The sequence below is a fragment of the Tinamus guttatus genome, unplaced genomic scaffold (genome assembly GCF_059628265.1).
Source record: "Tinamus guttatus ecotype Peru unplaced genomic scaffold, ASM5962826v1 Tinamus_guttatus_pri_ptg000672l, whole genome shotgun sequence".
Classification (NCBI taxonomy): Eukaryota; Metazoa; Chordata; class Aves; order Tinamiformes; family Tinamidae; genus Tinamus; species Tinamus guttatus.
This window is the reverse complement of record NW_028289206.1, coordinates 53,798-197,976: the sequence shown is the minus strand read 5'-3', so window position 1 is coordinate 197,976 and position 144,179 is coordinate 53,798. Positions and strand designations below refer to the sequence as shown.

The 144,179-nt window shown below is 38.7% G+C and overlaps 2 protein-coding genes across 2 annotated transcripts in view; one reads left to right on the top strand and one right to left on the bottom strand.

Annotated features, from left to right (window-relative positions):
• Positions 1-40,077, top strand: part of RORB (RAR related orphan receptor B) — a 41,470-nt gene extending 1,393 nt beyond the window's left edge. The window contains exons 2-9 of the mRNA XM_088536439.1: positions 2,341-2,482; positions 5,248-5,649; positions 28,326-28,447; positions 29,737-29,869; positions 31,725-31,832; positions 33,098-33,208; positions 38,513-38,625; positions 39,105-40,077. Of these exons, the coding sequence (XP_088392565.1) occupies positions 2,470-2,482; positions 5,248-5,649; positions 28,326-28,447; positions 29,737-29,869; positions 31,725-31,832; positions 33,098-33,208; positions 38,513-38,625; positions 39,105-39,260 (1,158 nt within the window). The 5' untranslated portion in view covers positions 2,341-2,469 and the 3' untranslated portion in view covers positions 39,261-40,077. The remainder of the gene's footprint in view (positions 1-2,340; positions 2,483-5,247; positions 5,650-28,325; positions 28,448-29,736; positions 29,870-31,724; positions 31,833-33,097; positions 33,209-38,512; positions 38,626-39,104) is intronic.
• A 26,451-nt stretch (positions 40,078-66,528) lies between these two features.
• On the bottom strand, positions 66,529-131,356 carry TRPM6 (transient receptor potential cation channel subfamily M member 6). The gene is given in 38 exon segments (XM_088536438.1): positions 66,529-66,644; positions 67,535-67,641; positions 72,518-72,569; positions 75,391-75,596; positions 78,429-78,511; positions 78,763-79,049; positions 81,289-81,354; positions 83,334-83,384; positions 85,060-85,085; positions 86,480-86,538; positions 88,261-88,358; positions 89,196-89,346; positions 90,361-90,473; positions 91,224-92,365; positions 94,021-94,153; positions 97,312-97,511; positions 99,240-99,354; positions 100,616-100,790; positions 101,710-101,961; positions 103,825-103,953; positions 104,687-104,818; positions 107,532-107,687; positions 108,267-108,495; positions 109,453-109,733; positions 110,764-110,901; positions 112,651-112,791; positions 115,123-115,176; positions 115,697-115,831; positions 119,668-119,768; positions 119,889-119,961; positions 120,531-120,654; positions 121,614-121,788; positions 123,040-123,211; positions 123,992-124,116; positions 125,235-125,448; positions 125,847-126,027; positions 130,409-130,447; positions 131,256-131,356. Coding segments are annotated over 38 exon segments (6,132 nt in total).
• Between the last annotated feature and the right edge of the window lie 12,823 nt (positions 131,357-144,179).

The window sequence follows — 144,179 nt, the reverse complement described above, 5'->3', positions numbered from 1 at the left end:
GATGTGATTAGTGTTAATGCCGGCCCTTGTGTGTGCCTGGAGAGGAGACGATACCTCTCAGCTCTGTATGTAGATTGCTTATTGAGATAAAGAGCTCCTCTTCCACTTACAGCAATTTTAACCCTATTGTTTTTGTGCCAGCTTTGCAGTATCAGATCAATTAGTGTGATCTTGTTTTGTGAGCTTGTTGTGAAAAAAAAAAAAAAAAGATGTCAATTTTCACATCAGGTTCAATGGGAGGTGTTTCAGTTTGTCAAAGGTCTCTCTTTAGGTACACCTTGTCTTGAGCAGCCTAACTCAGCTCCTTATTGTCCAACAATTAAATAACTATTTGCTAATAATGGCTCATTTCTTGCTCCTTTTACCAGAACACTTTAGAAATCTTAATTAATTAAGAGGAAGAGCACACATGGAAGAAAGGGTACAGAAACGCACACCCAGGTCAGGACCCGCCATCTAACAATGGAAAATCCTTTTGTTCAGCATCTCTGCTCTAGTGATGCTGCTGCAGATGCGGGTGACAAGTGCTGAAGGGACATCACAAACACCACTGATGCTGTGGGCTGGATGCGAAGGGCAAGGTGCTGGGCTCCTTGACCAAAACGGTGCTTCTGCCACAGTCCACATTGGAAGGGTGACACGTGAAGGTTTCCGTCCTGCGTGTCATGTTGGCACCTGGATGATGACGATGGACAAAGAGAACTGCTCAAGATGCAGACAGAATTCTTGTCAGTGTTGGGAATATTGGGAGAGATGTCTTGCTCCTCAGTAATGAATTGCCTCAATCTTGCCCATAGGGAATTATTCTCTGTAAATATAGCCATTATTATTTAAAGATCCCCTAAACATCATGTAAAGTATGCTCAACACCTTGTAATAAAACATTCAGTTCTTATAGCAGAGTAAAAGAGTATAAAATTCTCCTTGGAAAAATAAAATTACCTATTGTAAGTTAACAGATTAATAGATTTTTTTTTTTCTAACAGGGACAAAGAATAAACAGGTAAACTCCTGTGAGATTCAATCAATATTAATGAGGGAAAATAACTCTTTAGTATAAGACATAGTCAATGCTAGAGTGTTATTTAGATTTTTCTAACTTAATTTAGCTTGTTTCTTCTCTCAAATCCTTATTCACCGAGGAGCTGCTGAAATCTAAACTTGGAAATCCTACTTACATATAAAGCAAGATCGACTGTAAAGTTCAGCAAATAGATGTTAAATTTTCTACAATTAGTATCCTTTTAGCCTTAAATTAAACTCCCTCTACAACTGCAGGGGAGTTTTGGTCAAGAACAATCAGATAAATCACCATCAGATTTTCCTAACAGTTCCCCTAAAGAATATCCCTATTTCCCAGAGTGCATATAATGCAACTTAAATTAATTCTTAGCTATATTATAGTCATTGATAAACCCGACATAGAGAGGATGCAGTGAATCTCTTTGTTCTTGACCTCATGCACTAGCAACGTCAGTGTCTTTAGCCCTCTCCATCACTCTTGACGCCCATGCTATCATCATGCAGTTCACTAGCACTTGAGCAACCCTTCACCTTTTGAAGGTGAATTGAGCCTTGTTACAGTGTAGCCTGCTCCTTTCCCCACTGTCATTCCCCACAGACACACAGCCTTTGCAACTTCCATGTCTTATTATTAACACCTCTCACAAGAAAACACATTTTACCTACTAGATTCTAAATATGTAAAACAAATAATGCTATATTCTGTGGGCATAGAAAATGTCATTACTTTCTCATGCTAGGGTTTAAAGGTGTTACTTTCTCCTTTGCATGTGAGCTTTACCTGATACAGTCATTAATCCCCAGCGCTTTTGTGCATGCTTGAATTTGAATTACTTTTCACTCCTAAAGTGTCTCTTTAGATAAGATCAACATTTGACAGGTTAAACTAAGCAGCAGTCTTCGTCTTTCAACACTAGTAAAAATGCTTGTTTTTATTTGCATTGGTTTTGCCAGTCTCTTTCCTTAAAGAAAGTAAAAAGTGAGAATGATTACTTTTGTTATCTGTTTGCAAATGTGTTTGTTCTCTGTTAGGAGAAATCATTAGAGGGTACATGGTAGTTCATATAGGAGTGTATTTTGTAACTATTTCTTGCCTTTTAACAAAGTAATAATTATATTCCTTACAGGATAATACACAAATCTTCTAGCTAGTAGAGGATGTTCTTTAGTTTCGTCATTCAAGGCAAAACTAGAGCATCTGAAAAGCTGGGACATGAATGAAAATGCATTTTTACTGGAGCCATTTACACGGCTCTGTGTGTGTGCGCATATCTGCGCGTGGTAACTCTTCTCTCCGTTCTCTCTCCCGGTCCCTAGGGATTCTTTCGGCGGAGTCAGCAGAACAACGCCTCTTACTCCTGCCCAAGGCAGAGAAACTGTTTAATTGACAGAACCAACAGAAACCGATGCCAACACTGCCGTTTGCAGAAGTGTCTTGCCCTCGGAATGTCTCGAGATGGTACGGATCAGATCCCTGCTTCGCGCTTCAATCCTTTGAAACTCCTCGCTGCTGCCTTGCTGGACGTCCCTGCAGACTTCTGCAAGGAGAGCAAGGAGAGGGACCCTTATGCATGCTGCAAGGCAGAGGCTTACTGTTCAGTGAAGAAAAGGAGTGTGTTTTTATGGTAGGGGTGGGGAGAACTGCAAAACGGAGGGCAGTGTGAGCCTGGGTTAGAAAGAGTCAGGAGTGAAACATGTTTTTCTGATTAAAAGCACAACAGGGTCACTCCTGGAGAGACAGATTCATACTGCAGTTTAGACCAACTCTCATATTAATGACATTAAATATTGATGTATGAATGTGTCCTTTTCCTCAAAATCTCCAAAGGTCTGTGAGATCATATTAGGGTTTTTGTTTGTTTTATTCAAAGCATTTGGCTGAACAATTTGCATTATAGGGGAGACTTTTTTTAACCAACGTTTTGCGCTGCCCCTGTGTAGGTCTATAAAATTGAAAATGAGATCTATACCATATGAAACTTTGGAGGAGGCTCCATGGTGTAAAGAAAGGTGGGACCCGTTGGTCATGGGACAGCTCAGACCCATTTTCAGCAGGCTACAAACATGAGCCAGCAGGGCACCATGGCAATGCCATGCAAAGCTGGAGCAAAGCTGCCTATGTCATACCTGCCCCAAGCACCACTGCTAAGGCAGGTGGCTTCCAGATCACAGCAAAGTTTTAAATTCTCACCAAATAGCAGGCCAAAATGTCATTCTTTTGGAGGCAGGTTATATTAATTTGGATTTCCTTTTAGTGACATTCTGTCTTAGTATACACAAAATGTTTCATTGTAAATTAATGTTCATTGAGGGATAAGTTACATAAAACATATGAATATTTTTTCATTAGATGCTTCACAGTTCATAAACCTTTCTGAGAATTTGACTTCCAATAGGTCTTTCCAGCTCAGTATTTCCCATATTTCTTTCATTTTTTTTGTAAACCTATGCTAAGTCTCTTTGGTTTGGGAGGCTTTTGCAGTCTAGGTCCTATTGTGCAGCATAGGCCCCTGCTCCTGCCCAAAGGAGATTAAAGTAGTAAAATTTCAGTAATTCATCAGCATGATGTGCTTTCTCCCTAGAAGTTATATCTCCCAAAGACTTGAGGTATCACTGGGATGTTTTTATGTGACTGACAGTGCTGTCTTCCCAACCTGTAATTCAGGGACTGCTGCCTGCACACAAAGAATGATTCTTATGACAACATCTCCTTTTTCTCTCATCGTTTATGTAAGGTGCTGGTACTTAACCGTATTGAGGACTCTTGCATGTTTAAGATGGCCTTTGTGGATTTTTTTTTAACAGAGAAGTTGAACAGGAATTTTACCTCTCAGCCATATAACAGCTTCATTTTTATCATGTGGAGGCAGGATGCTAATTGACAGCAGCTGGAGAATCCAATTAGTGAATATATGATGAGAATAAACAGTGGGTGTTTATTTTTATTACTGAGGCCCTAAAATTAAAGAAAATATTCAGTTGAATTTTTCAAAATAAAGTCATTGTGTAATGTCCATAGGAGTGTGAAATGAATTGAGGACAGACTCCAGAGGCAGCCTGTACGTTTGCATAAGGTAACTCACAGCCTGTGTGAAGGGAGCTGTAAGTTGTGATCGATACAAGAAAACAGAGTTGTTAGAATGAAGCACTGCAACAAAACGAAGGGCATCCGTTCTCCCTTATGATTTTATACTCCCTTTTGATACTCCGTCTAGTATATAAAAATGACTATTCCTGTTCTTTTTGTAACTATATTTCATAGAGAAACTCCTGTTATCCGTGTTCTGATAAACTCTTCTAGATACTGGAGGATCTAACTTGTTCTAAAGCATGATAAGCTATCTCTCCTTTGAGATCTCAAGGCCTAGTCCAATAGAAAGACAGAATTTAAAGACACACTGGGAGAAAAAATAATAATTTCATGTGACCCACTATATATTTAGGCTGTAGATTCACTCCCAAGAATTCTGTGGCAGTTAAACCTATTGTTTTTGAAAATTTCACTGCTGATGTAATGAACCATTTTTGGAGGGAAGGGTTTGCAATCTTGACATTTTCTGCCCTCTCTCATAAGAGGAACGCACGGATTTTGTGCTCAGAAATTATGTAAATTGATTGTGTAAATCTCCGAGTCTTGCCTCTGTGGATGACATTCATTTGTGTTGTTTACCTTCACATCTTCACATCTCTTATTTTCCTACATGTTCTCACTCTAACCTGTAACATTAAAAAAATAAAAAAAGTGCGAAGATAACACCCCATTGAATGGATGCGATAATACAGCTCTAGGGCCTGTTTTCATCCAGAGTACTAATCCAATTAGTGAACAGTTTAAGAGTTTGTGGAAAGTTGATAAATCACATAGGATATGAATCTAAAGACTGCACATTTCGTATAGCTCCGGGTTGTTGTTTGGTGACACAGAGAGAACAGAAAAGATGCAGGGACTTTTTAGCACTCATCATAAGTTGCAAGTTACTTGACTGGGGCCCCTCCTGATAGAAAGGAGTTGTTGTCACCTTGTAAATCCAAGCACTCAATACCTTTCCTTTTGTTAGATACCTGTGTGTAAACTATGCATCCTCTCTTCCATAGAAAAAGATACATTTCTGCAGCAAAAGCAGTATTAAAAGTAAATATCAGAAGAGCGGTGAGAGCATGGGGAATTAATAGAGGTTAAAAAGAGAGAGAGAATAATGCTTTGCATTGTGTTTTGCCTTTCAGCTGTGAAATTTGGAAGAATGTCCAAAAAGCAGAGGGATAGCCTGTATGCTGAAGTGCAGAAGCACCAGCAGCGCTTGCAGGAGCAGCGTCAGCAGCAGAGCAGCGAGGCTGAAGCCCTGGCCAGGGTCTACAGCAACAGCATCAGCAATGGCTTGAGCAACCTGAATAACGAGACCGGCGGCACTTACTCCAACGGGCACGTCATCGACCTGCCAAAGTCTGAGGGTTATTACAATGTGGATTCTGCTCAGCCTTCCCCGGATCAATCCGGGTTAGACATGACTGGAATCAAACAGATAAAGCAGGAACCTATCTATGACCTCACTTCTGTACCAAACTTGTTTACCTATAGCTCTTTCAACAATGGGCAATTAGCTCCGGGGATATCCATGACTGAAATAGGTAAGGCCTTTTCCTATTCCTCTGATGTTCAATTTGCAGCTCGTAATGGGTATATATAAATTAGGTTACTTGATCATCTTTATTACAATATTATACAGGCATTCTATATGCCACTGTGCACTAATTAAATATGCACATAGATATGTACGTTTAACCAACACACAGAGGCACAAAAGAAAAGCAGTGTGGCACTAATTAGTATAGTATAGAGGTAATTCACAGGCCAGGCTAGCTTTTCTTGTGATTTTTTTGTTAATCAAAATCTGCAAATTATTCAATTTCTTAAGCCCAGCACTTCATGTGTTGTTTATGAAATAGGAGTACCAAAGCAGGTGATGAATCAATCAGAACCAAGTGATAATTAGCAGTGGGGAGCTTGTTTCAAATGAGTTCATTATTAGGACAGATAAATGATCTCTTCAACCAGCCTCTCCTATTCTTATCAACACCTAGAACTCCCCTGGCAGCTCATTCTGGTCTATTTATTGTGGAAAGCACCAACCTCCCTAACTCTGTGCATGAGAGTACTTTCGGAGTAAGTTTTCTGATCTCATGAGAGGCACAAAAAAGGTGGAGGTGAACACAGTTATGTAGCCCTGCTCAAAGGCTAGAATGCCTTGGAGAACCATCTCAGGCATCTGTGGTGTGATTTCTTCCTTGAAAAGCAGGAAAGAAACCTCTCTGTGAGATGTGAGAGCTTGAAAGGCCAGTTAGAGATCATTCTCTAGGGAAGATTTTTTGCTCAGCTAATGGCTCTAGCACTACTGCTCCAACCTAACTGGAAGTGGTGCTTTCTGTTGTGAAGAAGAAACATCAAAGAAGGCTGGCATCCTAATTAGGTACTTCCCACCTCAGCAAGTGATGAATGCTGAGTCAGTTGTGGTTAGAAATATAATTAAAGGGTAATACTTCTCTAATTCAGTTTAATTAAAAAAAAAAAAAAGAACAAGAAGTTAAGAAAAAAAATGTTGCTCAATAGCACACATAACAAATGAATTAACGTCATGTTGCAGACAGATTCTGGCTTGGTCATGCGGCCCTGTTTACGCAAAAAAAAAGAAGAGGTCAGTAAGCGTAAATGCATGTATGCATTTGGACAATCTGAGGACCCTGGCAGGAGGTGACAGTTTAGACAGTCTGTGAATTTGGATTTATGCACAGTTATGGGAAAATTTGACCTAGGCTCCTAAATTGCTAAGATTCTACCCAGATTCTCTTCTATGTCATTTATGATGCCTGCAACAGAAAGGTAAGGATATTAGTGAGAGATAAGGTAGCATAACAGATCAACCGATATAACTGAAAAACATGGATGAGAAGTGCCATAAAATATTGGGATCAGTGCACAGTTAATGTTATTTTCAGTGTTTAAAAACAAACAGCCTCTTAATGCTGCACTGGATTGCAGGATCTTTTTTAAAACTGCAGTCTCCAAGTCAAAACAGGAAAACTCAAAAGCACTTGCATGCATTGATTTCTTATAGCAATGTGCTTAAATTTAACTGTAGCATTGCATCCTACTCAGTCCAGTGAGATTTAGGAATACATTCAACTCATGTTAAGTAGAAGTCATCTGCCTAAACTGTTAGGTGAAACATGGGATGGAAAAACTGTACTGCATCAGTCCTTGTGCACAGATAAAAATTTCTTTATACTGTCTCACCTAGTAATGAACTGAGCCCTGGTTTTAGATATTCCAACTCATGTTAGATCTTCTTCTCATTGGAGACTTTCTAGTAGATCTTATGGTGGTGGACATCTCCAGGCATTGCTCTTCCCTAATATTTATATTCTTCAGTTTCATTTTTTTTTGTTTTGATTTTGATCTTAATATGAACACATGCTTGAAATTCCTTCCACCTTTGAGCTACTAAGAGTTGCTGTTAGCCTTTCGAAGACATGATGATTTCTCCACAGGCAGGCCAAATCAAAGCAGTCTTCATGGCTTCTGCTTTATTTGCCAATCAATATCCAATTAGCTGTTTACTCTTACAGCATTGTTACCTTGCTTGTTTCTCACTTACAGTTTTCCTGCATAGGGTTAACTTTATTAAGATATCTCAAGCTGCACTTTTCCAGGTTTGAATCTCATTATCTCTTTCATACTCACTTTTCTAATCTTTTTGGTCCTGTTACATTATGCCTCAGTCTTCACTAATATTTGTGACTTCTCTCAATTTAGAATCATCTGTTCATTTATTTAATATGCTGTGAATCATCTCTTCCACATTATTAATGAAAACGTTAAATGCTTGTAAAGCAAGTCCTAACAAAGGTCCCTGCTGCACCTGACTAAACAACTTGCTGCAGTTGCATAAATTACTTTAGTATTTACTTTTTGCTTGCTATCCAACAGTAAGATTCTCCCCAAAATCCCAAGATTTTATTTCTCTGTCCATTATAGATCCAGTATTTTCTGACATAGTCTGTCAAATAATTTACACAGCATTTGTGTTCTTTTCTGCACAAGTTAATTTTCTCATTCCCCCTAAAAAGTAATTGAATTGGTCAGGCATGCATACGTAGGTCATTTTTTAAGTTATATTATTTTAATTTCAATGAAAAAACGAATTCTTCAAAATAGCGTTTCTTCAAAATAGTATTTTCTTCTTCAAAATCTGCATTAGACTTTGTGGTGGAAGTTAAACTGCTCCTCTTAGGAATTCAAAAAACTTTAAAACTTTCACACAGTAGATGTTTCAATGTGTGTTATTAGAACAGCACAGAGGGCAAAATACAGCTTTTCCTGACTTGTGTGCTTACCATCATAATGGTAATAACATACCGAGCAATAAGGGTAGGTATTGACAATTTTAAGTTACATAGAGAACCCTTCAGTGTGTTTAGAGCTGGTGCATTCTTGCTCGTGGGCAAGTGCAGCTGATGACGAGCCGGATGGAGGAGCATGATAAAGTAAGAGGCAGCATCTCCCATGCACAGGAGCAAGTTTCTCACTTAATTCTCATGGTGCCAGAGCGTGGCCTGGTCTCTCCTCACTGGGAAGGCAGAAGATCCCTGTTGTCTCTCTGGCAGCTCGGGCTGTGGGGTAGCTGCCCTTCCTTTTGCTGGGGAGTTTTGCTGCTTCTGCGCTCGCTTTCCTGCTCGCAGGGAGAGCTGCAGAGGTCAGCCAGCACGCGGCAGCGCTGCAGGTAAAGGGATTTCTGCTTCCTGACCCCCGCAGAAGGACACCAGCACTTGCTCCCCAGCGTGGTTTTAAATTAGCAGGTATTAAAGGCTTATTTTTAGAAATTTGTCAAATTAAAAGGCCATCTCCTTTCAATATATGTGCATAATATTTGCCGTCAATGAGCTATGCATCCTATTTCTCCCATGAGATGTGTGGCTCGGATTCTGATCCAACTGAAAGGTTTCCCTGGCTTGATTGCAGCTGAGATACCAGTTCATGATTTTGTAAAGATGATAAAAAAAATATTAGTGGATGCTGTTGTGGAGGAAACAGTCTGATTCAGGGAGAACTATGTTAGCATTATTTGAAGCAAGAGGCACCCAAAGGCTTGAAGTGCTTAAAAGTTTTTACCCAAACTGAAAATTAGATGGAAAAATTGCCATCCTTGGGCTTCATCCCACCTATCCCCAGCCTCTTCTGACCCTGCATGGCTGCTCCCTCGGGCAGCTCCATGGTGAGGAGACTGGGGAAGAAATCATGTGTCCTGCTCACCAAATCCCTGTGAAACACAGCCCTCCTGACTCTGTCTTTGCCTGGAAAATGACAGAGAGGCAAAACCTGCAAAATGTTTTAAAGATTGGCTTAGGATGGGTATGCCAAAGAAAAGCCCCGCTGGAAAACTGCAAATAACCTCCTGTGCACCCGTAATCTTTAATTTAGCTGGGTTCATACATCCATCTCGGGTCCTTCTGTGAACAGCTTATGTGCCGCGAAGATATTTGCTCTTTTTTCCTCACTGCACTAATGTTCAAGACGGAGCTCAGCACAGAGATCATTCAGTGTCTCCGCCGTGGGGAGGTCCTACTGTGGAAACACTCTCTGCTCTTTTGCTGAGGATGTATTTGAAAGCAGCCTCACACCTTCCGCCTTTTAGCAGAAATTCACGTTAACTTCAGAAGAATGCTCCTCTTTACCTGTCCCATTCAGGGATATCCTCAGCACCCTGCTCCGTGCATGCAACAAGCCCAGCCAGACACAGGCCTCCTGGGAAGGAAGCTGTGCCATGCTGGCATGCCTTGCAAAATCAATTCTCAAAGTACATATTTACATATATACACTTTTTGTTTCTTGAACTCAGTTCTTCCTCTCTATGCTTTGTTCTCAATGCCAAATCCAGTTTTAATAGACAGCTTACGCTGGTCATTCAGATGCTATGTGAAGGGGAATTGCAGAAACTAGATGACTCAGATTGCACTGAACCGCTCTAAATTAAAATCCAGACCTCAGGTGACAGTAAGACCTGCTATGTTCATGTTCTCTTTTTCCTGCAAATTCTTTCCAGTGCTGTGGCACACCACACAATACAGCAGAACTGAGAGCTCCATGACATAAGTCCTGCATTAATCATGTTTCCTTGCCTCTTTTCCTTTTTTTTTTCTGAGACGTGTTTTATTATCCCTCCTGCAAAGGTGAGAGTCAAATTTTGCGGTTCAGGTGTGTGCACCTAGGAAAAAAGCCCTATAGTTGTATTTTAGTGGAGCAATGTTGCCATCTGGTGAGCACTTAAAAATGTGCAGCATGTGTATTCATGTGTAGACACCCTTAGGATATATTTCTTAACATCATTACCTATTTAGAGGTAACAATCAGCATATATTAATATTTCAGTTCTGTGCTCTTATCAGTTCATCTGACATAACTTAGGCCCATTCTCCTGGTATTTTTTAACTAATTAATTAATTCTTTCCCCTTTTCATACACTCAAGAAAAGAGCAGAGAGTGACAAGATTTAAAACCAATTTGACAGCTTTCTTCAGTCAGAAAATATTTCAACTTCATCAAAAACGGGCATACAAGTATAGGATGAAATTAAATCATTGTGATACTGAAGCATCCTAGCTGAATTAATGTCAAAGTGAACTTTTTTTTTTTTTTAATAAGTGTAGACTTCAATTTCTTCATCACTTATTTAGAAATAAATGCTATCTTTACCCCCAAAAATTGCCATATAATTTGGCAGTAATGCTGTAAAAATTTTTTTTTTTGAAATTTTGTAAAATGTTATAGTTTTATCTTTTTCTCCCTTCCAAACTAATAATCCTTCTATGTTTGTAAATTTATATATTTACAAATGAAAATTTACAGATCAAAACCATCCTAATTGCTAATTTACATAATGGCTTTACTGAGTTTATGTTGAGGGCCCAATAGTTTAAAAGATCAAAATATTCATAAATAACTGATTATGTTGTTGTACTAAGTGCATATTTTAGCACTTGCTGACTTAAGGAGACTCAAGAAGGGCATGGTCTGTCTTCTAACTCTTGGTGCAGACACAGAAAATAAAGAATGTGTTCTGGAAGGTTCTATATTTAAGCACCAGATTTTTCACCTTGTGATTTTCAAACCACTGAGCACCCACTGACTCCCACAAACTGCAGTGGGCTTTGGATCAGACTCATGTTGATTCTGGCAGTCCTCCTTGAGTAGACTTAACACAAATTACAGCAGTTCAATAAGCAGGATACAATGTGCCTTTTTAACTAAACCTAGTTCAAGTGTGGGCAATCCAGCAATTAATCTAAAACTATTTGAAATTGCAGAAGATAGATAGACTAAAATTATAGTTTAGCCTTGGTTTTCCTGCAAATTCTAAAGCTTTTTGGATATTTCTGAAAGGGATTCAACTTCTCTTTCAATTAAGTCAATTTTTATGTCAAATGCAGGCTGACTAATAAAGTCACAATAATGTTACCAGTGACAACCGTTGGCAGAGTTCCTAATTGGAATTTGATCAGGCTACAGACTATGCACTATAGACATTGCTAAAAATGGCATTTAAAATATCGCGTTTTATGTTTATTGCAGGATTAAGTGTTGCAAGTAAGAATACAATTGGAGAGCTACTTACAGTCAGGAAAGGTTTGATTACTTTTGGTGTATGATGCGTGTTTTGGGGAACAGAAATTTGCCACTGAAAATGTGTTTTCTGCAGCACCCAAGACTACGAGATCCTATCCAAGTTGTGGTTATGAATATTTGAATAAAACAAGCAGCTGGATTATATATTTAAATTAGTAAAATCATTGACATTCTTTATCTGAAATTTGGGACGTATCCGAATAGGGGACATTTCTGTGTTCTTTTGGACTGTTCCTTTTTTCAGCCTGTTTTACAAATGAATTAAAAAGGGAAGCCAGTATTAAAAACAAAAAAATCCATAGCTTACATTTCTAACGCATGATAATATGTACACTTCTAATCCCTTAAAGCAAGTATCTAACATTCCTCCTTTTTCTCAAAATATATGACTATGTCCTTACATAACCGAACTTGACAGAATATGTTCGTTCTATTGGGAAGCCAGAAAGCAGATAGAAAGCAACCATTTGTAGCAATCAAAATATGTAAAGTACCATAGCACATATCCCATATATTACCATATATCATGATAATCTTCTCAAGAACAGCACAGTGCTATGAATATTGTCATCTTATAAATCACACAAGCAGATCAAAGTGAAGTGAGCGGTGTAGTGAGAGCCAAGGTGCTCCTGCAGTGGCAATCCTGGGAACAACCTGAATAACCCCCTGTTTTTCTGTCAGTGCTCCTCGTCCTGAGTGCTTTTGTATGTTGTTTCTGGGTCATCAATATCAACAACTTACAAACTCATCTTGTGCTTTTCGAGAATTTAATCTGGGGTTCGTATTGCCTTTCTCTGTCACCCAATACCACAGTGTCTGGCCTTTCTTTAACACTGACACACGAGGAAACCTCCAAAAGCATGATTTTGCCGTTGTTCCTTCTCTGAATACACACAACATTTTCGGCTTTCCGGGACCTTAGTTCACTTTTGCACACCCTGTGCTTTTCCATTTAGTTTGGAAAATCTCACTGCACAGCTCATGCATCTCACTACTTTCCATTCTACAGCAGAGAATAATGTAATTCCATGTATTATGCAGTTTGTGATGCTGTTAAGAGCTCTATGGGTAGGGATGTCTTTCTTTAGATGGCCCATTCATTTTTGATACTTTATTTCAAAGAACAGCAATCATTCTTTAGTACAAGAGTGGAAAGATATGAGGAAAAAGTTGGAGTGAAACACACAAGAGGGAGGGGAAACAGTGCATATATTTAGTGGGAAAAATTATTGCAATGAGACATACGGGGCTGAAATTTAGACAAGAAATGCTGAAGCTGAACATCAGAAAACAGTTTTTAAAGTAAGTGCAGCAGTCTTGCAGGGATGAAAGCAGCATATAAATTGGAATAGTTAAAGCCAGATATTAAAGCACAGAGCACTGTCTTGCATTCCTTTTTGACTGCATGGATATCTTTTCTCTTGATCAGTGAAATCACTGAGGTTGCTAATGATAACCAAATTGTTTCACTCTCTGACTCAGTACTCTGGCACCACTTTGATCTGACTTAGTCACTGCACTGTGAGAAAATAGAAGTATTTTAGAATATTTTCTCATAGCTTTAAGAAACATCTTTATTCATAGATTGCATGAAATCTTTATTAAAAGAGTAAATGTAATCTTGTGACAGTAAGAGAAATGCTAGATGTATGTCTAACCTCTCCAGTATAAGAAACCTCAAAGGTTTCACATGTGGGATGCCTAATACTACTCTTACCTTCTAAATTTTGTGACAGAGCAAATCTTTCAGCTCAGTTTTAAAACCTGAAATATTCTAATTGTCCCATTAATTTTTTATTGGTCTCATAGTGAGCAATGTCCAAACAATGTTTGTTTAATCATAATAAACAAAGTGACGGTCTTGTTTTGGAACAGGCTGAATTTTAATATAAAAACCTCTTTGTGTAAGCTATGTTGGAAGAAGTTAGAAAGCAGTTTATCTCAACAAATTTGTGATAATTATATGGTGTCTGTAGAGTCTATATCCCATAATTTCTAGCTATTGCCTTGGTTTGTGCTTTTGCTGCCAGCTAAATGATTTCTAATTAGTACGAAATATACCTTTTTTACTAAACTGGCTGAGACCCAGGAAAACTATTATTAAGTGGAGACCTTTAAGCATTCATAAAGATCCACTAGGATTTAACAGCGTTCTGCATAGAACTGGGTCCATCCTCTGGGCTCCTTTGTATTAGGGCATTATTCAATTGTATATTTTCCTGTTGAAAGGCAAATGAAACACTGATTTATTTGAAGGGAGAGAGGGGAAATACAAAATTCACACTCAGAACTGCCTGAATGTGCAATCTGTTCCTGATGCTAAGCACTCAATAACTTCAGCCCAAGAGAGGATTATTCCTGTGCTAAACTCAAACACTTCTAGACTCATGTCAGTATTTGAATGTTTCATATTGTCTACCTAGACTGCCTATCAAATAGTGTTACAAATTTATTAAATAAAAGGGATTTTGAAACTCACTGCTGTATCTGTAACGGTTCTTGAAGGGGATTATTATTATTATTATTATTACATTGAAAATGTAAGGACGAATGAAAAATGAGATGTGCTTTTTGCAACCAATTTTTAGGACAAATGCTCCCACTTTTTGCCAGCCGCTTTAAGATTTTTCAGCTAGTTCATTTTAAAAAATGTGGAGACCCATTCTTCATGTTGGACAGAAAACACAGGCCATACTTCTGCTTTATTCCCTATGTTACTGCCTACACTGCTGCCTAAAAAATTCTTGATATAATCTGTGTAAGGAAACCACTTTGCTAAACTTCTTTGTTTTGCAGTCACAATACTATTGAATTAGAGTTCAGAGGAGTGGAAATGGGATTGTTAGCCTGGCATTATTTTGGGTATTACAATGTGTAGAGTTTTTGTAGTTTTTAGTATGGATAGGCGTGCTTACAGCAGCCAGCCAAAGCTGTAGTGTTATTGCAGCATTAATTCAAAGTGGATCCCTGCGAGAGCTCAACTTAGGATATAAGCTGAAATTAGCTCTTAGCTACTCAACTGGATCCTAAGGGTAAGTGGTAAATTAAAAATTCATTATTCATTTTAATTGAGGATGATTATCAGTGTTTTAGGAGGCACACTTCAAAGTTCTTCAGCTCCCAGTGCAAAAGATGGGAATACTGAGAAAAACTAGAGCCTCTCATGAGAGCAGAGAGACAAATGAAAGAACTCAGGACCTTGTAGCAAACTGCCGCTGCAGAAGTCTGTGGATAGTTTTCACTTAGCAGGCCAAATTCACAGCTGCTGAAAGCTGTGCTCGTTCATGGAGTTGTTGCGCCCATTGCCAGCAGCTCTGGACCTGACCCCAAGCTTGAGCTTCCCTCAATGCGGCAGCTTGAGATCTCTGAGTATTAACATTAAAAGTGGAGGACTGACTCATCAGCTGACGATAGACCCCTGCAGGTCTGTGCTAGGATGATTTGTATTATCTAGGTTGCAATGTTCATCTTTCCATATATACTCTGGACTCAAGCAGCTCCTAACCACCAGCGCAATGCACACTTGAGCTATAGTAACCGTTGGAGAGTGCCTTTTGTGAGGTATCTACTGAAGCCTAAAATAAGAAATTTCAATAGGAAAAAAAAAAAAACTGAATAGCTGAAATTGGAAATAGAAAAGGTCACTTGCCGTTCTAGAAGTTGCGAGATGCAGTCCCAGATTTCTGCCACAGAGATATGACCCATCCACTATTGCTCCTGCAGCATATGCTTTTGGCCTGTTTTGCTGGTAAAATTGGGACTCCCCAGTCTCTCTGTCAGGGACTTCTTTCCCTAGCAGTTTTTAAACTATTTTCTGACTTCACATTAGAAGGGAAGCAGAGGTCTCAGAGATCTGATTTCTCATTTTCTGAAAAGAGGCTGCTCAGCAGATGAAGGAGACAAACATCCTTAGGGATCTGGCGGTGGTCGGTGTTTCCGCGAGCCAAGATGGCCTGCCCAAGCCACAAGGAACCACAGGAATCAAGGCTGATGAACTTCTTCCACTAATTGTGGTATTGCTTGTTTAACCATGTGCCGGCCTCATCAGATCACAGAATGGTTGAGGTTAGAAGGGACCTCTAGAGATCTAGTTCAACCCTCCTGCAGGTGGGGTTGCAGGTTGTCTAGCTCCCAACACCTAGAGCCCAGGGTGCACAGGGTCGCCTCAAGCTGGATTCCCCTTTTCCTCCAACCAATAGGTTAAGCAGGTTCCAGACTAAATTTGAAAGCCAGGCATCTCACCAAACCAGCACCACTTTCCCCTGCTCCCACTCGTCTTCCTCCTACTCCTCATCCGGTCTCCAGACTCTATCATAGAGTCTTCCAACTGTCAGTGTAACACTGATCATAAAATTTCCCTTCCTTCAGGAAACACGCAGCTGATCTTAACATTGGGAAAAAAAAAGCTTATTAACAGATAATCTTTTAGCTTCCCCATTTACAATTTCCAGCTTATTCTGTTAGGTCCGGTATCCGAATTGACAGGGAGAGAGAGACAACCACCATAGATATATTGTCTTTTATTAATAGAAGAAAGATAATAAGTATTACCAGCTAGCTGGGGTCCGGGCTTTCCCACGCAGGGGTCACACCACGGACCCCGACCACTTCGAGCGTCCCTCTTTTATACCGTTCTTACCCAAGAGTGTTCCCCCTCCCGTTTTCCTGTTTTGCATTCTTGTTAATGTTATCTATTTTGCTGAATTAAAACATCTGGATAAGCAGCCCCCCTATCATCCTGATTGAGGGCAGGGCACCCTAACCCCGCCACCTATCAAGGGTCCAGACCTTGCCATGAGCAGGGCATCCTGACCCTGCCATCTATCAAGGGTTCTGCCCCTGCCATGAGCAAGACATCCGGACTCTGCCAGTTATCATGGGTCCTTGTGCTCTAAGACTCAGCTTATTCTACATTAGCTATTTAACCCCTACCTTCCCTGCTAATGCACCCTACATTCCCCCCTTTTTCTTTTGCTAATATCAGAGAATCCTTTCTCGATCTTTCTGAGTTTGTCGCATGAACATTATGTGCATAGAATTAACTCGATTTTTAGCTTTTTCCATTACCCCCATTACACATTTCCACATTATACAGATACACAGTAACAGTAATAACAGAATTACAAATACGCGTAATCCTTCTTTTATCAGTCCTGATATCCACCCAGGTAACCCTCCAAACAACGACTCTAGCCATCCGTCCATCAGTCCTTCTTCCCGTGTTATCTTCTGAGTGTGTTCCTTGAGCCAGCGCAATTGTTGTTGAATCGATTGGCTATGGTCCGACAGGTTAAAACAACATAGTCCTTCAAACTCCTCACATCCCTGTCCATGGGCGAGGAGCAAGAAGTCTATAGCCGCTCTGTCCTGTAGTAGTGCGTGTTGCAGGCTGTTCTGATCAATCAGGAGTTGTTCCAATACCTCGGTTGTCGCATTTGCTTGCTTCTCACTCCAACAGGCTAACTTCGAAAGCTCCCTTAATGCATTTCCTGCTGCAGCTCCTGGCACAAAGATAGCTAAGGCGACCCGCGCGGTTACAGATATTAATTGTACATTATCATCACATTCCGGTGTTAAACCAAGGGAACGCTTTTGCCTTCTTTGTTCCTGCTTCATAGTTAACAACTTAGCTTTAGACGGGGCTATCATTGCCAGTTGCCCTAAATAACACGGTCCCCCATAGGCATTCTTAGGTATTCCCTGCCATGCTCTATCCCCACAAATTAGAAACACTCCATCTGGCAAGGCCTTAGCGGTATCATTATTCCATAGTAAATCTGTCCTATTATGTACCTGTCCTGATGGATCCCCCCCATATGCTCCTAAGGGTAATCCCGCAGGGTACCGTTCTTGTAACCCATCGACTGTCCCATTTATCCCACAGAATGTCCCGTTTGCATATATGGGACTGCTACCACCTGGGCTGTTTCTCGCTTAGTGGGAAAGGCCTCCACCCACCCTGAAAAGGTGTCTACTAATACCAACAGATATCTATATCCGTATTTACCTGGTTTTATTTCTGTAAAGTCTACTTCCCAATGCTTTCCAGGCTCACCACCCCTTTCCCTTATACCTTCATGTACCTTCCTGACCCTCGATGGTTTCATTTCCTGACATGCTTGACACCCCTCTATTATCCCTCTTAATATTTTCCTCTGATCTTGGAATCTCAACCCGAACTTTTCTATTAACAGTCCCATTTTTCTTTCCCCCAAGTGTGTGGTACTGTGTAACTGTTGCACCATCTTCTGTCCCAACCGCTTAGGAATTAACATTCTTCCTCCTGTATCGTAATGTCCTTCTCCTGCACTTTGCTTTTCTGCGACCTTTTGAATCCACTCCCTCTCCTCTGGGGTGTATTCATCCTCTCCAATTTCCTCTTCTTCTCTTAAAGTGTTGTGAGTCAGGGCTAGTACCCTTTGTATTTGTCCTTCTAACGCAGCTCGCCGGGCTGCACTATCTGCAGCTGCATTCCCTCTACTTATCGTATCGGTTTTCTTCTGATGTCCTAAGGTATGCACAATTGCCACTGCTTTTGGTTTCTGCAAAGCTGACAGCAAGTGCAAAACCTCTTCTTTGTTTCGGATTTCTTTTCCTGCGGAGGTAAGAAATCCCCTTTCTCTGTATATTGCTCCGTGTATATGCACTGTCCCATATGCGTAGCGACTATCTGTATAAATCGTCACTCGCTCTCCTTCTGCCATTTCTAGTGCCTTAGCCAAGGCTATCAGTTCCGCTCTCTGAGCCGAAGTGCCATCTGGTAAACGCTGGCTCCAAACTATTTCTCCCTTCTGATTTACCACTGCAGCTCCCGCCCTTCTTTTTCCTTGCTCGACCAAGCTACTTCCATCTGTAAACCACACTTTTCCCCCTTGCAGCGGCTCATCCTTTAAATCTTCCCGCACCGTCGCAGTTTCAGCTAACACCTCCTGACAATTATGCACAGGTGTTTCATATTCTGGGTTAGGTAGGAGAGTGGCTGGATTTAAAGTCGTTGGGGACGTATACATAATCCTTTCTGGGTTTAAAAGTAAGGCTTGGTAATGAGTCAGCCTAGCATTTGTTATCCATCTTTCAGGCGGTTGTTTGAGTAATGCCTCTACGTAATGGGGAGCTGTTACATACAGTTTTTGCCCAAACGTGAGTTTGTCTGCGTCCTTAACCATCATTGCCACGGCTGCAATGATTTTAAGGCACGAGGGCCACCCTGCGGCGACTGGGTCTAATTTCTTTGATAAGTACGCCACTACCCTTTTCCAAGGTCCTTGTTTTTGAGTTAGCACTCCCTTAGCAATTCCCGCTCTTTCGCTCACATATAAATGGAAATCCTTGGCTGGGTCCGGGAGTGCAAGTGCAGGGGCCTCTAGCAGGGCTAATCTCAGTTCCTCAAAAGATTTTCCCATAGCTTCTGTCCACTGCCAGTCCGGTTTCTCTCGACTCGCCTCATACAGAGGTTTCGCTTTCTCTGCAAATCCAGGTATCCACAAACGGCAGTATCCTACTGTCCCCAAGAATTCTCGAACCTCCCTTGGAGATCTGGGCTCCTGAATCCGAAGAACAGTCTCTTTCATGGCATCAGTTAGCCATCTCCTACCATCTCGTATCTTATATCCCAGATATGTTACTTCAGGACTACATAGCTGAGCTTTCTTAGCACTTACTCGGTATCCTAGTTTATTCAATTCTTGCAACAACTTCCTCGTACCTTCCTCGCACTCCTCTTTCGTTCTTGCTGCTAGCAGCAGATCATCCACATACTGAAGCAATTTCACACTAGGATTCTGTCTCCTGAATTCACTCAAATCTTCCTGCAGTATTTCATTAAACAAAGTTGGTGAATTTTTGAACCCTTGTGGTAATCGGGTCCAAGTTAACTGACCCTTATATCCACTCTCGGGATCTTCCCATTCAAAAGCAAACATTTCCTGGCTCTGTTTTGTCAGGGGGATGGTAAAGAAGGCATCCTTTAAGTCTAAAACTGTATACCATCCCATATCTGGTGGCATCGTACTTAACAGAGTGTATGGATTCGGGACTGTAGGATGCACATCCTCCACTCTTTTATTAACTTCTCTCAGATCTTGAACTGGCCTGAAATCTCCTCCGGGCTTCTTTACTGGCAGCAGAGGAGTATTCCAAGGAGAGTTGCATTTACGCAGAATGCCAGCTTCCAGTAACCTTTTAATGTGCTTCGCTATCCCTTGTCGAGCTTCAGGGGTCATTGGGTACTGTTTAACCCTAATCGGGTGAGCTCCTGGTTTTAATTCCACGACCAGAGGAGTTTTCCCTTTAACCTCTCCTACCCCTGAATTCTCTGCCCATACTTCTGGGAGTTCCCTCATCCATTTTTGAGTTTCTGGTCCAATTTCTTCCTTCCTCTCTTCATACAGTCTATATTCGTCCTCTAATCTAACAGTCAGGACCTGTATCGGTTGTCCTTCCCGGTCATTGATCTTTACCCCATCGTCCTCGAAATATATCCTTACCCCCAATTTAGTTAGGAGATCCCGGCCCATTAAGGGTACCGGACTCTCCGGTATATACAAGAATGAATGCGTGATTTGTCTATTAGCTACATCTACCTTCCTTTCTGATGTCCACCGATATACCTTACTCCCATTTACCCCCCGTACTCGAGCTTTCCTTGTCGATAGTTTCCCGCTGCTTTATTTATTACTGAGTATTCAGCCCCTGTGTCTACCAGAAATTTTACACGTTTCCCTTCCATTTCTAATTCTACCCAAGACTCGGGGAAGGGTTCCGAGTCCCGGCCCCTTCAGTCACTATCTTCTTTTGCCACCAGTACTCTAGGTGGCCTCCTTTCTCCTCTTTCTGGACACTCATTTTTCCAGTGTCCTTTCTTTTTGCAAATTGCACATTGATCCTTTCCTAACCGTACCCCTGTTCCTCTGGGGGGTGGCGGTCCCCTTCTTTGCCTCTCTGATTTTTCTCCTGCTTCAAAAAATCTCCTAGACATTTCCCTTTGGTGTTTCCGATCTTCCCTTCTTATTCTCTCCTGTTTTTCGTCTGGAGTCTCCCTGTTGTTGTACACTTTCTCTGCTACCTTTAAAAGATCCTGTAAGGTTTGCTCCCCCAACCTCTCAATCTTTTGTAATTTCCTTCTTATATCCGGGGCAGCTTGATTTACAAATGCCAAGATGACAGCTGCCCGATTCTCCTCCTTCATAGGATCTAAAGGAGTGAATTGTCTAAACGCCTCTAATATTCTCTCTAAGAAAGCGGCAGGGCTTTCCTCGGCTTCCTGCCTAACAGCATTTACTTTTGCTAAGTTAGTAGGTTTACGCGCCGCCGCCCGCAACCCAGCCATCAGCGTTTGCCGGTATGTTCGGAGACGCTCCCTACCTTCAGGTTGTTCAAAATCCCACGGTGGTCTTACCAATGGGAATCCTTCATCGATAAGGTTCTGCTGCCCGGTGGGTCTCCCGTCCTCTCCCGGCACCAACTTTCGCGCCTCGGTCAGGATCCTTTCACGCTCTTCGGTCGTAAACAGCACTTTTAAAAGCTGCTGACAGTCATCCCAGGTAGGGTTGTGCGTAAACAAGATGGATTCTAATAAATCAATTAACGCCCCCGGTTTCTCGGAAAAGGAGGGGTTTTGACTTTTCCAATTATACAAATCGCTAGAAGAGAATGGCCAGTATTGATACGTACGCTGTCCCTGTGGCCCAGTTGTTCCAATCGTTCTAACTGGGAAGGCATGGGTGGTACTTGATATTCCTTCTTCATCTTCTCTTTGATGAGATCGTGTCCTATATGCGGGACCCCTATCTTCCCTTCTCTCCCTTCTTTGATCACTACTACTCGCCTCCCTTTGTGCCTCGGGCAGAGGTACGTAAGGGAGGGGGTTATGCCTGCTTTCTTCGTCTAATATTTCTGGATATAAGGTCGAATCTGGTAGTACTGCTTTTTTCCCTTCCTTTCTCACTACGTAAATATCAACTTTTCCGTCTTTCCTACCCTCCCCCAAAAGAGGTTTCAGCCATGGGGGTGGATACAGAACCAAATCCTCCCATGTGATTATATATGGAAATTGATCTGGGTGTCCTTCTGACCCAGGTCTCATTATTACCTCTTTTACTCTCCTTATTAATTCTAAATCAAAACTTCCCTCTCTCGGCCAGCCTACATCAAAACTTGGCCACTCACTTTTACAAAATGCCTCCCATCAGTTTTTATACACTTCTACAGACAAATTATGTGCCCGACGTTTAACATATCCAAAATGATTTAACATAAATGACAAAGGGGTGGATTTCCCTTGTCCCATTGTATCAAGCTCGTCGCTTAAAACCAAAGTTAATACAACTGCCAGTAAACCAGTAAGGGCGATTATTAACAGAATTCTCCCTTCCCACACCGGTCTCCTTTCGTTAAGGAGATACGGTGTTCCCAAACAACCTAACCAACCACCCTTCCTTCTCGTGGGAGTCTGAGGGACGTCTCCCTCAGACTCCAGCCGACTATCCTTCGGTGCGTCCACCTGGATTTCTGTCGGCTCACTCTCACCCCCTGAGGCCTCCCTTGACTTATTATCTTTCTCTATCTCTTTCTCCTCCCCTGCATTCGGATCCCGGACGAGCCCCCAAATGTTAGGTCCGGTATCCGAATTGACAGGGAGAGAGAGACAACCACCATAGATATATTGTCTTTTATTAATAGAAGAAAGATAATAAGTATTACCAGCTAGCTGGGGTCCGGGCTTTCCCACGCAGGGGTCACACCACGGACCCCGACCACTTCGAGCGTCCCTCTTTTATACCGTTCTTACCCAAGAGTGTTCCCCCTCCCGTTTTCCTGTTTTGCATTCTTGTTAATGTTATCTATTTTGCTGAATTAAAACATCTGGATAAGCAGCCCCCCTATCATCCTGATTGAGGGCAGGGCACCCTAACCCCGCCACCTATCAAGGGTCCAGACCTTGCCATGAGCAGGGCATCCTGACCCTGCCATCTATCAAGGGTTCTGCCCCTGCCATGAGCAAGACATCCGGACTCTGCCAGTTATCATGGGTCCTTGTGCTCTAAGACTCAGCTTATTCTACATTAGCTATTTAACCCCTACCTTCCCTGCTAATGCACCCTACAATTCTTGACATATCCTACTATGTATTTGATCCTTTATTACACTGTTGAATTGCAAGGTCTTAGCTTATTGTCCACTATCATTTCTATATCTGTCTGATAGTGCCATTAATTTCTCCTACATACTAGATACCGGTACTATCCAAGTTATTGCTTCCCAGTCTTTTTTTTTTTTTTAATTGCCTTTTTCTTTCTGATTAAAGTCTCATTTTCTGTGATTTTCTTTCAATTTTTCCTACCATTATTTCTGGAAAAGCGTTCAGGATTAAGGTTTGGCAGGAGAGACTTGTAATGGCGGTACAGCATGCTACAGGGCTGCTAAAATACAGGCTGTTGTTTCTGAGATCTCATCACTTGACAGGAATCAAAGTAACAAAAGATTTAATGTCTCTTGCACAGTAGGGGCTTGTTCTTTGAAAAGTGCTATTGTCTGTCCCTCCTTTGGGCTTCTTTTAGCATCTGAACTTCTATTACAGAATGGAGAGCATTTCCATCCACAGTGTAGCTCTGAGGTCAGTTTGACCACTCAGGTTTCTGAAAACAGCATTTTTGCTCTGGAAATTCTGTCAGCACTGGTGCAGCTATGAGCAGGCTTGCTCCCTCGTGGCTGGCTTTATTCTCTGCCTCTTTAGCTACTTTTCTGGAGCACTTCCAAATCCTCTGCTTTTCCATTTAGCTATCTAGTGGAGTTTCATATCTTTCTCATTAATCAGCAATTATCTGAAAGTATCTAACAGACTTCAGATACATGTTTTCTCTTGTGAGTCGCATTCATCAGCCTACTGACAAGTTCATATGGGGACTTGGAGCAGAGGGATGATGACTTTTGCTCTAGCTCAATGCCATTGTCAGTTTTTAGGAGAACTGCTTTTCTGTCCAAGTTTGATTTATAATATATAATATGTTATATATTATATATAATATCTAATATATATAATATATATACTGTCTGACTATTTTTGATGTTTCCAGACCCATATTGGTTACAATTGTTGTTCGGTTGACTGATTTTGTTGTTTACAAGTTGACTTCTCTGGAACCAAATACTTTTTTATAATATGTGCCTGTTTTGTATAAACAGTTCCAGAGCACCAATATTATGAACACTTTAGATTAAGATCCAAACCGTCTAATGGAAGTGCTTTCATGTACAATGCATGCTGGAATTTAGTCTCTTGAAAATCACCAGTTTCTGTAGGCCATGTTTCCCTGACAGAATAAGTCTCCAAGGATATACAACGGCCATCAGCTTGGTATTATGTAGTATCAAGTGACCATAACGCATGATAGGAGATCAGCCTAATGTAAGAAACACAAAATATAGACAAAAGAAGATGAATGAAGCCCCTAGACAATACCTCTGTTTACATACTGTGGCAGAAATGCTTTAAAAGACATACGCTTTACAGCTGGAGGTATAATGCTGATAGCATGCCATTATGCAGTCTCAAAATCTTGTTTGAGTTAGACTTACTATTTTTCACTCTTACAGCAGATACTCCTTGTAAACTTAGCAAACTTTGATTCTCATATCTGAGTGGACAGCATCATCACTTTTAGTTGCTTTTTCATACAGGAAAATTGCAAATTTCCTGCAGTTTATGCAAGATGGAGTTTGACAACATTACGACTGGACAAACATCTCTCTCACAATAATGCTAAAAAAACAGTGTTGCCTTTCATGGTGCTTGCAGCCCTTCCTAATGTGATTCCTGATTATAGGTGTTGGCTCACGGTAGCACACAGCTAAACAAACTGAAGTCAAGGCCCAGTACATGGAGTATCCAGGCCAAGAGTAGCAGGGTCTTGGCCTGGAGGACAGGAGGGACAGGGTTGCGGAGCAGCACTCCAGCAGGCTCCCTCCATGGGGTCAAGGCCGCGGCCACTACATCAAGAAAATAGTTCTCCTGCTGCACGAAGCCGCTTGTCTTCTCTCCTTATTCTTTGTGATTCTGCTGAAAGACCTCATCTATTGAACCCAGTTGCTAGCAGCACTTCAGAGCAATCAGGTCATCCCAGTCTCCCAGAAATTCATTGTGCTTTGGGTACATGCAGTACTTGTGCTGCTCATCAGGTTGATACTAGATGTCAGTATTTTATTCCCAGTGACGGTCATTAAGTTCTTTGTAGGCAGAGGTGCAAATTGATTCCATTCAGGGGTGTAGACTTTGCAATCTTTCAAAAGTTACCTTCTTTGCTCTGCCTCTTTGCAAATCTCATGTTGCTGGCCCCTCGGAGAAGCCAAAACAAGTTTTTGCTTGTTTTACATTTTGCTCCCTGCCACATATATGCCTTCTAATCTGCCAGCTAAGAAGGTAGCCAGGCACTCACCCCTCAGAGCAAGTACACCCTTTCCACAACATGCTCCACCTTGCCTTGCCCACAGCACAAGAATTTAAGATCTGTACGGCACCTGGTTCCTTCTTGGACAGCCACGCTCAGTGCTCCTACTTGCTGCTCTTGCTTTAAGATTGTGAACTCATGTGAGTTTTATTCTCAGCTTAACATAACCATATGTATCACAGAATCACAGAATTGTTGAGCTTGGAAGGGACCTCTGGAGATCATCCTGCCCAACCCCTCCCAGCTCAAGCAGGGACACCAAGAGCATGTGACACAGGGTTGCATCCGGATGGGTTTTGAACATCTCCAGAGAAGAAAACTCTGAAACTTCTTTGGGAAGTCTCTTCCAGGGCTCTGTCACCCTCACACAAAAGAAGTTCTTCCCCATAAGGAGTACTTTCAATATTTTAATTTATACCTGAAAAGAGTTTGGCTCCATCCTCTTTACACCCTCCTCTCAGGTATTTGTACATGTTGATCAGATCCCCTCTCAATCTTCTCCGGGCTAAACAGTCCTAGCTCACTTAGTCTTTCCTCGCAAGACAAATGCTCCAGTCCCTTAATCATCATTGTCATTTTACGCTGGACCTGCTCTAGAAGCTCCTCATCCCTCGTGTGCTAGAGATCCCAGACCTGCACCCAGTACTCCACGTGCGGCCTCACCAGAGCTGAGGAGAGGGGCTCAGGATCATCTTGCTGGCGACACTTCTCCTGATGCAGGCCAGGATCCCTTTGGCCACCTTGGCCACGAGTATACATTGCTGGCTGCATACATATCTGTGTAGGAAAATAGCTACCCTTAGGGCTGGATAAGGGTAAAACAAGATGCCATCCCACAAAATACTGAAGAGTTCTTGAAGTTCCACTCAACCGTAGGTTCCTAAGGTAAATATATAAGTGGTAAGAAAAGAAAAAAATGAGCCTGGGTGGGAATCTTCGCAGGCCTGCTAATCAAATACATTTTTAAGTCAGTGAAGCAGAAGTGTATTGTATTTAGTTTTGTAGCCCTCAGGCCATCTTACCAGATTCAAAATCTAGCTATGCAATAATGCCAGGGTTTATTTATTTTATCTGTGTGAAGAACGTGGTTAATTGAGGCTTGTGCAATGAATGGTGAGGATTAGGACAACTGGAAGACAACTGGATTAGGAAGCATGAGAAAGAATAGCCCTTTGGGGAAAGAGCTAGATCCTTTGCTATTCAGAATAGGCAACTGTAATGCAAGATAAAATTATACTACTTTTACAGGTGTTTTAGACACAAGCTTTTTCTTCTGCCCATACTTCCGTTTCATCTGGTTAAATCCTTCAAGCAATATAGATGGCAAATTCCACAATTCCACAGCTTAATTTCTGCAGTCATATTTGGCATGATTCAGGATAATTCCAGAAAGATGATTCTATTAAAATTGCACTTAAGTAAGCACATGGGGATAGGTAGTAAAATTTGGTGCTATGGAACAGAGTTTCTTGAATTATGTTTCTTTAGTAAACCTCTGTTGATTTGCCTTAAAAAAAAGAAACAAACAACTGTTTAAACTTATTCATCTCTTTATTCTAACATATCCAGTTATCTGGTAGGTGTTTTTTTACTAAGAAATAAGGAAACTTACCATCTTGGGATGAGATTTTCAGCTGTCCTTCTGTGAAAGAATGTGGATGGATCTCTGCACTTTTTAAACATACACTTTTAGTTCTCTTTACCCCTGAGTCAGTTCTTCCATCAGGAAGCCTAAAGATAGCAGTGACCTGTTAAGTGAATCCTGTGGAGATTGTGCTGGGTGGGTTTCATCTTGGAGTTCTTTTGTGGTTTGGTTTTGTTTTTTTTTTTCTTTTTTTTCTTTTTTTTTTCAGTACCTCACCACTGACTTTCAGTATTTTCAGCCTATTAACTATACCAGTAAGGTAGACATCTCTTATTTGAAGGACACTCCTATCACAGTGATTGCAGTGAACATATACACGTAAATTCATTTTTAAACTATGTTATTAAATTCACTTACCATATGACTAAAGAAACAGTCATATTTTGGGTTCCAAAGTACCAGGTCCATCCTTTGTGCTCAGACTGACTCAGAGGATATAGATGAATAATGATGACATCCTTGGTCCTTTTTATTTCCCGTTCTTGGGCCTGGTTAATGCAGTTGCAGTATCTTTTTGATTGACTTCTTTTTGAATGTGATCTCTGCTTTGTAAGGTTCTGCAACAGCATTTCACTTCAGTCCTATGACTTTTACTTGTTTCCTTGTTAAAAGGTATTTCATTTAAGCAACGTCGTCAGGCTGAAGCCCTAAGTTTCATGAGATATGTAGGTTTTACTCATACAGAATTAAGGAATTCTTTCTTTTGCTGCAACATGATATATCCATGGAGCTAATGAACCCATACTGGAAACTAACTGAGAAAGTCTTTCTTTACCCCATCACATGGTTTGAAAGAAAAATACCTGCCTGCAAATATTTCTCTAAGACATTTCCTATTAATTTCAGTGAGATATCAGACCAGCACTGAACAGTTTATTTCCCCGTATATCCTGTATTCCATGTTACTATAAGATTGTAATTTCACATCAATCCCGAGCTGTCACAGAAAAGTGTAATCTATTCCTCCTCTTCTACTTCTAAAACCTATATTGCTAGTTTCAGCTTTTGCCCCTCACTAGCACTAGTCTCCATGTTCAGCAAGATTCCAAATGGAAGATAATTTGTATAAAACAGAAAAAAAATCCTGCTTCTCTGATCTGAATCTCCTCAAGGTCATGCAAATGCCCAAATCAGGGCCAAGCGCCAGGGCTGGGCAGCTGCACAGACTCAGGCAGACAGTAGTGATTCAGGGCTCAAATCTATGTTTATTTAAATACAGCAATGAAAAATCTCTTACAGAATGAAACATATGAACACTTTCACAAGACCTGCTGTTATTTTCACTTGCAAAGCCACAAAAAGTGGAGTATCCTTTGGCTTTGGTCAGAAATGAAAACATTTTACAACAGACATTTTCAGAAATAAAAAAATAGAGAGTGAGTGAGTGAGTTAGAAAGGTACGATTGGAAGGAAAATATGTTTTTCTGAAAATCTGCATTTTCCAATAACTTTAATGTTTTCAGCTTTTTACTATTGCAAATCAGTGTTCACCAGGGTGTTTCATCCAAGCTGTTTTCTCTTTTTCTCTTCTCAGATCGAATTGCACAGAATATCATTAAATCTCATTTGGAGACTTGTCAATATACAATGGAGGAACTACACCAGCTAGCATGGCAGACTCACACGTATGAAGAAATTAAGGTCTACCAGAGCAAGGTACAGTCCTGTAATATGCTTTTTTTCCTTCTTCTCCCCATTGTTTGAAATTGTTTCCAGTGCAGCATATTGGGCAAGGATAAACTGATCAGTTTCTTCTTCAAGAGTTAAAAATAAGTTTTTTAAATGCTTAAGCAGCATCTTTCCAGCAAGTTACAATATTTGCTGATGTGAAGTCTTGGGAGAGGTTATAAAATCTAGTTTTCCATTCACAGTTACATTAGGCCTAAGCTTTTTGCAGAATTTCAGTTGACTTTAAGGTCATCAGGATCAGCCCTTCTCCAAAGCAAGAGCTTTCAGAAAATAGGACTACACAGCTTTGTTTTATATAATTTTGAAATCTGCTAGACGTGTCCCTTTTCAGTAGTAAAGTGAAATAGTGAGTAATAAATATTTTCACTACAAGCAAAATAAATATCAATCACTTTTAGATATTAACAATGATGAAAGCAAAGTACTCTGTAAGAAGCAGTTGTTCAAAAGTGATTGGAAAATTGACCAAATTATATTTTCATTTTAGCTCTATGATTTGCAGGTCAAGCTGGCTCAGGATATTGCTCACTAGTAGCTCTTCAGATGTAGACCAGTTCACCGAAACCCTGCTGTGTTTTTTGTGCCTCCTCATTTGTAACATCACCAGCGATGGTTCTGCAACTAAAATTTAGTTGACAGAATAGCTGATCAGGCAACAGACATCAGAGAGCCAAACTTGTTACTTGAAAGCTTTGTGTCTTTGCAGATCTGGCAGAAATAAAGACACACCACAGCTTACAGAGCTGTGGCATGCAACCCAACAGCATCAAGGTGCATGTGCACACAAATGGACAATGAAACTAAGTATCAAGGACATAAAATTCTGGTGTAATCATTGTTAAGATTACAATGATACTTTAAGGATTTTTTTAAAAAAGTTTTAAGCTAGCATAAATATTCCAGTAGATGACCTTCTAGCACTGATCTGCTTCCCCTCTAACAGTACTCTGGGATGTTTGTGTTGCTGTTTATAAATCCTGCACAAAAGCCAGTATTAAAATCAATGGATAGCACTGGCCAATTCAGCCCTCCTTTTGAAGAGACAATGCCAGAGTTCAGATCTCGGACAAACGACTTGTGCAAACAGCCTTCTAATGAGAAGTGTCAGGCAATTTAATAAATAGGGATGCCTTAGCCCTGCCTTGGGCAAAATCCATGGGTTGGGTTGCGCTTTTCTGCCCGGCCACCTGAAATCCTTAATGCTCTAATGAACCCGCTTGCTTACTGCTTTGCTTTTCTCGCATGTTCACGGGAAGACAAGAGAAGCTCTGTGGCAGCAGTGTGCCATTCAGATCACCCACGCCATTCAGTACGTGGTGGAGTTTGCGAAGCGGATAACCGGCTTCATGGAGCTCTGCCAGAATGACCAAATCCTCCTGCTTAAGTCAGGTGGGTACATGCCAATGAACATATATCCCCACAGCCCGCTGCATGCGTACTCTGTTGTCTTGTTTACCAGGTCATTTTAATTTTTAAAGAAGGGCAGCTCCTCAGTCCGTTTCACCAGCATCAGCATGTCAGGAACATTACTTCCTTCTGGTTCTCTCCCTCTACCACCATTTGTGGTGATTTAATACTCACATGCACACAAAATCACCATGAAAACTGAAGTCTCCAACCTGACATGTAGTGGAAGGACCTTGCGAATTCGGCTGGTTGCATCACTCATCTGCTACCCCTTAAGACCCTGCTTGTCATTAGTGGAGCGAGCACAAGGGCCTGCCTCTGTGGTCATCTCTAATCTTTCTAATGAGGCTGCCACAATAGCCTGCAGCCAATGTGCAGGGGGAAAAATCCCTGCTGGCGCCAGTTGGTGTCAGGAGGGATGAGAGCGGATTAGGGCAGAGCCGGAGCTCCGAGCACGCGTGGCGGTGCATGCTTGCTAGAAAGGGCATGGGGAATGGGGGTGCTGCCACGGTGTGGCCTCAGGAACTTCCATCCTTGGTGACAAGGTCTATCGTGGCTATGTAATAGCACCATTTAACTGGGAAGGACAAATGGTGTTAGCAGGTGAGCTGCACAAGTTTAGCGCAAGCTGCGTCATTCGGAGTTTCTTGCTCCCTCCTCACTCCAGAGGAGGCTCATCAAAGCATAAGACATGCTGCTTCTTTCCCTGGAGAACTCTTCTTTAAGTCTGGGAGTCAGTGAGGCTCAGTGCACCGTGCCCAGGGCCACAAGGCAGCGTGGGGCTGACCCAAGGCACTGGGGACAGTGAGGGAGACATGGAGACACAGGGAATACACATGCAGACTCCTGCAAAGGGAAAGGCTCTTCACTTGAGACTGATTTGTAAAGCTCATACCAACTCCAAAACTTCTGCAGATGTCTGCACCTGAAGTAGGTGCAGACACTTGCCTGGCAAAACTAACAACACAATTGCACCTTAAGGAAAAAGTTTTATTTGGCCATACAGTTGGACAGCTCTGGTTAACTTCAGCATGTCTAAACATGTCAGGTTTTATTTTCCATTTTGCTGCTAATGCTAAGCAGAAGAAGTTGGAAAATCAGGCTTTTTCACTCAAAAATATGTGTGCAAAAGAACCCCCAGATTCACAGTTTCTCTTGCAGGAAATTTGGATTTAGGCAGGGAATTTTAAATTGAGATAAATCTGAAATTGTTTTTCTCTTCATTTTTTTTCCAAACTGCATGTTTTTGCATGTAGGGAGTAATAAAAAAGGGTAAGGGGGAAAAAAAAAAGGTGTTTATGGCCATTTCTCAACCTGACAGAAAAATGAGAGAAACAAAAGGAAAACATGATTTAGGAAGGTGTTTTTTTTTTTTTTTGGTAGTTCTTTAATTTTTGTTTTTTCTCTGAAAGCACTTTGTGATATTTCTACTCCTTCAACCATAGGAATCTGATATTCATAACCATACTGAACAAAGCTCCATTTTATATAAAACACGTTTATTAAAAAAGACAACAAATGACTAATTTTCATGAGAAATGCTTGTAGTGGAAAATAATTAGCCAAATACAAAACAAACCCAGCTTACCAATTTGCTGCAATGAAGAAAGTCCACTTCAAAAAAAAAGGTGGGGAGTGGGCTTGGACTGGAAATGTCTCCTTTCTCTAGTCAACCCAGACAGGAGGGAGATCTCATTTATGCATCTCAAAAGAGTGTGTATCCCTCCCCAATGATGCATCTAATGGCTAATGTTTTCCTACATATTTTCTTGAAACTCCCCATATTGTGACTTTTTCAGTAATCCACGACACTTTTACTCTTTTTTGGGTCCCACAGGCTGCTTGGAAGTGGTTTTGGTGAGAATGTGCCGTGCCTTCAACCCACTCAACAATACTGTTCTGTTTGAAGGAAAGTATGGAGGGATGCAAATGTTTAAAGCCTTGGGTACGTCTGTTTCTTTCTTTTCAATCACTGCACTGAACCAAATGGTGGCAGATTTGGTTTTTTGGGAGTAGTGAATGCAGCGGAAGTCTTCAGCAAATTTTGAATCCTGAAAGCTGCATGCTTGAACTTAAAAAGTGACTCCATATCTGCTAGCACTAAGTGGTTTTCGATAGTGGAAAAAAAAAATGCACTGAGAGAGTTCCATGAGATGTTTCCTATTTTGACCTCTAAATTTTGCAAAAAGAAATTGCGATAGAACCAAAATGATTTGGCATCATAGCTCAGTTATATCTGATGTATAAAATCTCTCCCATTTATTGTGCCAAAGGAGTAAAGGAAAGAATTGTTTTTATGCTCATTAGTGAGGAGACTAAAAGGATGGCCCATAGCAAAAGGTAGCAAGGTTTCCATACCTAAGGTACGAAAGATATGAAAAGATATGAAAGGTTTTAGGTTTTCATACCTAAAATGATCAGAATCCGCAGAATTTTTTAAGCTCATAGATCCGTATATTAAAAAATTGCTTCATTTCTCAACATGATATTGAGTGCTACCCAAATTATAAACAGCTAAATGTTTTCTTTTGTCCATCCATGCAATAAATATAATAACAGCTAATTTAATTATGAAAAAATCAGGACTTAACTCAGAGAGATTTACTTCCTTTACATGCATATATTACTATATATGCATATGTATGTGTATATTTTTATTATTAGCATATTGATAACCATAGCATTACTATGGGTTTTGTGGTTATCCATATTACGGATAGATAAATTTTATAAACAGAACATTTGCCTGGGTTAATATGCAGTAGTAGATTTATTTTGATCTTTGCTATACTTTTACATTTTTTCAAAAATGTTTGTACTGTTCATTAAATAAATGTTATACATGGAAGTTATTTAAAGTTACTCATTTTGCTTAGATTTTGGTCATCTATGTCCTTTAGATTAGTATCTGTTTAATAATAACATTACTTTCCACATACATAGAAAAAAAAAATCTGAGATCTCTCTGTGCTTTTGGTAAAGTCATTTCCCTAACTCTTGGTAACTTCATTGGATGTTTTAGTGATACGTGAAGTAGCAAGTTTTCACACTAGGTTGAATTTTTATAGCTGATGGAAGACACCTCTTTTAGAAGTACAAATGTTGACTTCAGATTTTCTTTGACACCAAAACAAGCCAATTTTCAAGTCAAGTTAAAAAGCTGATGAATTTCTATTGAAAAGCATTGACTTTGTCCCCTGTGGTCTGTAGGTTCTGATGATCTGGTGAATGAAGCATTTGACTTTGCAAAGAATTTATGTTCCTTACAGCTGACTGAAGAGGAGATTGCCTTGTTTTCCTCTGCTGTTCTGATATCACCAGGTAATTATTCATTGCAGATCCCACAAAGAATCCCTCTTTCCCCTCATCGCCTCCGTCACCTGTATTTCTTGCCCACCTGTATTTCTACTTATTTAAACAGTTGTTGCTTTTCTTTACGTGGTGTGTTAAACAATTTGATGAATGAATGTGTTGCTCAAATGTACCACCCACTCTTTTTGGAAAACTGTCAGCAGTTAAAACATATTTGAAATAGTTTTGAATGAGAGGATGCCATCATAAAAATTTTCAGACAGACTATGCAGTTATGGAAACTTACAGTCATATCCCGCTCCCCGGCCCCAAAAAAATGTCTGTTTGCTACTTGAACTTAAACCGTAGGAAAAGATTGGCTATGTTTGAGTCAAGGGTCAGCTTACCATCTGTGGGATCTATCATGAGACAAAAGTTGCTGGTGGCAGACCTGGAGCAAGGCTTGGACCTAGGGCCCAGGTGGTGACCCTCCACCCTCTGCATGGAGAAGCACAGTGCCTGGGGAGCTACATGTTCCTCCTTGGATCTCCAGGCAGCTCCAGGTTTCATCTCTGCCCTTTGCTCTGAGGTAGACTCCTCCTGGAAGCACATGGATAAGGGAGTCCGTAATTCTGGTGGGATTGTCCATGTGAGGATGAAGTATAAAATACTGTCCACAGTCCTGTGTGAATTTAGCTGCAAGTGCGACATGGTGCATCTTGGGCCAATGTGCTCTTTTGCACGTGTTCACACACCACAGCTCCTCCCAGGCAAGTGTACTCTGAATCAGCTCAGAATGTCTGGCCACAGGAAAGGAGCTTTGGTGACTGAATTGCCTCAGCAGGTGGATCAGGCTCACAGTTTAATGTGGTGGTAGACCCGCCCCCACCAACTCCCATTAAGAATAACTTCTTTAGATCTCTTTACAAAATAAAAATCGTGCTGCAAATTATTTTTCCAGCATGTTCTGCTAACAGCCTGTTCTAGGTCACTTTGCCCTTTTGCACGTCTGTGGCGGAGATTACAGAATTAGAGTAGCACAGATGGTGTCAACATGTTCATTCTCATCATTGAGAACACCTCCTGAAAGGACTTTGCTCCTTTTGTTTTCCCTTCAAGCAGTCCTTGCAGTACACTGTCTGCTCTGCAATGAGAGGGATTAGCCAGTGACTGCAGGGATAGGAGGGTTTGAGTGGCCCAGCACGTGTGTACCTTGGCTACATCTCTGCTATATGCAGGAATGACAGCTCTGGGATGTTGAACACATGACATCCTGATAGGTCCTTCTCCACCATCCCTCCACCAGTCTGAGAAGAGCAAGCTTGTGACCATGACAAGGTATAGGCAATGTGTCAAGCAGCAATAAATGATGCTCTGTAGGTTATATGCAGTGAGCTTACTCCTGTCCTGGATACCTTGCTAGACCAAACAGATTTCCAGACTGCTGAAAGCAATGAGGTCTGGTGAGGTCTGGACTGTGAAGTTCTTCAAGAGCGTGGTAACAACAGAGGAAGCAGGGGATGGGTTAGTTGTTTCCAATTTGCTTCATATTATGAAGCAACATAAGTTAGAATCACACACAGAATCACAAAAATGTTGAGGTTGAAAGTGACCTCTAGAGATCATTTAGTCAAACCCCGCTGCTCCAGCAGGGACACCCAGAGCACGTGGCACAGGGTGGCATCCAGGGGGGTTGTGAAGATCTCCAGAGAAGGAGACTCCACAGCCTCTCTGGGCAGCCTGTTCCAGGGCTCTGCCTCTCTCACAGTAAAGTTCTTCCTCTTATGGAGAAAAGCTGCTGGAATCCTTGTAAAGAAGATCTGCATTTGACTTTCCTAAAATCTAAGCGGTGTTTTACTTTACTTTTAATTTCCTTAAAATGTCATGAATTGCAAAAATAAGAGCTAGATAGATAGCAATAAGAATATTTTTGCTGAATTCAGAGCACTTTGGGTAAAACAGGGAGATTACTTCTGAGGGAAAAGAGTCACTATGTGATTTCTAGCCAAAAAGAAGTCAAAAGTTTTAAAGAAGACTTTAAAAGAAATCAGATTTCTGTCCAGAATCATTTCCCAGGTAATTTTGGAAGGAGCGAAAATTATACTGCAAGCCAACAAAATCTGGTTACAGAACATTTCTAGCAGTTCTGGGGCTCATGTGCCTTATGCCTGGGTAAAGCCTCTTCAAGTAATGCAATGCTTCCCGCCGACTGTAATGAAACTTGGTTTATGAAATGTCCTTAGCTGCAGGTAGGCACTAAATGGATATCAAAATCCCAATTCAGGCTTTGTAGTTCTTCATATGCCCTTTTTGTTCATGAGGCACCAAAATCTCTTGCATTTTGCCAGCAGTTCGTGTTTCCTGAGAAGCCACGCTCCTTGTAAAACATCTGCAAATACATTAAGTGTTTGAAGAAGCTAGCGACACAGCACTGGCTTTGGGCCAGCTGTATGGCAGGCATGCATTGTGAAAGCCTCCCTATTAGCTCTACTAATGAATTTCAGTCTTGATATACAGCAGTCCTGATACAGCACTCCAGAGCTGTGTGTTTCTTGAATAGCAGCTTCTGTTTCTGCCAAGTAGCACAGATAAGCAGAGGCAATTCCAAGTTCTTTTCACCACGATCAAGCTTGCGGGGGGAGCTGGTGAGACAAGATTAAATACTGCAGCAATTCACAGTTCCACCTGTCATGTCCAAGTTGGCTTTTCCTACACCCAGGCAAGAGGAAACATGCAAAGTGTTTTTCTCCTGTTTCTTTAACACAAATGTGAAAGCACACTTGATGCCTGCTGACTGCTTCTTCCTATAAACTGAACGCATGTGTATCTTTGGCCATGACAGAAGCAATTAAAAAAAAAAGTGATGGGCTGAAGCAGCATGTACATGTGTGAAACAAACTCTTATGAAAAAAAAAAAAAAAAAACTACTTTTTTGATTGGATTACTACCAGGTCAGCCAGACTGCTTGAATTTGGGAAGACAATGAAATTTTTCATTTATTCTTTTGCCAAAATAATAACAATAAATAGTAGAAAAGGAAATCTTTGTGCCCCACACTAGTTGTTCCAGGTAGTTCAAAACATCTATTTGATTTTATAGAAATAAAAAAAAATTGAAGTATTTGTCCATTTAAGTACCATCCCGCCCCATTCCTTCCAACACTGGTATAGGGACACTGACATTTCCTTAAGTGAAATACTAAGATTCATTTTATTCTCTTTTCAGAATTTTCTCTTTTCACATGAGTGCTATAACTACCATGCTGGTGGGTATTTATTTGGGTTGATTTCTTATTTCCGAGATTAAGACATTGTAAAATGACCTCAACAATGGATGCTAGAACATCTCCACCAACAAACATGCTGATCCCTGCACTCTACTCCCCCTTCCTCTGAATTTCCGAATAATCACATCCCCTTTTTTCCCATCTTCCTTTTCACAGAAGGAGAGCTTCTGATTTGACCTTTATCTTCTGTTCAGCATTACAATTTTGCCTAGTAGCCTATACACTCTCATGTAGATGAGTCCAAATTCCTACAAGAAAAGCACAGAACTGAACTGAATTTCTCATATTCTTATCACTAGTCACTTATTTATTGACTTTTTTTTTCCAACACTTTTGCAAATGTAACTAGAGGTATCTCTGGAATTCCAGCCAAAGTTGTGGATGGTTTTTAGGTTTTAGAAATCACATTTTGGGGTGCAAATTCATATCCGTTGTAAGAGTTTCACCTAGCTCTTGTCATAAATTTAACCACGCTTGCACTATATAAAGCATACTCTGTGACAGATAATTTATGAAACCTCTGCACCAACAGCTTCAGTCTATTTTTAAGCTTATTTCTGTGACAGAAAGACAAATCTTTAAGGATTTCTCTCTACAATAAACCTTTCTAGTTTCAGCGTGGCACAATAGGCCTTGATTTAATACTTTTGAAATGCATGTTTTGCAATAGCGTAAAATTTGGCATCTAACTTTGGAAAAACTCTACATTCTTCTGTGTGCTCATTTCTGTGGGTGCTGTGTACACTCTTAGCTAATTCTCTTTCTATGCCTACTAATGCAACAGAAAAACAGAGCGATTTTTTCTGAGCACCTGCTAAGTATTTGGAAATTTGGTGCCTTTTTTTAAAAAAAGTTTTTGATGATGTACACTTACCATGCAGTCTTCTTGCATTGTGTCAGAAAGCAGCTTCTATACAGAAATACTCTTGTAATGTAGTCCATATGATGAGCATCTCACAGAAATGGTCCACTTACAGTGTATATATGGAATATTTTAGTAACAGAAGAGGAGAAAAAAAAAGAGCTCTAAATAGAAAAGTTTGGTTTTTGTACCTTCTAACTCATGTCCTGTGACAAAACGGATTATTTTTCATTTCCTGTTTGAAAGCTAAATCTGTACCAAGCTTCAGTTTCGTTTGTGAGAGCTGCCGAAGGAAATAAGTTTGCAGCATGGGAACATAATAGTCTATTGGCGCAGTAAACACATTGCATTGATATTTTCAGAATTATCTTGAGGTCTGCTACTTCATTTGTGTGTGGTTGTTTTAAGAAGCCATGGCTTGTGAGAACACAGATCTTAAGAAAGACCTCCTACACGCATTGAAATCAATGGAGATTTGAGTATGGCAGAAGCCATATACAGTACCAAACAACTGTATATGTAATGTTTTTTCTCCCAGATAATCTTTTATTTTGTCTTGTTCAAAAAGAGAGCATTTCTAAATAATGAGAAATTTACACTTCAAGATGTCACAACAACTCATAATTCTGTTGAATTATTAAAGAAATTCTTTTGAAGGAAGCCATTTCTTTTTAGTCAGAATATAATATTTGGTCTCAAAACGTTAGCCTAATAAATAATGAGATATATTTTGTTTTAATTTTTAAATAATTATATTCTATTATTTTCAAAGGACTGACTGTTTTGATTAATATGTTTATTATTTATGGATTAAAAAGTCACTGAAATGACATGACATATTTTTCACCTCAGCACTACGAAGCTAGAAAAACACTGTCTGTAGCAAAAGAGAATAATTAAATGCTTGGACCTTGTTAAATTTCTTCTTCTACCTTTCTCTCCTCACTCAAACAAACAAATGTAGAGCAACAACATTGTGTTGCTCTACATTTTATATGTGTTAATTAAACTCTCAGGTGATCCTTTAATGGACGGAGAAATTCTGCCTCTGAAGCCACGTGTTAATCTTACAGTCCTCAAGAGACCTGTGGTTGCTGTGAAAGCCCACAGGACACTATGTCCATCCGTGAGCATGCCCCACTTCCATACTTTCCTTGGTTTGAGCCTCTGCCTTTCTCTTTCTCAGATCGAGCCTGGTTAATAGAGCCAAGGAAGGTCCAAAAGCTTCAGGAAAAAATTTACTTTGCACTTCAACATGTGATCCAGAAGAACCACCTTGATGATGAGACTTTGACAAAGGTAAATTATTAAAAAGAAAGACGGAGTACTCTGAGATCTTGTGTCTTTTTAATAGCGACTCCTCTGTCCATTGGTTCATTAGTGTAAGTTAAAAGGAGCAAACTAAGTGTTTGCACTGAGTGGGAGAAGAAGAAAGTTGTTCCTGTACTCCAGTCTCTGAATGTCTTTCCTTATTCTTTCTTTCTTGTGCAAACCTCTAATGACTTTATTTAGTGCCCTTAGGTGGGATTGCTTTATAAAAACATCCCTGGAGGCAGGAGATGTGTCCTTCTTCGTAGACACATTCTTTGACACTTGACTAAAAATTTCAGGATATCTTTGTTTAATGGTACGAACAATTTCTGGTGTGTTGGATAGGTGGTTCTGATTGAGCTCAGAGTGTTGTATTTAGTCAGACAACAAGATGCTACTTTAATTCACTTTAGAAACTGTAATTTTATTTTCACCTTCTTTCTTTTTTTTTTTTTAATATCGCACAGTTAATAGCCAAGATACCAACCATCACTGCACTTTGCAACTTGCACGGAGAGAAACTACAGGTATTTAAACAATCTCATCCAGATATAGTGAACACACTGTTTCCTCCATTATATAAGGAGCTTTTCAATCCAGATTCTACCACTGGCTGCAAGTAAAGGAGAAGACAGAATTGTCATATAGTCATGGAATGCGTCACTGCTAAGACATAAGAATTGTTTTCATGAAGAACTTATTAAAAATGTCACTACTGCAACACTAGGAATGTCCTGCACTTAATAGAATTATTTTTCACCGCTACAGTTTGAAGAATGTAAATATGCACCTCTGAGTGGGGTTATTTTTTTTCTTTTCTTTGTTTACTTTTTTCTTTTTTTCTTCTTTTTTTTTTTGAGATGACCATGAATATAAAAATATAGGACACTGGGTTTTACCTTTTTTTATTATTTTATTGGGATATGTTTTGGGAGACAACTGTTCATAGAAATTTATTGTAGATATAAATGAGAATAGAGCAGTATTTTGCAGTATTACTCTTGCTGTTTGTTGTTCAAATATAATTTAAGAAAATTCCACTTATTAGGCTTGCCTATTTCTCCTTTTTAGATAGTTTAATGCATGTGGAAATTTGTAGCTGTCTTGGAAATTATTGTGCATGTATGGAATACACATATAAATATGTATATGTGCTATATACATATATATATATGTATGTATTATATACATACATGCTCTAGCTTAAAAATACCATGCCTACTTTTGAAGGATGCTCAGTCAGGCTCTCATACATTTCTTACTCTCCAAGTAAAATATTCAGTTTAATTTGGTCAGTCAAGATTTACTTTGCCAGTCAGAGTTAAATCATCAACTGCCTATGTATAACGACAGGATCTTTTCTGAGATGTGTAATGTAGTACATCTGTGCAATCTGTAAATGAAACATCAGGAATGTATCAATGGTGCAAAAGCCTTGTCTGGAAGATTCAAGTGGAAAGAGGAAAAGGGGCTTTTTTGAGTTTTCCTCTGGGGTAGGGATAGAGTATATACAAAAGTAACAAGACAATATCTGATGTCAGTAAGTATCTAAAACAGAGTAAAAAGTAGACTATCCCACTCTTACATTTTTCTGATTTGCTAAAAAAAAAAAAAAAAGGTTTTATTTTATATGTTTCTCTGAAAAGTAATTACAAGGCTTGTTTGGTTTTTGCTGAAGTCAATGGAAAGGCATATAGTAATCTCAGTGAAAACCATAGGATGCCTAAAACGTAGCTCTGAAGAATAGCAACCACAGGGGAGAAAGCAAGTGAAGAGGAAATTCAAAGCGAGCAAAAATCATGATTAAAAAGGCAACCTTGATATCACATAGCTATCATATAGATGAGCTGATGGTTTCCATTTTCCATATACATATGCACGTACATGTATGTGTATATATACATATATGCTTGATTTATATGCTCTTCAGGAGGGGAGCAAAGGATCAGGGATTTTGTCTGTCTCTGAACTGACTTTTGACTTTGTCCATTGTCTTGCAAAACCAAAGGCCAGCACAGATCAAGTTCTGATCTGGAAACATGCAGATTGAATTACAATAGCTGCCACCACTTCAGCCCTGTCAAATTCCGATTCATGGTTTTAAATTATAACTTTATATTACAGAACACAAACCAAGCAAAGGAGAGTGAAAGACAGCTACAGACTCAATCTTGCGGACCAACTAAATTTAGTTAGCCGTCATGACTAATGCCTCTGGATGCTGCCAGAGTCACAAACCATAGGCTTCCTACCTGTGAAAGAGCAAGGTTCAACTTTCCCCATGATTCTGTGCTTACTACCCTTTTATCCTGAAGAAGCTTTTCAAGAGAAGACTCCTCTGATGTCCTTTTTAGAGAGGCCAAAAGACGAGCTGTGTGCAGGCTTGTGCAGCACTACAGTGTCATGGGAGCCCCCAGGGATACAACTGGCCCAGGACACATGCAGAAACACAGATTGTTGCAATAGGTTAATGCCTCCAGCTTTTCCAAGAGACTAACAGAGCTCTCATGTCCCTCTTCTGTTCCTCTTTCTGCAGGATCAAATAATTAACACGCTATTTCAAGGGTATTTTATAAAGATTTCCCTTGTCCTCCATCATGAGGTTCATGAGACATGTCATAACAGACATCCAAACTAGACAAACCAACAGTTGTTTGTCTGTTCTTTCTGTGTAGCAATCTCTTAGATACAACAGCAATCATAAATCCTAAATTTACAGGTGTTTCTCTGAAAATCCATTTCAACTCCAGAAAATAAAAAATGCCATAATCAGTTGAGCTGAAAATAATTTTATTGTAAATGTGATAACAACTGCAAAATTTCAACAGCAATTTCTAAAATATTTGTTTTACTCCAAACTCAGGGCACATTTTGTGATTTCTACTAATGACATTAAAATGCCATAAGTTAACATAGATACGAATGCACTGCAGTTGGTGCTTCTGTATACCACCTGAGCTCTAAAAATGGAACACTTTATAAAAGTGATATATCTTTTTACATCTTTTATATGGCAAGTTCGTGAACAGGACCACAAACTCCGCCTCTTTCTAATTTCTGGAATCTTAATGAGCTATATTTATCCATGGCCCATATGGGAAAATGTCCAGTCCAGCTAACATTAGAAGAGATATGTTTGATCTCTGAGGCTTAATACCTACCTTCCTTTTTCCAAGCACAGGAACATGCACATATGTGTATTTGAAATCCTTTTTAAAACAGTTTAATATATTAAACATATGATATTTAGGCAGCCTACAGAAATACAGATTAGTTTATATAAATTTCTGTCCTTGGTGTTAGTAAATAAAGAAGTTCTGCTGTGTTCATATATGGCTCTCACTGTTATGTGCTGCCTCTTGTAAATATTTTATTCTTTTCAAATCACGATATCAATTCTTTAGATTTTTGACTTATGTTAAGATAACTAAATGAAGGTGACCAGTGAAAAAGACATTATTTATCTGTATCCATATTACTTTTCATCACTAGTATCTAAAACCCTTCAAGTAAGTTCCTAGAACTAATATTTGCCACATCTACTCTGGTATAATGGCTAATCATAGAATTACAGAATCACGGAATGGTTGAGGTTGAAAGGGAGGTCTAGAGATCACCTGGTCTAACTCCCCTACTCAGGCTGGGTTATCTAGAGCACATTGACTTTTTCATGTCAAGTTCTTCACATGGGACTTATTTTTCAATAATGAACACCAGATTTTTAACAAAAAAAAAAGGATTTTAAATATATATTGCATCTTCTAGCATTGTTTTCAGATAATGCAACCACAAAGATCTAAGTTATTGTTGGTGTCAAGCAGGCAGATGTAGACTGTTCATTACACTACTACAGGGACTTTATTTTGGTGTAAATGTCACTCTTGTCAGCTCTTTGTATAAAGAATTAATTCCAAGAGTCATATTTTCTCTTAATGAAAAGAGTGCTTTAGCGATTGCTAGAAAAACAGGGTAATAGGAGACACTCATCTGAACTAACTTGTTTCCAAAAGCAATATGTATTTTATGATTGGTTTGTCATAGGCAGTATTTAGGATCTGATTCTGCAAGTTGTCAGGCTCCCTGAGCTCTGGCTAGAGCTGTTAAAATTGGAGGCATCTTGGTACCACACAGAAGATTCTCATCCCTGCATAAGGTCAGAGGTCCTCAGCATTATGGGGTCCCTTTTGAGCTTTGCTGAGCACAAGTCAGATGTTGTCCTCAGATTTACTTTTTAATGCTTTTACTTTGTGCTTCACATTTTTCATTTTGGCTCTCTTTCTCAGGGGCCAGTTTATCTTCTGCATTGTGTCTTGAGCACCAGCGTTTGTTCAGTGCATGCATCCAAGGGTAGGGTGTTGCAGCTGGGGCAGCTGCATGACCTGCCATGAACATGAGCTTTGTTAAGTGGTTGTCTCTGCTCTCACATCTCAGCAGATGTCTGTTTCCCTGTAGGCTAGTTTTATGGCGCTTTCTGTCCTAACATCTTCTGCACAAGGAGGATACAAAGCTTTTCCTTCATGCTCTCCCCTCCCACTGCATTGCTCCTCTGCAGTGTCTCCAAGTGGTTCACTGACCAGCTCCTCACCGTGCAGGTAATGGCACCTGCACCTTTCTCCTTTCTTTCTCTCCTCTTGAAAAGCTGTGCAAAGGCACTTGGGCTGCCACCATCTTCCTTCCTCCCTACTTTTTGTGTTGGTCTGTTCCCGTCAGAGACAAGATCTGACCTGGAAGATCAGTTCCTGTTTTTAGAGTTGTCTACTAGACATCCCAGGATGAAACACCAAACAGTCTCTTTGGTCCAAATACATTGTGTCTAGGTATATGTGTTGAAACGGAAAGACCAACATCCTATAGGAACAGTATGTTGGAGTACCGGTCCTCTTTCCTTTAAGTTTCACACTTTTTAACTGACAATCACTGCTTGATGCAGATGTTGCACTGTATGCCACTCAGGGATGTTTCATTATTAAAAATAGCTATATAAATATAACGGTAATAATTAGGAAGAGAATGTTAGAGGCTTTGAGGGGCGCAGGTTGAGTTGCCCAAACAAACATGACCCAGACAAGGCTTTAAAGCCAGTGATTAGAATCAACATTGGTATAAACTGAATTCACTCTCAGTGTTTCCTCAGCTTCATGCAGGAATTATGTCACCCGTTGTTTCACAGTCACTGGAGCATTTCTGAGCAATCAGTTTATGCTGTGAAAGACCTTTGGAGACAAAATGCAAACGAGCTCTGTATGAGTTACTGAATTTAGGCAGTTGACAACAGAAAGTGCAGTTTAAAGTTACTGAGTTAAGGTACCATTAATGTGAGTTCATATTCAGAATTGCTGCAGGTATGTAGGAGGAAAGACTATGATATGGAATAAATGACGGCATACCAGGAATGAGAGCCACAATTTTCTGAATTACCACATGGAGAAATGCCTATAAATAGTGAGCAATATAAAATGAAGTGGCTAACTGCTATCGCTTCTTCTCACGGATGCATCAAGCCACAACCATCAGCCAGACTTTTGTATGGTATGACAAGGCCTCAGCTAATCTGCTGCAAAGGTGCGTAAGACTGCTTTTTATTTCATGCTACTGAAAAATACTCCCATTGCCTAATCGTGAGAGATTTGAAATGCCCTTCCCTAGCTCAATCCCAAGTATTGTCAATGGACCTATCACTATAAGAACATACGCAGAAAGACAAATTGCAGTGGATTTTCTTAATAGTCATTGAGCTGATGTCTGGTCTCTAGCCAAGAGTCTCTCCCCTTCTCGGAGCCTGATTGCTGCTCCTATCCTCACAGCATGTAGGTATCCATATGTGCTCCTGTCGGCTGGATTTTCTAGGTGGAAGGATCTTACCACAAGCTGGAATGGAAACCAAGACCCCCTAAGCATCAGGGTCCTTATCATTAACCAAGTGTCACACTGCATTTGGAGTTTTCATCTTTGAGGTTACCGGCAACTGAAATTCTTGCTAGCATTTCACCTGCCAATTCAAAAGTAGGGTTGTTTGGCCAGAGTACCTACTTCTATTTCTTTTCCCTTCTGCACCTTGTTACTTGTGAATGAAGTCTGGAGTGGGAAATGACTCATTTTTGCTCCTTCTCAAAGCTGTTCCAGCTTGCAGAAGATATGTTGCACAGACAAGGCAGGAAGCAGGCTCCTCTCTCCCCCCCCTCCCTGCATGTCACGACTGTATTATCCCTGCATGTATTGTCCCCATAAGTAGGACTGCATGACAAGGAGCCAAAAAGCCCAGGAACTTGCTGTCTCAGAAATGGTTTCCAGCAGACCACTTCAGCATAGAAAGCCATTGGTGTATGCTCTCTAAACTGCAGACAAAAAACTATTATCAAAAGAATAGGCTCTAAATTTCTCCAGTGGTAAGTCATGGACCAGTAACTCTTCCCAAAAAGGCAGTCTGAAAGTCCAGTGACAAGATAGATGTGTCAGCATCCTCCAAACAAACCTTCCTTTTTGTTTGTGCTGAGAAAATAATGAAACATGCAAAACGCACTTGCAAAGGTGGAAGCTGGCTTGGGATCAAATATTTCCTAGGCGTAACTGCAGCCAGAGAGGACAGTGAGTTCACTAGCATGATGTACTACAATTACATAATTCCATCATCTTCACAATTCCAAGCACAGCACATAGGGAGAGTGAGAGAAAACATCATTGAATATAGCAGCAATAAATAAACTATAAGTGTTTCTTTGTAACTGTACTTGCAGGAAAATGTTTGCTTTGCACGCGGTCTTCTGTACAATATTATAAAGAAAAAATAGTTTAATGTAGATATCACAATGTTTTTACATATTTGTTGGATTTGCTGGATGGAGCTGCTAATTTGCGATTGAAGATACTGCTGTTGGAAAAAATGTATGTGCTTCAAGGAAAAAAACTTGTTTGTGGCTATACATTGGCAACAGTAGAGTATGTTCAATATAAAACTCTGTCTGGACAGAATTAGAAAATTGTCTCCTAGTTTTCAATTTTATGATCATGTTGGTCCCTTCCCTTATTATTTAGACAACAAAAACTCAACTTGACTGAAGAACAAGCAGGGCTAGATGGGCAGCCACAAAGAACAGGCTTTACCTTAAAGTCTGTTCCACTTAAAACAGATTTATTTAAAAAGAAGGAAAAAAAAAAAAAAGCACTTATATATGTCTTGACTAGACACTCAGCTTAATAAATCAAAGTAACTAGATTAAGCTGTCAGCTTCTTTGGGGATACATATGCACTACGGTGTGTTTTTTTAACGTGTCACTTCAATGTCTTTGGGCAAAAAAAAATGTTGTTGTTGTTGTTGTTGTTGTTGTTAATATAAAATGCTAATAATAACTTAATGCTACAAAGTGTAGATCATGCATTCTTGTGCAGTAGATGGGGATTTATTCATGCACTTATTCTTAAAAAGCCACTGAGTAGCATAGTGAGTGAACTAGCTGTGATAGTTTTTGCCTCTCGCATTACTGCAATGTGACCTCCGGTGGGTGGCAGAGAGCGGCTCCCTGATTGTACCTGCGGCCACCGATAAAGCACAACTGAACTCTACGCAAGCCGTTGTCGACACCCAGCTAACTCAAGCGCATGGGGTATGCCGAGATTTATGCTAATCACTGCGAGATAATTCCCATGTTAAACTAATTACTCTGGCTGTAATGAATGGACAGTATAAATAAATTAGGAGTCAGAATAGCAACAAAATCCCTTGTTTTACAGCTGCACTGTCTGCCTCATCTGATTAACACTAAAGAAAGTTACTTAAAAACTAAACAAACAAAGCAAGAATAAAAATCTGAGTATGTATTGTAGAAATGTAGAAGACAAATAAAATATTTTTTCAAATGTTATTACTTTTAATATATGCTTGTGGAAGTCTAATACTACGTACGCTGTCTCCGTAATTTTTGCTGTAAATAACCTGGGACAGTGAATACACTGATTTTTTTCTATGTCTCTGTTTAAGCATAAGACTTTGTAATGATTTTTTTTAAAGAGGAAAAACATCAAAGAGCAAATTATGTACTTGCTTCCTATAAGTGCAATGTACTCTTCAGTTTTTATGGAAACTGATTGTAATAGATAAAGCCTTTTGACCAGCCGTTGGTGTTCAGTGTATAATTCTGTTTTTAATGGGGAAAAAATGGACAGGGCTGTCAAAGAAGCCTGTTCCCAATGAGTCTGTATAGTGAGTATTGTATTAATACCTGCAGACTGTATTTGAATAATATAATCTGAAGAAAGGTTGCTCAAGCAAATAATGTTTCCTTACAGTGTATGGCTTTTATGAATCCTTCTGGCGTGGATTATATTAATAGTAACATTTTTTTTTCTTTCCAATGAGCAAAATATTTTTGTATGCTTTTAATTTCTTATTCAAATTTGAGGTCAGGCCACTCATTAGCTGTAATCTGAAGCCATAACTGACCTTCACCAAATACATGTTTTGAAGATCATCTTAGAAAAATAAATTATGTCCAGTTTATCAACAGCTGTAATAACAAAGGCAGGAGCATAAGTAACATGACTTTAATTGCTAGTATTTTATGATTATCGATTTATAAAAAAAGAAAACATAATTAAAATAGATATTTAGATTTAAAAGAAACTTTCTAATATTTTTGAAATATCCCTGAAAATGCTTCCTTGCTTTTAGGATTATGAGAGAAACTGATTTTTCATATACTTCCAACTTTCAAATATCTAATGTTTTTATCCTATTTCCAGTTCATTTTGTTATAGTGAAATGAGATGTTAAGACCCAGATCTCCAAGCCATAAACTATATGGTGCTTGGGTGTAGCTGCATTGTTGTAAATCGATATGATTTAATTTTTGGGGATATTGTTTGCCACTTGATAAGTGGCAAACACAAAACACTGGTCTTACTGTGTGTTGGTAACGCACAAGAGTTGCATTGCCTGTTAAGAAGTATGTTAAAAATGATCAAATAACACTCAGAATGAATCACTCTCAGAAGCAGAACAAAAGTTCCTTTCTATGCCTCATAGAGTCAACAGTGACTTTGTTTTTTCTGATGCTTAATTGTAAAATAATTATGATATATATCTTAACTTGCTTGTAGATGCAAAAAGCAAAACATAAATGAACCGTGACATACTGGGTAAAAGTCTGGCTCCATTAAAATCAACAGGAAGGCCATCCCAGATTTCCATGGAGCCAGGAGTTCATCCAACATTTTTACATCTGCGATTTTCTTCTGATCTTTCTCCCTTGTTTAATATATCTTACCTAATTTATGTGTATGTGAGTAAAAGTACAGCCTGATTCATTTAGAAAGTGACCATCGAGGGTTTTATTTTTTATCATGAATTTCCTAGGATCAGCATCCCTGTCAAATGAAAAGGTTCTATATTACTTTAGAATGTAATAGATTTTTTGTCTTATTTTATGTCCTGTAAATTATTAGTTCAATACTGTTAGCATTCCATAATAATGCACACATGATTTCTGAATGTTTTCTGTAATTGACAATCAATGTTGATGAAGTTCCTTTCTTTAATGCTGAACAAAATTAAAAAAAAAAAAGTATAAGAAAATAAAATCTATTGTGTTACTTTATTTCCTCTACCCTTAAATTACTTGGATCATTTCAGGGAAAAAATCTGCAAAGATTTCCAGCATAGAAGAAAAATAAAAAAATAAACATCAGGAATCTGTACTTGTTTTCAGGATTTCTTTAAACCAATTGAATTAAGGATAGTGTGTGTTCCACCAGTGCACCAAAAGTAGATCTGTTTTGCAATTTAAATTTCAGCTGCAACTTTTGAATATTTAAATTGTTAAATTTATTCATTTATTTTCTATTTATTTTAAAGAAAGTTATTAAAGCTATTAAAAGAACAAAGCACTTTAAGGAAAAGACACCTGCATGAATAAAAATTGTAGTAATGAAACATGACATTATCTCAAACAAAAAGAAGATAGCATATTTACAAGAAACAATAAATATATAAATTAAATATTTTTAAATTGAGGTGTATCTGACAGGACAGCAGTGGTTGGACAGAAAGCTGTCAAAGCTGAAGATAAGTAACTTTTAAGGGGACTATGTGCCATCTTCATTTTTAGGAGGTTATATTTAAATTTAAATAACAATACCTAAAGGCCTCATTTTTCAAGCTCTTAAGCAAATTGTATACATAGTGTTACGGACTTCAGCAGGACTCTTGCAAACATTTGAAGCCAGATAGGTGTTCAGTGACTCTGGGATCACAGTGCAAGCAGGTAAGTTAGGGTCTGAGATGCAGGAAATGCAGCTTAGCATAATTAGAGTTTCAAGTTCTAGACATTTAAGACCCATTTGAATATTTGCAATCTGTTTGAAATCCTTTCAAATAAATGTAAAAATTAGTTCATATTGAAATATTCATGCTGGAGGCATCATACGGCTTTTATTATCCATATGAATTACATGGACTGCTGTATTTGCATTTCTCAGAACACACAGTTGCATAAATATCATTGTCCATAGGTGTTCAGATAAATACAAACTCATATTTTTCTCAATTACAATGTTAGAAGCAATGTATTTAAAAAAAAAAACAGCAGATTTTGTGTAGTTTATGCTTCCTTACTGTTTAATTGGCTTTAGTATATTTAAACTGGCTTATATTTCTAGGAATGTTTGGAAAATGTTTTAACTCTGTGCCAGTGTAACTCCATTCACCAGGCTCCCAGTAAATTTACTTGTAAGGATATGAAAATCTTATACTCTTTGCACATTACAGTTTCTCAAAGGTAGATGAATTAATATATGCTTTCAATAAAAACAAAGAGAAAGGTGAAATACATTAGACAATACAACACAAAATTACAACAACTGACAATCAATCACAGCCAGATTATATATTTACACGTGTTCACTTAGCTACAAGCTCATGCAGATATAGCCTTCTAGATCATGATATGTAGTGGATACAGAGGAATTTGATGCTAACTTACTGGGCTTTTTGAAGAACACTTTCATAAAAAGAACTGTCTCATCAAATGTGATAAACAACCTAAAAATAGTCCAGTGCTAGTCCTGTATGAGTCAGAATCTGGCAAAGCAAATTTTCTGCCTCTTTCCTATGTTACTGCTTCTCTGCTCTTCACATCACTTCCCCACCCCAAAAATAAATTTGCAGAAAAATACTTTTTAAACTGTATTGCGAGTTGCTTTGGGAGGACAAAAATCAATCTTTACAAGATGCCAATTTTCCATGCTCCCGTTTAAAGTGACAATATCTTGGAAAGTTAGGTGCAATTTTTGTGTTAGTGGCCGTGCTTACATATCTGGAAAGTTTTTGCTTGTGATAGTATTATATAGGGGTTTTGTTATTTCTTTATTTATCTGAAAATGTGAGAGAAAATAGGTTATTACAGAGTTTTAAGAGTTTAAGAGTTTAATTAGATCTGATGAAAGGTCTCTCAGCCCAAAGGGTTTTTATTACATTTACATGAAATAGGCTAATAAAAGTATAATCTCCCCCACAACAGACCTGACAATGCATTAAGACTGTGTGTGTAACTATACTTCTTAAAAAAAAATGAGAAAATCTTTCATATGGATATGCTATGTATAAGGCCCCAATTCAGTTGCCTTTTGAAGTGCTGCTAGTGCTACCCATGGCATCCTTTCAAGTTGTAAAATAATTTTGCACTCAGCATCTCCTTCTAGCTGTTCCTGGAGACAATCGCACCAGATTTGGGAGAGAAGAGAAAATTCCTCCCTGTTGCACTCTTGGCTTGCATCTTTGCCTGATACAAATGCTGATGTTCAACAGTTTGCACTTCAGAGTCATCTGAAAAGTGAAGTATGTTCTCCGGGTCTCTCCCTTCCCTTATTTCTGTCCCTTTTGAGATCCTTCACACTATTCCTTTTTTTCTCTATTCTAGCTGCCTTTTAGCAGAGGAGAAGCTGAAGACTGTGCTTTTGAGGGCTCTCAATACAATGGTGTTAGCTTGTGTGCACTTTTTATCTCTTGCTATATCCAAAGTAAATTAATACTTCCTCCATGAACTTAAAGCAAGGCACATGCTTTAGCAATCTTCTGAATTTAGCTGCCCAAGCAGCTTCACGACATTCAAAATACTTCACCATCCAAAAGCTTTGCTGAAAATTGCTACTTTAAGAAATAAATATTTTCTCCTCATGAACTTTAGTTTATAATATTATTATATGACCACCTGAGAGACCGACTAGAAAATAAGCACAACATCAAGTTTGAACCTTGTGAGTTTGGGGATGTTTACTCTGATCTTTGATAGCTCCTGTTATTTTAGGCAGGCAGATGATTTGTTGTCTATATAGCTGTTTTTTTTTCTTGGCACTTTCAGGATATAAGCAGTGATTCCATCCGTACCATAAGGTTTCCAGATGTTATCAAATAAACCCATACTGTCTTGGCAAGGACTCTTGCTGCCATCTGGGTTACTAATGAAATCCACTCAGCCCTTTTTTGAGATGACTTATTGTTTCAGTGCCTCAGAGTGACTTGCTTTGTGGATGGTAGTCTGAACTGTAACACCATCTGTATCCTTAAGAGAAAACCCTACTATCCTGTAATATCTTTGAAAAAGAAGCCTGAAAAGCCGTGACTGTTTATAAACTGTGATTTAAAGTATGACTTGGATGCTAAAGGGCATCCAAATCATACTAAAATGTACACTGTTTACACCTTCTCTGAACAGTACCAGATTATAGGCACCAAGCCATTTACAATCACGTGTCATCTTTTAGAAATCACAGGCATGCATGCTGGAAAATTTTGTTTGTTTGTTTTTTGGGGTTTTTTTTTTTTTTGCATTTATAGCAGGAATATGAAAGCACATCACTGAACCTGATGAACACGTTTCAAAATCTTTGTATTGAATTAGAAAATCAATTTTGTCATTTGTAATTCAATAATATTCAATCAAAATGTGCTATAGTCCTGTGCCATGTGCTCCAGGTGACTCTGCATGTGCAGGGGGGTTGGACTAGATGACCTCTAGAGGTCCCTTCCAACCTTAAGCATTCTGTGATTCTATGATATTTTCAAAGGTGTTGAGCCTTTAGTCATAGAAGATATTGTTCACCAGAAACTATATGAAGTTATTTGATATTGATATTAATAAAGGCAACCATATATATTCAAAAAGAATTTTTAAAACAGCATTGAGTATATTTTCCTTTCATTAAAAACAAAATTTTCTTTAGCATACATTTTTCCAATGAGCGATATTGCTAAAAAAGTTAACAGAAAACAAACCAAAAATTGAAGCATGTTTTGTCAAATTTAGAAGAAAGCTCTCTATATTTTATGGTTTTCCACAGAGAGATTAAAAATAAGAGCAAAGAGTAGGCAAGATAAATAACTGAAATTCCATTTTAAATTCTTCAGTCATTTAATGTCTGTATACATCTACTATCATTATTATTACTGATGACTAAAAATGTGTCTGTCCAGTGCTTGCATTAATACGGAAAATTAAACCTCTATTTTAGATTCACAGATCACTACCACAAGCACTATCTATCTGGTCTCTTTTGGCAGAATCTGGGGCAACTATAGTTTTTACCAGTATCTTTTTAGGCTCTTTTCGAAGAACTCTTTTTTCCCATACTGTTGAACATGGACAGATGTTTCAGCTACTGTAACAGTCTTTCCGATACAGAGCAGTATTGCAGCACAGAATTACTTATACATTAAACTGTGTTTAAAAGATTGAGTCATAGCAAAGAGTATTTACTGCAGCCTGTCCCTAGCCAAGACAGGGAGACAGAAATGTCCTGTATCTCAGTAATATCTTTCGTTCCTTTAGAAATTGCATTTTTCCCAGTGTTAAGTGGACAAAATATATACTCAGTCATATGCCTCAAAGAAACCACCATGCTATCTTTAAACAGAATTTTTGAAATAGAAATCACTGATATAATGGTCACAGGGTTTCTTCTAAATAATATTTTTGTTATATAACTAAATTGTATATACATATATGAAATATATAAAATATGCAAAAAAGAGAACACACTTTAAATGATAGGCTTCTGTAAAGAGTGATGGATGAATGATGTTTATAGGAACATGGAAAAGGTGAAGCAGTGTGAAGGTGACAATGGAAAAGAGGGAGATAAAGGAGTTTAGTCAGGAGATGGAGTCGGTGCTCTAGCTCAGGTGCTATAGCACACTAAATACTCCAGAAGACTCCACTAGTTTCCTCTTTCTGTGAAATCTAATCTAATCTAATCTAATCTTTTGTGCTTCTGCACTTCATTTCAAATTGGACCTCCCTAAAAAAATAACAATTCTGTCCATTAAATTCCAGCAGGAGAGTTGACAGGTCTACCTCCGTATCCTGATCATAGCCTTCCATCAGACATCCATGGACTCTTTCCACGGGAGACTTGAAGTCATCTGGGAAGAGACACAGATGAGTATTTGCAGAGTTGTTGTATTACACCCAGGCCTGAAACAAGTATTGTTGCTAGATGGAAGATTATAGGGTTTCTCTTTTTAGCAGTTATTTGTGCATTACTGCAACAGAAAGAGGCCTGGCAGGTGCAAATATTCTGTGGAAATTTCCTCCTCCTTAGCAGAAACTAGCTACTCCCGCTTGACACACTGCAATTCTATGAGACACAGTACCTCCTGCTGCAAGGTAGAATGCCAACACTAAAGTACATCAGTGAGCTAAATAGTTACTCAGTCTCCTATCTGCATCTAGCTCCCACCAGGATCAGGGAAGCAAGCTTGCATCTCTCTCCTTTGCCTGGTAAAAGTCAGAACTCAAATATGTTCCCTGACATTGCCCAATGTATCAGTGGGCAGATAGACTGCTTCTTGAACCTTTCATCCCTTTCTATAACTGTGGAACCATAATTGGACTCCAGTACTTGTTTTCTTGTGGATACATCGCCATTCCCAAACAATTTCCAAGTCTCAAAAGTCAGAAGCAGAAAGCAATGTGAGAGGGCACAGCTGTCTGGAGAGCAGAGAACACTCTAGTTTGTCCCTCCTAACATGGGCTGGCAAACTTTATTGAGCAATTTTTATTTCATAAACTTCCAACACCAGGAAAGGAAATCTCTCTTCCAGCTGTACCTTCATCAGAGAGGGACAATTGCTTCCATATTTAATGCAGCCCATAATCAAGCTGCCCATCATTGTTCTACCTGGAGGTGGAGGTGAGTATAAACCTTTTAGATGGCTGCTATTGGGCCTTTAGTAAACACTAAAGAGTCTCTCAAAATAAATAAATTGTCTTGTTTGGCAATGAGCTTACAATTAAAAAGGAAATAAATACACCTGGATGTTTCCCACCTTCAAAAGCCTTGGAAGAAAATAAGCTGCATCCTAAGTGGTGTTAACCATGCTCAATCTATTTCCCCTCACACTGCAAAGCAGTGCAGTTCTCGGCTAACAAGAATGGGTGCCCTACTTGAGCCGACAAATCTTATTCCCCCTGGTAGGAAAGGCACTTAGCATGCCATTATTATCATTACATCCCAAGGTTAAAGGCAATGAAACTCCAGGAGTGGCAAAGTCAAATCAGCTCAATTGTCTGATTCTTCATACTCACGAAACACTGAGGCTGGTAGGGGTCCGGCATAAAACTTAGGGCTTTCCAGAGGAGCTCCTTTAAGGTAATTCATTGCCCTGTACAGTAGCTTAATTCAGAAGGGCTAGAATGGTCGCAGTAAATGTGGCTCCTGACACTTCTTAAGAGCAATATTAGCAGATAGCCAGCTGTTAGGCCAGATGTCAAAGGTGCATTAAGAGCACTTGGTTTTAAGCTAACCCATTCCCAAGAAGTAGAATGGTTTTGGCTTTAAGCAATGCAATAAACATAGATGTGATTAATGAAGCAGCACAACTTAATAAAGCAAGTTGACTTTCACTTTCTTCTCACAGGCATTTTCTCTGTCCACAAAGCAGTTCTATAACTTACCAGCAGGGACATGTAAAATGTTAATCATCAATCTGTGGGCCATTAAATAAGTTGCTTTTCCTTTCTCAACTTGAAAACCAAGGGGAAAGATAATAGGTTTGGTTAACAGAGCTGTTCAGATAATGGAGAAGTTTGAAAGAAAGCTTTTGGAGTCAGCGTGGGAGCTTAGTGCATTAATCCAGTCTTCATTTTGGCCTGAGCTGGGGCTGGAATTCAGGACTGAGGTGGAAAAGGAACAGTCTTTCCTTTCCTGGGATTCCAGCATGGCCTTGGACAGCATGCAAATTCAAGAGAGAAAATTAAATAGCATGTAGCATTTATTAAGCAAAAGATATTTATAAGTGAGCTTGTAGAGTTCTCTTTTATCCCTTAAAGAATTTGTTAGAGCATCATGCATAGAAAACATTTCTGCATAGATCTGGCTCGAGGAATTGAAGGGACTGGTAGTATATAAAAGAGATTTTACTCAGATCAACAAATTGTTTTGCATACTGGATGAAGGGAACACAAGTTCTGAAGCTCTAAGGAGAACAAGAGGAGGCAACTGCTTCAAACATCAAGATTTACAGGGAGACAGATTACTAGACTGTGATGATCAGAGGATCCTGGAGATGGACATTACAATAATTGTGTACATTATCGATTACAGCATTACAGTAATTACGTAGTACTTCAGAAGACTTACTTCAGAATGCTTACTTTAGAATGCTTAATGAAGTTGCAAACTCAGAAAACTATGAGGGTTTGTGTTCAGCTAACTGCATGTCTCTGCTTCCTGCATTGTTAGGCTGGAAATAAAAGATTCCTTCTTCTCTCTTCTCCACCCACTTTTATTTCCTACTATTTATATATAAATATAAATATGTGTGTATATATATATATATATATACACATATATATATAGCTTATATATATATATATATACACACATATATATACATACATATATATATATATATATGGTTTTTGTCTTTCCCTGAGCTGGATAGTAAACATCAGCCATTGACCAAGGACTTATACTTTTGTAATGTTTGGAAGGACTTTATTTTTCTCTCGTAACACGGATGTTTGCAGAAGGAAATGGTAAATTTACAAGATCCATCAAATTTTAATTGGAAAGCTGGCACCAGCACTGTCTGTAATTTCTTCCATGTTGTGGACCCTGCATGCTGCAATTAGATGTCATTGCTGTAGCCTTGGTTTCAATTTTTTGAAGAGAAGAGGGAAGAGAGATCTTTGTGTGTCTTTATTTTGCCTTCCAGAATTGCACTGCAAGCGCAATTCTAAGGCCTTGGGCAACAGACTCCCTTGCTGTGCTCAGGTGACTAAGTGGCTTGATCTGCGAGGAAGGAATTTGCACCCAAAGTGAATGTTACAAAACACAAGTGCAGATTTTGCAGGTAATAATCTTTTCCTAACAACTGGCATGATGGAGTCTGGAAACTTTGTCACTGGATTTTATTATTTCTGTTGCGTAACATTGACTCTGGTTATACTTAAAAAAAAAAAAAATCCAAACATGCTCTTGGAGAAATTGTTTATGCAAAGAATGGATATGAACTTTACAAGAATTTAATGCAGAGTTTTGATAGTTCAAGTCCATCCTCACACTAGTAGTAGTGTTAGGAAACCAAATTCGACTACTGTACAAATCACATGTCTGACCTGAAACAACAGTACAAAAGCCTTAGCATCCAACTAACTATAAAGCAAATAAAAAGCTTAATTACTGCTGGCTAATAGGAGAGGTTTGGGTTGAAAATATGCTTTTCTGCCCACCATATTGTCTCAGTAGACAGATGGCTGCTTTCTTGAAAGTACACAAATACCAACACAAGATACTTTGTGTATTTCTTTTATACTATCATAAATGTATCAACGAAGCAACTATCTGTTCCAGCCTTCAAATGTGACCTATAGTGAAGAACATATGAAATATTTAGTAGTTTAAAGCCATAAAGGAAAAATACCACACATTTTGCCTGCTTTACCAGCACAAGCATCCCATCTTGATCCTTCAGTCTGATTTTAAGCAAGAAAGATGTGAAAGGAAGAAAGAAAGAAGAGGTGTGACATGGCAAACAAGAATTGTTGAGAATGTGGGAGGTTCAAAAACAGACTATTGTATGAGTGCTTAACTGTGTATTATTGTATATAAATATTAAAGCAGTTTTCCTCACACCGTGAAAGGAGCTGTGTGCGCAGTTTTGTCCAGATTTAAGGGATAAGACAGTAGAGAAGATTATTAGAGACCATGGCAAGAGCTCTTTCTCAAGGTACCAAATCCCATGGAGAACACACAGAGGGTGGCTGATATCTGTCAAATTAATGCACGTATGTGTTGTTTAAAAATTTTGGCCACCTTCGGTATGTTACATACTTTTTGTATGCTTCTTGTAGCGAAGTTCAGCGTACCACTTACTTAGAGCATGTGTCGATTTGATTTGTCCCAGAAGAAATAGATGAAAAGAGGAGTTACAAAAGAAGGCACAGAAGAAACAAAGCAAACCATGCTCCCTGGTAAGTAGGTCCAGTCCTTTTACTCAGGTCTGTACAACCTCTGGTTATGAAGTCATATGTCTTGCTTTCTAGAAAAGCAGTCCATTAGAGAAGAGCTAGAAACAACTGTAGTGATGAAAAGTTTTTATATTTGACCTGCTCCCCAGGAGGAGCTTAGAAATATTAGCCATAGACATAAGTGAGATACTTAAACCTCCCTGAAGCAATTCCAGGAGCAAACAACTTCACTTTTACACTCAAAGCAGCAAATGCAGAAACAGTTTGCTCCCATATATATGTTGTTTTGAGTACATGGTCAGCATGATGGTGTAGTTGCTTCACTTTGTAGACTCTCTAAAGCACAGGGATAAAGACTTTCAGACACAATGAAGACCCAGACTTTGAGGCAGGATTGAGGCCTGTATCACATAGAAGACAGGGAGGGAAACAGCCAAGGGAAAGAAAAGAAATTGGTAGAAGTTGAGGAGTGAGGCCATTGTTAGTGCAACATGTAACAAGACAGTGGTCTATGGGAAAGGAGGTTAAAAGGAGGTCTACAAGTAGGCTAAACTTCAAAAGTCCAGAAGATGCAGGATGCAGGGTAGCAAGCAGAAGGTCAAAATGGTTGGTAGTATGGAGCATGTAAAATGAAAATCAAGGGTAAGGGTACTGTTCAGGGACAGAAGTGAAGGAAGTGCTGTATTTCCAGAAAGTAAAGATGATGATTAAGGGAGAACATAGTATTAAAGGCCAGAAGAGACAACTTAGGCTTGAAAAACATACCCCATTAATTATGGAGCAGTGCAACAGCAAGCCTTTTACCATGCAGAGGCAAAGCAGTAAGAAAACTAAGGCCAGATGTCCACCTAATTGTGGTCAATGTTGGTAAACCAAAATCTTTGATAGCTGTCCATTATTTGGAAATAATGCATTCCTGATGTTTGGTTTACAGTTCTAGGCTTATTCCAAGAAATCAAACTCAGATTGAGGGAGAAAAGTCCAGAATTTAAAGCTTTCAAGCTTGTGCCCCCCTGAATCTGAAGCAACATCATTGTATTTAAAGCACACAGTAAGCACAATTTCATCTTTATTCACATAAATAATTGTCTTACTTTAATTAAATGGAAAGGAGATTGTAGGTAGGTGAAAGTAATTATCTGAAATTTGCTGGCACACAGAGGGTAAACAGCCAGCTGTCTGACTTTCCCTTTGGGAATCCTAAGGATTCCAATTATTGCACATATTCATGCGGAGGAGAGACAGTAAATCCATTCTATGCTGATACTTAGCCTATCCAATTTGTTTCATAATGATCTATTATGTACCCAAAGGATAATAACAGAGATGTGTCTATAGAAATTTAATTCTAACATCCAAGCTCTATGAAGCTTTCCAGAAAGTCCATTAATTTTAGAATAAGTCTGCTCCCTGTTTTAATTTCACTGAATGAAGAATGCAAGTCTGGCATACTTCAGATCAAGCTCTCTAAACTTAGCTCTGCCCATCATTGTACTATCTGCCTCCTACTACATTCTTTACCAAACTCTCTCATCATAGAATCATAGAGTCATAAAGGTTGGAAGGAACCTCTAGCGGTCATCTAGTCCAACCCCCCTGCACACGCAGGGTCACCTAGAGTATGTGGCACAGGACTGCATCCAAGCGGGTTTTGAAGATCTCCAGAGAAGGAGACTCCACAGCCTCTCTGGGCAGCCTGTTCCAGTGCTCTGTCACCCTCACTGTTTGCAAAAAAAAAGTGAATTCCTTTTCCTTGGAGAAATTCCAAATTTACCTGGACAAAAATCTCAACAACTTTATCCAATTGTGTCTGCTATGTGCATGGAAAAGGACTAGATGACCTTCACAGGGAAAATGAAACTAGTCTATGATTACAAGATTTTTAGGTCAATCATGGGTCTTATTGGCTGTACAAAGGTCTTCTGACGTCAACGCGATGTCCTAGTACTTGCATGGGATCATTTATGGTCAAACCAGCTCTCATACCCTAAGATAGATCATCTGAGGTCATCCTCAGGGCCAATTAGCTATGTGAGGGGTTGTATAAGGTCAGTGAAAGTCCTTATTTCCTGCCAAACAAGTCCTTTGAGGTCAAACTTAAATCCAGCTAATTTCTTAGGGTAATCTGAGGTCTACCTCTAGGTCCAATTACTTGTCCTGGTGTCACCCAAGGTTAAAATATCCCTCATATGGTGCTGAGGGGACATTTAAGATCAACTTGAGATGCAATCATTTGCCAGAGATCCTTTAATACCAACAAAGTCCTTTTTTGGTGACCTGGAGTCATGTGAGGTCAAGTTGAGATCTACCCAGTCGCTCAGAGGTTATTTCGGGACAAATGGGCATACTTTTGCTGCCTGGGGTCATAAGAGGTCAGTATGAGAGTCAGTTACCTACCCGGGCTCATTTCAGACTGCAACTCTCATTTTCATCTCAGGGTCTGAGGTCAACTTGAGATCACATAGATGTTCATGGGTCATCAACACAGCTCTTGTTTTGTGCAAGGAGGTCATGTGAGATGAATGGGGAAGCAAATTATTTACACGGGGTCGGTCACTTGTGCATAACCCTTTTATCCCTACTCACAAGCATCATCTGAGGTCAACTGGAGGATCAATTAACCTGTCAAGGAGTTATTTGAAGTCATGGAAATGAGATAGATGCATGGGAACATCGGAAGTCAATCTGACTTTTGTTTATTTCCAGAAACATCTGAAGCCACCTTGAGATGCAGATGCAGATACATGGGTCATATAAAGTCAATGATGCTCTCATTTGGAGGGGAGGGGTCATTTAAGGTCAAGTTGAGATCTAATTAGACTGACCAGGGTTCTTCTGAAATCAACTTGAGAGCCAGATGGTGTTCTTTTTAGATCAGTGTGTTCCCTTTTGTTGCCCAGAGGTCATTGAAGGTGAATTTCAGATGCAAACATTTGCCTTGGTGGTCATTTGAGGACAACCTACCCCTCATTTGGTACTTGAGAGGTTTTTAGAGGTCAAGCACAGTCCTTGTTTCCTCTCTGGAGTCATCTGAGGTTGACTTTTGATCCAGCTATTTCTTGGGGTTGTCTGAGGTCCACTGAGGTTTTGGCTGATATCTGAAGTCAATTCAGGCCAACATGAGGCATAGTTTCCTGATTCAAGGTCATTTGAAGTCAGCTGTAGATTCTGTTAAACGACTGGGGACGATTTGATTTCAACCTTGCTCTTATTTGTTCTCCAAGGGTCATCTGAGGTGAACATGAGATTTAGTTATCTGCTTGGGGATGATTCGAAGTCTATGATATTCTCATGTTGTGTCTCAGGTCATCTGAGGTCTGCCTGAAAAGCAGTAAGCTGCACAGTGTCATTTGAAGTTAACCACAGACAATGTTTCCTACTCACAAAGGTCATTCAGTGTCAGTTAGACATCTAATGAATGCATCCAGGCCTTTTGAGGTCAATATGGGGTCATAGTCATGAGGTCATGAGGTCAAACAGTTTTTACTTGTTTCCCAGACCTCCTCTGAAGTAAACAGCATTCTACTGGGAGGAACAGGGGTCATTTAAGGCTGTGTCAACATCTGATTTAGTTGTCCAGGTCTGAGGTCAACCTGAGGCTAATCTGGGTTCATCTGAGGTCACTATGACCCTTGTTTGGTTCCCAGAAGTCACTTAAGGTAAATCTGAGGTAATCATTTGAGGTCAGTCTACCTCCCATTTGGTGCCTGGGTTCATTAGAGGTCATCTACAGTCCTTGTTTCCTACCCATGGTCATCTGAAGTCATCTTGAGATACAAACCAATACATACGGTCATCTGAAGTTACCCCATCATTAGCTTGATCCATTCAGATAAACATGAGCTCCAAATACCCACAGGGAGCTTTTGAGGCCAAAATGCCCCTCATTTGATCCCCCAGGGGTCATCTGAAGTCAATGTTTCTTTCCTTTGATGTTTGAGGTCATTTAAGGCCAGCCTAACATCCCGTTAATTGCCTGAAGTCATATGACATCAACCTGGCCCTTATTTTCATTCCAGAGGTTATTTTACATCAAATTCAGAGCCAATTAACTTTCCCAGGTGTCATTTGAATTCAATTGTAATTTCAATTAGTTGCCCCGACACTCTTTTTAAGGTCAGCCTGGATGTTGTCTGGTGCCTTGGTTTACTGGAGGTTAATCCATATGTTATTTCCTTCCCAGGATCATTTGCTACCTTAAATCCAGTTAGCAGCACAGGGGTCATCTGTAGCCAACTCCAACTCTCATTTATTTCTCTGAAGTCATCTGAGATTACCTGGACCTCACTTGTGGACCTGTTGTGGACCTGAGATTGGACCTGGACCTGCTCATGTTGATGAGCTGCCATGGGATCCTGTAATTAGATCCTTCCCTTACAATTTGCTGAAAGTAATTTGAGGTGAGATCAGCCTTGGGCATTTTTTCCTCCTCTACTATCCTGCAGTGTTACCCTGCCTTTCCAGCCTGCTAAGGGTCAGCCTCATGGATCAACCTCAGCCCTTCCATGCTCCTCAAGGATGGTAAGTGGTCATATTCAGCTCTTGTTCAGTACACCATAGCTATTTAACCTCAGCTGAAGGTTTGATCAGGGTGCCATTTGAGTTCAAATCCACCTCTAATCGGGTGCAAGCTGGAATCCTGCATAGGGATCTTGACCTTTTTTTTTTTTCTACCAATTTTATCCAATTATCATCTGAGTTCAGTTGGATCCAATTCTTTCATTTTGCTCAGAGTTCAGGTCACTGATTATCTCAGCTGAAGTCCACTTTTCTTTTTTTTTTCTTTTTTTTTTTCACTATGGAAGAGGCTATGCAAGGTTAGCTCTTAATCCAGGCTGCTACACAGATATTATCTGAGATTGCAATACTCCAGAGAGTGAAGCTGGAGTGGTCTGTAAATCATACTTGGGAGATGAGGGGAATATCCAAGGTTAACCTCGGTTTTGATTTTATGGGGCACATTTGTCCTAGTCACTGTGCAACACTAATTTGCTTCACAAAAATTTTGAAAGGCTGAGTAACACTTCTATTTCACAATAGAGACCAGCTGAAGAGAAGCAGTTCTCTTTTTCATGATCAGATAAGGCACTGTCCTCTGTGGCCCACCTGGGAGGCAGTGGTGAACTTGATTCTCACCTCATCATCATACCACTGAATCAACCCCTGAGATACAGCTGAGACATCCAATTCCCAGCAGTTCAACGAAGGAAATTCTTACTGAAAGCTGCAGACTCAGGTGGATACCTTGTCTGATATGTCAAACACTTAATTTTTTCTATGGTATTATACTAATTCTGACAGTTTTTGTTTGTTTGTTTTTCTCTAATCACAAGCATCAGATACCTGCCTACTGGCAGTGTATGCTGCCTGATATTTTTCTTCTTTTTTTAGGGTAAATCTCTCAGTATACCCTTTCAGCCTATACCCTTTCAATTCGTGCCAATATTAGGTACCTGACACAAATGTGTTGTGTCCATACAGTGCACACAAATGCTCTACAGTGTTGCAGCAGAGCCTGCCTCACTAAGGATCACAGGAGCAAGCTGAATCTGGCAGTTTCTCAGCAGGATAAGAGTTCAGTCAGGAAGGGCAGCAGAGAGGTTCAGAAGTCAGAGACTCCTCTCTGCTCCTTATCCTCCTCCTCCTCCTCTTTTCTGCCAGCTGTGGGCATGTCCAACTAGGGGCACAAGATCAAAACCCAAGCCAAGTTTGCTCTGTGTTAAGTCTAAGAAATTGAGGTTTTAGCCTTCTACCTAAACCCATGACACAAACAGTACAACATATATTTCTTCATGCAATATTCACAGGGTGTTTTGTTGTTGTTGTTTTGGTTTGGTTTTGGGTTTTTTTGCAGCATGGATATTCTGAGCTTTTTAAAATTTTGTTCCCCTTAATCTTTAGTATTTTTTCTCAATGAAACATCACAATCTAAACAAAAACAGTTTATTTTAAAACACTAGTTTATTTGCTATTTCTCTGCAATAGGATTACTGGCAGATAGGTAAATGAACAGATCCTTGCAGCAGCTTCTACACTATTCAAATATCAAAAAGGAAAGTATTTTCGATTTCTTTTAACCTTGAGGTTTTCTTTCTCCAGCAATAGTTGTATTAGGGGACTGAAGTGTGTTCCAGAATAATTTATGATATAGCGAGTAAGGTAAAGAAAAGCTGAAAAGTAAGAGCAGTTTTTGTAGAAGCAATAGCATGAGGAAAAGCATTAACCACTTCGAGGTGCTCACAGTTCATGTGAAGGCCAGTGTCACTGCAGATAGATTTCTGGGTTCCCCTTGTCAGTCAGAAACTGAGATAATCATTGGCATAAGCTTCCTAAGAGTAGAAAATAATTGTAAAGGGTAGCTGATATAAAATAGTGCCTTAAATAATGAAAAATAAAAAATAATAAAAATAATATTAATAAAAAAACAAAATTCAAGAGAATGAAAGCATGGTGCATATAGGATCAATGTTTATTATCTTGAGATTAAAAAATCAAAAATAGATCTGCATTATTTTCAACATATAACTTTCACCTTTTTCCTTACAACATTGAAATGTGCTATTTAATTCTATGCCCACCAAGAATAGAAACATTTTCAAAAATGTCTTTTGTTTCTTTTGAAACAAGATGAAACAGCTTGACAAAAACACATTAAATATATATCCATTTCTAGAAAATAGAGATCTAATATCCCTTCTGTGATTACTGCACCAACAATAAAAAAGTAACCTCAAAAATGTCATCACTGACAAAAAGAAATAGAAAAAAAAATAACCCGGAGAATAAGGTTTGCATCATCTGAATATTTCTCACACGTTTAAGCTAAATCTCCAACAGCATACTTTCCAAAACCATATTTTGTTCTGAGCAATCTTAGCTGAATTCTTAAATAAGGTTTTTTAAGACAATTTAAAGAGAGTACAGAACCTGGCGCAAGAAAGGCATCAAAGAATCAAAAGAAAATAAACATTTTCAAATGATTTTACTATTTTTTACTAAACTATAACAAAGACAAGAATAATAAAAGATTTTCAAATATATTACCCAAACTTGCAGTTTTGTGAAATCTAAAGAAGCACTTCCAAAAAAAGTGAAAAAAAAAGGTGAGGCACCCAGAAGCACCAGAATTTTTCAATTTAGTGTGTTCATGTGCAGAAAAAATAGCATGCTTCTGTAAGTATATAACAGAACAACTCTAAATGCATCCTTTTCTTGGTCTACTGCATTGATACCTGGCACTAAGCAAAGCTAGACATAAAATATGCTTGTATAAGTTATATTTCATTATGGACAATCATCTTGTCAGGATTATTAATTTGAAGTGAAGGCCGTATATGCCTGGATGTGAACATTATAAAAGGGATACGATGAATCTACAGTGATATAAACACCTTATCAGTTCTAGCAAGCATTGCTGTGAATTGAAAACCCACTCACTTTTGAAGGCAACATGATAATTGTTTAGATAATTGAAAATATAATCTAAAACAGGATTCAGGAATAACTTTGAAACAAAAGTGCTTAAACACAGTCTGTCATGTCTGATTTTTAAGTGTCCATAATTCCATCCTTTTGATGCAAGAATTTATGGCAATGAGTGTGGAAAGCAACACTGCCAGAATAAGACTTAAATAATCCCTAACTTTAAAGGCATACTAAAGTCCCATTTAACTTGACTGTATTTAAAGGCATATCAAATAGTTAGGTATCTACTAGAGAAAGATCTCTCTTTAAAGGATAGGACACATCCCTTCTTAAAGGTAAATTTTAAGAGAATAATCATTAGAAGTAGGTCCTCTATCTCATGAGGAAAGGGATCAAAATCCACAAACATTATGCAGAAATGCTATTAATCACAGAATTACTGACAAACAAAAACTTGACAATATGTTGAAATGCTTCAAAGAAAAGAGGAAAAAAAGGATGTGGAGATCACTTTTACAAAATGAATGCAAACTAATACCTACCACTAATATTAATATGGAAGCAAATTTTCCTTTTAAAAATATCTTACCAAAAGATACCTGTAGATAAGAAAAAGCAAGAAGTGGCTCTTCAGGATGCTTCAAGAACCAAAGGAATCACAGGCAAACCTACAGCTTATGCCAGTGTCAGAATCAATATCAAAATCAATATAAAAACTGGGAACATGCAATTTCTAAATCTTATGTACACACAGACATCTTATACCAAATGAAAGATAAATCACCACAACTAGTCCCCTTACACATCAAAAATGTACCATCATGATGTGAATATGAAATTTGATTTTGTTTTGTATTCAAGTATAGAAGTTTCTGATGACTTATATTTCAAGATTAAATATTTCTCATGAAAAATAGAGAAGTACAAATTTCCTTTAATGATGAAAGTGGTCTCTAATACAATATATATTGTATTACAGATATTTAGCGTGAGCAGTTCCTTTAGATACTGATTCTACACAGCAAAACTCATATGCTAGATTTTTCTATATTGAGATGTTCTATTGAAATCACAGGGTACCAAAAGAAATATATCTGCCTACTTTTGCAGCACCTACACCTAACTGGTAGGAAAAAGTCCTGTGTGCAGTCTGACACTAACCCGCTAAGTACTAAGCAGAACATACTCTTTCTTTGTGCCTTTTCAAATCTTGGTTGCAATTCGAAACTTAAAGAATCAGAAACATGCTGAAGACAAAGTATTTTAAAGAAAAATAGATCCCGGTTAAAAATGGAATTATGTTCAAGGTTGTTGTTTAGTTCATGTTTGTATTAAAGATGGATTTTTCAGTTCTACCAACTGAAAACAGGAAAAACTGGTGATACTTGTGGCTCCAACCCTTCATTTTTTGACTCTAATAAAGTCTTGGTATGTTAAAAGCATTTTGAGATGAAGCTCCCATAAAATTTTGGGATCTACTTACTTCCTGTATCCATGACTATTGTAAAACACCCACTTACTTCTTACAAATTCTTGACTTGTCACTGCATCAAAATGAAAAATAAACATTTTTTCTGCAATTTCTTGGACAGTCTCTGTCGCACAAGACAAAAGTGAGCATGAGGTTGAGTGGGCTCTGTATCTGAAAATGAATCGTTTATATATGTGCATACATTTAGTTTTTCTATTAAAGAGTAGAGAAAGAAACATCAACCCATTCCCTCATGGACATATGTTGGCTACAGGCATTTTTGTAAGATCAGAGTCTGGCATCATTAAACATATTTTCCCACCACAAAAAAGGCAGTTCACCCTGCTAAGGATGCTCGAGCAGCCCAAGAACACAAGAAAGTGCTAGCTAGAGAAATGCTTTGACTCTGTGTCCCTAGTATACGCTGAGGGCAGTGAGATGCTGCACACAGGCGTCCACACTTTCTTCTCTCAGCCTGACCAGCAGCCGTGATAAGGAAGCTGTTCCCGAGCATGCAAACGCGTGGGCTCCGCTCACAACCGCGTGTCGTACTCCAAGGGCTCATCCGCGCCATCCGCTCCCACTGCGTCTGCTTCTCCTTCAGCAGCTGGAACGAGCCTTTCCAGTGTGTAGTCATTTTTTCTCAGATCTGTGACAAGAAAATAAGTTCAGTGACACAGAGAAGGAAATGTTTGAAAAATATTTGTTCCCAGAGCAAAGCTTTTGGCCATAGCTTCATAGCTGTGTCCAAAAAGGCAAGAATTGGCAATAGGGCAAGCCAGAAACAGAGGGATGAGAGGCCAAAAATGGTGTGAGCTGATAGGAATGACCCATTTCTTGCTGTATTCATTCAGGTGATTTTCCTCTACAATCTCCATCCACCATAGACAAAAGTATAACAACACAGTTTCTATTTCAGAATCAAATAGGAATTATTATTCCATGTAGCTACTGAGAAAGGGGAAGATTTTCTCTAGAAAAAATATATAGGCAGAAATTCATCCAAAATAGCAATATATTTTGTCTCTGAGCCCTTTAAAACTGCATCTCAAAAATCACATTTATTTAAGCAGGAAGCAATTTAATTTATTTAAGCAGGAAGACAGGTGTGCCCTGTGTAGGACTCTACTTGATGGTCAAGAGAGTTGCAGGGAGTCTTTCCCAGGCAAATTCATTGCTAGGTTTTACAGACTTTCTCAGATCTTTAGCGCTCTCTTTATCTCTTACTCTAAAAAATTTTGCTGAGGTTAACTGCATTTATTCTCCTAGAAAAACAATCCATCACTTTGCACGGCAAAGCAAACAATCCCATGCGCAGAAACTAACATGCTGGCTGCTAACATCAGACTGACATTGCCAAACCCCTAATATGGCTACTGGGCAGACAAGTAAGGTGACAAGACAAGTATTTTCCTATTCACCTTTGCCCAGAAAGAGAGTGCCAACTATAGCTCAGTGTTCTGTTTCTAGCCTACTTTGGTCTTTATTACCTTGCATTCAAAAAGTCAGAGATTAAAAATTAATACTTATTTTGCATACCAGGAAGTTTCAGCTTCCTGCAGCAAGAGTTACAACGGTGCTTTGCAATGAAGTTTCTAATTGCATCTTCTCCTAGGTTTGCTGGTCCAAACACCATTTTTCCAGATCTGAAAAAAATATATATAAAATAATCAATGAACCTCCATAAAAGCAAATCCAGTATAAAGAAAAAAAAAAGGGAGGGGGGGCAGAGAATGTAAGGTTCTAGAAATACAAAAGTAAATATCTTTATTTTTCTCGAGATTATAGGGAAATTGTCTCAAAGGTAACTTGTCAGGGGCGTGATGATATTTTCTATTTATTAAATAAGAGCTAACTTAGCCCTTTGTATAATCAAACTTGAGTGTCCATCACAAGTTTCTTAGGTCAGAAATGAGAAAACTGTCAATTCTGATAAAGCATTAGCCTAGGTGCATATATCCCACAGCTATTTTATCCAGTATGGCATCTAAAATATGCTGCTTAGCTGTGCTGTGACCTGCTCTGGAGAGATACAGGGCAGACCCAACAGTTCCCACTTAGTGCTTAGTGGAAATTCGGGAACAGTAGCATTCAGAGAGCATATGGCACAAGCTGAATGATTCTGCTGGAAACATTCTCCATCCTCATCACAAAGCTGGCTTGATTTTGGTTTTGATAGTAGACATCTGGGAACAAACCGGAGCTAGGAAAGAGGTGAAATTCAGCAGAACTTTTGCTACATTTAAGAAGAGAAAGCCAGGTTTCCCAAAGGAAGCAGAGCCCTAGATGTATCAATATGCAGTACAGAAAAAGAATAGAGTACACTGCTAGCAAGCAGGGCTTTAAAATTTATTGGCTTCTTTCTATGCTCATTTCTGTGTGTGTTTGCACACTGGCCAATTCAGCAGCATTACCAAGGGCTCCATCTGCGAATGTGTATTGCATATTCTTGGTGAAGTCAACAATTATAACAAAACCAGGCTATACTCAGACATGTATTAGAAGTACCACATAATTATAACAGATTCTTAATGTAGTCTGAAAGATCAGTGTTCATTAATTTTAATACTGCTTCACCATTCTTTTCAAGAATTTAATTGACATTCTAGACATCACGGAACACAGCACACAAAAAACACTTTCAAAGAAACTTTATGAAAGCTAATATTTTATTTTAATGGTATGCAGAGTGGAAACAACCCATTTTAAAATCTGAAATCAATTACAGCTCTGAGGAGCTAGAGAAAATGATTTTAACTCTCTCCCATCTTTCTGTAATCCACAGTCAGAAAATATACCTAAGGAGAACAGTTTGCAAACATGTCAAGTTTCCCCCTTTCATGAGGGAGAGGTGGAATGATTAGCCAGAATGCATGTTAAAGCTTAATATCTGTCCAATTTCTGGCAGACAGTAAGTAGTGTCTGTCTCCTGGTTCATTCAAGTACAAGTCTAATCAACCTTTACTGAAAATTAGTGTATCAAAACAGATAAAAAGTGGAATATTACTTAAGGGCCCTATATAAACTTGGTCTAATCTTCCAGTAAGAGTAGAACAGACAAATATTTGCTTGATCAGGTATAGTAAACCTAACTTCTAAGCTACAGAATCACGCTCATATTCCTTCTTTGATTATTCCATGAAAATACAGCAAAGGTCACAAGAAAGATAATTCTCCCATGTTGTTGTGGGATATATAAAAAGGATGCTGTCTGCAGTATAATTGAAATAATCCTTCCTCTCTACCTGGCACTGGTTACAGTTCAAGAGGAGGGTTATATTCAACTCTGGAATTTTATTTCAAGAAAGATGGAGATAAATTAGGGAAAGAACAAGAAACACCAGCAGTCTAGAAATCAAGACACATACAAAAGCTCAAGGAGATGGCCTAAAAACAGAAAAAAGAAACTGAAGATAGAAACTGTTTGAAATTAATTGCAATTTTATACAGGACCAGGATGAAATGTTTCATGCAGAAAATCAGGAAAATCTTTTTAGTAATAAGGTTAGCAAAGAGTTGAAACTAGATGTTCTGTGAATGTTTTACGATCACCAAATCCTCAAGAGCTGTCTATATAGGACCTGTAAGGCCTGACACAGGAATGACTTGCTGAAGAAAAATAATCAGTTGAGCCTTTAAGATCCCTTCTAAACCCCCTGTTCCATGAGGTTATTTACCTGGTTATGCATGGTCTCTCCAAGGAGAGAAAAATACTGAGCCCCACTTAACCTGCAAACTCAGCAGATACATTTACATGAGATATCAGTCCAAAAGCCCATTCCTACTTTTTTTTTATTTTTTTGCAGAGCCATGTCTAATAGTAAATGCATAATAAATGCTAAATAAATGCCTACCAGATTGGGCCTGGCAGGCTGCCAGGGATATATTAATACGTAGTGTGCTGATGCAGAGCTCTCCTCACAGTCAAGGCTGAGCTGTGAATGCTCAAAGCAAAAAATAAGGCATCCACAAAACCTTATTCATGGAAGTTGGGGGCTTCAGAGCAATGCACTGTGTGGATGTCACACACCTACCTTTACTAGGAGACAAGCAGGTTATTTCATCTATATCTTTTTACAGTCTGAGCCTCAAGTATTCCCATTTCAGTCGCAGGTATAGTGAATACATGTAGGTTTCTTTCTATCGGCACCATTTCAGCTGTCATTGTTTGACTGAAATTGCACAGCTTAGTATAACCTCAAAATACAAGCTAAATGAGTAGCCTGAAAGGATAAGGTCTTCAATCATTGCTACAACCTTCAGCCCATCACTATCTGCTTGAGAGCTTTAAAAAGGGACCTCTAACTCCTTCTTTTAGCACCTCCTGACCCCTTATTTTCCCATTCTTTTTTTCACATTTGTAATGATTTTTTTGCCTGCTGGGGCCTTTTTCTTCACCTCTCTCAGCAGGCCTAATGCATCAATTCTTTCTAATTTGAAACTTGATCCACAATTCTCCTCAGACATCTGTAGATATCTTGCCCCTTGTGCCTCTGAAAGCTCCACCAGCACATACTTTGTTGTGGATTTGGTAAGTGTGACACACTGATAAGGGTATTACTTATGAGGCAGGTCTTCCCAAAGCTTTGGCAGTGCAGGGGTCTGCAAGAACTGCACTGTGTGATGGTCCCCATTCTGTACCTTGACTACTTTTACAGCAAATCTGCTCTTACAGGAAATCTTTTGGTGAATATTTTACCTTCACGTTTTTGCCTCACTTCATTCATTCTATTAACTGTACATGGCAAGATTTTCAATCAGTGCTAAACATTCGCGACTCTGCAAAGTCAAGCACACTTTCCAAGTGGATCTGTTATTTTGATTTTGGTATTGTATATAAAACCAACATATACTGCCTCACTCTCACAGATACAGAGGTCACATTGTGCCATTTAAAACTCCATTCCAAGACAGCATGTGGAATGTATGAAAGAAAAGACTCACTACAAGATAATGACACGAGCTTCTAAATCAATGGAATTACCGAAACAAAACATAAATAATGTAGTTACAAGTAGTGCTAAAATTTGTATCAGCCCTGTCAGTCAAATGACATCTACTCTCTCCCAGGCTTCTAAGAGAATGTGAGCTCAAAGCAACTTTTGAGGCAGCACACAGGTTTTGATGAAGTAAGTTATTTACAAATGAAAACATAAAACAGATCTTGATACTGCCAGAAATGTTTCCCTTATGACAGAGTGAAGGTTAGAGCAAAGAAAGTGCATTTACATTATTATTATTTTAGAAAGCATGCCTTAGAATTGGGTATCTCGTAGCTGATTACAGAATCCATCAGCAGTTTCACTGTCTCATTCCTTCAGATCACTGAATCAAACAATATAGTTTCACAACTTGCTGTTCTGACGATTTCCGAGAACATAAGAGAATCAAGTTGTTTGATTAATTAATCAACATTTGCTCTTTAATTAGGACTTCGCTGTACTGCAGATGATACAAACAAAACAACAGTTTTTGAAAATAGAATCTGCGGGATCAAATTTTAGTAAGTATGACAAAATTATTTAATGACAAAAAATAATCCAGAAGGATGCTAACAAACACACCCTTCAAGATAACATGGGTAAATATTAATTCTCTTTTAGATAGGAGAAGCTGAGTTGCCATGAGAATTACTGTTTTAATCACTACGGCCACAGCTACACTAGTAACTCGCACCAACTGTTCATTTAGGTTTATATATTTGCTTCCACTGAAGTAAAAACAAAAACACTTGAACACCAATAAGTCAGACTTTAATTCATCCGTAGCAATTCACGTGTTTAAAAATGCTTACTTGAGCCTTTGTGGTGAACAACTACATATTTGATCTCTGCCTCTCTCTCCTCTGTTATCCTTGTGCTTCTGTCAAGGTCCTATGACCTACTTAGGGCAAAGACTTTGTCACTGTGAAGTGTTCAGCGTATTTTTGATGTTGCTTTCAGAATAAATATTATATGGCCAATACACCTCCATTCATAATTAAACATTCATGCAACATTAATATAGTCATTTATTACTAATCTTATTAATGAAATATTAACAGTGGTCCCAGAACTAAGAGCCTGCTTCCAAAATGGACTTGTCCTGAGTTCCAAGCAAGTCATCCAGTATTTCTGTCATTAATTTCACCTTGCATTAAATCAGATTATTCACGTTCGTATCTTCTTTCCTGCCCAGACTGAGAACTCCTTTCATGAGATGAAACAACCTGAGTGAAGGGGCGCCCATCAGCTGGTAAGATGTGTGGGGACAGGAAGACTCCCTCAGAGAAAAGGGCCCTTAGCCCACAGCCTCTCCTCTGCTCCGTGTGTGATCTGTGGGTCGTCTCACAGTGGTATTCCAACCTTAAGCATTCCATGATTCTGCGATCAAGGAGGCTCACAGCCCTGCCCCAGAGGCACGCAGATTCACAGGCAGGAAAGGGGTCATGGCAAGGTACAGTATGGCATGGCCAAGCCCAAAGTATATTGAATGCTTCAGAATGTCTAAAGTGAACAATAATTTAATCAGAGGGAAACTTACTTCTTGTCTTCAGGTTTAATCACAGATGGATCAGTAAGGTTTTCCCCAACACCTACAATAAGATCAACAGTGTGTGTTACAAGGGACCATAATAACGCTCTCACAAAAATAGTACTTAAAAATATGTGATTATCCAATTTTTTGTAACCATAAAAGGCCACATTTAGAGTGGTCATGAGAAAAAGAACATGATAAGACTACAAAAAGCTATTAACTACAGGCAAACATAACAGTTCTCATTACGGTTCTAACTTCAGAAGCTTTGTGGTTTATTTCTATGTAGACTGCAGGCTTATGCAAATAATTGTACACGTTAGAAATTATGCTGAAGCTGAAACAACTAATTAAAATGTAATCAAGACCAACATTTTTATTTAAGTTGGAATAGAGATATTAATCAGATGTAAGTTTCTACTGATTTCCATGGATCTACTCCAGATACGGGTTTCCCTCAAGGTGTAAAGAATGAGATAGCTCATTATTCAGCCATGCTAGGGGCATATGCTTGAACCTGTTACTCTCTCCTCTGGTTGGTCATAGAAAGGGATTAAATATCCAATTGCCGTGAATCCTTATAAATATTTTGCAGTTCTCACACTGACAGCATATTTCCATTTAATCAGAAAGCTCTTACCTTTCATCTGGAGCAATTATTTTCTTTCAACTAAGGAAGGAAGTCTATAAGCATGTGATATGCAATTATTTTTATTTCCATAGGTCTCTGATGATGAGCTTATGTTCTACATTGAACACCAGCAAAGACTGTGGAAATTTTGTTTTGTAACTGAAATATCCCCAATCCATCTCAATAAGGGTCATCTCAGCTGAGGTAAATTAGACAAAATATAGTGTATATGTATGAGGTGATTATGGTATTATATAATAGCTTTTGTTTGACAGAGATTAGTCCTACTTTTTAAAACTACAAGAAGAGCAGCTTTCGACTGCTGTCTTTCCTGGACAGGCTGGACAACTGGGCGGTGAAAAACCTCATGCAATTCAACAAGGCCAAGTGCAAGGTCCTGCACCTGGGGAGGAATAACCCCAGACACCAGTACAGGCTGGGGACCGACCTTCTGGAGAGCAGCTCTGCAGAGAGGGACCTGGGTGTCATGGTGGACGACAAGTTGACCATGAGGCAGCAGTGTGCCCTCGTGGCCAAGAAGGCCAATGGGATTCTGGGGTGCGTTAAGAAGAGCGTCTCCAGCAGGTCGAGGGAGGTGATCCTGCCCCTCTACTCAGCCCTGGTGAGGCCACATCTGGAGTATTGTGTCCAGTTCTGGGCTCCACAGTACAAGAGGGATGTGGAGCTGCTGGAGAGAGTCCAGCGCAGGGCCACAAGGATGATCAGGGGCCTCTGCCCTATGAGGAGAGGCTGAGGGAGCTGGGCCTGTTCAGCCTGGAGAAGAGAAGGCTGAGAGGGGATCTAATCAGTGTCTATAAGTACCCCAAGGGAGGCAGTGAGGAGGATGGTGCTGGCCTCTTTTCAGTGGTGGCCACTGACCAAACACGAGGTAATGGCCACAAACTGAAGCACCAAAAGCCACAGGAACTTAAGGAAAAATTTCTTAACAGTGAGGGTGACAGAGCACTGGAACAGGCTGCCCAGAGAGGTTGTGGAGGCTCATTCTCTGGAGATCTTCCAAACCCACTTGGACGCAGTCCTGTATCACGTGCTCTAGGTGACCCTGTGTGTGCAGGGGGGTTGGACTAGATGACCTCCAGAGGCTCCTTTCAAACTTAAGCATTCTATGATTCTATTCTATGCTTCTATGACTTTCCTTAAATTACAGATTAGAGAACAAGGGGTCTACTACATGACAAATGGTAAGTCCAAAACTAGAGAATATGCAAAAGAAATCTGCAAAGATTTTAGTCCATTTCCTTGTTTGAGACAAAAACTGAAGTTCCAGTCTTGATGCTATTCACACAGATGTTTAACTTCTCCATGTTTGAGCCAACCCAGCTGGTCTGGAGCTGCCGGGAGCTGCATAATAAATCCAGGCAAATTTAAGACAAATTCCAGCAAGCTGTGGTGAAGACACACTTACTCCTTCTGTTTTTTTTAATATGCAGCTACAACCAAATGAAGGCAAGGATAGAATTATAGGTTTATTTTGCATAATAAGCTTGTCTTTTTGTAATTCACAGCTTCTGAATGCTGTAAAATGTAAATATGTTAAGTCTCTGTCTACCCATACATATTTCCCTTGACAGAAATGACAAACAATTGTGTTTATACTGTTTGATGGGTGCTGTTCATCTTCTGAACATTGTCAACTGTTTTATCTCTTTAAAATATGCCATGTTCCCACTTACAAATGTACTGTAAAGAGATCACATGCTCTTTGAAGGAGCCTCTAGACTTTATGAATAGTATTCAGACTTGCAGCTTATGTAAACTGCTTACAGATTTATTAATAAGGAAAATAAAAAATATAGATAATAGTTCTCAATATTCTGACAGATACACACAGACATATATACAAGCAGTTTTGCATATATAATATACACGTGTATGCTTGAATCTACGCATTACCTAGGCAACTAAATAAATATAAAAATACTTTAACTGTTGAGTGTTTTTTCAGAGCTCATTGAAATGCTTTGGCTGTTTGCTGCTGCTGCTGCCGTCCATGCTGCCTAGACATATTTGAGGCCACATGATATTCCCACTATACCTACATTAATCGAGGAGGGCTCTGTGGATGCTCATTTACCCATGCCATACAAGAACTACCCAGAGATTCCATGAGTTTTACCAGTATGCAAACGAGAAGAGAATTTCACCCATTCCTCAGTATTAATTTCTCTTTTTGAGAGAAGGGCTTTCTTGGGGTTTCATGACAAAGCAGTTCTATGCTAGCAGTTACCTTGCAAATCCAGGACAAGGAGCTCCCCACGGGTATACACATAGGTCCAATGGGAGAAGGCCAGCATCACCTCTTCCAGCAAGCTGCTAGGAGTGATCTCATCTCCGTTGTTGTTGTTGTATTTCCGAAACTCACCAGTCATGTACTTCTCGATAGTCAGCCACTGGTTGGCTGAGTGGCAGTAGATGAGGAAAACTTCCAGGAACCTGTGAATATAAGTGCTGTCTGTCAAGAGCTAGCACAATAATGAATGTCCTCACAGTCAAAGCACAGCCTGATGCAAAACAAATATATCAATAAGGAGATCATGTCTTCCTTGGATGGAGCATTTTCAACTGCAGGGTAACAAAGAGTTGTTATCAAAAAGACCTTTCAAATTTGATAACACTCAGAACAAAACACTTCCTCAGAAGGTACAGTTTATGGACAAACAAACATAAACTGATTTACTCCAGCCAACTTATAAACTGACTATAAGAATTCTCCTACGTTAATTGAATAAAAACAATTCTTGCTCAAGGGTTAAGGAAGAGTATCACCAAGAAGTTTAATTTACCATCAGATTTACCTATAAAGACAAAGTTCAGAGCTACTTACCTTCCTCATAAAAGGTTGATAGTATTTGGATAAATGGAAGCATTTATATAGAATATTCACTATTCATGGTAATTCATTCAAACCATATATACGAAATTGTAACTGTGCAAAACTCAGTGGAATCACATGAAAGGTCATGTGAAAGAGCAATCAGTGCCTAAATTCTCTGTCTCCCTTTTTTCCATATTCTGCATAGGAAAAGAATCAAACTTCTTTCTGTCATGCTATAATGCGAAAATCAGCTGTGCTCTTTCCTTGGAAAATACAGCTACCATTCAAATGCGAGAAGAGAAGAAGCATGATTCTTGGAAATGAATCCCTCAGAAACATCCATTAAAAGATACAGAATCAAATAATCACAGGATTGTTATGGTTAGAAAAGACCTTCAATATCCTCGAATACAGCCGCAAACGCATCACCCCTATGTCTGCTAAATCATGTTCCTAAGTGCCTCATCTACATGTTTCTTGAACACTACCAGGGATGGGAACTTCGCCACTTCCCTGGGCAGCCTGTCCCAAGGCTTCATCACTCCTTTCCATGTAGAAATTCTTCCTAACATCTAACCTGAACCTCTCCTGGTGCAACTTTAGGCCATTTCCTCTTGTCCTATGGGTAGTTATTCCAGAGAAAAGATCAATCCCTGCCTCACTGCAGCCTCCTTTCAGGTAGTTGTAGAGGGCACCAAGGTCTCCCCTGAGGCTCCTCTTCTCCAGAGTAAATAACTGCAGCTCCCTCAACTGCTCCTCATAAGGTCAGAGCTCCAGCCCCTTCAGCAGCTTTGTTGCCCTTCTCTGGACACACTCCAGCACCATCATGTCCTTCTTGTAGAGAGGGGCCCAAAGCTGAACACAGTATTCAAGGTGCAGTCTCACCAGCGTCGAGTACAGGGAGATGATCCCTTCCCTGCTCCTGCTGGCTGTGCTGTTCCGGGTAAAAGCCAGGAGGCCGTTGGCCTTCTTGGCCACCTGGGCACACTGCCACCTCATGTTCAGCCAGCTGTCAACCAGCACTCCCAGGTCCTTTTCTGCCGCGCAGCTTTCCAGCCACTCTGCCCCAAGCCTTCAGTGCTGCATGGGATTGTTGTGACCCAAGTGCAGGACCTGTCACTTGGCTTTATTGAACCTCATAAAGTTGGCCTCAACCCATCGATCCAGCCTGTGCAGATCCCTCTCTGAAGCCATCCTACCCTCAAGCAGATCAGCTTGTCCTTCCACCTTGGTGTCATGTGCAAATTTGCTGAGGGTGCACTCAACCCCTCATCCAGATTATTGATAAACCAAAACGCACCTTAAGCACATTTCAGTGCTGAGATGTGCATCAGGTATTGACCAGCCAACCACTTGCTACCAAAGTAAATGCATACCAGTTCAGTTCACCTTGCTTTTTCCCAAATAGTTACTTGAATTTGAGTCTCTTTCTTCACTATTTTGCTTGCAAATTCATGACAATTTAAGACAAGGGAAAATATGTTATGCAGGTGGGATTGTGCCATTTCAGTAGAGCAGCTTTAAAGAGAGGCAATTATGAGACAGCTGGTGGGAAAACAAGAGAAAAAAATGTAACTAGAAAGAAAAGTCTCTACTGATACATTTAAGAAATACATGTTCTAGCACTTTTTAAGTCAGATCTCTTTATCTCCCTTAAAGATGTAACTAAGCTCTTGTAATGTATAAAGCCATTTTACTCCAATTTACTCCAAACTTTAAAGTCTTTTATGAGCTGAAGGCCCAATGTTTCTTCTTATGGTCTATAAAGTCCCTTGTAAAAGAAACAGTGAAACTTTACCCCAAGTACTCAATACTCAAAATATGATCTGTTTTACCAGGCTACAGACATGTATGGAGACATTCAAAATGAGGTGATAAAAGGGATGCTTTAGAAATAAATGGTATGCAGAGCGATGTCTTGTTTCTCAAAATGTACATATTTTATTTTAATCAGCTCCTAATTGAAAGCTCAAATAATATGAAAGAAATGGACACTACTCTCTCGCATATATTATAAGCATTCTATATGTATTTGCACATATGCATAAATAGTTATATCTATATTTAATGGAAATGAACTTAAAAGACATCATAAGTCAGCTCTGGCTACTGCCTCTAATACATCGTATTTCCTCTCCCACTGCCTGTGATATCTCGCCTTCTTCAGCCAGATATCATCTACCAGATAATACCTTCTGTGTAAAAACACAGCATCAGAAAACAGACTTTAAGAGACAAGCAAAAATATTTATTTTTTGTAAGTCTCCTGCTGAAAACTTCACTAACGGACCTTTGTTTAAACTGCTGCCATTAATGCCATCTTCCCTCCTACGAACATACGTATATAACAAGTCTGCCTAAGCAACAGCCATTTCAAGCCACTGTAGAAACAAGGCTACATTAGATCTGAGATACAACTGAGAAGAGAAACTGGATAATTAGACTCCTACCTTGGAGTATATGGAATTGTATGAGGCTTCATTTGATTGAAGGTATAGATCAATTTCTGGGCAGCCCTTTGCTGTTGTATCTCCTAAGAAAAAGCACACTATAAATATTACTCACATTCTATCTTGCAGAAAAACTATCATGAGTTGTCAAAAAAAAATCATCTGATTATTTGCATACAAAACAATAAAAGGGAGATAGATATTTGAAATAATTTTCATTTCCAAAGACTGCATAAAGCCACACAGGTCAAGCATGCAGAAGGCATTACTCCTTTGACAAGCATAACTTTAAGACGTGTCAGACCAGTCAGTGTCCCCTAAGGTTTGAACTCACCCTCAGGCAGAGATGTAGCACTGTGCCATCATGAAAGATCTTTTGCCAGGTCTGAATCACCTCCGGTAGAAAAGACTTCACAATAAAGACTTGTCCCAGCTTTAATACATCATTTTCAGACCAAGTACAAATGACCTTCATGGCTCTCCGTAGACCCCCATCCATCTCCTCCCGTGACAAGACTTGGATCATTGCAGCCATACCACGCTGGGACCAAGAAGACATGCTTTTGTCAAGGTTCATAGGAGAACTCTCTTCTAGACGATAAACTGTCACTTCTTCCCCAGCTAAAAAAATATAGAATTTTGTTGGTACAAATCAGCTCTCACAGAGAAAGAAGCAAACTGTGTTTTGATTTGGCATCTTACAACCATATACCACTTCACAGTCCTGTGCAGGATAGACTTGAAGAGGGAGCCTTTTTTTAGTCATTAGTGCTCGTGTATATGAAAGCCACCTCTATCTAAATTTACACTATTTGTTATACCTACTCCATGAAGATTAGCTGTGATAAAATAAGTGGTCAAAAGAGCTTGTATCAAGCCTTTAAACAGAGACAAATTTAAGAATTCATGTGGTCTTCCACACATACTTTGATATTCTATCTCTCTCAAACAATCTCCTCTGTCATAGCTTTTAAGTATTTAAGGATGACTGGAATTTAAAAATACATGTTTTTAAAAGATTACCATTTTATCTCCAATGGATTAACTTAAATGCAAGTATCCTTAGTATGCCTCCTTTTGTTTCTTTTTTTATGTGGAAGTGTTTATTAACACTTGTCTGAAGTTAATCACGACTGAAGGAACACAGAGTGCTTTAATTGTGCTTAATTACACAAACTGGTAAAGAAGTCAAACAAATACATAAATGTGTTATCTACTCCAAAATAAAAGGCCCAAAGATTGCCGCACTCTTCAGCAGTGAGTAAAATGAGTTGTTTCAGAAGTAACAAATTGGCCATGACGAGCAAGGAAAGTTAGGATAGGAACCCAAAAGGGCACAATCTTTCCTTGGTATTTAAAGTTCTACTTGAAAGAGCAATCCAAGGAGAACAAGCTAAAGCAAATGAACAGAAAGTTTTCAGTTTGCCATTTTAAAGTAAGATTTGTCTTCTTCCCAGAAACTCCAGCATCACTTGCAGCGCACAAAATTTCAGAAGTTCTGCTGCCACTAACAACATTTTCCTGAAAGCAGAACAAATCTGGCGAGTTTTAATTCAGTCACAGATGATTGTCTCTTGATGTAGTTATAATAGCATTCCTCTCTTGCAGAGCAAGTAGGACATCTTCCTGTTGCCATCATCTGCAAACTACTTTCTGTAAACAGAAAGTACACTTTTTTAAGAAAAAAAAAAACCCTGGCTCTCTTTCCTGTAGCTCACATTATTTGCAATGTTAATTCATAAGACAGAGGTATTCACTGGCAAGTATGATGAGGAAACTGTATCTGCTAGAAGCAAAAAAAAAAAAAATGACATAAGGAAGGACAAATTAGATCAGGCGTTGCTGAACACGAGCCCTTGTACATACGTTTAAGCAATGTAAATTGACATGAAAATAAGACATTTTAACAAGGATGCAATAATTAGGTACACTTCTTTATCCTATATCGATTCTTCATTTTATTATCTTTTGACAATTCAACACCTAAAAGGGTGTCTCCTGGGAGCTCCAGAAATTAGAATGTCCAGTGTGCTCCTAAATATATTAATTATCTACAGTAATCAGCTTCCAAGAAATCCTTGGCTAATTGCCGAGAAATATCAGCAATTGGCTGCTGTGAGACAAAATATTCTACCCATTGAAAAACAAAGGTTCCTAGAGCTCAAGTGTCTAGAGGCAGAGCTCTTACTGCTGTAAGCCAATGCAGCACACTGATTTCAAATCTCTTCCAAACAATCACATGTATTATTCCCTATTATTATTCAATTAGAGCACAGTTTTTTTTTTTTCCCCTGGCAAATTGCAAGGCTTCTGTATCAGGTACAGGAGCAATGTCCTTTCAGCTAACATCTGGTTTTCCTGCACTTATTCATATATGAATGTGTGTGCTTCTGTGAGAGAATATAAGTAGATGTAAATATTAATGGAAGAAACTTTTTGCTGCCTTCTATTAATTAATAAAGGTTATAGTGAAGACAAACTAAATTCTTCTTAGACCCAAACTGCAGCAAGAAAAACAGAAATTAACAGTAATTTAAAAAATTTAAAAAAAAAATTAAAATCTCGGTGAAGGTACCAAACGTAGGAGCAGAAAAGATGTGGACTCCATGTTCAAAGAGGTATTCAAAATTCAAGCGGACAAGCATTCAACAACCTTATCTAAATTGGACGGACAGGAACTTGAACTAGACAATCTCCAGAATTCCTTCCTAAATGAAATTATTCTGACTCTATACCAGTCCATTTCTTTTAGAAAAGATTTTTAGTTTAATTTACTGAAATTAATCCAATGCCGTAAGTGTAGTATTTAACAAAATAATGTATGGATAAAGCAGAAAATAACCAGAAATTTGGTACTCACCAAAGAGCTGGACTGGCGTAAATGGTATGGTGTGAGCAAGTCTCATTAAATTGTTTCTTTCGACAGCTGCAAACAAGACAGATATCCCTACTGAGTAAACATCAACCTGGTTGAGTTTCAAAAATATCTGACATTTATTGCAGCGTGCAAAGCCAAGTAAGCCACAGTGTAACCCTTGATGGCATTTTGGAAATTCTACCCAACCGGTGGTGTCTTTTGTGCACAAAAGGTATCTGAAAAGCATCAGCTACCACCGTTTTCCCTGTTTCTTCCTTTCGAGAAAACTCCTTCTGCCATGCTTCATCTTGCCCTTCTGCCAAAGGCCATGCCTGCCTCTTCCTCCTGTGAACTCCAGGGTAGCAATATTCCAGCTGTGCCTTGTAAGAAGATGAACTGGCCTCAACTGCCCTTGTCAGGCTCAGAAATGCCTGGGCTCTTAACAAAGTACTGCAGGGAAATCCAAGCTCACGCTGCACAGAGAACAGCTATTTCATCTGGGCTCCATGCCAGACCACATCATTAACACTATTATCCCACCTTAATTGGGGGACCTATTTCTTAGATAAACACCTTTATCACCTGCACACTAACCAAGTGTTTATGCATTTATGTCTTCATAATGTGTAGGTTATCAGGAAGCAGGAGAGAAACGTCAGATGACCTCAAAAGGACTAAGATTAGAATAAAGAGATAACCCACATGTGTATGAGTTAGGGCCCCAATAGCTGAGATGATCAGTGTTCCAGACTCTAATATGATGTTTATTTACAATCTCTTTATTCTGAATTTGACAGGGATTCATTATTGTGCCTATATACTCCTTGAAGCATGGACCAAAAAAATAGGGTTATCATCCTCTGAAGCCTTGCTAGGGACATGCTCTCATCAGTAAATTAGTACATAAGAGGGAAAAGAAAGTGAACAAGGGGACCTCCTCTACATCCCTTTCCCGCCACGCTTTGCAAGAAAGCCGTCAGACATCTGCTAACTGTCAGACCAGGCCAAGACTCACTCCAGAGTCTTGCACAACCCACTAAACTCAAGGCGAGAGCTCTTCTCGGTGTGCCAAGAGGCAGACCTGTAGCTGTCTGTGAAACATTACAGCAAAAAGGAAGGTTTGGGTTTTTTGTTTTTGTTTGTTTATTTTAATAAAAGAGCTATTTGGTGCACAATATCAGGACCAAAGATTTGGTCTTGGCTGACTAAATCATTTCCCAAACGTTCTAAGAAGCAAAAACCTGCACCAGAAACTTCCCAGAGCCTTTGATTTTGTAAGCTCACAACACAAATGATCCTCATCTATGCCAAAAATGCTAATTAATCCAAAAGAGCATGCATGCATAGAACCCAGTTCATCACTCTTGTACACCATCAACGAGGAGGTGTTGTTCACAGTGAAAACAGTGTAGGTTTGCTGTACTTCAGGTGGCTGCTAATGCTGCCGGTTTACTCCAGGCCTCCCTTGAGACAAGTCCAAGTTGTGCAGGCAATAGGGACATCTACCGGCAAGCTCTGCACAGTTCTCCTCTGAGGAAAAAAAATAAACCCGGGTTCCTTTGGAGAAACTCTGTGCACACTCACAGGCGCTAGGCAATTAGTACCCAAATTATTTATTCTCTGACAGATTTCCATGAGTTCATAGGTTCTCTGTTCTTAAACACAGGTTATGCAGTACAGGACAAACAAATCGAAGAAGTCAACCTGGAAAGCATGAAGGAGGGATGAAGGGAAGTGACATCTATAAGCAAATGAGTGCATCCTCCGTAGGAATCACAGCTCTCTCCCTTATTTTGCTGATATTTTGAAAGCTATTATGTACATCCGGCTCAGGATTTGCCAAAAAATGTCTGAAATGGGACAATTAGCAACAAAATAATAATTCACAACTTCCTCAGCACTGTGTATGAATTAACACACAACCTTCTTTGCAGTGGGCAATTGTGCAACTCTTCAAAGTGAAAATCACAGAGGATGACAGGGAAATGATTAATGTTCTTTTTAATTTGATAAATTACTTAGCTATCATTCCGATGCCTCCTGCTTACCTGAGTAATGATGGTGCAGATCTTGAGATGCTTTCAAGCAGGTGAAAATATCTGAAATAATGTTTAAAGGATCATTATGTTAATTATTATAGCAGAGATGGATGCATGAGTTTGAATTCCTTCCATCCCAGAGTTTGTCATGAAACAGATTAATCAGAATTACCGCCTGAGTATTCTGAAGAGAGAACTACTAATAAGTTTTAACTATGTTATAATACACAGTATACTGACATATCTCATCATCAAAGTAATATAGCCAGATGACTTATTTATTCAGGAAAATGGTGGGAAACTATCAATATTAACCTCAAGGACACATAGTGTTTCTCGGCCAATTATGCCTCTGGGATATTAAAAGCACTTTGCTGTCCATCACGCTTCATAGCCTCCCAAAGGCATGATTTTTGCAACTTCATCCTCAGTCATTAAGCATTCCATTAACTATACTATTACACTCAAGTTATGATAATAGTGATCCATTAACCCATGACATCTAAAATGCTGTTAAAATATAAACAGGGAAATAATCTCTGTGGTTACATGGAGTTAAAGAGGAGCAGCCACATCAAGTTTCATCCAGAAAGCCTTGTTTTATAAAAAGCTGTTTTATAATAAAACCAAGATTAACGAACATATTTCCATTAATTAGATGAAATTACTTTTTTCTTTTGGAAAACAAGCCTTCAAAATGCCAGATTTCAAAACACATGTATGCCATGCTATTTTTAATTTTGAATAAGGTCATTAAACTAAATAAGGTTACTGAATCTATGTGGACATTATGCTTTTCTTGCTGCCCCCCTTTTTTTTTTTCAGTTTACTTAGATTCCCATTCCTAAGGAAACAGGTCTTAATAAATTAATTAATTAATCATTTAATTAATTAATTAAAGGGATTTGGGGAAAAGGATTGGCATTTCTGGGGAATACTCTTAGCTTTAATCAAAGCACAGGTGCTGCAGCCACTGGACACTGGAGTAGCCCTCCTTGGACCTGCCCTCACCACAGTGGGGTCAGCAGCACGTGTACCAGGGAGTGAGGAGCCCATTTCCACATCTCAGCCAGCCTTAAAATAGGTGTAGATACCCTGCTGTGCAGCCTGTTACAGTTGCATGGCATGTCAGGAAAACTGGAACGCAGAATAGACTAAAAAGCCAAAAAAATCTGAGTGAAGTCAAACAGCACTCTGCTTCTGTGGAGCAAAGTCATTCCTCACTGTGACCTTGAATTTCTTCACTGACAATTTGGTAATAAATTCAATATTTCACTGCCTTTATAATTTCAGTGATACCATAGAAATGGAGAATTTGCACCAACTTGAAAAATCCAGCATATTTTAGAAATTTTATTCGATGATCTACCCCCAGGTGTATATCCATCTGTAAATCAGGAGATCTGCTAGACTGCCAGGAATGAAAACAACACCATCTTTTTAAACAGTTTATTCCTGCTAAAAAGTAGCATATTACATGGCAGGCTTCAGTAAAAACAGATTTTTTTTTTCTTTTAAGACTTCACAGTTAGCCTGAGGAAAACATATTCCCATATAAAAAAGTCTTAGACTTTAAAATAACAATTAATAGCTAACATATGAAATAATAGTTGAACATCTTTCTATAACAATTCACCTATGGAAAATTAACTTTTCTTCATATTCTGTGCTTCAGAATTGTCAAGATGTGCAGAGAGGAATTAAAATTGATTAACAGTAAAAATGAAGAACTTACTGTCAGTTCCCTTCAAACTTCTCAACCTGTATAAAAACAAACATTTGAGATTTTACATTAAACTCTTCTGGTCTAGTACTGGTACCTATAACAGGATATGAGCTATGTGAAGCCTAAACTCACAAAGGTTCGATCTGTAGAGTAAAACAAAAAAACTCCCAGTGCAATTTTGTCTGTTGCAATGATTTCAGACAATCTCAGTTACTGAAAAGCAGTGACATTTTTCTGCTCTCCTCTGCTGCTCTCTGTATTGTGTGCCACCGCTTGTGTGATTTATACAGCATCAATGGCATCAATCAAAGACCTCTTCAGTCATGTTCACGCTTGATCATTTTCCAAACCATGTGAATCAATGTTGGGCTATTCTCTGCACTACATGTGTCACAGCCCTTGCTTGCCTACAAGCAGACTGTTTCAACAGCTGGTCTAAAGGTTAAGGCTTCAACCTGAACACTGAAGTAGCTTTCATTGAGGACGATGGTGGGTATCTCACACCAGAGGGATCCCACTGAAGACAGCAGATTGAATGACAGAATCAGGCTATGCAGGGCCTGCAAGTCCTGATGGAGGACATGCAGCATGCCTACTGCCTATAAATTTTGGAGTAAAAAAGTAAAAACACAGGATAGCTAAAGAAAAAAAAGCGCAGATCATTTTTCCTCTTCCCAAGGTGAAATTGTATCAGATGTGGCAGTTTTACAGAGCCTTTTATTTACTATATTCACAGTGTTAGTAAACATGGGAGATATAAAAGGATCAATGAAAAAGTGGAAGTAAAGAAAAAGGAATGGAAAGACAACACCACGTATGAAAATACCTCAAATATTAACATAATTTTCAATCAAGCTGAAAAAGAAACAGGAAAAAAAAGAAAATTGAAAGCAATTTTGAAATCAGCATAAGTTCACTGAACATAATCAAAGCTTAATAACTATTGAAAGTTCTTTACAAAAAACTAAACTAAATATTTTGTAAATGTGCAGACTCAAAACAACAGATTTTAATTGGAGAAAAAGAATAGCTTTCAGAGGGTTGCCAGGGGTTGAATTATGAAGACAGCAAACATGCAAATGACACAGTAAAAGGAAAGGCAAACTTTCATGTTCACTAGATTGGAATAAGGGCTAGTTAAAAGATCCTAGTGTGATCTTAGTGATTGAATTAGAAAATTGGATATTGTTAGAAAAATAGAGGGTGATTCTATTCCACCTAAATTTATACATTTTGTTTTAATCATTCTCTTTTATTTCCATTAATAAGCCTGCATTTGAAGAAACCAGAGTGAATTCCCTTAATTCTTCATTTCAGATAAACTTCTCATCAAAAGCCTATTACAGAAATGAAGTAGAAACTGCAGGAAGTATGGAAGTCTCTTATAAAAGTGTGTAATTAACATCTTAATATATGTAGGAATACATACGAGGAGTTCCTTTTCAGATTATTTTTCTGGGTGTTTCCAAACATGCTATTACTCAAATCCTAAAAAGAAGAGAAATATTTTTGTATTCTTTGTAATCTTTTCATCACTGTCAGATGTACAACAAGCAACTCAAAAAGGTCTAAATCTTGAAAATAATTATTGCTATGTTTATTATGAATATGAATAACTAGTCCCACTGATAGGTAGGTAAATTATGGCATTATTGTACCTACAGTAAATTAAAATATTAATTTGTTCATGTCATCTCCATTCATTTGAATAAAATACTCAGGACTCCATTTACATCTCAATATGCTCATCAAAAATTACTATAAAAATGCCATCAAGGCCTTCTAATACTGAAAGTATTCAGAAACTTCTTTTGCACTAGTTCAGGAACAAAAATGTATCCTAATTATTTAAAATGAAAGACAACATATTGAACAGTTTTCCAGTGATGTTTAGATCATATCCAGGTCTTTCAGTTAAGAAAGTCCTCAAACAATCTTTAATTTTCCTGTCATTACAGGAAAAAAAGTCATTTATGGGCCAGACTGCCATTTGCCAGGCCCTCTATCCTTCTATTAATATATTACATGATATTATTCTTCTAATATCTATTTTTTTTTCTAAAAATAATCATCAGGCAGATTTTGTTCCTTAAAATGGCACAAATTAAAAAGTTCAAAGACAAAATTTTAAAATTCTTCAGCAGATATGAAATCTTCCCACACACATCCTCATTGTATTGGCTCCCTGCTAGCTATTGAGAGAGTTCTGTGAAGTGATGATGTTTGGGGAGAAAGGTACTATTTTAAAAAAAAATCTTGGCCTAACTCTGATGCCATTGTAGTTGCTGGAACTTTCATCAGGATTCAAAAATTCCACACTTGATTTTTATCTGGGCAATTTTAATCTGAGTTTTGAAGCATCGGATTAGTCCTTTCACACAGCTTTGCCTTTGTTTTGCTTGTCTCACCCCGTATTTCACATTTTTAAAAAATTATTGATTTATTTTCCAAGCTTGGCTTTAACAGAAATTACACAGTTAGAATAAATATTTAGATTTGTTTTCTTCTTTCTAATTTCCTTTCATACTTCTGAGATACTGCTATGCAATGTGGTAAAAGATACATTTTCTTCCATTAGCCACACCATTTAAAAAGAGATAGAAGTTTCTGTAACCCGTCTTCTTGCCCAAACTCATTAGATCTTCAGCACATATAGATTGGTTTATCTTCATCAAAGTCAATGAACCTATGTTGATTTACATAAGCAAAGGGCCTTACGATAGGGAACTGCAAATTAATTCTGGTAAAATATGGTCTCTTTAAACCAGAGGTTAAAAAAATAAGCTTTGCAATTATTATCAATATTAACTCACACTTTACAAGAAACAGCTATGTCTTATAGATTAAGAGCTATGTAGCTAACTTTCCAAAAGTTAGCAGCTAGCAGATTCTGCCTAGAGATTCAAGACCAAACTGTGTACTTGCTTAATTGCTCAGTGGTTACTAAAGCGTGCTTGGTTTTCAGGCCATCTTAGTCATATTCAGACCCACCTCATGACTCAATAACTTAATATCCTACTTTATTAATGTTCACAGAATGCTAACAGCTCTTAAACTATTCATTTATTAGCACACGTGCTGTCCACATATATAATATAGTTCCTTATGTAGCAACAGTTATTTCATGACAAAGAACCAGCAACATCATGGGGACAGGAGAGCTACATCACCATGTAGATAGGGTATAGGATATGCCTTCTTAAGTCTTACCTCTCGAGAATGCTTCAAGTAATCACAGGCTGGCACGGTATGCCTATCAACTTCCTGATTTTTCATTTTTTGCTGCATGTACCTGAGACGTTCCAAACCTAAACAAAAGAACAGATTTCAGCAATATGTGGCATGTAAGTGAACAGCCTGTTGCTATAAAATAAACACTTCTTTAGTGCTATAAAATAAACACCTATACAACATACTGCTCTAGCAAGTAAGTAATGAGCTATAAATGCCGTAATAGAATTTCACAGAATTAAAACAGACTGTTTCCATTCTCTGTCAGCAAATTTCATGGGAGCCCTGTTCTCTTCGGACCATGATGTACTGAGTCACAGCAGTCCCTGGAGCTTCTCCTAGCAGCTTGCAAGCTGAAGCCAGTGAGCTGTATCATAACAAGGCTGGGAGGCGAGGTGACCTGTGCAAGGATCTCTCAGAATGGAAGAGCTAGAAAACTACTAAAAGAACAGGAAGGTCATTCCCTATTCATTCCTACAGGGACAATGCAGAATTCATTTCTTCCCCTTGGAGGATGTATTTCTGAGCAATGAATAATGCATTCAGGGGATCTGCCAGCAGATAAAGTACTGCCGCATAACCTGCAAGTCTAAATACCCTTAAAAATTTACCAGAGACTATTTTTGCAATTAACCAGGAAACCTCAGGAGAGGAGGCAAGGATATCATCCTCCTTGCTTCTCACTCACTCTTGTTAGTGCTCTGCTATCCCCCACGTGAGTCAGAAAACACTCACAGCAAGATCTATACCCATTTTGCCTCTGCAACAAAAGTCCAAGCCATCCATGCTGACATCTAACTCTATTCGTATTACGAATTATGCCATGCAGTGGAAATGGCAGTTTGTGGATTTTTATTTACTGCTTTTCATTTTAAATCTGTCCTAAATTTCATCAGCTGCAAAGTATCACATACTTTGCTGGTTGAAATTAGACACAGTGAGCCAGTTCTTGCTGTATTTCTCTTCTTCACTCCAGATGTTGGCCTCAGCAGGCTCTGAGCTCACTTGGGTGTTCTGAGGACATCCAAGGGGGTGTTCTGGGGACACATCATCCACTGTAATCACCTGGCAAGACATGGACACAACCGCACTCAGTGCACAGGTACTTCTACAGTTTCCCTGACAAGACATGGACACAACCGCACTCAATGCACAGGTACTTCTACAGCTTCTCTGACAGCCACACCATGGCATGGACTCTGAGACCATGAAAATGTCATTGGCTGAGGTGACTCCCAACTGAGAAATAGATTTTCACGATTTTGTTACAAGTTGCAGAATACACATTGGTTTTGTCTGGAAAATACTACTAGTGAAAATATCTGGCACTATAGCTTTTTAAAAGGCTTTTTAAAAGGCCCCTGGAATTGGGCCTCCAAGTTCAAGCTTTAGGTCTGCTGCTGACCTGTAAATCAATACACTTTCAGCTTTTGCTTCATTGAGCAACTGTTTTCAGCAGCTGATAAATAATTTTTATATACATGCACATACATACTGATATGAGACTAACTCCACATGCACACAAGCATATATATGCATATGGACACACATACATACCTATACATATATTTTTACACACACACACACACACACACATATATACATAGATAGAGAGAAAATCAACACACTATCTGCCATTTGTGTCTCTTGGATTCAGAAAAAAAGGATTACCAAACCCTCATAGACAGAGAACAGCACAAGAGACATGGCTTGTCTCTTTACTGTGCACAGGAAGTCTGGATCGAACTCACTGCTCCCAGACCATATCAAGTCTCACCACATTCCTCCTCAACAAAGTGTAAGGGCAGATTCCTTGCTGGGTAAAGCCAGTAACAGGCTTGGTCTACTACCCAGCAGGGCCAGTAGACTTCACTCAGTTCAAAACTGAACCCCCAAGCCCTCAGACAAAAGAGAAATTAAAGCAAAGCCAGAGGAAAAATTCCTCCACAATTTACATACAGTATTTTAAAATGCATATATTTTCAACTAAGTTTTAATTTTGTTCCAAGCTATGAAATTTCTCTCAATGAACAAAAACGGCAGCTATGGATTATGTGATTCTCTTGTTTCTCCACATACCGGCACTTGAAGGAGTTTTTGCTTCTTCTTTTCCTTTGGAGACTTTCTGTCCCTGTTTCGTTGTTTTGAATTTGTTGCCTCACTGTGGTGCAGCTCACTAGATAGTGAAGAGTCTATATGGAGAGCTCAAAAAAAAGTGATGATGTTAGACATTTTGCAAGGATAAGAACTGATCAAACTGAGATTTGGCACATCTCCAAAGCTGAAAATGAACTGTGATTCCCAAAGCTAATATTCATGAAATTCTTGCAGCGCAGTACAAAGATGTTCACCATCATAAGATATAAAACAACAAATCTTAGTCATCATCTCATACTATTTATACTTAAAACTGGAGTCTGCTTTGTTTTAGCTCTGTAAACAAACTTGGTAGTGGATGGTTTGGGATTTTTTAGACCTACTATGAAAATATCTTCCTCTTCATTCTCCATTCATCTATCTATGGATGAATCATCTAACCTATGATAACATTGGTGTACTTTAAGGTTTTGTACCATTTCTTCCAGTCCTTATAAGTCTGGGATTACTTTCCTGGTGTGGGATATTGTCTCAGAGCCAACATAGTCCATCTGTCAGCCTGGCTGTGTAGTCACAACCACAGAGTGCAGTCCAGATGGGAAGAATTGGGGTTGGACTGCTACTGTGCCCTGACCAACAGCATTATCTTGTTTGGATATAGGCGATTCTTCATATATACCCTACAGCAACCAGACACACTGGGAGGAAAAAGAAGGAATAACTCTGAATTCCCTGCTACTACCCCCAAATGCAGCAAATACTTTCTGCATTCCAAAGATAAATTTGCAATGTCTCAGGCTCCTGAAAAAAATTGTGTGAGTGGTATAAAATTTTATTATTACCACCTATGGCCTTGCAGGTTTTCTCTCTTTTCTCTTCCTTGCGAGACTGCAAGCTGTGGCTCCTGCGGAAACTCCAGTCCCTCCAGAGCGGGCTGATCCAGAAGGAGGTGCTGCACTTCAGCTTGTTCTCAGGGACAGCACTGCTGCACCTCGACTTGTTAGAGTTGTAGGAGAAGGACTGTGATTCTTTTATCTGGACGCGCCTGGGAGGACTCTCAGTGCAATTGCAGTCACTGTTATAGGTGGAATGCATGCACAGAAGCTTCTTTTCTTTCCTCTTTGGGCTGAAAACCCCTTTCTCATCACCTTCAGAGAATCCCCAGTTCACAAAGCCACCTTCAGTTTCTTCCTTGTCATCACATGAGGGTGTCACATCCTCACAAAGAGCTGGCAATGGCTGCAGACCTATAGGATGATCAGTCACTAAGTCATCAGTATTTTCTCTTGGTAAATTAATAGCAAAATCTCCCTTGCTCCACTGGTAGTCTTTTGGTTCTTTTCTAATGATGTGCACTCTCTGTAAATTTTGCTGAGCTTTGATACTGCTTTGTAGCTTGTCCCCTAGTGTGACTTCCCTATACTTATCAGGAGTGCTTGAAAAGGACAAATTTAATTCAGCATCCTCAGAGAAGGACCCTCCTTGATGGTCAGGAGGAACCAGCAAAAATTGTCCATATCTGGGAGTCGACTTAGTCTCAGAAGATACCCCTGAAGTAAGCGTGTCGCTCTCTATTTCTATCTTCCGAGAGCTGTCTTCCACTGCCTTTCTATCCTCAGCCCTCAGAACATGGCTTCGGCACTCTGACGACCACTGGCTCCTCACCAAGCTCCGCAAGAGGGATGGAGGCATGCTGTAGTAGTTGTACTTCTTATCGTGCAAACCCTCCAGGCTGCTGAGCGTCTTGGAGTAGAGCACGTTGCTCCAGCTGTGGGGGAGCTTCCTGCAGGCTCGGTGCTTGGTGTCAGCCAGCAGGGCTTCTTCCACTTGCAAGGTGTCTACGACCGAAATCACTTTCAGGATGTCCACGGTCAAGGCAGACAAGTTCTGCAAATGTCCCAGCTGGCTGTCCAGGGAAAGTAAAGATTCCTTGATACAAAATACCTTCTCATGTACTTCTTTCAGCTGCAAAACCATCTCCTGCACTCTAGGTGGAAAAAGAAAAGATTATTAAAATGTCAAAACACAGACCTTAATTTGTTTGCCAGGTGATGAAGGAAGCCATTAACACAACTTAAAAAAAAATCTGTAATTAAACAGTACTTCATTTTTTCACAGTGACCTACATTCCCATAAACATCTACATCTGACAAAAACAATCCAGACTCTCGATTTGTCATTCAGATTTACTGAGCTAAAACCCCGTGACTTTTAAATAGACAGGCTTTTTGCTCAGTAAGCCTCTATTTTAAACATTGCTACTTTCCTTCTAATCCCGACGCCTTGCCATAGAACTACTTAATTTTGGGTAACAAGACACAGCCCTGGAAATGAGAAGAGCATTGCTAATCTGCCAGTCATCCTGCATTTCTACATTTCTTGTGCAAGAACGGAAAGCATGAGGCTCACATAAGCCTACAGATACTCTTTCATTTCTCAAATATTAGACTTTGCTGGGAAAAGAGCATTCCCAACAACCTATTTTGCCTCCTGAATGTATCTTGTATGTTCAATGCCACCAGTTATCTCCAAGTATAATTCAATTGCCAAACAAGCAGAGCCTTTTTAATGATCTTCAAATCCCCAAAGAACAATGTGAGAACTTCTAAGCCTGGGGGGAAAAAAAAAAAGAGAATGATTTCATTTTAACAAAATTATTATCTTTACATCTCCTGAAGCTACCCTCTCTGGTGCTTTATCAGTAAGATAGTGATAAACTAGCTACAGGCAATATGCCAGAAGTATTCCTTTCCTTTGCCACCGAGTAACTAACCAGGGTAATATTTAACCAATGGCTGAATAAAATTAAATGCTGATGTTCCAGGGTATTTTATTCTTCTCTATGATTTTCTTTTAGAAGGGATTATTCCTCTGCTGTGCAATTTACCTTTGTACTCAAAAACCCCTTTCCAGATCTATAACTATCTATTAAATGAAATCTTTTTTTTGCTGTAGCCAATACTGCAACTTGTGAACAAACCTACTTATTTTATTTTATTTCTTTTACAGAGGACCTCTTTTTGTTTATATGCTTTGTTTTGATACACAGAAAATATCATTAATGGCATTCAATAAAACTTTTCATGGTACTCAGTTTGTTTAATTCTTCCCATCAAACTTAACGGCAGCTGTGCCATTGATTTCAACAAAAAGCTGAATTAGGCTAATAGTAAAATCCTGTTAATAGCCCTATCAATATTTTCCAAACCAAAAGAGTGCATTGTAGCTAATGCTACAGTGGTTATATGGCTATTTCTGCAAGCAGCAGTTACACTTGATCCGAGGAAACATTTTCACAGCGGTCCTACCCTTGGTAAGCCTTTAAATAAAATAAAATACTCCGCGCTCCAATCCAGCATCATCATCTCAGTTTGCAGAAGTGGAGGTGAGCAACATCCTCCTGCACCCTGTTAACTGCTGGCGTACTGCACACATCTAGATACTCTGTTCTGCCAGCAGCACTTCCAACCAAGCCTTCCATTAGTTCAGATAACATTACACTTCAACCCAATTACAATGGCCTATGCATGCTAATTCCTCTCATATTCACAGTGGTCATAATCTGTTCCAAAGGTCTCAGTTTATCAAAGCTTTTTATATGATAAATGCATACAAAGGACACAAATTAGTCACAGAACACACCTTTCGGTGGTCACACGGATCCTTTCACTGTCACTGGAGTTCAAACTTTCATTCTTCTCATGAAAATATTTTTCCACACACTGCTCCTCGAAGTCATGCAGCTTCTTCAACTCCTCATCACTCAGGTACAGCTCTGAGCAAAGGAAGTAAGAGTAGCTGGTATTAAACATGCTATCAAATGCCCCTCCGTTCATACCCCTTCACGAAAAAGAAGAGCAAACTGTCAAAATAGGTTTCCCTTCCCTTCCTTGACAGGAATGAATTAGACCTCACTGTGTGAATTTGGGGTTATGTACGAAGACCAAACATGCCAAGTATGCATAAATGTGTTTTTCATCTTATCTTGCATAGCATGAGGAATTACGCTGACAGAAACTCCTCATTCTTTTAAAGATTTGAAAATGTACAGCTAATTGGCTGCTCACAGGTATTTTTTCTTCCTAACCTTTACCAGTACCTTGTTATATGTGTGTAAGGCTCCTAAAACTTTGAGACAGATTTACAAGATTTACCTATGAAGATCTTGATATAATTTGATTAGGACATTCAATATGGGATGTTCACCTATTATCATCTTTTCAAGAAAACAAAGCTACAAAGCTTTTTCTTGACTACTTGCTTCAGATATTTATATGAACAAGATATTGAACAAATATTCTTTTCACTGGGGTGAAGGGAATTCATCTAAAAGTTTTGAACTCCAGCTCAGGCTTCTCATTTGACTGTTTTTCCAGGAGGCCAACCTATGACTCCTGAGAGAGCGGGTCAAATACAAGAAGTGCATATGGTATAGAAGAGCAGGTCAGTCTTAAAGAGGATTTGTTTTTAGCTACCTCCCTGATCCCAGCTTCACATCTTCCAAGCTCCTCTTTATTTTTCTTTTTGCGTACCAAAGTTTCCAGTGCACAGGAGCAGCTGTGACACACTGCATGCCAGTGTTTTCTACAAGTTGTAAGACCCTGCTGCAACAGATAACCCCTCAGGGAAGCAATACATAGTAGCACAGGGTCCTTTTCACCATGGTGCGTGAGATGTGATCATCTGCTCAGATCTCCTCCTCTCTAGCCTGTTGGTGACCTTTCCTCAAAGATTTTACCTTAGTATTTTCATTGATTCTCCACTGGGTGGCACTCGATTCTCATTGCTAAAACCAACTAATTCCCACCACAACAAAATTTAAGACACTTGCCAAGCAATGCATAAGCATATAGAAAAAAAAAAAACAAAGGTATATGGAAAGGAAAAAAAAATCTCTTTCCAAGAAAGGGTCCGGGCAAGGTACTAGCTGCCTTCCATCTTTTTAGATAAGCACAGCACTCTCTTGCCTTCTCGGAGCCTAATGTACGTTATAAGTAAGACACTCGTGCTGAGTTAGCCACTTATACTATGCACACACATAAAAAGAACAGTGCTACTTGGAAGGAAGGATGCTGTACCCCGCTGTGATAGAGGAGCCAAGGCCAGGAGCAGCAGTCAAGGCTCAGCATTGACTAATCCGGCTCATATTTGAACTGTGTAACTGATTGAAAGCATAGCAGGTATCTTTAGGGATTCATGTCCAGCAGAGAAAATCCTAAACGAACCATACCCCAACTATAACCGTTTATTAGGCAACAATGCTCCAAAAAAAAGGGATGAGGGTGTCCAATGCCACAGACCAACATCCCTGGCCTCTCAAGAGGTAAGTTTACAGCCATCACCCTTCCTCCTCCTCACTCCCGTGCCTTGTCCCATCAACCAGCAAGAACTCTCCGCTGAGTCCATGTCCCATCCCATCCCAGCAACTTGTGCTCACACTTCCCCTTACAACAGTGACTGGGAGCTGCTCATGGCTCCGTGACTGGAGTTGGCAGCAGTGAGACAGGAAGGTGGCATCACCAGGAAGAGGCGTGGGAAGGACCTACGCACAGGGGGACAGAGGAGCACCAAAGTGAGAAGGGTTGAGGTGACAACAGCAGGACTGGTGCACAGAGGGATGGCAGCAAGCAGGTAAGAAGCTCCTGTCCCCTAATCTGCCATCTCTTGATGTCTTCTGGCCTTGGGCTCTGTTGTGACTTTCTCGTTGCATTGCTCATGCAATTGCACCCATCACATGGCATCGTGATGCTCTTGCTGCTTCCCTGTACCCCAGCAAGATGCAATACTACCAAGGGCTATGCGGCAATTGTTCTGGGCCTTACCTTAAACGACTTTGTAACATACTGCTATAAAGTATGGCAAATTGTATAACATCCAGGCATTATTTTGTGCATGATGGTGGACTTATCTAGCACAAAGGAGTTTCTTTCTACTAATCCTGCCCACTCAGAGGTTCATGTACTTTAATGGAATTCCACCTTCACAGCTCCTATACATATACAAACAGGTTTGTTAATTGTTTCAGAAATGGGTCCGCAAATATTAGCTTTCACAACACCAGCTGATGCCAAAATGTCAGGAAGGAACTTTCCACTCACATGTGGCTTAGCGGTCAGAGACCACTAAGTTTCCTGAACCATCTTTTATAGACATTACTGCCTTACATCAAAGCATCCTTAACTTTTTACTTTTTAGTTTACCTAATTCATAAGACTATCATTACTATACGGAGAAACCGAAAGCAGAAGTCTGATCTCTACTTGGGTTGTTTTCACTTACAGTTTTACCATACAAACCACACGTGCTGATGAGCGATGATCCAGACAGGGAAAAATAATGAAAACTTAATTGGATATTGTGAGCACAGAGGGAAAAGATCAGTGAAAATTATTAGAAAAAATAAACATAAGGTCATCAAAAAAGTCTGTGAATCTGTTCATTTTTTTTCGGGACAAAGGTACAAAAAAAATGTATCTCCAGTGTAACTTATTTTCTTTGAAAATAACGTTTTATCCTACAGAAAAAGTTGCTGTCAATGTAGTTCAGTTCAGAGACTTGATGTTATTCTGCCAGGACAGTTCTGCAACAACTTTAGGAGTTTACAGGCCAGCTCCATTGAAAATAAGATCATAACCATGACTTGGTTGCTGCCAGGAAATGATGCTGCCAGGAAATGATATAAGTTAAAACTCAGAACCTAATTTTTTCATTCTATAAACAACGTTTTCACACTTCACAATATGTGGCAAAGAGAAACACAAAAACAAAACAAAGCACTGCCCTAAATGAGTACTTGGAGAGGCAGGTAAAATTCAGTTTTTAAACAACTACTATCCCAGATAATTTTTTGGCGGGGGGGGGGGGCAGAGGGGGAAGAGCTCAGCTACGAAGTGATCTTCCTTTTGCCCCCCACCCCGCCTTTGCCCTGCTTACTTAGTCCAACATCGCCTTCCTCTTGGTCCAACTCATTTGGGGGCTGATGGTGGAAGATGCGGTTGATGAGGAGCCCAATGTGGCTCAGGAGGATGAAAGGTGGAGGCAGCCATGGCTTCTCATGGTAGGTCATAATGTAGCGGTAACGATTGTACTTCCAGAGCTTGTTTGATATGGATTTCAAATCGAAATAAACATTACTGAGAAGAGAGATAAAGGGGGAAGGGAGGTAAAACATTCCTATGAGAAATCTTTCCAGTATAGCATGTCTACAGAACTAATTTGACAAAGGCCCGTCCCTTCAGTCGGGTAAATCAGTTTAGCAACTTGCATTTAACAGAGCAGCAGCACATGCCTGCAGCTAGTGCACAGAGGATGAGATCTTCAAAGCTGCCTAAAAGATTTGGAGAACCAATTCCCATTCAAATTAATGGCAACTGGGCAAAAAATATCCCTGAAGTGGCTTTGAAAATCTCAGTCAGAGTATTTAAACTATAATATGTAGCCTTTCTGGGAACTCAGCATTGTCTGCTGGTCTGAACCAGATTAAATGAATAAGTCAGGCTAAAGGAAGCGTGTTAACAAACCGGTCCTGCTGTTCTTCAGAGCACTCTCCCCAAAATAAAACAACTGCTGCAAGAGGTAGCTGCAAAGGCAGTTCTTGGGCAGGGTGCTTTTTGCATGAATTATACTAAATTTGACTCTGCTGCAGCACCTAACAATTTCTCATACTATCATAGCTCCTCCAGTTCAGGTAAGCAACTTTGTGTTTTCTGGTGCTTTAATTTCAATAGAAATCCTACCTGAGTCCTTCACGCCCAACATATAATTACAAAAACACCAGCTTTGTTTCTAGGAGCATAATTAAACCTATTACTAATACTCGTTTTTGGTATCACTTCTAGAAGAATCAAATGACTAAGCAGAAGGTTTAACATGTCATTATTGTGCAAGGTCTAAATCTAGAAATAATTCAAATTACAATTTCACATCTGTGTATTAAAAAAATATAATGTCACAATTTCAAGAAAGAGATTTCTAATTTGAAATGGGAATAGAATGAAATTTTATCATTCAGTTCTCTTTAATATTAATCATTACATTTCTTCATTTGAATTTTTTTTAAATTTAAAGCTGAATTTTCTTCCTTAGAAATACTAGAACTCTAGGGCAAAAATAATCTTGGATTAGTTTGTTTTCTGCTAATACTTGTATACATTGTTCTTTAGCATCAACATATTTGGGACAAACTTAATCTACTGCAGTGGAAATATTTTCAGGGAGTCCTTCTTAAAAGTGAAAAGGTTGGGCTTTCTACCAAGTTATCAATAAAACTTCAAAAAAAATTCTGGGAGCAGACATTTAAAAGAGGAGATTTAAAACCACTGCAGTAAATTTCAGTTCTATAACACATCAGCTTGTAGCAAACAACAAGCATTTTGAAGTTATTTATGAGATGAAGAGCATACCCCTAACAAAAACATTAGGGGCAAAACATTACACACACCCCCTTCCCTCAAATGTCTCCTCAACTCACCTGCCAGTTTAAATACTTTAAGGTGTTTCTTTGTTATGAATCTTATGATGTACATTATGTAGTCAGTCAACGCAAGAAGGATAAATTTTAGGAATGAAGAATGAATTACATCAGAGCTAAATTAATATGATTGTTTGCCAAGGGGAGTTGTTTCTTTCCTTCATCACACTGCATGTTCAGATTCTGCTTAAATGGCAAAACAGCTTATCCCCTTCCTCTCACAGTCCTACTAGATCCATTTTTCTTTTATTCGCTTGAACCCCTTGAAAGATGGGGTAGCAAACCCTCATCAGCATGCCTCTCACAGAGCCTGTGGAGCACACTTGCACAAGTGTTGATGGATCACCTACTAGCTGGCTTTGCTTTTGCAGGAATATGACATGGTACCTACTTAAAGAAAGCTATGAGCAAGTTGACCATGATGATGTACTGCACAAAGAGGTACACAGCTTGGAGGAACGGCGTAAGGAAGGAGCCAGGAGGACAGTTTTGGTCGGATTCACAGACTGAAAGTAAAGGACACACAGACCACAGTTAGCAAGGACATCAGCCAAGCAATGGTAGGGACTCCATATTTGCACCATTAAGAAACATCACAGCCCCAGTTAACAGCCATAGAGTTATGTTGCTTAATTTCTGACTAAAGGGTCTATCTCCACCTAAATGAGATGAACTAAGGCTTCTTCACGACACTGCTGTCCCACACTTTCCACTGCAATAAGAAAACTTTAGATGCAATTTCTTAAACATCATTTCTTATACCAATGGACTTCTTGTTAAGGGGAAATGATGTAACTGAAATATATGTTGGAAATGGCACACACTCAAGAAAATTGAAATCCAAATCATCCGTTATTAAAGCAAGTAATAAAACTTTTAGCAGCTCCACTGTGGAAATGATAAGGCCACAGGCCTGCTTCTTCAAAGCTGGAGTATGATTCCTGTGTATCTTCCATTAGATCATATGAACATGTGTGCAAATGGATATATGCCTATGAAAATTTGTGAGAAGTTGCAACATTTTGTAGAAACTAAGGAATCCCTCTTCATATCCTTAAATTGCCAAAATACTTTTAATTTTTGTCTTTGATGAAATTCAAAATATACATATATATAAAATATATATACTATATATATACATAAAGCAGTACATACATAATATGTATACATAAATCAGTAGCCCTAAATGCAGACAAAATTCTGAAACAGAGTCATTAAAGAAATCATTCTTTTATTTAAGACATTTCAAAATTTTTAAGGTTTAGCACTAATAAGTGATTAAAAGGATTAAACTGTGAGATTTCACAGTGTCCTTTTATTAAAAATATTTTGACTCTGAAAAATATTTCTCATATTGAAGATACATAGTCACCATGGGATTGTTTCACATACATATATATAGTGTATGTATCTATATATAGTATCAGCAACAATAATGGATGCAACAAGCTTTATTATATAAATGAATCAGACCAAAACCAAGCTATATAACTTAAATATCTGTATCTGTTTGTCTTATTTTCTGTTTTACTTGTAGCCACCACTAAGCAGTATCTGAGTACCTTCTTTTTAATTTTCATTCATTTTAAACAAAGAAGCTAACATTTTCACCTTATTCATACAGTATTAAACCACTTAAGACCATGCATACTGGAATGAAAATCATTTGAGTAAGAATAGATTCAATACGAGGTCCACGCTTTAAATAACAACATTTAAACACATGCTAAATTTAAGTTTGCAGTCTGTCTTGTGAAAATTACCTACCATCTATTTCTCCAGCATAGACTTCACCAAATATCATCCAGTAGGGTTGAAACACAATATCTCGTGCCAGAGACCATGAAGGAGGCTCCTCTGGTGAAAGAATTGCCTTTCGTGACACTCCAAAACTCAAGAGGACTATGGCCATCATGATCACAATGTAGAACATGTTTGCTGTCTGCATGGAAAAATCATGTTAATTATGTGTAAAGGAGATATACCACTTTAGGGAGACGAATCAATCACAGATGCTACGTATAGGGATAAAAAAAAATGTAAATAATCTAATCTACTAGAAGAAAGAAAACTGTTCTATCATTAACCAGATTACCTACATGTTCTCACAAGATCAATTCATTCTGGACAATAAAGTCCGCAGGTCATGATCACTTACAACCCTTTTAAGGTCTTAAGTGGGATTTGAATAATGCAGAGACTTCTGCTGGTTCTTTTCTTTGGTTGTAAGTTCTTCAAAACAGAGAGCAAGGAATATGAGGGAAAATAATTTCATGTTCTACCACTGAACCAGAATTACTACGCAAGACAGAATATAAAAGTATTAATAAGATAGTTCCCAATAATTGAGGGAAATTACAGAGGGAATCTGTAAATATCCCTCAAGAGTAGGCAGCAGTTCAGCAACAGTTTTGACACCAAAAGAAAAAAAAACTTTGATCTCAGAGAAATTTTGTCTGCTAAAAATGGGGTATAATTATTTGAATCAAAATGTGAAATGAGCTATGGGAATTATGTATAGTTGTGAGCCCGTCTGTTAGAGACAGAGATTTTTCTTCCTCCTATTGTGAAGCCTGATCAGAAACTCAAATCAAATGCAATCCTTCTCTAAGGAACTAAATGAAAATGGCTTTTGTGAATAAATTCAAGTTATGAATTAATTAGAGAGAACTGAAATCTGAACATAACTCACAAAAACAGAAAGAATGGTAGTAATGCAAGTAATATATTTGCTATGATATATGCTTATTAGGTCACCTCTCGTTTGGCCTCCATTCTTTTCTGGGTTTATTTCTGACCTTTACAAGTTCCTCGATAAATGCTGCAGCTACAAAGATGTTTTTCGTGAGTGTTATACTTACCATTTTCCCAATCATTGTCAGGTATGGGCCAGCATGTTGATTCACAGCAAAAAGATCAAGGAGCCGTGCGTACCAAAATATTATATCCAAGCAGTAAAGTAGTCGCCCTGCTGTTTGAACAGGTGGGGTGAACCAGCGCAAGGCAAAACCAATCATAAACAGAATGATAGCTATAGAATCAGTAAAATTCCAGTATTCATAAATCCACACCTTCACTTTTTGACTGAATTTTCCAGTCTCTGACATGAACACCTGAGCGGAACATGGAAAAAAACAATAGAAGCTCCATTAAAATCACAGATACATTCTTTAAAATCCTTCTATCTGAATAGTTTCATGATATTTGGGAACGTATTTCTATTTCTCTTTTCAGCAGGACTGCATATATTATTGCTGCAATGCACTATCTCCTGAGATTTGTATTGAAGCTGTAATGTCCTAATGCTCAAGTAAATACAATAGATCTTTCCAAGGGAAAATTTACTACTGAACCCACTCACTGAAAAGCACATTCCTCAGCTGAAAGGCGCAGGCAATACAGAATTGTTATGCATACGTATTGTTATAAATTAGTATTTTCTAGAGGAATGGTCATGACCTGCAATAGCTATTTGAAAAGCCCCTAAGTCATGGAAAATGCCAATCTAACCTTGCTGACAGGAAAATAATGAATGCATCTTACTTTAGACTGAAAATACAAAGCAAGATCCTTGCATTTTGCCAAGGACACGCTAAAAAAAGGAACACAGGCAACTAACAAGGTAAAGAATGAAATGTTCGCTCCTTGAACTCTTGAGGTGCCCCGAGGGGATTTAAAGCTTCACTGAGCAAATGTGTGAAGTGGAATCTTTGGGAGGTCGTAAATAAAACCTTTACACATTGCGTGAGTGAGGCCAATTATGCAATGCTATGTAAGATCACACCGATAAGTAGCAAATGAAAGAGGTTTTGAAATGTTATGCCCTGATCCTGCAAGAATTTACGCACAGGAACACATTTGCACGAACAACTGATCCGTCTGAACTCAACTGGACTAACCCACATGAATAGCTGGTTGCAAACACCTAAAAAAAGCCTTTAACAATTACTTGATACAATCTAGGGAAATATGGGCTTGCAATCACATATAGGAAGGCCCTCGGCAGTTAATTAGCTGCACATGTTAGACACCATGCCCTACGAAGTCTTTTCTACGAGTCTGCAACTAGCACATGGACAAAGAAACACACGTAGGAGACATCAACTTCCAGGTATCCAGTAAGAGTTAATGATAGAAAGAAGATGCTGATCAACAGGATGCAATAGCATAGCAGGGATCTCTAAAGCAATTGCTACTGCAGATCCAGTTTTACTCTCAGTGAAACAGTCCCTGGGTATATATTTTTTTCAATTTTGTCTGCTGCAGCCACAGAACTTCCACAATCCACCAAGATTTCTGCTGCCCCTTAGAATACTTTACCTCTATTGCAGATTTCACACTCTTCTGAGTGATATATTTTAACAGCATACTTCCCTCAGAACTGATTTTTTTCAGTGTTTTCCTAAAAGTACAGTACTACAAAAATCATATAAAAATACCTCACAATACTGTTGATTATTATGTGCCAATTCCACACTGAAGGTATGTTTGATCAGATAAAATAATTTTGGAAATACATAGATGCCTGGCCTCAGCTTTGTAGTGCAAGGTGGGTTCAGAAACTCAGATTTAATCAACCGCAGTTAAGGTGTTTAATTTTAACAGATCACTGTATTTTTTCCCTGTTCAGCTAGTACATCATTAAAATTTGATGGAGTTTTTCTGATCTTGTTTCTAGGTGGTCAGATGGACTTGTTGGGGACACCTAGTATATCTTGTATGTAATATCTGTTAATTGACAACATCTAAAGACAATTTCTGGTAAGATTAATGGTCTATGCCGAAAAATTAAGAAACTGATGCCAACATCAAGGGTCCAACACCCCACTTTAGCACTATGACTTTCAAATAACTTGCACACTTTTCAAAAACTTTGAAAAACTTTTTTTGGAAAACCCCAGTAGTTGTCTTTAAGTAAACAAACATTGTACATATTTTTTCCCATGCCTTGCAAAATTCACTGCAAGAAGACTTACCTCCCTGACTTTTTCTATGGCAGTACTGAAAATGTAAATAATAACAAGCCACTCTTGCACACTAGGTCTCGGTTCCATCTTTACCAACACGGTGTATGTGAAGAGCATGAGAAAAGCCATGTACGCCATCTACAAAACAATACTACATGTTCCAGATGCACAGAGAGCTGCAACAAAAAACCAGCAGATATCTGCAAACATGTTAACAAGTATTTCACCTGAGAAAATGCCCTCAAATTACTGGGACACTATCAAATTTTTGAACCAAAAATCTTTCCTCAAGCTGTCCAAAGCTGTTGATAAACATGATTTGAAAGTTGGCACTTCAGTGCTTAAAAAATAAAGCAGAAGATGATACTAAGCGGCATGCAGTGCATATCCACTTTGGACCTTGGCCAAAACCTTTTAAAGGAATAACAGTTTATTCACATTGAAATCTTAAAGATCACAGATTCTGCTGATACAGGGTTTGTTGAAGAAAATGATTTCATAAATCCATATTTCTCTATAGTAAACTATAACATATATCAAAATTAACTCCTTCAAGAAACAGCTTCAAAAGAAAGGGACAAGAATATGTGTGAAATTTTATCTTTTTAAGGTCAGATCAAGTTTATCTCTACAGATCCAATTAACTACTGGGAAAAAAAACTGTGCTGGGATTTTATTTTAGTCCTCTGTCATCAGATTTTTTTATTGCAGCACAATACTGTCTGAAAAAAAATGTTGTGAGGAAAAAATTCAAATGTCTTCCCTTCAACTTCCTGTAAAATAGTATTAGACAAAGTAAATGTAATCCCTAGTAACATTGAAAGCTTTAAAAGAGGACTTCAGCAGTATGAGTTCCAGTGCAATGACCAACCGTGTGAAACCAGAACTTGACAATTGGAGCATTGTAGAATTCATAGATTTTTCTAGTTCCAGGAAGGTTTCCTTGACCACTGTCCACCTGGCTTTCATCAGACTTCTGAGGCGCGGTCTCCACATCATAATCCTTTTTAAGAGGAAACAGCATTTTAAAAGCAAGAAAACATGGTCTGTGATTGTAAAAGTTGTGTCATGTTAGCAGGAAGGCAGGCACAGACATTTAGGCCTTGTTCTAAAGATAGAAAGACCCTGATTTTGTCCCACTGCAAGCTCTCATTTGCAATAATTAACACACACTGTTCTGGTATAATCATTAGTTTGCTTTTGCAGTCAAAGGCATTGTACTAGGCATCAGTAGACTTCAACCCACTCCTACCTGTGACATAGATATTTTCTAAGTTTTATAAGAAGTGACTTAATCCCACTAATTTACCTTTCCTATCTGAAAAATAAGAATAAAACTCCCAGTGTGACAAAAGAGAGTCCAACGTAAGGGAAAAAGTGCCACAGTTCAGAGCACTGTAAAGACAAAATACAATCACACAGAAAATGTCAGGACAGTGAAATTATAAACATGCAATCCAATTGCTATTTTTGATGCATGCCTGATTAGAACATGATGAAGCAAATACTTTCTTACAAAAAGCCTTACAAGGAGCCACATACCAAAAAAAAAAAAATACCCACACACAAAAAACCCTATTATCTCCAACAACAAAAAAAAAAGAAAAAAGAAAGAAAAAAACATACTTGATTCCACATCCAGAGTTTAACACTTTTCTGAGTACTGAAGGTATAAATATGTGAGGTTCAGCTGAACCTTAAGGAAAGCTGCAGATCCACAGCAATGGGCAAACAAGAAAACCAAGTGCTACTGCAGGGGGTTCTGGGAAATGGAGGAGCAAAGGCCTATCAACAGCTCATAGTTGGCCCAGCTAACAAATCTACTGGGCCTAGCTTTCTTTTAGGATTGGTCAACGGCCTTGTCAAGTAGCAGTGCTAAAATCTACTGCTAGTAGACATCATTTTTTTATGATGTCTACTAGCATTTTTCTTGAAACATGGAGGCTTATTCTTAATATGCAACATCTCCCCAGGTAACTTGGAGAAAACTGCAATTTTTGCATCACCTTAACTTCAGAAGTGTGTTAAAAAGAGAGAATTTGATATACAGAATGAACATTGGATTCTCCGAGTGAAGGGGAGAATTTGTTTTGAGAACAAGTGTGATTTCCAGCCACAGTAGGTCAGTTTGACTGTGGCATGTGGAACATATACAGTGTTGAAATTCCCTTTTTTTTTTTTTTTTTTTTTACTGCATTTCTTGTTGCAGTATTTAAGAAGCAGCAGCTCAGCCTTATATTTTAAACACCATTCTACACTACATAAAACAAGAAGTGAACCTTACTGCTGGGTCAGAAAGGAAGCACCTCTGTCTGAGGCAGGTCAGACAAACATTTACACACATTGCTTTTCTTCCTTTCTTCCAGACTGCAGGGAATCGCTGCTACAAATAATTATAATTGGCCTCTCCTCTGTATCATAGCTGCTACCTAACACCACAGAAAACCTTTTTGAACTGACTATATTAGACAGGCACTGCAGGAGCTCAGTGCTTCAAGCATTATTCTGCATCAGAGAGAGAAAATGCAGGTGTGGTATCGACAGGCTGGCACTGCTGGGAATTTCCTCAAGAACTATCCACTTGCTTTTGTTTTACACAAACTGAAATCTAATGGAGAAGGTCCCAAGCCATCCACAAAGCTTATCGGCTGCAGGCAGAGCAGGCAGGATTGCCTGACACCTCTCACTTGACAATTCTGCTTTCACTTGGTTAGGGCTTCACCCACATTTGCCTATTTGGATGGAAATTCTCTGTGTCTGCTGCAGGCCTCAGATCCAAAACTTTTGGAAATTTTCAGTCCTGAAGACACTTTTGTAGAGAATGAGGAAAATGACAGGTACTTAACTCTGCTTAGCAGAAATCTGGAGGAATTCAGTTCTTAAAAGGCCAAGATTTCACCTATGCTGGTGACTATGCAGAGTCAGGCTTAAGAAGGACTTTTTCAACAACTACAGCTCCCTGCAGAGTGTTTCAGGTTTCAGCTCAGGTAATTAAATCAAAAGCAGAACGAACCTCCTGTGATTTAAATGATGTCTTTACTAGGCTTCAAAAACCCTGCAGTAGAGATTCTCTTCTTTTGAACAAGGAGGTCAGGAGCTTCGCCTCTGGAAGGGTTGTGACATAATTTGGTACAGATATCTCAAGGAAAGATTAATAATGAAAGATGGGAATGGAGAGGGGAGAGAGGGTAAGTGCCAGTATGCAGAGGCTGTTGGCTGAGCAGAATGGAAGTAAAAGTGATGTGGAGAGGCATGGGATGCCTTTTGCACTCTTAGATATTCTCTGTGCTGGCTTTTCCCTACTTTGGAATGCTTGACTGTGCAAACTGAATCAAGTTTTATAGATGCAATTTTGTATGATATGAAACCATCGTCAGATTAAACAGATACAGGTTACATATGTATTTATCTGTATCGTCAGTAGACCGTATACCCTGTAATGCTTGCATAACCAAAGTAAACGATAACCTTGTTACACTCCTGTAAACTGTTAAGTCAGGAAAAATATTCTCAGTGTATTACAAACGGGAAAGAGACACTCAGGACAGATGAAGTGATTTGTCCAATACAGCACATGGAGTCTGCATCTGAATCAGGGATTGAAGACCTATTTCCTGAGATGCAGGTCCTGACATTTCCAGGTGATCCCCTCCCTTCAGAAGTATACTGTGGTAAAGGAACACACAGACACAAATTACCAGTCACTGCAGACTAACCAGGGACAAGGTATCTTTAGGGCTAGGTGGGCTCTCATCCGCATGGTACCATGTGAATTGATGGAAGTCTTGGGACTGAGGCACATGAGACATTTCTGCTTTGCTTTTAAACTCCAGCATCAAGATGGTGGGAGGCAGAAGAATACTTATGATAACCTAAGAGAGAAACATAAGACTTAGTAAGTTATTTGGCACTAATAGCACTGACCTGTGGCCAAAGTCAGCTGTGCATGGTGCCAGCACAAACCCAGAGCAAAAATCCAGGCTTTGTACGAAGCTGAGGAGGCAAGAAATTCGATACCCCACTTTTACGACCTCTAGAGAAGTGTGTTATACATTACTGTTGACTATTTTGTGGCTTTTGAGAGAGTTAGAGGTATCTGTGGATATTGCAGGTACCACTGTCCACATCAGCAGCACGATCATCCTGCCAGAAGGCCTGCCAGAGAAGCAGGTACTGCGGGGCAGTGCGGAGGGTGCTGAAGGAATAGAACAGATGAAGAAAGCTTTGAAGATGCATTCTCATCATATAACATCCAGCTATTTTCCCTTTCTCAAAAAAATAAAACAGCAGTAGGAACTGTCCTCCTTTGCCCTCTTCTCTTCCGCAGATGTACATCAATTCCAATCCATGCCAAAGTATGTCTGTCTGAAGCTGCAGTAAATCAGTTCATAGCTATGGAGATATCTATAAAGCATCTAAACAGACAGGAAGAGCAAAAGCAAGAGATGTACCTTAAACCAGGAGTTCTTCCTCATCTTCAGGCGTCCCATCCACATATCAGTCAGCAGCATCTGCGTGCAGGTATGGGATACAAAAGGCCGCAGTCCCACAGACACTGCCAGCTTTAAGCAAGTTGAGTTGCTCCAGTTTTTCAGTTCGTAGGTCAGCAACTTCATAGCCATCTGCTCATTTTGTTTGAATGCCTTCTCCAGCACATCTAAGGCAAGCTGTCCAAATTCTCTACAGCATCAAAGAAGTAATATTCAATATAAAAGGTTTCAATCAGAACTCAAAATTACTGGTGCATAGAGGTTGTTTTGAAAGCTCTGTTCAACAATTACATGACTTCTATGATTTTTCCCACTTCTTTATCAATATACCCAGAAAATATAACTCAGAGAATGTCTAAATATTTACTCCTCTTCACAAGATTTAGTGTGATCCTAATTTGTGTGTCTGAGATTGATTTGGCTTTCTCCAAAACCTGTTTCTGTGATCAAAATGGATCCTGTAAAGAGCAGTGTATTTCCTTTGACAACAGACATGCTGTGACTGTGAACAGCAAGAGCAACTCTCTTTCTTTTACACTGGTTCTTACACATCTTTTTTGGAGAGTCTGCTCAGTGAAGATATGCCTTCTTTTAAAAGGATCTTTGGAGCTCTGTGCAAAACAAGACAGAACATCTTATTGCACTCTGAATCTGAGGCATTGTGATTATGAAAACATACAATAGGTCATAACAGAAAAAAAAAAGAAAAAAAAAAACAAAAAGGAAAGGAAAATGAAATTACAGACTTTAAAAAAACTTCCAGGTCATTTTTTTCAGCCAGATATTCTAGTGTATTTTTTCTTTATATCTTATGCAAAACAGGACTCTAGTCTGTCCATTAGCATTCACAGCATGTTTGAGAAATTCAACACAGGTATACCATATGACTTTTTATCACATTAAATTGGTAAGCAAAGCTCTAAGGGAGAATTCTATATTCTATTTGACCTTTTCATTATTAGTGTTCCCTAAATCTCCATGAGGCTGTGCAGCCCCATTATACACTATAAATGCTGGATTGCTGAAAGTATTGTTTTTATACTCTGTGGCACCTCAAATCTGACAAGCTCTTAGTGGTTTAGAAAAATGTCTAACCATGCTAAGCGCTGCAGATCTTTATTAATTGAAGGGAAGGGAGAACTCATACTTTGAGTACTTCTTAAGCTCCTCTGAAGTGTCATCCACCATGTTGCTTTGCTTAGCTTCACGTGCCATTGCCCGGTAGAGTTTGCAAGCCACAACAGCCTTGACCATCGCTTCCTCTCCATGCTGCCAGAAGAACATTGCCATCTTCTGCCTCTTCATTAATACTGCCCAAACCAAGAGGTCATTATAGGGGTAAATAAAGCCAGATGTCTCACAGTCTTCTGCAAAATTTATAAACTCTTTTGACTTCTTCTTAGACTTGTGGAAAGCAGTGGGTCTTTCCTATAAATTTGTTTAAAGGATAGAAAATCTCAATGAACTGCTGAGATTCACATTCATGTGATTAAAATTGCATGCAGATTTGAATTATAAATATCAAATGGTTTGATCATTATATAGATGTAATTCCTAAACCATAGCTAGGATCACATTCAGATCATCAACTGTAAGAAGTTGCTTGCATCAGTGGAGTAAAAACACCCATTTCTCAGCAATCTGTACTCTTGACATTTGCAACCTGCATTGTTAATTAGTCTCCTATCCTCTTGACAGCAGAGTATTAATTTTTTATTATTTTCTTGCAGTTGCGTCATGACAGGAGAGAAAAGCAATCTGTAGATAGAAATATGCAACAGACTTGTGATAATTAATGGTGATTTTTATTACTTCTGCCACATTTGTAATGTAAACTTGCTATGCATTCATGTCTAGATATTTCACCATTAAAGGGAAAGCAAAAGCCATCATCTCAGGTTTTCTCAGTGCTATAATGGATTCCATTTGGCTTAGAATAATTTCAATAAAGTCAGCTAAGTTCATTTAACTTTATGTTTTGTCTGACACATGAGAGTACAGGAGAACTTTGATTTTGAAAGGTCTTTACTTACAAACAAAATATTCTGTCATCCTTTTTCAGATAACAGAAGTATATCTCTGCTTAGAAGGCTTATTGTAACTACTTTAATAAGCAATCATGAGGCAGAGAATTCCTATTATTGCTTCCAAAAAGGAAGAATTTTTACCCATACTGTATGCTCAGACACTTTATATTATTATATGCTTAATGAATGAATGCTTTATCAACATGCAAATAGAAGTTTAAAAGTGTCCTGGGAGGAATCAGAGCTTGAATTCAACACTAAAATTGCAAGGCCTGTATTTCTTGAACAGTGTGAGGTAAAACACCTTTTCCATGGAATTTAAATTGAATTGTGGTAAATAACAAGCCTGAATAGCATACATAAATCTCTCTATAAACTGATTAGCACCATGATGTGACCAAAAGTAAGACTGGGATAAACAATTACATTACCTTGTATTTGTAAGGTTGTGCAGTTCTGAAAAACTGAGAATGCAAAGTATTTTCAGTGGATCCCATTTTGCTACTCATTTGATTACTCTGATGAAGGGAATGATGAGACAGGCTCTGAGAAAAACTGGAAAGTACTCTCTAGATCCAAAAGTACACAACACAAAACACAAAAAGAGAAATGCAGATTAGGGATGAAGTTTACCTCTCTTTATCTCTGATTTCAACAGTGTCTGTGAAAATTTTTTGTTATCATTGTAATTATGGCTGGAGCTTATACTATCAAGGAAGCAATGGCCTGTATCCAATCTAAAATTAAGGAAGATATTTCTCTTAATCTCTAAAAGGCAAAATAGTGATTCCTCCAATAATTTTCTCCACTAAAAGGGCCTTGCATAACCAGAATGAAGTAACCTAATCTGGAACATTTTCTCAGGACTTACCTTTACCAAAATGGTCATAAATGCTTAAAGAAACAGAAGTTCTCTGAAACTTTTGCTTATCATTTCCTCAGAAGGGCAGCATATCTGACGTCCCAGAGCATTTTTTCTCAGTATTGTCTCAGGAGGAAGAACATTACAGGCTGCATCATTAACACTCATGTCCACATTCATATTCCAATTACAAGTCAGTGCAGTTTCACTCATCCCCTGCACAGTTTGTACTTCATGATGTAATGCACACAGAGCATTACAGCAGCTCAAATATCACTTTTTAGGCACTATAATTAATCAATGATGCCTAGGAAACTCAATCGCAGCTTTTCTATTCACTCCAGGTTATAGTTTATTTTTTTTAATGCCATTTCTTCTAAAAACCACCAAATATTTCTGTCGGTCGTGGAAGTAAGACACTGGGATGAGGATATTTTTTGTTTTACAGAAGGAAATACTATGTTTTGCTGCAGTTTTACCATAATCAGAAGCACTGTAGTCTAGTTTTACTCTGAAAAGTGAAGAGAGAAGGTGAAATATATCTCTGCAGTGAATCTACTCCTACTGTGACATGAGGATTAATAACTGAGTAATGTATTGAAAACTTCAAGCTGTTTTCAAGTTATCGATTTGGAAAATCAACAGGGGAAACAAGGGAACTGGTACCTTTGCTGGCCATCACTCTGAGGTAGTTTCACTGAAGTTATTTGTTTGCAGAGGTGATACTAAGAGATTGCAGATATGATAAAAGACAGTGCCATATAGTGAACCACCTTCAGCACCCAGAAGGTGCAGAATAGCACATACAGAGAACGCAACTCACTGCTTGTAGAAACACTGCATCCGGGGTGCAGTCTGGCATAGCCAGCAGAGGACCTCCCAGAAGACAACCAGAGCTTTAAGAAAATACTGCCACCAGGCAAGCACAGTTCATGAGCCCAGGCTATTGCTGAACGGTTTCTAAAAGGCAAGATATTTGCTCAGAAGGTGAGTGAGGGATTTGCACTGTCTTTATTGTGCCATGCTGACATCCTCTCCTAGCCTAGTTCAAAACCTACTCAATTCAATGACTTTTCCATGACTTAGCTAGAGACCCAGAAGCAGAAACAGCATTCAGAAATGTGGAAATATTGGTTAGTACAGAACTGAAGATCTTTATTGATGAATTCCAGAGGAAAGACTGCAACCCGTCTATCAGACAAAAAGGGGAGCCTGTTGAACTAACAGTTACTGTTAAGTCACCAATAGTCTTCTGAAGGGTAGTAATATGGTGGAGATTTGTCTGGTTTATTGGGAAGTTTATCACAGCTAACTAATAAATCCACAAAACAGACTAGGCATGTAATATATTTAACTAACACTTTTCAGTCAAACCACCATGATAACCTGAGCTGTTTTTAGATCTTGTGTTTTGGCTTTCCTTGGTGATCAGTGGTGGCCATTTTGTATATGTTACCTTGTGTTTTCTGTAGGGATCATTGTACAGGATTCTGAAATGTTTCCTTGTGTAGCTGCTCCGATAAGCTCCACCAAGGAGGTACTCTATCACCAGCCCAATATCAATCAGCGATATCTTGTAATCCAATGGAATGGTATTCTGAAACAGCAAATGTCACAAGATTTTTCAATGCTACTTCATGCAGCATCCAACGATGTAAGCATTTGGTAGTGCTGTTCAAATGTTCACAAGACAATTCACACAGTGAAGGAAGACAGGGTAACTTGCTCTAAGTGTCCCTTCTTAAGCAGGAGGGTGGATTAGATTACCTCTGAAGGTCCCTTCCAACCTCAACCATTCTGTGGCTCTGTGAAGACTAGCTGTATTCAGCTGCATTCAGTAAGGGTGATGATCCATCAATAAAACCACCAACAGCTAGGCCTGTTGAAGAGAGTGTTGTTTCTCTGGTAACAAGAGAAGCCTATCATAGTAAGACTTTTTCATTAAGCCTAATTATTGCTTAATCATAAATGAATGAAATGTATATGAAACATATTTATATGTTTTATAATTCCTGAAGAGATGTGGTCTCTTGTAAGAGTTTCATGGCAACTAGGACAGAATCTGTGTTTACATTACCTAGACCTTCAGCACCTCCACAGAAAGCACCATTGCTTCCCAGTTTTTCCCTGTTGTGATTCCAGGGCATGAGTATTGGACAAATTCTCTGATAAATATCTACATTCCAACTTTAAATTGTAGAAAATTTTGAACTTTGGAAATCTTTAAACTGTAACTTTTGGAAGTGAAAAAAAAAAAAAAAAAAAAAGGCCTGGGCATGGACAAGACCAGAGGTGTTACATAGTCCCATCAGCCTCTCCCTTTCAAACTGTGAAAAGCCATTTTCTTCATTAGCCAGAGCTTTTCTCAACAGACTTTTGAGACAGCTCTCAGTCCAACCAACTAATGAAATCCAGCCCAGGGGAATGTTGCAAAAAGCAGTCTCACAGGAGGCAGCTTACCAGCCCTGGTGTTCAGAGTTAAACACATATTTTTGTCCACCTATAGGTATAGATGCTTCTCTTCACCCATATGTGTCTACCCAAACACAAAGTATCAGCAGTACTGGTCATAGTATTGCAGATTATGTCCTAAAATTCAGGCTCGTTATTCTCTGGTGAGTGTCCTAGCCACTGTATTATCATTTAAAAAGACTGTGACTGCACAGCCTGTGCACACATCACTCACACATACTTACAGAAGCTTAGGTGTGAAAGTCAACATTTAGACCCATTACTAGGTCCCAGGTGAATCTATCTTAGCCACTGCAGTGGAAAATTTTTAAATTATTCATCCTCATTCCACCAAAATCCTGTTATTCTATTTCAGGTGTCCCTTCAAATCACATGCTGTGACCTCCCAAAATGTCCTAGGAGGTAACCAAATCAAGGGTTTTAAGAAGCAGGATCATATCAAGGAGCTCATTGCTTCAATCCGAATGAGAAAGAGAGACTCCTCAGCCTGAAAAACCTGAATGTATTATCAGTACAGAGGTATTTCAGGTTCATCACATAAATTAGCCTCCAGAGATGCCCATTAGTATAGGACAGCACAGAAAATATCTTGCTGGAAAGATCAGAATACCCTTGCACTCATCACAGCAGCATCAGTGAGATAGGCATTAACAACCACAATATGAAAATCATACCAAAAATACCAGTACTTGATAGCATACAACTCTGTGAACAGTCAGATTGCCATTTTGTTTTATATCAGTATTCACACCCCAGGAAGAATTACTCTACTAATCTAGTTTTGAATGTGGGTATCTGCTATAGTGGAGACTAAATGCACAAAGAACAACTCATACCTTCCTGAGCAATCAAGGCTGGGGTTTGCAGCAGATAACACAAGTATGAAACAAATTAATTGCGTAGCTAAATATCTAGGCTGCCTTTGCACTACTAATGCAGCCAACACTCCATGCAGTAGTCATCCACTGCCACCTTCTGTTCTCCCAGGTATTGCAGCACACAAAAAAGTACTGCATCTTGTCACAGTGTCTTTCTGCCACTGCTCAACAAGGAAAGGCTTTTCTAGCTTTGGGAGAAGGGAAGAGAAGGCAAGGCAAGGCAAGGCAAGGCAAGAAAAACATTAAAGCAGTGAGCATAATTACTGCTCTAATTTGCTAAGCCCTTTGTACAATCACTGCATAATGTCACTTTGGTAACTTGAGAAAGAGACAGTCTCATCTACACAAACTCTCTAGCTTTCAGATTGAGGTATGGTGCTCTTGGGAGCATTCAGTGGTTAGTTAATTGCTTGAAAGTATTAGCAGTATGAAGATGAACCACCAGATATGGGAGTGTGGTAACAAACACCTCACTTTTATTCCTAAACACTCTCCAGTATCATCTAATAGTAGTGTGCTGCTGGACAGTGGAGATTTAAGATCATTATTTTCTCTTCAGATTTTTCTATGTATATTACCTGCTTCACATCTCGAATAAGGTGGTGCAGCAGTAGATTTATTGGTCCTTGTTTCTGTGATATGAAAGAAGAGAATGAATGAACATATTCTATTCTTGAAAATCAAAATGGTAAAAGAAAGCTAAAATAATAAGCCTCTGTTATTCAAGGTCTTAACCTCATAAGCCTCTTAAGAATCATTTACACACCAATCTGCATTTATTTGATGTTAAACATGGACATATTTTTAAAACCATTTGATAACACCTTGGTTAAACAGCAGACCATTTTCAGCAAGATAAGTGTAAGTCAGAAATTGAATTAAAAACAAAATACATTTTTCATGAGATTCATTTGTGTACTCTGTCTGGTTCAGATTCAATGAGTTCAAAAATAAAAAGCTAGGACAACAATCCAAAAATCTAACTTTACAATGAAAACTCATCAAAAAAGTTCATTTTCATTTTTTTTTCAAAAGTCCTTCTTTAAGATGTGTCCTTACTATCTAATTGTTTAAGGAAAATATTCTCTCCACACATTCATATCTGCAGGTTATGTGTGTGCCATTCTGTATGCCTGTATTTCAAACACTCACTGTATTGTAAAGCTCTTCCAGTCGAGATATAGTAAGAAAACGATGCATATTCACTCCATGCTCTATTAACAGTTTCACAAAATCTACACGGTCCATCACTAAAGCATCCAGCATTGCTTGCTCCAAGGCACCAACCTCCAGAAGGACAAGAATAAGAGGAAAAAAAATAAAAAAGGAAAAAAAACATTACTTTCTTTTGGAAATAAAATAGTTTTGTTTAAAGTGTACATTCCAAAATAAAAAATATGCTGCAAGAGGCATTTGCATAAGAAAGAGAGGAGGAGAGAAAATCACTCTCATCAAATCACAGACTCAGCATCTGTGAAGACTTCTACTAATCTAACTTTGCAGTCAGTCTCCAACAATACATTTCCAAGTCACCTGGAACTTACAATTCCAACTCACAATTTCACTTTAGAAGCTAATATATGAAAATGGGGAGAAAAAAAAACTTTCTTTTTTGACATATGACAAAAATCAATTCAAGGTACTGTATTTCAGGATCTTCCTATAGGACTTGAAATTCTTTAATGTAGATATCTTTTCAAATATGATAAAGGATCTGTGTTAGGATACTCTCTGAAAGTCACTTCAAAGAAGAGTTCTACCTACGACAGTATCAAATTGGAGAAGCACTGCAGTCATGGTACTTGTATAGAGCTTAACAGGCTTTCTCAATGCAAAATAGCAAAGGAGTTGGGAACATGGTGAACTATGACAGCAAAAGAAGATAAAATTTCTGCAGGATACTCGAGTTCAGTAGATGCAGCTGATGTGAAACGTGAGAATCTTGGCATAAAACCCAGGCAGGTGTCAGCACTAACTTGGTATGTAAAGTTGGCTCTTTATGTGTGCATTTGTGTAATGTGGATTTTTGCAATATTAAAAGATCAGTAAACATTACAGAAGGGTCATGTGTCAAAAGAAATTCTGCACAACACCGCTGAATTATCGATGTTTCTCTCAGAACTAAGTGGCCCTTCCTAGATTAAATTTCCTTGAGCAGTCAGTCATTCCTTGGGCTGCCAGTGTGTTCTAAAGAGGTTTAAAGTGGTAACTACAATAACGAAATTCTTTGTTGCAAAGCCCATTTGACACTGAGCTGACATTTTAGCAGAAACATAGTATCAGCTGATTAAAATCCTTACCAAATGATTTTTTAGGATCAGAGCTCTAAGAAGAAATGTCTACAATCAGCATATAATCCTGTATGTTTCCTAGATATACTTAATTACATAACAAAAATTATCAAGAGAGCATGCGACAACAGTCTCTTGCTGATTGCTGCTTACGCACCTATTTATTTCAAAAAACTTAAACACAGGCCACTACAGCCATGCAGGCAATATAGACCTTCAGATTGGTACACAGGTACAGGAGGGAGCTGCTACTTGTTAATTAAGAATTCAACTAAGTCAAAAAAAGGAGCTTTAGAATTGTTAGAATTAGAATTTTGTTTTGTTTTATTTTGCTTCTTTACAGTGTATGAAAAAATCTTATGTAAGACCTTTTCCTCCTTAACAGAGAAAAAAAAAATGGAATATATACCTTTCCAGTTTTTGCTTGGAGAAGCAATGATAGATGTAAGAATTGTTTATTATGGGCTCTTTACATCTCACTTGAAGGGGAGGAGATATTCTAGCCTTTTTCATTCAAAATAGATAAGAACAAGTACAAAGATCTTTTCTGAGCACATCAGAAACAGAGGAAGGGGAGCAGTGGGACTGCCGGTGAATCTGTAAGGTTGAAAGATGATCAAGGTATAAAAGAAACACTCAAGGAGGTGAGGCTATTGCAGAAATCATAAGTTAATTCTTTGCCTCACTGCTCACTACAGAATATGTCAGGAAAGTTCCTACATCAAAGCTCTTCTTTATGGCATACAAATCTGAGGAACTGTGTCAAATTGAAATGTCTGTAGAAAAGATTTCAGAAGTCATCAGTAAAGTAGTAGCAAATTGTGGGGACCAGGTGGTGAAACTCCACATTGCTAAGTGTAAAATAATGTGTATTGGTGTAACAACCCAGTCTGTGCAACATCAGTCTTGAAATTAATTCAGAAATGGTGTTAGTGGACCCATCTTATGAAAACATTAATACAATTTCAGTACTAGTTAAATAGACATAAACACTAATATGTTTCCTTCTCAGATGGCTACAGAATAATGTATGAGATATAGAAGATGACGTACTAATGTACATAACTAAATAAATCAGTGGAGAACCCAGGATTTTGACTACTAGGTGCAGTGTTTGTGAGCCCATGTCCCCAAAAAGGGACTTTAAGATCTGGAAGAAGTATGCAGATTGTCAGAGATAACAAGAAATGAAACAGCTTAGTGATTTGAAAAAGGTGGGAGTGAAGGTGTATTATGAAACAGTTCTCCAAAATCTTCATTGTCACGGTGGTGGAGAAAGGGAAACTGTCATTCATTATTCCAGCACTACAAGAACCAGAAGCATCAAATTATCAGATAGCAAAAAAGAAAAATCCGCCAATATTTAAAATCCTCATTTAAGAGTCACACTAGTTCATCATTCAAAGTACCTTCAACCGCCTCCATAGCAGCTATATTTTTCATGAAAATGGATACCAAAGAAGGATGCTGATTCACAGACCTTGTCAAAATATATCTTCAATGATCAAGAATGGCAAAAGCTCAGTACTTCTGACTTACTGTAACAGGGTAGATATTTGGACAGTAAGGAATAGAGAGAACTCTCTTTTTTAGTGTCTTACACAGGCTGTGCTTTAATAAAAAGCTTTAATAAAAGCCTATCTACAGTTGACAGCTGAATTGTTAAAGACGAATGAATGTAAATAAAAAAAAAATTACAAGCTATAAACCAACTAGTGAAAGAGGACATTGAGAAAAATATATTCTCTTTAAAGAGTCAAAACATAATAGCATATTAAAATAGATTTCTTAAAGGTAAATATATGAATACATTTTGATTTGTAAATATATCTTTCTCGTATGAAAACAAAGGTCTGTGTTACATGAATGTTGCTAAAGTCATGAGGTCAAGCACTCACAAGTTATCAGCTATTTCACCATAATGAATAACAGCACAATTATTCATTGCACAATCATATACTGTGTTTCTCCACTGGGCTCCACTATAACCAGTTCACAGATTGCACGATGCTCACTTAACAAGCAGACAATTCACCATTTGGTTCCTGCTTTATTGTTCCCAGCGTGGCACATCCCTTGTGTTTCACACACCTCTCAAATCCTGAAATGGAAATTGGCAAATCCCTTCTGGACTTCTCAGAGGGTGCTCAACACCTTTTGTTTTTAACATTTAAGATTTCTTCATGAGAACATGTTACATCATCTCCATTGCAGAGAGATTTAGTAGAGCCCAGGGACTTAAGAAATGTATGCATTAATTCAAGGAAATCTGACTGTAGACATCTCAAGGGAAACTTTCCATGTACTTAGCCTTGCATATCACAGTAAAATATGGATTGGTAAACAATAATTCAATTCTCTTTTTCAGTCAAACCACAGCTAAGATAACCTAACAAAAAAGTCGTTCTGCTTCCCATCATTCAAAATGTAGATTTTAAAGAAAAAAAGAGACACATGAGTATTCACAAAATCAGCTTTGTAGTTCTTGGAAAATTGAGAAGATTCACTTCTGTCAGTCTCAGATACCATTTTTTGAAGTATTAAAAAAAAATAAAAAATAAAAAGTCTGTTTTATAATGAAATAGCTTTGATCAACAATGACTTTCAGAACAAGCTTGGGGCATATATATGCAGGAAGGCCAATGAAACAATCTGCAAAAAACAGCAGGCTTCTAAGAATGGTTTCTGTGGTTTCTCTTCAAATCAAAGACAACTATGCCAAGACTGAATCCAAGCACCAAACTGCTCCTCAGTTAAAGGCTGACAAATGCAAATCATGAAAAATACTTAATCACATTGAAATACAAAGCTACTGGGAAAAATAAAGTATACCTTCCAGTGTTGTCCGTAAACCAATATATGTTTCTTGGCAATATCCAGTCGGTTCCAGGCTAATGCCAAATCTAGCTGATCTGAAGCAGACATATTTGTACCTAGGAAGCAAGCAAAGCATCTAACAGCTCTCATACATTAATGTTATTCCCTTGCTTTGAATGAGTTAGACCAGACTGATATATAGCAGATGAAAACAGGTTGCATTCTCAAGTACATACCTTTCAGGAGTGCAGTCAGTATTGCCAAATCAATGTCCTGCTGGTCCTCAGACTCTGCATCAAATATGGTTATCTGTCAGAATTATAAAAGTGCTTTATTTGAGATGAGATGAAAAAGCTTGTGGGTACTTCTTCTTGGTGGGGGTTGTGGTAGATTAAATCACACAGATCTCAGCACAAACATTGGCAAATCTTCTACACCTGAATGTACTTACTCTATTTCAATAAGAAATATTATTTTCCTTTTTTAATGAAGTGGTATTCCAGACAAATTAACATCAACCTACTGCAGAATAACATGAGCTGATTTCCTTCAGACTTCAAGTAAATAGCTTCTGTGGAACTACCTTACTAAACAAAGGATACACAGATCAGTTTCTGGTGCTTCATAAAAAGAGAAGATGATTTCATGTCACCTTTCAGGAGTTTTTAACAAACACACTGAACATCCCCCTGAGTACACCATGTTTACTGACACCAGTAGAAATGTACAGAGGAGAACAGACACCCTCCTGCCATCTTTATGTTTGAAAGAACACTATTATTTGCAACTGCTAAGCTCAAAACAGCCCATCACAGGAAGAGCAAAAAGGGCAACTGCGAATGAAAATGTCATAAAATCAGCATATCAGCCCTACTCACAGATTCCCTGTGCTCCATACACTCCATCAGAATGTGACACAAGTGGCTGGACTGTTTCTGTCCCAAATTAAAGGTGTTTTGGATCATTGCTAAAACCTCCTCCTTCACTTGAGGGCGCAGCTCCCTGAAGAACAGATATAAAAGCAAAAATAAGTAAATTTCTGACTACTTCAACCCACCCAAAATAAAGCCGCAGCACTAAAAGAAACTTGTGCTAAGCAGAAACACCTGAGAAAACTCTTTTACTTTCACTTCTCTGTTGTCTTTTCCTCCCATCTTTCAACAAAGCAGAACAAAGGCATCACATAATATAAATTATTCTTTACACAGACTTCTGCCCACACACATAAACCATTAGTACCAGAAGAAATGAAAAGTTAATTTTCAAATGACTGATTATTAAAAGGCAGCTGAAAAACCATTTAAAGTTTTATAACATTTTTCTATCTTGCAATATCCCAGCATCTGCAGCTGAGCTAAGGCTCTGGGGAGCAGAGGTTGTGCTGGAGGTCGCAGAAGGAACTGCAGCTAGATGGGATGACAGATATGGAGAATATCGGGATATAGGGACAGTATACTGGGACCTAAACCAAGGCTAGGGAACTTTGGTCCCCCTTCTATCCAAGACTGAGGCACTCAGAGCCAAAAACCCCATCTCTAGGTCTCAAAAGGTTTGTGTAACCCAAACTCAAGGCCACTTTTACAATCCCGATGAGAAGGATGAAGGGATGATGTCAAAAGCAAAGCAGGTACCAGGCATCCCCCAACACAATCCCTAGCCAGAAGCTAGAAACATTGAAATAAGTCAGAAAAGATAGATGCAGTTTCAAAGTTTTCTCTTCAGAAAAGCCCTAGTAATTTTGGCAGAATAGGGTTTTGTTGTTGTTGTATTTTTAACACCGGCCTGTGATATGGAAGGAAGAAGCACTATTCTCGCTTCAGAGAAGTAAAATCCAGCAGAAGCCCACAGCATGGTCGTTATTAGAGGCAGTGCTCTCTTATATGTTTGCTTTCGAGACAGGTACTCTCAGGTCCCTCTCAATATTGCAAACCAAGCAGGAGGTTCGTTATGCTACTACTCACCCCATATCACCTGTGTGTTTGTGGGTAAAAGCCAGGATATCTGCAGCTCTGCCAGTGCCCTCACAGACCACCACGGGGACAGCTGGGCTGGCCCTCACGTACTCCCACACCATTAGGATCACATTGGGGCCTCCTTCCACCACCAACCCAACTACGGGTACACCTTGGCCCATTCCTGTTTGAAAACACATCTAACTAGTTACAAACAGGTCTCGGTCACAAAGACAAAACAAAAATAAAACATCAGAATGTCTCATCAGTGAATACTCTTGAGAAATTTCATAGTAATTACATGGTTCAATGAAGAGGAAATTATGCCTTCACTATCTAGAGAACTTGACTTCCATTGGCTTTCACAGTCTACAACCAGGGCAAAAAGGTTACAAAAACCTCTTAATGCAGTAGTAAACGATCCCTTTCCAGTAAACTGAAAAGAAGAAAGAGTATGCTATGCAAAATACCCTTTGCAATATCTCTCACATGTACAAGAGGTTATACCCATAGAAGAGCAAGCATGCACTTTTTGTTTTCAACAGACTTTTAGATGTTTTGTCAAATAGGTAGATAGAGCACAGAAACAGAGAAGATATAAGAGAAAACAGAAAAAAAGATACAATAGAAATAAAAAATAGGAAATACAAGTTAAGAAAAGAAAAAAAATAGAGTCTGTATCAGAAGGTGTACTCAAGAACATATTAAAAAGATTTGGGGTAATTTTTAATGTTTGTATCATTAACTTATAAAGCAATCATTCGTTATTTTAATTCTGTGAGTATCTTTTTAACACATCTTGTAATTTTAATCTCTAGAAAAGAGGCAACCTCCAGAAATTTATAAATGATTTACTGCACAAAAGGGGACATTGTCTAGATGATATTTTTCTTTATGATTTCTACACTACAGGCAAAAAATGGAAACAGAAGCTACAAAATCTAGCTAACAGAAAGAGTAAACTAAAACTTTCCATTTGTAATCAATCTGTGTTTCTGTTCCTGAGAAGGTCTGAGGTATGCTGTACAAGATACAATGGCAATAAAAGTACCATAAATGGACAGAGAAGGATTCAAGTGCTACTGAGTCTGGCAGTCTCACTAACTAGCCAAAATATTGGGAAACATTCTCATGCTGATACAAAAAACATGCAAATCTGTGGAAAGTAAGGACAGCTCAGCACTTTCAGATTTATCTAACTTTTTTTTTCTGAAACTGAAAAAAAAAAATCTGAGTTACCCTAATTGCCTTTTTTTTTTTTCCTGAATGCTGTCCTTTTCATTTCTCCTGATCAAGTTCAGGATGCTTGAACTGAGTGACTTTCAATCAGTGAAATTCATAGCAATTGCAGGCACACAGCATCTAAAGGGAAACACAAAGTATCTCCATGACTTTTAGGATAGGATTTTCAAATTGAGACTAAGGCAGTACTCACTCGTGTGTATTTTCTGAAGAGATATGTACTTCTCCAAATTCCTCCTCAGCAGCATTTCATTTCCATACTTGCCTACTGTCCCATCATCTGCCATCAGGAAATGAGAATGCATGCTGTTGAGTGTACTCAGCTTGCTGAGTGGATTACCAAGAGTCTGGTACAGGCAAACTACCTGAGAAAATAAAAAGAAAAAGAAAAAGAAAATATAAATAAATAAATAAAACCTTCAAATAAACCAGAAAAGTATCCCTTCATGTGTTGCCTCACTTGTATATATATTCCTTTGTCATCCTGTGCGAATTCTCCATTAAGCTTCTTCCTGCTCTAATCAAGTAGACTTTTAATTTGATTCTTAAGAGCAACAAAAACAAAATTAGTACTATAGAAAGCATTTATGATTGGGCTTATAGTCCATAATGAGGACTGTATTTTTTGTAATAGTTGAAACATAGTGGCATATTTTTCTCTGTTTTATTTCCACTAGAAAATATAAGCTGTCATTTACATGGAATGATTTTGTCTTTACTTGTCAAGTATTTTTCAACTGTTATGTAGATTGAACTCTCATACTGGCACTTAGATAAAATTCCAGTTTATGAATAAAAATTATGCATTTTAATAGACTACTTCTGTACACCATTAACCTGGTTGCTTATCCTGAATTACATGAATGTAGAAATACATCATTTGCATGCAAAAGATGATTACCTAGTTAATTACAAGATTTCTAAAATGAACAGCAATTTCCTATAAGAGAAAAATTTAAAACTACTACTTACGAAAAGCAAAATACAGTGCTTCAGTGTGCAACAGAATTCAGTTGCCAAGCAAAATAAGAGATTTCTTTTACAGACAACCAAACCAGTGAAAAGAAGCAAGCAGAAAATGATGTAGATAAGAAAGTTAAAACCTGCACATGAAGATTTTTATTAGCAAAATGTGTCCAACTCACATCTTTTCCAATGAGGTCCCTCCGGTTCTCAATGATGCCCCAAGGAGGGATCCCAACAGCGCAGATCTTCCGTAGATATGGGGAGGCATGGCCTTTCAGTGCATCCCCAACATGCCTAGACACTCCTAAGCACAAGAGTAATCATCATTTCTGTGCTACATTTGGGTTCCTGGTACAGGACACCAGTGAAAGCGCTCTCCACTGTTTACTTTGTTCTACGGTTATGCTTTGAACAGAGACAAAACTATCCTTCTCATTTGTACATTTGACATGCGCAGTATGAATAGCAAGGTTCAGACATGGTGCACCGAAGTCAGCACATATTTGTAATTAACATTACTCATACATGCTGCTAATTGATCTGTCTGCCTGCATAAATACCTTTTTATTTGTATAAACATTCTCAGAAGATTGAAACTAATGACTTTGCTAACATCTATATAAATACATAAATACATTGTTAGCTTTTACATTTATTAACCATTTGGATTAGCTTCACTGCACATTAAAGTTAGTATACTACACTTTGAAACTCTGTTCACATAAGTCACATGAGGTTTTTCAAATAAGGGGGTTTTTTCATGAGCTTCATGTCCTCTGCTGATAGTTCATACTGCTTCCACGATGACATAAACCACACACCCTAGGTCATCTGTCAGGTATAAATTCAAACCTTCTCTGGTTACAAGATAGTCTCCTTTAAGGCCAAATGACTAAATAGGAGCTGAAGAAATAAGATTTTTTTCACTTCCTTCAATTACTGACCATTTCCTCAGCTTTTGTGTGTAGTTTAGGGAATTTCAGTTATTAACAGGCCGGTTATTATAGGAGTACCACAATTTGAAACAATCATCTTAATTATAAAATATGTGTTAAATATAGATCTGAGACTGTTTTAAAGATGCTGATCACAGCCCTCAGAATTTTAATATTTTAAGGGAGTAGACAAAATCCAGTGGCATTTAAAGAAGTGGTATAACAGTGTAAGTTCTGGTTATTTAGTATTAGTTGGCACTGTGCTTCTTATTACAGGCAGAATACACCTTCCTCTCTAACAAAAAAAAAAAATCAGAAAGTCAGTTGACAGCAAAGCAGTTTTTGAATTATGCATGATTCCTGATAAAAAAATCTCTTATTCTGTGCTAGAATATCCTAAATTATCATACAAAAAATTACGTTGTATTTGCCCTAATTGTAAATGCTCACATGTGATGAAGAATGAAACAAAGAAAAGCTACAATACCGCTATTTATGCCTTCTGTAATTATCCATGCTCCTGTAGTCTCAGCAGCCTTGACCAATCCTTTGCTGAAAACCTGTTTGACCTTTGAGGTAAGCTTGAAATTTTGAATGCCTCCATGAACAGATATCACTAGCTTTGGCAACTCCATCTGCCATTCTTTAACCATCAGATGCAACAGCTGGTCCAAATGACTGTCATAAGAGAGTCTAATATACTGCAAGAAATAATCATGGATAAATTAAATATCCTTTAAATGCTCAAATTAAAGAAAACAAAATACCTGAGAATGTTCTCAGCTCTAACATCTTACAGATTTTGTGAAACAAAGAAAGACACTGATGAGATAATTTAAAATGTACCAATGAGCAATACAGAGTACAAGTCAAGTCGGTCTTAATCTCAATGAGGCTCAAATTTAAAAATGTATACACACTCTAATTTGAGTTACTAGCCCAATGCCCCATTATTTCAGGACTAATAATCCAATATTCACACAACTCCACTTCCTGCCTTTGTTACACTGAAATTACAAAAAAAAAAAAAAAAAAAAAAAAAGAAGAAGAAGTGCACACTAATCCAGGATCTACTTAACAAATCAAGTTACACACAAACCTTGGCGTGGTAAGTGTGATCTCCATCTTGAAAGTTGATTGTCCCAAATGCATCAGTAGGACTCATCTTTGTGTGCTTTTGCACTGACCATTCTTCATCACCTTTCTGCAGGGTGGCCTGATAGATGGGCCAGCTACAGTCTATTTCTGGGTGATCTCCAATCAGCCGCCCACAGCAACACCTCACATTAAAAATAAAGAAATGATTTTATATCATATTTCTATCACACTTGCACACAGCTGTAGGATGTCAATCTGAATAGCACAGATAGATAGTTTTCCTAGCCAGATGTATTTGCTAGCTTTCTGACACTAAATATAACAAAAAAGAACTCAGATAAAAATAATAATAATAATAATGGCAAAATGATACTGAAAAAAATATAAATATGTATTGATGGGTACATGATTTTGACAGATGCTTGGGGAACATTAATGACAAACCCATGAAGCAATTCTGATCTGAGCAGTGCAGTTCAGATTTACTGGGGTCATATGTGAGGAATATTTTGGGCCATCAAGACTATTTAATACCACACATTATTCTAGGTACTGAAGAAGATCTTGGAGTTACCATCCACCAGGAGGAGCAAAGTTACCTGAAGTCTTAGAGGGAAATCAAGGGTCACCTTTATAATAACAACAGCAAAGCAAATATACAAAATAAAATGATTGAATTGTGGTGGTAATGGAAATTTAGCAGAAGCCCAGTTAGCATTAAAAGCTTGAAACTAGATGAATAGCCTGGGCTCCAAATTCAATCAGAATTACTGTTATACAGGCTCTGACAGGCTTTGGCCTGTTTTACAAGATTAACTTTGATGTAATTTATGTAATTTATAATAACATCTGACATTTCAGTTTCCCTTTAGACATTTCTGGTGTTGAAATACTGTTGGGAAATTTAGAGAAATCCTTCCCTTCTACTTCATGAGATGCCAAGTAGCCTCCGACATCCCAAACTTAATGAATTCCTTGGGACTCTGAAACCTTACTTATGGATCTAGGAGCAGGTTAGATGTAGATTTGACCTGCAAAATCCTAAAGAGGTAATGATGTGCAGAAAGACAGAATATTTCCTAAGGATATGAGAGCACATTAAATGGTAAGATATAAAATATAACATATATATTTTTACAAAAAGCCCCAAGCAAATTAAAGAGGCATACTGTTTTAAAAAGGCACTTTGAGACACCAGAACCCATATAAGTTACGTATGTACTTTAGTTTTTCAGCACAGGTAAAAAATATTTGATCTATTCAATGTTCTACAAAAGCAGACCAGAGAAGGGAGGCATCCCACAATTTTGAGGAATTAATAACTCATTCAAGCAATGGTTAGTGGAGGTTTAAGGAATCACCAAAGACTAACAATGCAGAAAGTTGCAGTATCATCACAAGCCTCAGTTACGTTGAGCAGGTGGTACAGGACTGCAGACAAACCTAACACAGATACCACAGGGGAAACACATACCCACTTTTAGACCTAAGACTACTAATTCATACACGTGTATGAATTCAAAAGGCTTGCTATTCCCAAACAGCTCTTGCTCTCCTTCCAGTTGGTAGGCTCTCTTTAGATGTCTAGCAAGGTGCAAAAGAACAAGGTGCAAAAAACTCCTTAGCTATCTCAAAAGTCAAAAGTTGAGACCAGGAGGCTTTCAGGAAGAGTAGGAAACCAACCAAAACATTACATAAAGATAACTTGCAAAAACAACAGAGATGCACTAGGAAACAGAGGTCTGCCACTACGTTGCTGAATAAGCGCAAGTGAGATGAGCCTTGGAGACGTTGCACAGCAGCCTGCAATGATTTTGGGAGCACTGTGTTGAAGTGGGGGCAGGTTAGTTCACATACTGGGAAGCATGAGCAAACAACTGTGCCAATACATACTCAGATTTGATTAGCAAGTACTTATGGAGATATTCTGATTAGTATTTGTAAATAGTTGCATAACACATTCATGAACCGATTACAAATCTTTAAAGTTCTCTTTAAATATTATCTCCAAGAGAATCCATTTGTAAAATAAAACCAAACAGAACACTTAATTTGCCTAAGATATTATGTAGTGTATATAATAGTGTATTTTAATAGTATATATTATATATATTATTATAGCATATATACAGTATATTCACATCAATTTTTTATTGTTGTCAAAAAATTACAAATCTCTGGGAGCCTAGAACAAGATTAATTTCTGATCTGGCTAAAATAACATATAATGACCACATCTAAACAAAACTAACAGAAAGAGACAAAAAAAAAAAAAAAAAAAAAAAAAAAACCCTTTTGACCACATCTTGATTTAGCTGGAGTATTAAATATGCTCTTAGGGTTTGTGAGGTTTCCTTTTGGAGCCAAGCTCTCCTTGGAAGCAGCTGCCTGCAGTGAGACCTCTCTCCTTGTGTCGGGATGCTGATGGAGGAAACTTCTCCATGTTGAAAACCCTCTCTCTTCTGGACGAGTAATTTTGCACAAATATGCTTTTGTGCTTAGCCTTTTGGTCCCGGATTTAGCTTTGGGTTCTTCACAGGGTAGTGGTTTATTCTTATATTGACATCCAAACTTGTTAAATAACTTGCCTATCTGTTTTAATAATGTGTATTCTAAATCATTTCCCAGAGTGTAGCCTATGCAGGCAAATCCCTTAGAAATAAACTGTCTGCAAAGTCCAAGACTAAGTCTGGATCCAGCTGCACCCAGGTTCCCCTCCAGATGAGTTTAGAAAGCAAAGGTGTCCTTTCTGAACCCCATGGCTCAAAGAGAAGGTCTCCTTTGGAAAATAACCTTCTAGTTATGATTCCTTTAGTCATAGACTGCTGACCAGGTCTGGGTTTACAGTGGATCTGACCTGAACCCCATGACCCAACAGGACAGCAACCTGACCACACACTCCCTTGATTCGATCAGCAGAGGTGGTACTGGTAACACTCATGTGGAAACGCTCTTCTCTTGCTGTTTTGAAAGAAAAGCTCTGCTAGAAAAAAATATATTAAAATATACAAGTAAAAAAGTTAGGAACCTTACAGGAAAATATACCTAGAAGACAACAGTTTACTGAAAAAAAACCACCAGATACCCAAAAACATCCTGCATGTATAGACAGATGAACAAGCAGGATTCATAGGAATTTAAACAGGAAGAAAAGGCATCCCTAAAAGTTAACAACAGTAAGAGGGGAAGAAACCTATGAGATCTAAAGAAAGGTAAAAAAGAACAGTAATCTATTAAGAAAACACTGTGATACGCACACTCCTACTTCCTCTCCTTCTTCCTCCCTATCCTTCCACTTTCCCAGTGTAGCATTAGCATTCATAAAACTATACAGTGTTTCATTAGAAGGCTTATCTGGTTCAAGACTAATCTTTACTTTATTTTTTTTCCAAGTTCATGTTCATATCTATGAGTTTCCTGAACCAACTAACATCATGATCACAATAGGCGAGGGAAGAGTAGAGGGAAGACAGAACTACAGTAGTCTGAGTTTAGACAGACTTAAACAGTGTGAAAAACAAACCTTAAGCACTCCCTTGCAGAACTTATCTGAACCTATCTACAAATTACTCAGAAAGCAGTAAAATTCTCCCTGTCTTGCCACCTTCAGAATACCTGCAAAATATTTGGATCTTTTCTTCTGCTCTGGTGCTAAACACGTGTAGTCAATCTTTTGAGAGAAATCAGATGAAGGGAATAGACCCTTTACCTGGGTCTATAGAGTTAATAGGGTATATGTTACAGATTATACAATTTACTTTCATGGCCATTACCATTTACATCAATTTGATTTACAGAAGTCTTTTACTTGCTTTTTAGAAAATATGACTCTGGTTTCATGTAAACCTTTGGAGCAAAACAAATGGTGAAATGTATCATCAAAATAGAAATAGTCATGCTGGTGCAGACGACAGAAACAGTTTGCATCACCTTTTTAGTCATTAGTAATTGGGAAATCCCAGTTTTCTATTGCTTCAGCTTTCAGAGGAAAGACCTTACTGCAAAATAACTATCAAGGAAAATTAAGATTTGATTTAAAAATTGCTAATTTGTTATCATAAATGTACAATACTCAAAGCTGCTTGGGGACACCAGCCACAACAACAGCAGCTCCTATAGCATTCCAAAAGCAGGAATTCCAAACACCCAGGAGAGTGAAGATGAGAAAAATCTTTAGAAAAATATTATTGTCAAGGATGTGTCTATTGTCTTATTTCTTCTCCCTTCGTTTTGTTCTTCCCATTCCCCTAATTGACTTAGAACCTAGCTAGAATTGCTACCCATTTAGAGATACATATCTGCCTTCTATTCCTCAAGAGTTGGTTAAGACAAAGACAACTGCACAAGTTCTTTGAATAAAATTTTCTATTTTGATAGAATAGAAGGTTGATGTATAAGTTATTGCACCATGATTTATAGTAGAGCTTTCCCCAGCAGGCCCCCAGAAAGGCTCTTATGACATTCCAAAGGAAGGATATTTCTGCTGCTTTTGCTTCTTAGACACAGAAGGTATGTCTTCACTTTAGCTCATTTAAAAAATCTTATTCATTAATAAAGCCTTACCTGATTAAATTCTGGCATACTTGGCATCCTGCAGAACATCTGTCACAACATACGAATAATTACTACATGTATATATAAAAGAAAGCACCTATAACGATATTCTTAAAATATCAGTTCACCTGAGAAAAAAAGATCTAACCAACAAAATTTAAGGTTGTGTATTTCTACATTCAACTTAGATCTATGGAATAACTTCAGTGACTAGTTTGGAATTTCAAACATCAGGCTGTCTGTCCAGGCTACATTTCACAGACGAGCAATGATTTACACTGTAGATGTGTTCAAAACATTATGATCAAATTTACAAGTTTATACATCCTTCAGTTGTATTCTCGGATAGTTTTTTTAAGCAATGCATCTGATTATTTATGCAATCTGGAGAGCAGATTTTCCCATTCTTTGCCAGCCTGAGCAGAAAACTGCTACTCTGAGTAGCATGAGAGCCAGCAGACATTGTTTTCTACTTAAAGCAGATTCTGCTTTATCCTTGGAGGAAGGGAGTAGTAGTAAAACAGGAATAAGGATTCCACTACAGTACTTATTTGCCTATAAGCCCATCGTTTATCTCTCTCCCCGGTGTATGCTGTTCTACAGTTTGGTTATTGGACTGAGAGTAACACATCCGAGAGCTCAGAAAGGTTAATAGTTGCTGGTATCTAACTCAAACACCCTCATTTAAAAGGTGCTAGTGACAGTATCTGCAAAAAAAAAAAATCATAAATGTCAGCAATCACCAACAGAGGCATCAGAAAAACACAAAGAATTGCACTGAAACTACACATAGTGTCCATAAAATCTGACTCTGAATCTTTCTAAATGTAACACAAAGAAAAAATCACTGCTTTACCTGTGAGGGTCCTTTGAACTGGGAATTATGTTTGCGCATTCTCTCTTACTGAAGACCTCCTCAATCCAAGACTTGGAGGACTAAAAAGACAGGTCAGACATAATCGTAATACCAAACTTCAGAACACAACATCGAAAACTTCACTATAATGCCTATATTGCTGTATATGCTGAACATCTCAATGATTCCCAGCGTGATGTCAGATGAAACTAAATGCTACGAATTGAAGCTAAGGCTATGACTCTAACCAGTTCCATCTGCTCAATCCCAAGCTTTATAATTCCACATAAATATGAATACTGAGATTTATGTCTACCTCTGTTAATGAACATGAAAACAACTTAGGGGAAAAGTAAAAAAACAAACATAACAATTACTGGCTAAGATGAATCAGAACTGGAAAGGAGAAAAGAAGGAGTTGCTTAGCTGACTGCATATTCCTTCTGCCAGAAGACTAGTGTGAGGCAATCTTACTGAACCTGTGAATATATGTTAAAAATATTAACACTAATAATAATAAATAAAATATTTTAAAATTATTATTTATTTAACCAGAAAGAGATGATTGATTCCTTTTTTTGTTGTTATTGTTATTAACATTTAGAACAGATGCTTCCTGGTTACCTGTCTCCTGAACTAGGGCTACAGTGAAACGCAAAAGGGAAAAATCTGGGACCATTCTCAAACACCAGACTTGGCACTTAACAGTAATATCAACTGACCTCCAGGTACAATCTGAAAACTGACTTAATGAAGACTAAGTAAATAGCCACTGTGGAACAGAGATTTTTAAGAGAATCTCTGTGGAAGTTTTTGAACATTTTCCTACCTATCAGGATCAAAATTCCCCAAAGTAGTAACTGCTTTTTGGATGGCAAACTTTGAAAACTCCATGACCAAATTAAAGAAATACTAAAACACAGAAAAATCTTCTTCAGTTTACAAGAGCTGTTACCTCAGCAAAATGGGTGATAAATAGGTATTGTAATGCAAAAAGTAAATACAATTGTAATGATTAAAAATGTGTCATTGCCTCTCTACATCTTGTCCATCTTGGATAGTAAGCCCAAGGTCAGGGCACAGTAGAGCCCTGGTTTATTATTAGGCCTACAAGGCAAACAATAATAACTCACTTCCGATGTTTGCAAACAATTACCCCTGTACACTATGCATCTGCCTTGTAAAAATATTTATGATAGCTACCTGTCTCCAAGCTTGTTGGTAAGAATTCTCTCATATCCTGAATTAGTAAAGAATTAAATTTATGAGAATGTCTGTGATTCAACTGATGAAGAATACTTCTGGGAGCATCTTATAGCTGGGATTCTGCAGTAATTCTTGTAAAAGAGAATTCCTCCCTTTTATTTGCTGGATGAGATTACGATTCTTAATAAAACAGGTCTCTATAAGGTTTCTTACTTTTGCTTCACTTTCTCATATATTATCTGCCCCCACATAATCTTATAGCTATTTCTTTGGTTACGGAAAGTCAAGAGTTGTATAAATGAAATACTGGATTTCTACAGTTTGAGATTCAGCTTCCCTCATAACCAGTGTGAACCATACCTTAATGCAGTCTAAATGAGGCTCCTAATGACTAAGATGTTTTATGATGGTTTTAAGATGTTTTATGATGGTTTATTAAAAAATAGTCTGCTGGTGTTAATATATACATGTGTTCTTCTGGGAGAAACTATGAACTGTGTCTAGTTCAGCTCAGAATGAACGAACATCACCATGGCAGATCCTCAGGGCTGGACAGAGCAAGGCATGAAGAAAAATTAATTATCTTCAAAAAAGGCCTACTGAAGATCAAGCACAAAAAGTCAATGCAAATTTTTTTTTTTTTTTGAGCAGCTATGCTCTGTTCTTCTCAAAGTCTTTCAGCAGGATTCTCTTCAGTAACTTCTCATTAGTATTGTCCCACACTTCCCAAAACACTTCATCTTAGTTGTTTGAGATATCAAGGAAAACACTAAAATGTCTCTGATATTACAGCATCCTGGGACTCTGTTTTTTTGTTTGTTGGTTTGTTCATTTATTTTTCACTTTATAAGATGACTTGAAAAAAAAAATTACTTTACTAAACTTGTTATTAACGAGAGTGGGTGGCTAGGATGATATGTGCCGAGCTCCATGGGACAACATGCTCAGCCTTGTGAGAGGAGAAAGAACATCTAGACTGCTGCCACTTCAGTTGGATAGCAACACTAGTAATTCAAAATAATTCTGTACAAGCAATTGGTGTCACATAGCCTCAGATGGCTTTCCTCAAGCTGCTTTATTTCCAACATGACATAGCACAGAAATCAAGTATTATCTGTCCATTTCTTAAGGTGGGATGTATCATAACCCAAGTGTGATGGCTAGTTTTGGAGAACATAGTCCCATATTATATCAGCAACTACACCACACCAACTACAAAGCATGGGGGTCCACGTGCAAATACACACAAGAACAAACGTTAAAGAAGTTTTTATCTCCAAAACTCAACATATCTCATCATGCCATCGCACAATACAAGTTACAACATTTTTGTTTTGTTTTGTTTTTAAATGAAGATAAGTCAGAAGTATATTATAATTTTATTGTGGTTATTTCTAATCAAAAAATAACTTTACTCTTTATAATCCTATGATATGGCAATAAACTCTTACAAATTCTAGTAAGGGAGATACAAAGGTCTTTATTATAAGCTTTTTGAACTTCCAAGCTAAAAAGAACTGAAAAGTTCCCCAAATCCCTTAAAAAAACCCCACCTTATTAAAAAAAAGAAAACCAAATCCTACTGACACCAAAGAAAGAGCTTTAGATCAGATAGCACAAAACTACTATTAGAAACATCATTGCCAAAATTCCCATTTACTTCAAACAAACATGACTTAAGAAATTTATCTTACCCTTGACTCTTGAGATGGCAAGGATATATCTCTCCTAATGGCATGTCTACAAAGTACATATCTACTCAACTCCTTTAACCCAACTCAAGGATTCTTAGCTATTAAGAATTTCTCAGTAATAGTGACTGAAGCTATTTCAAAATAAAATTGATAGAATATTGGAAATTTTTACCCTGCTCTGTGAAGAAACGGAATATCTTCCTATACAGATATTTCAACAGTAATCTTTGATTATTTACCAAAAAAATAAAAATAAAAAAAAAAGCCAAAGGCTACATTTAATCATCTCACATACTTGCTTCTGCAATTTTTGATTAAGAAAATAATAATACTTGGATTGCGTATCGTCTGTATATGATCCTTTTGAAGCCTGCATAAAGTACTGTAACTCTAAGGCTGATTTTCATATAAGACAACAAACAAGTGTATACAGCAAAAAAACAGTTGTCCAAGTCTCCAACATTAGTGAACTTCCTTAAAGAGTTACCAAAATTGAAAAGGAAGGAAAATACAAGTCTGTTCAACTGTATATCATTTTGTGAAGCACTACAAGTTGCAGAACTGAAGACATACCATTATTTCTATATAAATGTGAGCTGAGATCTTCACCTGAAATGTAAATTTATCCCAATAACTAATTTATAATTGTTATTAATTTTAACAATAGCATTGATTTCTTAATCTAACACCTTTGTGAGGTTTCTAAATCATAACCTAATCAGGAAAAAGTTTTTAATGCTTCATACATTTTACATACATTTTACTTCAGGATTATGGAAGTAAAATTGAAAAGAGGAAACTTCTAAGCTGCAATTCATTTGCTTGTGGTTCTTAGCTTTCTAAGTTAACTCTCTAGTACATTTATATCATAAAATTGTAATTAATATTTCAAAATTGTGATCATTTAATTAAACTATGACAACAAATTAAAATTTGTCCCTCTGTTACAGCTATATATATATATATATATATATATATATATATATATATACACTCCTAGCTGATACGCACCTGTGCCCTCTCCATCACCAAACCCTAAAGAAGACACAAATGCAACCGCATGTTAGTTTACATTGGTAACTTCTGTTCTGATATACAGAAGATCTAAAACCAAGTTTACAGTGAAATTTTCTTCACAGACATTTCTGAGACCTTTATTTCGGAGGTTTGCCTTCTCATTTCTTGCCAATTGGGGGATTAGGCTTGCTGCTAATGCTTCGCTGCCACAGAAGAGGCTTTGGAGATTTCTAGACTGATTTAGTCAATGGAATGGGAAGAGTTTGGCTCTGAGACTTCAGGCACATGAGTAGTTTTTAGAAAATTGCCTTTAATCACTTATCCAACATCTTTAGTGTCTGATATCTTTACATAATGTGGTATTAAAGGGACACTGCCAGGTCAAATATGGTTAAACATCAATAGGTTACAGATGAAGATTTACAGAAGTGAGAGACCAAAAAAAAGAATGTAGAGAAACACCTCCATCGCTCACTCCTTTCCAGCCTTTGTGGACAGGGAGCAACAAAACTTAAGCCCCATCTGGCATAGGAATTAACCATCCCCCAGGAGGGCCAGGCTGTTGCTATCACCTGTGAGGTCCCACTAGGAGGCCAGACGGGAGGCATTGCCCAAACCAATGAGGGGTCCCAGTGGCACTGTGCCCCTCTCCATCCGGGGCCACTGAGTATCTACACGGCAGCTAACTCTTAGGTATGGAGGAAATGTGCCATGTGCTTATACGCTAATTTCTGCACCTGCTCTACAGGGAACATTTCCATTCCTGTATCTGCTTCCTTGGGTCCATGCCCACCCTACCCCCTCATAAAGCACTTGCCAAAGTCAAAGCTTTTAGACACCCTGCACCAATTAAATGCTGATAAGTAGGGGCTAATGTGCATTTGTCCCGCTCTGGAATTAGCTTTACTACATCAAGGTCTGCACCAAATGCTCAGCCCCTTCAGGACAGGACAATAAGCATTGTTCCTTGGTTGAGTCCTGAACTTAGGAAAACTAGGTTACACTGTAACTAGGTTACTAAACAGCAACAACAACAAAATTAGTACAATTAATTGCACTAGTGTCCCTCTTAGGGTGAAAGCGTGCATATATACATTTTCTGAAAAAACATCATGCTGCTCCCAACACGATCAAATTCTGTCAAAGGAAATTAAAAGGCACACATCAGAATACTTTCAATTGTTATCAAAACATAACCATCTTTTCCACAGAAACAGCAACTGCTTTTAATAACACAGGGCAGATGGTAAGAAATTATATAATGAGTAGCCAATTTAGATAACAGGCTAGATTATTTAGGCAAAATACAACTCTGATGGAATCTAGCCAGAGCAACCAAACTGTAAGGTCCTCTTTAAAATTGCTGGGAAATTTTACCTACAACATAGAGAGCAATGGATGTCTATCTTGTATCTTTGCCAAAATAAAGCATCTTCAAGAGGTGATATGTACTCCCAAACACAATACACTAACTATGCACAGAACCCATTATATACGACCATTATTTTTGGTCACTTCCCAAGAACTTGTGTATTCCTGTATATCTTAATGTTAGAGCCATATTCTTGCATACCTGGTGAGATGGCAGAATTTCAACAAAACAGGGTATATGTGGTAAAAATACATTCGTTAACATAATGTTAAATAGCAAGATGGCTAATAATTTTCCCCAGGACTGCAATATATTTGTATAGTGACTGTAAACAAATTTACCACTGGTGGAAAGGATGAGAAAGATCAGAAAGACCCAGAACTGGTGTTCGTTGACTGTGAAACAGAGAGATACCATTTTCCCAGGGGAAGGGAAAGTAGGATTTCCCATTTGCACAGCCACTGCAAGTATCCACCATGTCCATGTTCAGCAGTCTAGTCTAAACTGTTTAAAATTTTTTTAAAAATTAACTAGGTATAGAGCGAGCCACTCAGAAGAACATTAGGTACCTGAAATGCTTCCAGGGCCTTTTTAAGTCAGCACTCAGACTTCACACATGCCTTCAGGCTATAAGCAAAACAGTCTCCTTGAATCCATAGCCCTAGCTACTCTTCCTGAGCTTTAAGCCCTAAGCTGAATTTATAGATATCATCATTTTATACATAATCATTTTTAATTCACTGATAGGATGTCAGCAGTATTTCTGCCTCTCACTGCCCTTGCTAAGGTACTGCTAGCACTTAAGAGATCTCCAGTGTTACAGGCAGCACGAGTTTTCCAGGGCAGAGAGTTTCTGGTTCAGCACCCATTACACACATGCTTATGGAATTAAGTAATATAACAACCGATCACAACAGAGAACAACATTTTGGTTTCACGTAGCTAAGAAGCGCAGTGTAAAACTCCGGAGAGACACACAATAAAACACGAACTCAATGTGAAGTTTTCAGCAAATTCCCCTGTCTTCTAGGATTTCAATGTGCATTTCACTGCAGCAAGACAACAGGCTGGCGTTGTAATATCAGCATGACTAACATTTGGAGTGGAGTTGGGAGATTATCCCTGCTTGAGCAGGGGGTTGGACTAGGAGATCTCTAAAGGCCTCTTCCAGCCTCAGTCATTCTGTGATTCTGTGATTCTGTGAATTTCCTCTATCTGTGCTGAAACAGTACATCTGCTATGAACAAATATATTTTGCTTTTCCAGTCTTTCTCACCCACTTTTTCCCCACGTGTGCAGCAGAAGAGGAGTCTCTTGTGCAAACAGGGCAAACATAGCTAGAGAAGAAACCAAAGCTACAGTAGAATATTGGAGATTTCTAAAAATCTCCATTTGTACTGGGGGAGATTTTGGATGATTTTCCCCAGCACTGATGGAGCCTGTCAGCTTCTTAGAAACTTATCAAGTTAGCCTTAAACCAATAGGGAGTACTATGGCATTTACCTTAACATTTGATCAGGAATACTTAAAAGCTAAGTATGTATTGTAAGTGGTTTCCTGGATTGGGGCCTTATATCAAACATTTTGAAAAGGTTACTCAAAACTTATCCAATTAAAGAAAGTTTCCTTGGCTGTACCAGGCTTTCCAGTACATAGCTTCAGACCTCAGAGTGCGTCACATGGTGCTCTTACAAGAACATTTCTGATGTTTCCAGCACCAGAAAATGCTTCTATGGCACACAACTCACCAGGACACGCAAGCAGCAGCAAAGGCATGACAAAAAAAAGCAGGAAATCCTGGATAGTGGAATCCCCAAGTTGCTGTCAGAGATCCTCCAAATTCACCCTCAAAGCCCTGAACCAGAAAGCTCAGCCTGAAGCCTGGTCTTACTTAACTTGACTAATTAACCCTCACTGCTGTCATTGAACAGTTCCTCTTTGGGTAAAGACATCAGACAGCACCGCCAAGAGGTCTCTCGGCTTGGGAGGCAGTGCTGACAGCGGAAGACCCCCAGCCGAGCTGGTGTCTCCAGCTCTTTCTCCTCAGCTCCACCCATGACACAGGTACAACGTGCTGCTAAATATCCTGTTCAGTGCCTGGCCTTGCGCGTCTCTAAACAACCTGAAAACAAGACAGAATCAGCACGAACATCAGCTGGTTTCCTGATCAGGTCCTCCAGTTGGAAACAACAGAAAGTCTCATGACATGAAGCAGAATTGGGACTTTTGCTAAAAATAAGCAGTCCAAAACCTATTATTGCTCTAGAAGCACTGAGAAAGTTTGAATCCAGCCACGCTTCATAACTGTGATACATTTAAAGAAAGGGAAGAAAAAATCTGTGCTTAGAACTCATGGCAACTTCTTGCTACAAGCCAATATGTTTCATATATCATAAATATCAGCATGCAACATATTATGTATACTATTTTTTACTTTCTCATAAAACCAATTCAATGATCAGTGTAAGATGTGGTTTATTTAACAACTAGTCATAAAAAAGGTACAGAAAGAATTATAAATGGTGTGAAAAATAATATGACACTGTGACAAATAACAGAGCAAGCACCAGTAATAGAGCAAGAAATGCAAATTATAGCTGCCAAATATTGTAAATCCTTTAATATATAAAAACGACTCCTTTTTTTGGAGACAAAAGTTGCAGGGTTCTCTAAATAAACACAACTGCCTGCCTCCTGGACAAAGTTCCTAAGGTCAGTAACATTATTTATATCATGAAGAAACTAAAGGATCTAGTCTTCTTTTATAAAATAATGCAATAGCATTAGAAGATTGCAAAAAATCAGGCAAGTTTGATTGGAAATAATGTTTTCTAAGCTATTTGAACTGGCCAAAATTTAAAGAATAAGAAATTGATGTTTCAGGCATATCCTTCAAAGAGTCAGCACAACACTTCAAGCCTTGCTCAGGTTTCCACTTGGCAAGGAAATGCTAGTGTTCCCTCTTAGTTCAACACTTGATGTTAGCAAACACCTACTAGTCAACTTGTTAAAATAATTTAACTTAAACTTAAAAATAACAAGACTGGGTCTCACAGACCTGGCACTGAGTGATCACAAAGGTCAACCACCTCCAGTTCCTGTAAAAGCACTCCTCTATCAGCAGGTTCAAAATTATACAGCAATTATATAAAGATCTTCCTGGTTTAAACCAGCTGTGCCTGTACTTTGATTGGGTTATAATCACTTGCGACTTGCACTTTACCATTATTTGCTGAAACTATAAAACCTATTTTGCATATTCATACAGCCAAATGCAGCTTTACAATAAACATTATGTCTCATTGATCATTTGTCAAGGATTTCCTCTCATTCCCATCAAACTTTACACTCGATTGTGTTGCTTGAATATTTTAGTCTGTCCAGAGTAACTCACATAAGACCCTCCAATTTCTCAGCTTCTCCACAAAATTAGTCTCTGTGTATAATAAAAGTAATTAAATAATTAAATAAAGTGTCTGAAGGAGAAAAAAAAAAAAAAAAAAAAAACAGTTCCAGCTAGAGGAAGCATGAAAGACCCTGGAAAATTGAGGTTTGACATAAATCCTTATTAAACCACAATACTGTAAAGGTTAAACAATATGTGAGCCGCCAGCATTGCTAGCCTCTAGAGCCAAGGGATCATATGCTGTTACTCCCACACACTAATAAAACACTTTCAGGCTTGACTTCAGTGTTCAGTAGTGCTTGCACACATTGCAAGGCTGGAGCCCGGGCAGGCTCTTCTTACCCCAGCACCACTCAAAAAGCAGTTTCCCCTTTTGGTGCTACCTTGCTTTTGTTTAGAAAATATCCCATTCAGCCTCTTAATGCCCAGGCTCAAAAGCAGCCCTCTCGGCCCAGCTGCGACTGGGACTGGCCATGGCCTGGGGGCAAAACCAAGGGGCCACAAGGATGGACATTGCTCTTTGTCCCTGCGTCCCAGAGACTGTCAATCCCCTCCCCACCCCCCTGAACTTTGCAGCAGATCTTCCAGCATCTCCTTTGGCCTTGTCTACCAATTCAAACTCTTTGAAGTTATCAACTGCTTTTCGGACTGGGACTGCAAAAACAACCAAAGGGCCTTATCAGGCCAAGGAAGGGATGCATTTTTTAAGTATTTGGAGATTTACTAATGCAACCTTTATCTCATCGTTTGGGAGTTATGCCATCATTTGGGACATTTGGCTCTGCTCCGAGTGCCAACTGTGCACCAGTGCCCGTGCTCCATGTCACAAGCCAGAAGACCCTGCAGGTGAGATCGCAGCTGCAGTGTTGAGAGCTCTGGTGAAGAGAGCGCTGCTGCCGCTGCCTCTTTCTGGGCCCAGGCATGCACACCATACCCTGCTCAATGGAGATCATCGGAAACCCAAACCAGGCACAAACCCTGTCAAGACCAGGACAAATTTCATGTGCTGGTATCCTATTGAACTCCAACTTGCTATATAGCACCTACTATAGTCTCTTCTTCCCCATAGCATACATTCAACTAATATAATTAGTATTGCTTCTTCTTTGCATTGCATCTTCTTTGAACAGACAAATCAGAGTTTTTAATATACTTAAGTTTTAAGTTGAATTAGTCGTAGTATTCAAATAAATGTAGTAATTGCATTTCAAGGATGCAGCATCTATTAGCCTCTTTTTGCACTGTCACAATACAGACTACAAATACAAAAACAACTAAAAGATCATCATCCAACTCTCTGATTCTTTCTGCACCATTCTCAGTCCAAGTCTCAAAACCATGCAGCTGGAAATAAATATTAAGAGTCAAACAAATTTGTTTTGGAACAGAGTACACAGGGTCATGAATATTAGCGAAACCTAAGTAGTTCTACTTTACAACCGATTAGCCCTAAACTGAATCTTCCTGAAGTCTTACCAAAATCTATTGTTATCACAATAAAGGAAATCATCTCACCATTTAGGTTACTCCTTCCAATGACACTTTTGACTCCCCTCTGCAAAACCAGCTGCTTTCAGGACTGCACTAGCAACAACGCGAAGACGTCACCTTTCTCTTGACACAGCGGCAGCCTTCCCTGACACTCTATCCCATACTGCAACCCAGCTTTAAAGGCACTAATATAAACTGAGAATCAACCTGGCCCCGGAGCGCTGAAGTCTGTTTTCTATTATCTCTTGATCCCTGCACAGGGCTCAAGCAAACGGGAATGCTTGGCGTGACGGAGGAGTTACGCGCTGCGACCGTCCTTATACTTAACCTTCCAGAAACACGTTAAAAGTAAGGACCTCTTATCAGGCAGACACTAGTCATCCATGTACACCCTGCTGTGTACAGAAATGACTCAGAAGAGGTGAGTTCAGCATGGGCAAATTGGAACAAATCTGTTTTTTTCAAAACTCTAGGGATTTTATCTTCTATGATCTTTAATATTGTCTGTGTGGAAGAAACTCAATCAATATGAAGCTGTAAATCTAAGCCACCCTTAGGAATTTTATATTTAAAATGTTTGTTGCCCTAGGTTAGGTATGTATTTTGCCCTACTTGTACAAATATTGACACTATATGCACAAGGTCGGGCTGGTTTCAGTGTTATGTGGTGTGGTTATGTGCCTGGATCATTTTGAAAAATGGGATTTTGACAAATAAATCACTTGAGCATTTTTGAAATAATATTTGCAGCCACATGTAGAATGCTTTGGGCACTCCACAGTAATGTGCACAAAAGGAGACCACACATTCATCTACAAGCTGCAGAAATTTTCATTTCATGCATGTTAAGTTAATATGTGACTTTTTGACTTCCATTTAGGTTGTTGTGAATGAGAAGTAAGACGGCCATTTTCTTCGCTATCTCCTCCCCAACCCTGCAATGAAAAGGTGGAGCTTAGAAAGAAAAACTTCTTTCCCTAATACTGCTGTACATCGTTCCTATGTTTTCTTCCTGACATTGCTCACCTCCAGGGTTTGCTTGCTTCAGCTCATTGATTATTGGGCAATTTCTGGGCCTCTGACCTCCTAACAGCTGAGATAGATAGCTACAGTGTTTGTCCCTTATCAAGCCATAAAATGATTAAGGAAACTTAAGTTCAAACAGAATCTATTTGTTACTTATCATCTTGCCAAATACTACTATATAAGCCCATTCAAACTTTAAATAAGGTTATAATAGTATAATACAAACACATCAAAGGAAATGCTGTAAATTGATTTCACAACATGAGAGCATATTTTTCATTAAGAAGAAAAAAAAAAAAAAGGGAAAGAAAAAGAAAAAGATGATGTTACTGTAACCTATTTTAGGCTCCTAAATAACTCTTCATTTATTTTTTATGTGTAAGAAAAAAAATTTCTCCTTTGCTGGTTCCCTGTGGGATCCAAAAATCAGCCAGTCCACTTTGGAACCAAGGAAAGGAGTTAGCGATTTAACTTGAGGCGTTTGCGGCTTAAACCTCTAGCTCATTTTACTTTGGTGTGTAGGAAGATGGTGCATATTTTGTAAACTAGACTCATAAACTGTGTTATTCACAAAGAATATCCCACTCAAGGCATATTTCATATATGACTAAGTATATTGGAAATAAATCCTGGAAATAAGACACACTGTTATAGCGTCATCTGCATGAAATACCATCCAGTCTCCCAGAGTTACTTGTGGTTGCAGGGTGCTGCTCTTAAAACCCTAACTTCTGAATCATATACATTTCACCTCTGAATTTAAAAAGGGGTCAGCCACCATAAGATCATCGAAAAGTGAAATTTTAAACCCTGAAGGAGAATTTCTTATAAATTTCATCTAACCTTTGTAAATCTCATGGCATTCAAATGGCACTGCCACCAGATCACGTACGATGTCCTGCTGGCAGAGTGGGAGTCCTTTCTGCTGGAAGCCTCTCACAGCTAATGGGAATGCAGCCAGATGTAGGTGTAAAAAACAACTGGAGTTCTCATCTGCTGATGCGTGGAGAGTAACCAGCACTAAAAGCAGAACATTGAGTCGTAAAACAAACTAGCAGTAAGGATGGTTAATCCGTCTGCAGCTCGAGCTCTTCTCTCGGTGATCAGCTCCACAAACCTGTCCTCTCTCACAATCTGTGGACTTTCAGATGAAGCCTGATGCCGCTGGGTGCTACTTATTAAACAGCAAGACATTGCTGCGGGTGGGCAGGATTATCTACCGGCCCTGCTCCAGGGAGCTGATAGCCTCGCCATCCACTCCTTACCAGGAAAAGGATCGTTCACGTCAGCGGGACTTTGGCCTGCATGGAGACACAGAGGATCAGCGCAAGCACAACTCTGTCCCCTGGGGCGGCCCTGCTCTGCAGGACACAGCACAGTGCTCCCTTCACCTGGCAGCAACGCACGGACAACTGGCCTTGTCGCCGCTGCTCCCGCTGCATGAGGAGGGGGGAAACACTCAAAAAAAGTAAAGAATAAGTAAATAGATGGGCACGGTGCAGGCGGCGCCTCTCACGGGTCCTCTCCTCAGCCTTGCCGCTGCCTTCCTGCCTCTGCGGCCCGGGCCTGGGCTGCCACCGTCTTTGAGTCCTCCTTGAAACCTGAGGGCAGCAATGCTGCAGTGGTAAAGCTAGCAGAAACGTCTGCCCTGAATCATACGGCCCTGGGTTGCTGCACCTTGAATTATGTGTAGAAAATACACTTGGAAATAA